Source organism: Musca domestica, unplaced genomic scaffold (genome assembly GCF_030504385.1).
Source record: "Musca domestica strain aabys unplaced genomic scaffold, Musca_domestica.polishedcontigs.V.1.1 9, whole genome shotgun sequence".
NCBI classification, from domain to species: Eukaryota; Metazoa; Arthropoda; class Insecta; order Diptera; family Muscidae; genus Musca; species Musca domestica.
In genome coordinates, this window is record NW_026712435.1 from 11,930,885 (window position 1) to 12,075,063 (window position 144,179).

Consider the following 144,179-nt stretch of genomic DNA (forward strand, 5'->3'; position numbering starts at 1 on the left):
CCAATCTGATCGTACACGCGAAATTCCATACTATTCGGTCTGACATTACACGTTTGGTGCATAATAAAAGGCAAATCGGACGAAGATATATATGGGAGCTATATCTAAATTTTGACCGATTATCTCCAATTTCAATAGGGTTCGTCCTTGGGCCAAACAAATGATTTGTGCAAAATTCCATACTATTCGGACTGATATTACACGTTTGGTGCACAATAAAAGCAAATCGGACGAGATATATATGGGAGCCATATCTAAATTTTGACCGATTATCTCCAATTTCTATAGGGTTCGTCCTTGGGCCAAACAAATGATTTGTGCAAAATTCCATACTATTCGGACTGATATTACACGTTTGGTGCACAATAAAAGGCAAATCGGACGAATATATATATGGGAGCTATATCTTAATTTTGACCGATTATCTCCAATTTCAATAGGGTTCGTCCTTGGGCCGAACAAATGATCTGTGAAAAATTTCATCTGGATCGGGCAATAAATGCGATCTGTACATTGTTTACAAAAATACATGGACAGACGGACGGACGGACGGACGGACAGACGGACGGACGGACATGCATAAATCGACTCAGAATGTGATTCTATGCAAATCATCAAAAGGAACTATGGGTCTATCTCGTTCCTTTTGCCTGTTACAAACAAATGCACAAAGACATAATACCCTGACCACCTTGTGGTGTAGGTTATAAAGAGAGTAGGTTAAGCCGACCGAACTTTGAAAGCCCTCCATGACTTGGAAAAAATTGCAATTTTTCAAAAACAAAAAAAAAAAAATGCTTAAAACACTGCAAAAATCACAAAAACAGGGAATATAGGGAGTTAACGTTACACAATTCATAAAATACCGAATATCTGGAGGTTCAGTTATGTGGGGGCTATACCAAAATGTGGACCTATATAAGCCATTTTCAATACCAAAAGTCCTTATACCCACCTGAGAGAAATTTTATCAATCTACTTCAGTTCCTTCGGAAGCTAGAGTTCGTTCCACAAACGGACAGTCAAACGGACGGACATCGCTAAATCGACATAGAATTTTACAAACGGAATGACAATCATAATGTACCCTCCATAATATGGTTGAGGGTATAACAATTGAAGATGAATATGTGGTTATACGCATAGAAATATATTCAGCTAATTTAAATTTTATCAGCAATAGATGTAAAGGACAAATATTAAAATTTATATTATTCGGAGTGTTCTGGACTAAATATGTATATCAAAGCTATTAACAAAAATGTATCTCGATTAGAAAAATAAGTCACGTTTTACATAAAACCAAAAATACCAGTAGCATAGCAACAAAAAAACACCATTTTATGGACCCCTTCTGAATTCTGTGGAATGTGAAATCCAAACAAAGGCAAATTCTTGGTGGAAAATTGAATTTTGTGTTTTGTCAGAGTTTGTTGGGTGTTCGTGCGTGTGTTTGAACAAGTGATTAAACTTTCTTGAACTACTTTTCAAGTGAATTCCAATAAATTATAATCGATTGCTGTGGATAACTGAGAAATTACGACCGCAACAATAGCATCGGCAGGCAGGCTGGCTGGCTGGCTGGCTGGCTGTGGCCACGACAACAGCAACAGCAACGGCAACATCAACATCAGCTGCAATTGTAACCTGCAACAGCAGCAACTAACGGAGTATCTCAGAAATTCCACCATAAAATATGTGCAATTGATTACATCACTTGTTCGGCATAAAGAAGTCGGGAAGAAGGAGAACGCAAAGCGTAAAACATGTTATAGAAACAGCTGCTCCTGCTTTTTATGTGAACGGATGACTGCCTGGTGTTGCTTTGCGGCAGCTTTGCCCCCAAAACACACTCGCTCTCATACTCACGTAGTTAGAAAAAAATAAAACGAATTACAAGCATAGCGTTTTCTTCTGCAGCCAGTAAGTGCTGCAGTTATACTAAGTGTCATGACCAGGTCTCCGATTTGCATACTGAGCATGAATATCTGCAACAGCCAATACAAACAACAACCACAAATGCAAAAGAAAAACTAATTCATAGTTTAGAAGATTATTATTGCCATTTTCTTGAATTCCAATATCTTCTATAAAAATTCTATTTAAGTGTACTCATGTGAATAAAAAGGAGCATATTCTAATTCATAGTAGATGATATTATACAATATGCGAACTTATTATGCTCAAACGTGACATTTTTATACCCTCCTCAAATATTCATAATAGACCCAACAAAGCATATATATCTGGATCAGCGTAAAATTCTAAGATAATCTTAAGATGTCCGTCTGTTTGTCTGTTGTAATCACGCTATCTTCGAACGAATTGAGATAGAAGGCTAAAATTTGCATACATGCATAGTTTACCAGTTGGATTAAGTTCCAGATTAAGTGCGTAAATAGACCATGTCGGTCCACGTTTTCGTACAGCCCCGTATAACAGTATCTCCCGATATTCAGTATTTTGATGGTTTCAGCAACATTACTCACCGGAATCGTTTCAAATTTTATTCTGAAAGATTCTAAAGGGTACTACAACCTATGGCAAAAAATTTTGTATGCAGGTTCAGACCTTCGTATAGCTCCCATAACGGTACCTCCCGATATTCGGTATTTTCATGATTTTAGCGAAATTATTTACCGGATTTATTTCGAATGTCGTATTTGAAGTTCGTAATGGTCACTACAGCCTATGACAAAATATTTCGTTGCAGGTCCGCGTCTTCGTATAATCCCCATATAACGGTTTAGATTTAAGCGGTAGTTTTCGAAATTTTTGAAATATTTCAATTTCCTTCAAAATGGTGGAAGGTATTAAATGTTCGGCCCGGTCGAACTTAGCGGCGTTTTTACTTATTTTTATATAAAAATCTAAACCGATCTCAATAAAATTTGGCAGAGGTATTGTTGAGCAGTATCATTGTTGAGGAGTGAATATTACCAATAGTACCATTCTTGTGGAGTGCATATCCGTCGTGTGAGGGATTTTTAACCCCAAATCGGATGATACATATGTATGGGAGCTTTAGCTATATCTGAACCGATTTTTAACAAATTTAATGTACTTATTTCTAGACCGAATTTGGTCTGATGTGCCAAAATTCAGGCAATTTGGACTGATATTGGCCATTCAGTACGCAAATAACTCGAAATCGGATAACGTTATATGGGATATATATCCAAACCTGTATCGATCTTGATAACATTTGATAGAGTTATTTTTGAGCTCTATAATTTATATAGTACCAAATATAATTTTTGTGGAGTACATATTACACATGAGAGGGACTTAAAACTCCAGATCGGTTGAGACATATATGTGGGAGCTAAAGCTATATCTCAACCGATTTTCGAAGCTTGCAGATTTCATGTACTTGCTTCCAGACTGGATTCGGTCGGATGTGCAAAAATTCAGGTCATTTGGACTGATTTTGGCCATTTTGGGACAATTAACCCGAAATCGGTTGAAGATAAATGGGAGCTACATCAAAATGTGAACCGATTCTCACTAATTTCAGTAAGGACAAAAAATGTTGTTTGAAAATTTTCATCTCATTCGAATAATAAATGTGACTTCCATTTTGTTCACAAAAATAAATGGACAGACGAACAGATGGACTGAAAGTGATTCTATAAAGATCCTCAAAAGTAACTCTGAGTCTATCTCACTTCCTTCTTCAAGTTGCAAACCAATGTACAAAAAATTAATACCCTTACCACTATGTGGTGTAGGGTATAAAAGAAAATCCGTTGAAAAGTACAGCTAAATCATGAAAATACCGAATATCGTTATTCTTGGGGCCTGTACGAAGACATGGACCTGTATATTTAATTTTTGTCATAGGTCATTACGATATTCACGTACGAAACTTGAAAAAATTCGGTGAATAATGTCGAATATAGGGAGGTATCAAAATACCGAATATAGGGAGGTACAGTTATATGGGGCTATACGAAAACCTCGACCTGCATAGAAATTTTCTGTCACAGGCTGTTATACCCGTTAATAACAGCAAGTACGAAATTTGAAACAATTCTTGTAAAATGTCGCAAAAATAATCAAAATACGGAATGCAGGGAGAATACCGTAATATGGAGGCTATACGAATACGTTTACAAGTATGAACAATTTTCTGCCATGGGATATAGTACCAATTGGGAGCTTAAAAGTCCATATTTGAAACATTTCCCGCGAAAAGTGTGACACAAATTATCAAAACGCCGAATATCTGGAGGTACAGTTATATGAGAACTATACCAAAACTTAGACCGATTTTGACGGTTCTATGCGAGGATGTTTCTTACTTTATGGAAATACATGCTGCCAATTTAGAGCAAATTCAGGTTAATATTATCACTAAAACTCTAAAACAACCTCAAATCTGTCGATACAGTTATATGGGGGCAATACCAAAACGTGGACCTATATAGCCCATTTTCCATACCAAAAGTCCTGAGTAAAATTTTATTAACCTACTTCATTTCCTTAGGAAGGTATAGTGATTTCCACTAAATACTAAACTACAGGGTTGCCCATATTCGACGGACCCATCTGGCAACGCCATAACTTTTGACAGAGATGTCACATCGCTTAATGACATACCGCGTTTGAAGCGTCAGTCCAAGCAGATTTTTACCATGAACCAATACACGCCACGCGAGCGCTCTGAAATTTACATTCAACAGAAGAAGTCAATTGTGAAAACACAACGTGCTTTTAAAACATTAAAAAATGTGAGAAGTGCGCCTTCTAAGAACACCATTAAGCGTTTATACGAAAAATTTTCGACTGGTAAGGCTCTTTCTAATCCGAAGAGGCCATATAAAAGTCGACCAAGGCGATAGGCCGAGAATATCGCTGCCGTACGAGCCAGTGTTGAGAGGTCCCCAAGATCATACCAAAAACGCCGTTCTCAGCAGTTGGGCATGGCTCGGTCCACTTTATAACGGATTATTCGCATTGATTTGCATTTGTTCCCGTACAAAATTCAATTGACGCAAAGAATGTTGCCTGCGGACAAGCCTCGTCGATTGGAATGGGCCCAAAAAAAATTTCAAAATTCATTGTGGTGTAGGGTATCATATATACGGCCAGTCCATCTTTTTTGGAAAGTCCTGTACGTTTGCATATGTTTTCCCTTATGTGGTATAGTGTGGGGGAGTTTACGGCATTCAGTGTGAAATCGACGGAGCTAATTGCGCTCACTTGGCCCACAGCCTTATCAGAGATATTTTTCGAGTGATTTATTTCGATCACCACACATATAGTGAGTTGTTGCAAAAGCTACGATGCCCTGGAAAAATTATCATCTGTTGGATGATCTGGGCTTAAGAGCTGCTCACCTCCCATATTTGTCAGGCTGTTCATATTCAACTTTCACGAATATCACGAATCTTATATTTTGAGGGCGGTTAACTGTATCAGTTGCATATTTAAGCGTAAAGGAGGCAGTGAGGGTCAATTTTTTGGAAGTTGACGAATACACTCAGAGATGCTCTGCTACAGAAAACATTAATATAACTCCTGTACATTTGTAACCCGCCCCGAAGAAATACCAACCCATACCATTACATCTTCCATTCAATGGCAAGTCATGTTTGTTGGAGTAAACAAATTCGGACTTTAGAAAATATTGTGTTGAAACTCAATTCTGGGTGTTCTTAGCATTGTTCTTACCTATTTCAGATGTTATTATTTATTTATTTATTTTTTTGCAATCAAAGAGAATTTATAATAAGGAAACAATAATAAATCTTGCAACGTAAACGCTTCCCATTGTTACCTCCTCCATCCAGTCGGAAAGTATTTTTATCACAACAAAGGCAGACATCCATACACTTTCATTTTCATTTGGCTGTGCAACGAAAGTGGTAGACAGATATAATGACACTTGCGCCACTCAAAATCCCGATGGGGGGTTGAGACTGACCACAAACGAAACGGTAAAACTTGCAGCCTGCATTTGGTGGCAATGGTGATGGTGGTGGTGCTGCTGCTGTTGTAGCCGGTGTCAGTGGCCAAATACAGTTGTTGGTGTTCGATGCAGTATTTTGCCTCTACGTTGCAATGGCAACACAAAATTGAACTCACCTTTCTGCGCAAGAAACAAAACAAGCAACAATAACAAAAGGGAAATAAAAAAGGGAGAGGACAATTTTTGTTCGTTCGTCCCCATAAACTGGCTTTTATTGGCAGTCAACAAACAACAGTGAGTACGTCAAAAGCTCACATAACCTTTTGAACAAAACTAACAACCAAGCAACAAACAACAACAAAAAACACAACATATAAAGAGGAAGAAACACAACAGGAGCCAACTAACAGAACAGCAAGAGAACCCAGAACTAACAAAAAATACAAAGAAGCAGCAACAAAAAAGCTAAATAAATACTGCACAAGTGCCAGTTGGAAACTTGGCGAATCTATAAAAGTATTTGCTCGCCTAAAAAACGAGCTCAGTTGCGAACGGTACTTTGAAAAAAGCGTGTTTTATGGCAAACGAATAAATAACTGAATGCACTTTGCACTGAAGGGTTCATTTGGTTGCCATAACACAGACAAACAAACAAACGCGAGAGCGCACACGTACACATAAACAATACTCATACGCACTCTATTACACACACACACACACCTGTGCAGGCATATTTCATAACAAAAAGTGAGCAAAACAAAATAACACGAATAACGTAAACGTAATACGGTCTAGCGTTAAAAACATATGGCCGAAATGTAAAAGCCGGTGCCGGGACAAGTGTTAGTGTTGGTGCGGCTATATATTGTTAAGCGTGGCGAACATCTGAGCGGTATATAAAAAAAAAAAAACAAAAAATAATACCTACTGAAAAAATAATAATGAATGATATTTAATATGATCAGGAGATAAAAATGTGAATTTAGTTTTTTTTATCCAACCATTGGATGCGGCCTTGCGGTAAAGCCCTTTGTTTGCCGGTTCTTTCAGTTTTTTTTTTTCAAAACATCCACAGCAGGCGGTTGCAAATAATTGCTGAAATAGTATTTGTTTTTTCAACATTTGGTTTGCCTTGGAAGTGAAGGGAAGACATTCAGATGAACGAAATTACATATCTACGTACTGTGCGACAGTGTTTATCTGTGGACGACTTTTTTTTATCTGTGAATGCGTTTCGTAAAAAAGTCATATGTGTTTGAAGTGAAGTGGAAATATTTAGAACTGAGTGTCTGAAAAATATTTGAGGACATCTGTCATACAATAATAACAACAACAAAATATAAATAAACAAAACTGTGCGACAGAAAAGCGTATCAGAAACACTTTACAAACTGACGCGTGCTGTGCGTCCGTGTTGTGAATATCTAGCTATCAGATGTGCTAATGCGAAATATATGTCAAAATTTATATATAAAGGGAAACAAGTACAGTGGTCTCAGTTGAAACTGAGGCTAGAACTTGCATCAAATAATACTCTGGCAGTCCTCGAGATACATAATAAGTGTGTCTGCGGATGAATTTTATCCGTTTATGCAATAATAAGTTCAATAAATGAGAATAGTTGCAGAGAGTTTTTATATCTTCAACCATATGGCTAGGTTGGGTAGAAATAACGGTTTTATACCCTAGGTCTCTTTGAACCAAATCCGTTTTGGGACGCTTGGAGTCGATATAGCGATGTCCGTCCGTCCGTCTGTCTGGCAGGATGGTGCGCACGATAACTCTCGAAAGGGAGTATCCGATTTGGTCCAAACATCGTAATATTATTATCAAACTTAGATCGAGTTCGGATATGGGAAATATCGGTCCACTCCTTCTGGCACCTCCCCACAAAAGGTCGAAATTTTAAAAAAGTAAAATAGTATCAATTGATTTTGAAGACAGATCTATACCTCCAGAGGGGGAGGTTCCGAAGCAGTTGGCCAATATTGACTGCAACGTGCCCAATTTTGTCGATATCGACTACTTCCTATAATTTATTCAAAATTTCTGGAAAATGTGGAAATATGCTTGAGGTAATAGATATAGCGGACCGACATTCCATTTTCATTCTTCATCTAATACAGATCAAAATTTTGATATATGAAACATTTGAAGGAAATCCAAGGAAGGATATCCAATTTTGTGCGAAATCATTAATTTCAATAAAATCCATATTCATCGTAGATTTCTGGTTAAGGGTAATACTTAGATATATCAAGTTGTAAATAATCGCCGACTTGTTTCCCAAGTTACGACAGATATAAGTACTGGAATTTGTGACAGATACATATAATCTTCACAACAGATCTTGTGTTAGCAAAAATATTTGGATGTGTGAAATTTGAAGAGAAAATTGAAGAGATTTGTTTTTCAAAGTCTTGAACCCTAGGTACCAGAAGAAATGGTCCGATTTCCACCATCATTATAACATATTTCGTGCCAAAGGTGACCAATTCGAACAAATCTAAACTTATTCTAAAATTTGATGCCATTTCTGACATTTTTTGCTTTCATTCAATAAAATTGAAAAAAAAAAAAAAAAAATAATAAATAAATAAAATGTATGGCTTTTGACTTTGTTGCAGTTTTTATCTCACCCTGCATATGGGGGCTATTGTACTTGAATTCAGTCCATTTGGGCTGATATTAGGCATTTGGTGCACAACAAACCTGATATGGGATAAAGGAATATGTGAGCTATATCCTAATCTGATAAAATTTGGCATAGATTATTGAGCTCCATAAGGCTTCCGGTACCGAATATCATTCTTGTGGAGGTCATATTACGTACGTGAGGGACTTAAAACCCCAAATCGGATGAAACATATGTATGGGAGCTCGGATCGGAGGTAAATTGGATTTGCCATTCCGTTTGCAACATCACGAAATATCGTCCCATAAACTAAGGGGAGTATTTTGGATATACACTGGTGGCCAAAACTAAAGCAACTGAATTTACAAGGAGAATGAATGCCCTGTAACTTTTTCAAAAATTAAGAAAATGAGAAAGTTTTTCTTGTTTTAAATTAGGTACTTTATTCACTTTTTAAAAACCTAAAACATAAAACCAAAATTCATTTTTATGTAAAAAATTATGTTTGGTAAAGTCAATAACCCGATTTTGGCTTGGACAAAACAAAAGCAACTCTGTGGTACATTCATATAACCGCTGCAATTTCAGTGGTTTTTACTGTGATATTTATCGCTTTTTGCTTCCTTCGACAATTTCGCTTGTCATAAATCCTTTTTGAGAAGTTTTTTACAACAGTATATGTTTTTCTTTTCGTTTTTAAGTACTGCCAAAAAAAATTTAAAAATGGCTAGAAACAAATACTGACCTGAATAAAACAGCAAATTATCAGTGATTATCAAAACAACATATCACAGAAAATGATTTCCGAGAAATATTTCATAAATATTTATGTGATTTCATAATTACGTCTGTGCACTAGGTCGGTTTTTTGAAACTGGATCAGTAGTAACAGTCCATAACGGATGAAGGCCGTGAAGAACTTCAGCCCATACTAATCCACAAATTGTGAGAGAAATAAAAAACAACTATTTAAGAGTTCAACAGGATTGGTGAGAGAGCAATCATTGGATATAAGCTCGAGATCAGTGCGTAGACGAGTAGTGGCAGCTGGTCTGCGTGCCCGTAAGACATCAAAAAACCATTTATATCTGAAAAAATCAAAAAGGCTTTCGGAAACGATAATATTAAGTGGAATCAAGCTCAATGGAAAAAACATTATTTCTGGGATGAGTCTACGTTTAATATTAAAGGCTCAGACGTGAAAAATTTTACGGTGAGAAGACCAAAAAATGAAGGACTCAAGCCGCAGTGTTGCAAAGGTACAGTGAAGCATGGGGGAGGGTCAAAAATGGCGTGGCGCTATTTTTCTTTCTATGGACTTGGGTCTATCCATAAAATAAAGGAAGTTGTGGATCCGTTTGTTTACAAAGATGTGTTAGACATCACGTTGTTCCCTTACGCTGAGTAAAATATTGGGCTGATTTGTGTGTTTCAGCATGACAATGATCCCAAACTTGTATCAAAACTTGTCAAATATTGGTTGCGGGAGTCAAAAATTCATGTTTTGTTATGACCGGCACAATCACCTGACCTAAACTCCTTAGAAAGCCTTTGGAGTATCGTAGATAGGAAGATCAAGAGAGATTCGGAAATAAATAAGCACAACATTTTCTAAAGAATTCGGGGTGCCTGGGAAAGCACACCCAAGGATCAAATTGAGCGTGTTATAGATTCAATGCCTCGTAGGTGTGCAGCTGCTATCAAAAATACTGGTTATGTTATCGACTACTTGCCAAAATTTAATTATTTTAAAATAAACAAGTTAAAAAGTATCAGTCGGTATTGCCGCAAGAGATATACCCTCAGCCTATGTTCGATTATCTAAATATATTTTGACTAGTGTTAAGGTTATTCAAACGTTTGACCCTCTATGGAGCAGATCCCGAAGGAATGGGCCAATATTGCCAATTTCCTATCGGACCCAAAATATGATATAAATATTTCGACAGATGTGCCAAGTCTAAATGAATCGGATGTTAATTTGGCGATTTATGAGCTTCATGGGTACTCAAAATTTCAATATTTTGTGGGGGGAGGTACTTGATGGAGTGGACCGATATTGTCCATTTTCACACCTGTCCTAGCACTGTTGCAAATATTAGGATTCGCAAAGTCGGAGCAAATTCGGATTAGTCTTTCTCTTTCTGTGCAATTTTTTTTTTTTTTTTTGAAAATTTCGACCTTTTGTGGGGGAGGTACCAGAAGGAGTGGGCCGATATTGTTCATCTTAACACCAGACCTGGGTTAATATAAATATGGGATGTGTGAAATTTGAAGACAATCGGACTCTTACATAACATTTTATGAGAGTTGTAATTATTCAAAATTTTGACCATTTGTGGGGAGGTACTTGATGGAGTGGACCGATATTGCCCATTTTCACACCTGACCTAGCACTGACGCAAATATTAGGATTTGCAAAGTTGGAGCAAATTCGGATTATCCTTTCTCTTCCTGTGCAAAAATATATTTTTGAAAATTTCGACCTTTTGTGGGGGAGGTACCAGAAGGAGTGGGCCGATATTATTCATCTTAACACCAGACCTTGGGTTAATATAAATATTGGGATGTGTGAAATTTGAAGACAATCGGACTCTTACATAACATTTTATGAGAGTTGTAATTATTCAAAATTTGACCATTTGTGGGGGAGGTACTTGATGGAGTGGACCGATATTGCCTATTTTCACACCTGACCTAGCACTGACGCAAATATTAGGATTTGCAAAGTTGGAGCAAATTCGGATTATCCTTTCTCTTCCTGTGCAAAAAATATATTTTTTGAAAATTTCGACCTTTTGTGGGGGAGGTACCAGAAGGAGTGGACCGATATTGCCCATCTCCGAACTCGATCTAAGTTTGACAAAAATATTACGTTGTAGCTAATTTGGACCAAATCGGATACTCCCTTCGAGAGTTATCGTGCGCACCAGCCAGCCAGACAGACAGACAGACGGACGGACGGACGGACGGACATCGCTAGATCGACTCCAAATGTTCTGAAACGGATTGGTCCAAAGAGACCTAGGGTCTAAAACCGTTATTTCGACTAGGCACGTTTTGGCCGTATCAAATGATATATACCCTCTGTAGCCATATGGCTGAGGGTTATAAAATCAAAAGTTGCTTTAGTTTTGACCAAGCAAAAATTGGGTCATTTTAGTTTTCCACATATTATTTTTCGTTCAAACTTATTTTTGTATTTTTATTTTTAGTTTCTTGAAAGGGAATTAAACCCCTCATTTAAAACTGGAAAAATAATTACGATTTGTTGTTTTTGTAAAAGTTACAGGACATTTATTGTCTTTGCGATTTAAGTTGCTTTAGTTTGGCCACCAGTGTATTTACATAGAATACGCGAAATTATTTCAAAATGAATTTCTGCCTATGCCGCTGCGTAAAGTGTATGCGTATATTATTAATCTGTCTCATTTGACATTTTTATACCCTCCACCATACCCTCCATATTAAGTTTGTCATTTCGTTTGTAACACCTCGAAATATACATTTAAGATCAGCATAAAATTCTATATCGATTTACGTCTGTGGAAATCACTCTAGCTTCCGAACGAAATGAAGTAGGTTAATAGAATTTTACTCAAATGTCTGCAGGACTTTTGGTATTGAAAATGGGCCATGTAGGTCCACGTTTTGATATAGCCCCCATATAATGGTAACTCTCTTTTTCGGTATTTGGTGATTTAATATACATTATTCACCGGAAATGTTTCAAATTTGGTATTCAAAATTTGCAATGGATAGTACAGCCTAAGACAAAAAAAAAAAAAAAAAAATTCTGTGCAGGTCCATGTCTTCGTATAGCCCCCATATAAAGGTACCCCCCGATATTCGGTATGTTGATGATTTTAGCGATATTATATACCGGAATTGTTTCAAATTTGATATTTGAAGTTCGTAAGGAATACTAGAGCCTAAGACAGAAAATCGCAGTTCCACGTCTTCGTATAGCCCCATATAACGGTATCTCCCGATATTAATTTTTAGATGATTTTAGCGACATTATTCACCGGAATTGTTTCATATTTGATATTTGAAGTTCGTAATGGGTACTGCAGCCTGCGACAGAAAATTATCTGCGCAGGTCCACGTCTTTGTATATCATCCATATAATGGTACCTTCCTATTTCGGAATTTTGATGATTTTAGCTACATTATTTTCTTTTCAAGTTTCGCATTCAAATGCATAGGCAGGTCCACGTCGTCGTATAGACCCTAAGATAATTGTTATATTCGGTATTTTTAAGATTTTAACAGATTTTAATTTTTCGTTGCAATTCGTTGAATTGTCGAGCATTTTCCCATTTACTGCTCTCTCTCCCCAAACTTGCGTTACGTAAATTTGGATTATTTACAAACCAAATACAAACTATGTAGGCCATTGGTTTTCTATATATTTATTATCAATTCACAATTTTCGTTTCTATTTCAGAAGACATAGAGGCGCTGTTGTCAGGAAAGAAAAAAAAAAACGTCTGCACATCTAAAACCGTCAAATACATCGTCATACTAAGTTGCCACAAAGAGATACAGACACTGATTCGCCGTGTTGCAATTGCAGATAGAAAGACAATTTGTTTATTTTGGATATCAAGAGTGAAAACATTTTGCCGTCAATGTCACAAGAAATGTCGTCAGCAACAGCATCAAAATTGGATGAAGCACCAGTTCGAAATGACAAAAGCTGCAACAATGTTGGTAAGTGAAATGCTTATGAATTAAATGGAATTATAAGATATTGGATGTAATTATATCTGGCTATTTAGGTACATGCAGACAAATGCATAAATAGGTTTAATTGATTGATATCAGTTTATTTGAAATATTTTGAGCTATGATTTAATACCCTACCTCTTTGTGTAATTGTTTGTAACATGGAGAAGGAAGCGAGATAGACCCATAGTCACTTTTGAGGATCTCCGTAGAATCACTTTCTGAGTTGATTTATGCATGTCAGTCCGTCCGTCTGTCCCAAGGACGAACCCTATTGAAATTGGGGATAATCGGTAAAAATTTAGATATAGCTCCCATATATATCTTCGTCCGATTTGCTTTTTATTGTGCACCAAAAGTCTTATATTTGCCCAAATGGGATGGAATTTTGCACATACGACCGAATTGAGTCTAGAAGGTAGTATGCCAAATTTGGTGAAGATCGGTTAAGATATAGCTACAAGTTCCCATATATATTGTTCATCCGATTTGTTATTTTTGTCCTCCGCAGCCGTAATATGCACTCCGTAACAATAATATTTGTGGAAATATATCAAATACAGCTCAGAAATACCTTTGCTAAATTTTATCGAGATCGGTTCAGATTTGAATATAGCTCCCATATATAACATCGTCCGATTTACCTTTTATTGTGCACCAAACGTCTAATATTTGCCCAAATGGGATGGAATTTGGCACATGCGACCGAATTGAGTCTAGAAGGTAGTATGCCAAATTGGTGAAGATCGGTTCAGATATAGCTATAGCTCCCATAAATATTGTATTTATTACCCACAGCCGTAATATGTAATCTGTAACAACAATATTTTGGGAAATATATCAAATACAGCTCAGAATACCTTTGCCAATTTTTATCGAGATCGGTTCAGATTTGGATATAGCTCCCATATATATCTTTATATGATTTCAAATTAATTTTGCACCAAATGGGCAATACAAATCCGAATTTAACAGATACAAATGCTTCGGCATGTTTAGTCCTATGAACTTTAAATTATAAATATAATCATAGCGTGTATGATTGAATTCTCTCATAAAACTTTTAATTGTTATGTGGAGCTCTACTAAATTAGCAAAGTGGTGTAGGGTATCATAAAATCGGCCCCGCCAGACTCATCGAGGAGTTGAGACATATTCTCAAAGCAAATTAGATTTTTAGTTGCTAAATAATCGTGCTAAACCATTTCCGCCATAGCTGCATTTTTCAGGCAGTGCCATTGCGACTTAAGTTCGATGCTAAAGTATAAAGTACTTATGAGACTTAGTGATTTTGTAATTCATGCGAATGTACAATTTATTCCGAATAGAGTATATATTTTTACTATATAATTAAAATTAAATTAAAATTTGCAGCACCTCATAATACTCACCAGAAACACCAAAAAGTAAAATATAAGGGTATATTAGGTTTGTCATTTCGTTTGTAACACCTCGACTCTACAAAGTATACATGTATATTTTAGATCAGCAAAACGATATGTCGATTTAGCTATTTTCGTCCGTCTGTTTGCCCGTGTGGCCTGTAACCAAAATAAGTAGGTTGTTGAAATTTTACTGTGTTTAGGTCTGCAGGACTTTTAGTACTGAAAATGGGATATATAGGTCTCCGTTTTGGTATTGCTCTCGTAGGTATAACTGTACCGGCAGACCTGTGGTCTTTAGGTTGGGTTGGCTTTCAAAAAATTATTTCTGGTATCTGTAGTTCGTAATGATTACTACTTCCTCTAACAGAAAATTTCCTGTGCAGATCCACCCCTTGTTGTCCATATAAAGGTACTTTACAATATTCAGCCCCTTGATGATTTTAGCTGATTTTTTTTTTTCAGCGGAATTATCTTAAACTTGGTATTTAGCGTTCGTAATAGACGTCGCATTCTCTAGCATATAACTGAATGTAGTGGCCCACGTTTTTTTGATTCTAGCTGCATTTTTCAACACCAAATTCGGAATTTTCCTATGACATGAAATGTGAAATTGCCTGTACATTCCCTATATAATGGTAACTCACAATTTGCAGTATATTGACGATTTTCAACAGAGTTATCTAAACTTGATGTTTTGAGTTGTAAAGGTATAGTCACATATAACTGTGCGGTCATTTGATTCTTTTGTTACAATTTAAGCCCGAATGAGCTGTACCACACACACATTGTGTTCCCAGTATGTAGAAACTTATATTTTTTACTTTGAGCCCTTTCTTGATAGTTCATCGCCTTTCTCAATTCGTTTAAAATTACAATAACTAGGTTCTCAGCAAAATTGAAGTGTATTATGCAGTCTTTTCAGACCTAGCCTACAACTCTGGGTTTGATTTTAGTAGAGTACACAGGGTGAGGTAAAACAATTAAAAAATAGTAAGTTTGGCCGGGCCACACTTTTAATACCCTCCACCTTAGGGTAAAGGAAACATTAGAGCCCATTATGACCCACAAATACCAATTTTTAGACATATTCATGGGAAAATGTGCCAAAAATCATCAAAATGCCGAATATCGGGAAATTCGGTTATATGCAGCTATACAATAACGTGGACCTATACATACAATGTTTCGCCAAAGGAGCTAGAACCCCTAATGGGGGTACCAAATCCCGGTACCTTCATATCGGGGCTATTCCAAATCGTGGACCTACACATGCAATGTCTCCCCACACGAACTAGGATCCGTTATGACCTACAAATACAATTTTTCAGACAAATCCGCAAAAAATGTGACAAATATCATCAAAATACCGAATATAGGGAGGTACCGTTATATGGGGACTATACCGAAACGTTTACCGATATATTTCATTTTCAATGCCAACCATCCTAGACACAATACAAATTGCTCTGCCAAATTTTGGTGCTCTACGTCAAATAGTGTGGGCTGTATCGTGATTTCAATAGACAGACGAACAGACAGACAGACGGACATCGTTAAATCGACTTAGAATTTTATGGTGATTATGAATATATATTCTTTATGGGGCCTACGACGAATATTTAAGGATGTTACAATGGAATGACAAAGTTAATATACCCTCCTTCCCAAGGTGGAAGGTATAAAAATGCAACAAAGTCAAACGCCACAATTTTTACATTTATTCTGATGCCATGGTCGATTGATACGAGCGGAGAGCGACCATCGGCTGTTATGGCGGCCCACACCATCACCATGACCGGTGCTTGAGTTCTGGTTGCCAACCGCAGGTGCACATTTTCAGCTGACCTCTTTGGCAAGTAAACACGATCATTTTGTTTGTTTACAAACTGCTGGACTCATCGGAGAAACCCAAATTCGGCAGTTCACCACTTTCGACCAAGCGAAGCACCTCTTTAGCACTTTGAGTCTATTTTCTTCATGTTGCGGTGGAATTTTGGGAATTTCATTGGCTCAGTTTTCAATATTTGCCGAATGGAATATTGCGATATTTCCAGCTCATGTGCCATTTTTTGGCCACTTTAGTTGTAATACTTTTGTACCTTTAAAGAATGGGTTCCTGAAAAATCCCATTAATGAGACACATACATATTTTGTATTGTAAAATATGTATCTTGCGGTCTTTATCGAACCCTTGGAGTACGAATTTCCAACTGTTTCACCTTATATCAGCCCGGCGCATGACGTATGATCCTCGTACAAAGTTGCAAAGCTTCAGCTTTTAACAGTCGCCTAATAATAATGTTACACCACTGTCTGTATTTCGTAGATTTTTTTTCTATTATTAGACAAAGCTAAATATCAAATCTCAGAATGCCAAATTTCAGAAAATTTCTAGTTGAGGATTTACCTTTACCTTTTTTTATCTTTAAACGTCAAAATATAAAACTAACCCAAAATTTGTGACATTTCCGACACAAACGATTTAAGTATAATTGATACTATCCCATTTTAAAAGATCGGCAAGGCCATTAAATAAAAGCACGAGTACATTAAATCATACGTTTTATTACCTCCAACTTCCAAGAGGTTGGCATAAAACCATTTGATCCCCTTATTTTCTACCACAATATTTATAAACAATTATTTCAGTTATAAAACACATAAATGACAATGAGTAACCTCCAGCCAAAAGTAAACCACACAAACAAAATATTCCAACGACAGGGGCGCAACCGAAAGATCTTTGTTGGGTATAAAGGCTATGTCACCTTGGCGTATGCCATCCTCAATGTTTCTGTCTCCAGATACATTACAATGCCACTACTAAAAATGTTTTCCATGTGAGACATAAGTAGTTCTTGCAGTGGCCAATAGGCCCGCATTGGAATTTCGCCAATATCGGTGGTCACCGCTTCATCTGCTAGTTTCTTCATTCGAGGTCGAGACAAAAATTTCTGTTGATAGAGAAAAAAATCGATTTCGGCATTTAAGCCGAAATATACATATTCCGTATTCAGTTTACGCATATTAGCCACGGCTTCCTCTTCGGAAAAAACTACGGTCTGTCGCCTTATCTGCGGTGAGGCTTTAGTTACTTCCAAAACATATTGCTGGAATTCGGTGGTTACAATTGTTAGGTTGTGGTCCAAGACATCTTGAATACTATCGATTTCTCTTTCATAGATTTTCGTGAGCAAAAGTGATGACAATACCGCCAAATAGTAATTGGAGAGCATGAAACCGCTAAAAATTAAAATTGTCTCCAAACCGTAGTGATACTTTGGCGACAAATGCTCTACACTGAACGAAGAACATATAAAGCTGGAGAATGTTGTGAAGATGCTATTGACCAAACGTAAACGTCCATATTCCTTGTATTCGATTATCAGCAGCAAAACCACCGAAGAGACAAACGAAATTGCAATGCATATCCAAACGTCGAGGGTGAACGGCTTACGAAAATAATTGTAATTTTCCAGAGGTTTATCGAAGGGCACCACCAAATGACTGGAGACAACGTGTAGAGGTCGCGTGGTTTCAATGCCATTGCCAAACAAAATGGCATCACCGCAGATATCCGAAGTTTGTTCCAGAATCGAGTCTATGCAACTCAATACCGAGTATGAGGACATGTTTGGCATGATGATGTAGTCCATTGTTGCATTGAATTGTTCTACAAACATATTGACGATGTGACCATAATAACCGCCCATTTGCAAATTTCCTTCGTCATCGAAAAAGGCACTGACGCGGGGTGGCTTGTGACCCACGGCAACCTTAACGGGATAACCCTGCAGATTAACCAGGCGATGTTTTCTCTTTGCGAAATATTCTTCGAGAGTAACACTTGTTATGCTCATTTCCGGTATGCAATCCATGGAGAGTAACTGAGCGGCGTCATTCATTAACAGGACACGCCAGAATCCCTCCGACCAACACCATTCAAATAGCCATTGCCATTCTGTCTCCTCGGACCATGTTGAATTCGTGTAAAATAGAATATCAGCCAAATGAAGATTTATTAGAGAAGGTTTTATGATTTCATTCAATTCGGCCAGGCCCGTTGTTTCTAGTCGAATGAAACTTAAAACCCTCTGTCCTTGCGATCTTCGCAAATCCTTGGCTGTTTCATTAACCACAACCAGTTGTGGCAGACTTGGACTATCCAAGGCCTCAGATGTGGCATCATGACTTACAAAGAGAAGCAAAGTATAAATATCAAATTCTTTCGTATTTTCTCAATTACTTGAACTATTGAAGCGGTCTGTATGTCCTCTATTCGAATGAGAATCAAAAGAAGTATGTACTTCATCATATCGTCGCTTGCAAACTGAAATGAAAGTCCGCTTTTTAAAGCGACTTGTTTTCGTGCTGTGGTACTTATGTACAGACTAAATTGTAATGAATTTCCCTAAAGAGTTCAAATGGTTTTCAATGAAATTTTGAAATCAGAATAAGTGCAGCAAATTGGATAGTAATTATTTGTATTTTATTGTATATGGCATGTGTAAAATGAGTCTAGAAGGAAAACGTGTAACATATATGAAATTGTAATATGATTTGAAATATACCCACTCTACTCGTGAAGTGCATGTAGGAAAAGTTCTATGAATCGAAGCGCTATTTCTGTAAATTAACCTCATATGCTCTAATCATATAACTAAACTTAATTTTACTATAGTTTTTTGGAAAATTTAGGCTAGCCACGTCGTCTAATTTAATGAATTGTTGTTTATGAATACCCTTTTTGGGCACGCATAAAAATATTGGTCCTGCACATTCCAACTTTATTATACCCTCTACCATACATAGTATGGAGGGTATATTAAATCCGTCATTCCGTTTACAACTCATCGAAATAATAACTTTAGATCCAATAAAGTATATATATTCCTGATCAGCGTAAAATTCTTAAACGATTTAGACCTCTCCGTCCGTCCGTCCGTCTGTCTGTTGTAATCATGGTAGAGTCAAAACGAATTATGATAGGAAACTAAAATTTTGCACAGATCTGTCTTTTGTCTGCAGACATGTCAAATTAGAAGATACATATTACGTTACCCCCCGATACTCGGTGTTTTATATATATGTCCACGATGTCGAATAGCCACCCTATAACGGTACCCATCGATATTCGATATTTTAAGGATTTCAGCCAAATTTTCGAATGTAATTGTCTTTAAAACCACAAAAGGGTTCCTTTTTGAGTACATTACCCACGTTTTAGTATAGCACCAATATAACGATACCCCCAGATATTCCATATTTTCATGATATTCGATATTTTCATGACTTTATTCACCGGAATTGTTTTAAATTTCGTATCTAAAGTTCACAATGGCTACTTCAATCTTTGAAGGAAAATTGTATATGCAGGACCACGTCTTTGTACGGTACCTCCCTTTATTCGGTCTTTTGATGATATTAGCGACATTATTCACCGTAATTGTTTCAGATTTCGTATTTGAAGTTCGGAATCGTTACTACAGCCTATGACAAAACTTACTTATGCAGGACCACGTCTTCGTATAGCCTCCATATAATGGGTTTCATTGGAGCGGTATTTTTCGACGGAATTTTTTCTTCTGGTTCCTCCCCCCACAAAAGGTCATAGTTTTCGTTAAATGTTTGCAAGTCCCAATATTTGTATCAGAACTATGTTAAGTGCGAAAATAGACAATATCGACCACAATGGACAATATCAACCACACAAAGGATTAAAATTATTAATATTTATAACTTATCAAATATGAAATAAGCATCCGACTTTCTTCAAGTTTCACAATGTTATTAATATCACAAGATCTGTTTTGAAGATCCACTCCTTCTGGCACCTGTCCCACAAAGCTGCCAACATTTTGAATAACTATGAAGCTCATAAAATGCGAAACGAAGATCCGATTATTTTCAAACTTGGCACATCACAATATTTCTATTAAAAAATAATCATGTTTAAAGATGGAATATGTCAGACTCCTCCTTCTGGTATCTCCCTCACAACGGGTCAAAATTTTGAATTATTATATCCCTCATAAAATACTAAATAAGCACCCGATTCTCTTCAGATTTTACATATTATAATATTTCTACTAAGATAAGATATGTTGTGAAAATGGGATATATCGGCTCTCTCCTCCTGGTACCGGATGCGAAGTAAGCATCCGATTCCTTTCGAATTTCACACACCCCAATATGTCTATTGAGACAAAATCTGGTGTAAAGGTAATAGATATCAACCCACCGAATTTTCAATATTTATATCCCTTATTATTTTAAAAAGATATCTGATGTGAATATAGAGTTCATCCCCTCACTCGTGCAATCGTGCATTCACTACTTTTGGTACTCTTATTGTTCGTATTTCGAAAAAAACCTTTACCCTGTCCATCCACCACAACATCAAAGACTCTCATTCAAAATTTCAGATTTCCATGTATATTCCTTCTCCAAATACCAATAAACCAACCAAATCATACAAAAGGTGATTCTGCTGGCAAACTTTAGACTTCCAAATCAATGTTTTCCCCAAATACCAAACTTAGTACCATTTTGTTCATTTTACCACCCCCAAATGTCAATACCACATACTAACAGTGCACAATCCGTGCACGCAATATCAAATTTAGTACTATTTAGTACCTTTCGTATGCTTGCTGAATGAGTTTCCAAACATAACTCTTCATCTCAACCCTAGCCACCAACAGAGACCCCAATTTTCAGCTCAAACCAAATTGTACCGATTTAAGTACAGTTGTTACACTTAGTACACATTTCCAAAAACACCCACTTCACAAACTTAAGTTTTACGAAATATCAAGATTTTAGCTATATCCACTCAAAAATACCAAAAGATACGAATCTAGTACTTTTTAGTACACTTTTATAACGAATTTCCAAAAGGCCAGCCTTACCTTACCCCTGCCGCCAATATTGACCAACACCAATATCGACTATAATTCAAATTTTAGTACCATTTAGTACTTTTCGTACATCTAAAACCACCTCCATCCCAACACTAAACACCAGTTCTAACCCCAAAATCTTAATTCAGAAATCTAACTCTATCCGTACAATCAATTTTGTACTCTTGTACAATTTATTTCCAAAACTAATTCCAAATTTCAGGACTCCAGCTCTACAAGTTCTCCAAAATTGAAAGAAAAAGATCTGAAATTTACAAAAGTTTCTACATAACTCTGACATACTCCGGCATTAATTTTAATTCCGAATTTCGTGATTCCAGCCCTATTGGTTCACACAAATGTAAATTGTACCAAATTTACTACACATTTGTATCAATTTCCCAAATTACCTACATACCTCAATCATACAATCCTATAGAAATCTTATTTCCTAAATTTCAGAATTCCTGTTCTATCGGTTCACCACAATTCCAATTTGTACTAAATTAAGTAACATTTAGTACATATAAGTGAAAATTTATATAGCTCTTTTGAAATCGAAATTGTACCATATACATGTACAATTTTTGAAAACTACCTCAATATCCCAATCCTACTTTAGCTCTAATATGATTCCAAATTTACTAAGTGTAGTACATTTTGGTACTTTTCGTACACTTATAACACGAATTTCCGAGAACACTTTGCTACATCCATCATACACTTCATCAGTGACCTCCATTTGAAGTTTAAGAGTTCTAGCTCTACTGGATCGTCAAAAACAAGGGGTATCACATTCAATATCTTTTAATACCTTTGGTACAGTTCTAGTACGAAATTCCAAATCGTTTCCTGATAAATTATAGCCCTATTTAAGTTCCATATATTAAAATAGATTATGAAATTCTGTTCTATATAGCTCTTTTTATTTCTTTCCACGATATTTGTAAACAATAATTTCTACCACAAAACACAACACGGACAACGAATAACCGCCGGCCAAAAGTAATCCACACAAAACGAAATATTCCAATGACAAAGGCTCAACATATAAATCTCGGTTCGGTATAAAGGATATATCGCCTCGACGTATGCCCTCCTCAAAAGTTTCCGTCTCGAGATACATTATTATGCCGCTACAGAAGACATTTTCCATATGGGACATGAGCAGATCCTGCAGCGGCCAATAGGCACGCATTGGAATTTCACCAATGTCGGTAGTCACCGCCTCATCTGCCAATTTCTTCATTCGGGGTCGAGACAAGTATTTCTGCTGATACAGAAAGAAATCGATTTCGGCATTTATTCCAAAATAAACATATTCCGTATTTAGTTTTCGCATATTATCCACAGCCTCTTCCTCGGAGAAGACCACCGTCTGCTGCCTTATTTGCTCCGGTGCCTTAGTTACCTCCAAAACATACTGCTGGAATTCGGTGGTCATAATTGTTAGGTTGTGACTCAAAACATCTTGTATACTCTCTATTTCTCTCTCATAGATTTTTGTAAGTAATAGAGACGATAGAACAGCCAAATAGTAGTTGGAGAGCATGAAACCGCTAAAAATTAAAATTGTCTCCAGACCATAGTGGTACTTGTCCGAAAAATGCTCAACACTAAACGAGCCGCCTATCAGACTCGAAAATGTCGTAAAGATACTATTGACCAAGCGCAGATGGCCATACTCCTTGTATTCGATTAACATCAGCAGTACGACGGTCGATACGAAAGTTATTAAAATGCAAAACCACACGTCAATGGTGAACGGCTTACGAAAATAATTGTAATTTTCCAGGGGCTTATCGAAGGGCACCACCAAATGGCTCGATACAACGTACAGCGGCCGAGTGGTTTCAATGCCATTGCCATACAAAATGGCATCACTGCAAATATCCGAACTTTGTTCCAAAATAGAATCTATGCAACTTAGGACGGAATATGTGGACATATTTGGCATTAGCACATAGTCCATCGAGGCATTGAATTGTTCAATGAACATGTTTACAATGGTACCATAGAAGCCTCCCAATTGTAAAATCCCCTCATCATCGAAGAAGGCGCTTACACGCGGTGGACTGTGACCGACAGCCACTTTCACGGGGTATCCCTGTAGGTTTTTGACCCGATGTTTTCTCATGGCAAGATACTCATTGAGAGTTACACTTTTTATGCTCATTTCCGGTATACAATCCATGGACAGAAACTGATCCACCTCATTCATTAACAAGATGCGCCAGAATCCTTCCACCCAACACCACTCAAAAAGCCACTGCCATTCGTTTGCTTCTGACCAAGTTGTATTGGTGTAAAATAGAATATCGGCCAAATGGAGATTCAGTAACGAAGGTTTAATGATTTCATTCAACTCTCCGAGACCAATTTCATCTAGTCGAATGAAACTCAAGACCCTTTGTCCTTGAGATCCTCTCAAATCGGTGGCTGTTTCATTTCCGATGACCACTTGAGGTATATTTGGGGAATTGAAGGCATCAACAGTTCCGTTGCTTGCAAAGTGTAACAAGGTATAAATATCGAATTCTTCCTGGAGTTTCTCCACAACATGATAAATTGATTCCGATTGAATGTGCACTGTGAATATTAAAATGAACGACAGTGTAAGCTTCGACATATCGCTTACAACTAAATAAAAATTGAAGTTGAAAAATTCAGAAATACTTTAGCAGGCTAAAGAGATTATAATGGACATGAGCGATGTTAAATTCTCAAAAGACTTGCTTACGAGACTAATATAATTGCACAGTTTTATTTTTTTTTGTTGTGAATAAGCTGAAACAGAATATTATATAAAAAGTCGTTAGTATAATGGTAACTATTATAACAAGGCAATTCCGCGGAAAAAATATTGTAAAAGAAATATATTGGGGAGAACTTGGGAAGGCAGAAGTTTTTTTATACCCTCCACCATAGTATGGAGGGTATATTAAGTTTGTCATTCTGTTTGTAACAACTCGAAATATACATTTTAGACCATTTGCAACCAGAATGGACCCAACAAAGTATATATATTTTTGATCCGCATAAAATTCTATAATAAATATAGCTTCCGAAAGAATTGAAATAGATTGATAAAATTTTACTCAAACGTATATTATATCTGCAGGACTTTTGGTATTGAAAATGGTCCACGTTTTGTTATAGCCCCCATATAACGGGACCTCCCGACATTCGGTATTTTGATGATTTGAGCGACATTATTCACCGGAATTGTTTCAAATTTGGTGTTTGAAGTTCGTAATGGATACTACAGCTAAGACAGAAAATTGTCTTAGACAGAAAGACAGAAAATTGTCTTATGACAAATTTTACCTTTGCAGGCCCATGACGTCATATAGACCCTAATATAACAGCTACATTCGGCATTTTTAAAGATTTTAACAGAATTGCCAAATTCGTTCCAAATGGTGGAGTGTATTCAAAGTTCGGCCCGGCCGAACTTACAGCTTTATTACTTGTTTTATGATATTATGATGATATTCAATTATAGACATAGCAAAATTAAAAAAGCCATAAGTTGGGTCAGTACATTTGAAGGTGTAGGCGTTGTGTGGTCATGAAGACAATTTCTTTGAAATTGTGTAAGAAAAGAAACATTTTCTGTTTCTTTGTAAAAGCCAACACTGTTCTATTAATAGACCAGGCACAGTCGACGAAGGAGTTTTTGTTGTAACGGACAAAACCAACTTACATGGTTATGCTACTTCGTTCAGGTAGAACGAAAGCATAACAAGTGAAGAAAGATGTTAATGTTTATAAGTGCTGTTGTAAGATTTAGAAGATTTTCCAAAAGAATTTTAGTTTTATTTAATTTTTTGGCTCCTCTTCTATTGAGCTTACGACCTCGTCACTTGGGTACACAATTTTTTTGTCATAGAAGTTATTTTTAAAATAACTTCTGGGGAGAATATCCCAGACAAAAAAGAAAGGAAGTGATGAGGATTGGCGGCTCTTTCCGAAACCAAGGTATTACTGCCTTACCCCCTGGTAAACATTATCACCGTTCTCCACTAATAAACAAACGTTATTTGTATAAAAATAACAATAAAGGGATTAAGCCTGAACATTTTGCAACAACAAAATACTATGGTATACCTATGGTATACAACAAAATACTATGGTATGTCCAGCATTTTGTAAACAAACAAAATGATCGTGAATTATCGCGAAAATATTCTGAAGGCCGTATTATAGCCTTGTGCACGCAAACATTTTTGCTGCAGACCTTGGACATTCCAACAGGACTCAGCACCATCGCACTCAGCACGCACCATCCAAGAATGGTTACAAAATGAGGTTTCTCGCTTCATGTCCAGCGCACAATGGCCAGCAAAATCTCCGGATACCAATCCGTTGGACTATTGTGTCTGGAGTATTTTGGAAAGCAAGGTTGGCATTTGAAAATACCAAAGTGTCGAACACCTCAAGCAAGCGCTTCGCCGGGAATGGACCAAAATACCGCAGAGTAACATTCGGTCAGTGCGTCACGGTTTCATTGGCCGATTCAAGGCCATAATTTGTGCAAATGGTGACCAATTAGAACAAATCTAAACTTATTCTAAAATTCAGTTTTTAAAATGCAGTTTTTTTATCTCACCCTGTATGTCTATTTGGACAAACTCTGTTTTTGGATACTTGGAATCGCTCTAGCTATGTCCATCTTACTGTCAGTCTGGCTCGATTCCTGGAAGGGAGTATCCGATTCCGTTCAAACTTGTTACACCATAATATTTCTTTACTCTCCACCAGGGGTCTATTAAGTTTGTCATACCGTTTGTAACACCTCGATATATACATATTAAACCCCAAAATGTATATATCAGCATAAAATTCTATACCGATTTATTGATGCCCGTCCATCTGTAAAAATCACCCTAGCTTCCGAACAAAACAAAGTAGGTTGATAACATTTTTCTCAGATGTGTGTTAGGTCTTCAGGACTTTGGGTATTGAAACCGGGATATATAGTCCCACATTTTGTATAGCCCCCATATAACGGTACCTCCCTACATTCGATATTTTGATGATTTAAACGATATTATCCACTAGAAATGTTTCAAATTTAGTTCGAAATGGGTGCTACAGACTGTGAAAGTTACTTATGCAGGCCCACGTTTTCTCATAGGTACCATATAACAGTACCTCCCTTTATTTGGCGTTTTGATGAGTTTGGCGACATTATTTGCCGGAATTCAAGTTTTCGGACAAAATTTGCTTAGAAAAAATTCATGCAATTTTATTTAAACTTTGCAAATCCTATTATTTGTATCAGTGCTTGAACGGTGGTGAAAATGGACAATACTGGCCAACTCTGGCCAACCATAGATCAAATATAAATATGAGATATGTTGGTCTACTCCCCCTGGTACCACACCTACCAAAGATATTATTAACAATCTATTTTAATAAAAGAGTAAATTAATTGACTGGCTGACTTAATCATTTAGATGCCCAGACGAAACGGCTAAAGTTACAAATTCGTGTACTAAAATATACAATACTTTGTACTATTTCGTATCATGTGAACGGTTGGAGCTAAAAACATAAAATTTTGAGTGGAAATCAAGCTTGAGAAGTAGGGTCAATATAAGTGTGTTGTTAGGGAGCTTTGGAAATTCGTACTTATGTGTACTAAATGGTACTAAATTTGGTACAATGGATTTGGATTTGGTACAATGGAAATGGATTTTGGATTTGGATGAACCGATAGGACTGGAATCTTAAAATTTGGAAATAAGATTTTTAGATAAGAAAATGTGTAATAAGGCTGGTTTTTGAAAATTCGGATTAGATGTGTAACAAATGTACTGGAATCACTAAATTTCGTGCCTCTGGGTATTTTGTTGAAGGATATTTGGTATAAAAATTAAAATTGCGTAGTAGCGTTGATATAAGTAGGTGTTTCTGGAAGTATGTACTTCACATTTTTAAGATTACTCATTGTTAAATGAAAAATTAATTGTACCTTCGTACATGAAAAATTAATTTTCCGTATAGTCCATACAATAAATTTGAAGTATACACACATAAAGTTGTGAAAACTTAAGGGCATGTATGTGTATAAAAAATGGAAGCTGAATGCTTGTTGTTGTTCTTGTCGACGTAAATCCACTCAATTTGTATTTGAAATCGACGATTATGAATACATTGATGATTGTTATTTTATTAGAAAGATGTTGCGGAGTCTGTTCTGTTCTTTTATTGTTTTTGGCTATCTCACCATGCTCTGCAACTCAACTTTTCAACATTCCATAGCTATTGTTCAGCAGATTCCATTACATCTCGGCAAGTTTGCGGCGTGCAGTGTTCACTTACATTGTCGATGTTTACGTTCACTTCATAGATGTGAAGGGTTTTTATTTTTTTGCATTCAGTTTTGTATTCTCTTTCATTGGGGTGGCGGTTTCCCCCCCCAATGTTTCTGTCTTCATTTAGTCTCCCACTGCACATTGTTCAGATAGCTTTGATTATGATATGATGTGTGTGTGATTGGTAGACAACTCTGCAAACCAAATTTTCAGAGTTCAGACTAAGTTATCAGAGGTTTGTTCGGAAATCCTTTAAACAATTTAAAAAATGTGTTGTCTCACATGAAACATTTTATTTCTTTGGACAGGAAAAAAAGAGATCTAGAGACATGAATGCACCTATTTTGGTCACACTCTAAAACGAAAATAATGGAAACATAACTGTGCAACAACAAATACTTACGTTCTTTAAATCAAAGAAAAGGAGAATATTAAATAGTTTCCTGCGGTGGTAAAAGATTTTTCCTTAGACCTTAGATCAAGTTTTTGATAGATGTTCCGGAAAAATGTCAAACATATTGCGTAAATGCTGACATCTTAAAAATTGTTTGCTGGGTGGCTGTATTTTTTATGAATGAACTGAAATATTCATTTTACAAATAAAACGATCTGCATGCACATTAGTGTTTTTGAAAATATTTTGTTTTCATTCTGTTTTTTACACATCTGCTCGAGGGTTTCTTCCCAGTTCCGAACATTCACGCTGTTAGTTTTATAATGTTTATTATAAGTATACCATAAAATGATTCATGTTTGATCATGTTACTTCTTATCAAGCAATATGAAAAATATCGCCACTCAAAGTCATACATTGTGAACGTGTAATAGAACGATTTCGTTAAAATATAATTTTAGAATTTTCTACATTTTTATACAGATACGGTTACGAAAAAGAACCCAACTCTCTGGTTTTATTGGTCTGTGTAGAATGCAAGTTCGCGTGGATTAAAGTTAGATCAGCTCAAATGCCTGAAAATTGGTCGATGGACAAACTACAATAAAAAATATAATTTTAGAATTTTCTACATTTTTATACAGATATGGTTACGAAAAAGAACCCAACTCTCTGGTTTTATTGGTCTGTGTAGAATGCAAGTTCGCGTGGATTAAAGTTAGATCAGCTCACATGGTCGATGGACAAACTACAATAAAAAAAACCAGTAAGGAAAGCTCAAAAGTCGGGCCGGGCCGACTATATGATACCCTACACCACTATGCATATTTAGTAGAGCTCTCGTAAAAAGGTTTATACAGGACATTTCAGAGCTCTATGAGATATTTGGTACAAAATCAAAATCTATCTAATTCTATCGTGCATTTTACGAACTATAGCTATCTCTGAACCGGGTTTCTCCAAATATGACGTATTGCTTCTAGACTGAATTCGGTCTTATGTACGAAAATTCAGGTGATTTGGGCTGATATTGGCCATTTGATGCACAATTAACACGAAATCGGATGAAGATATATATGGGAGGCATATCCAAATCGGAACAGATTTTACTAAAATTAAAATAAACTATTTTTGGGCTTTATCTGATATCTGGTACCAAATATCATTCCTGTGGAGTGCATATCACGAATGTGAGGGACTTAAAAACCAAATCGGATGAAATATATATATGGGAGCTATAGCTATATCTGAACCGATTTTTACTAAAATTGGTGTACTTGCTTCTAAGCTGGTTTCGGTCGGATTTACCAAAATTGATACTATTACGGCCATTTGGTGGTCAATCATCCGAAATCGGATGAAGATATATATGGGAGCTATATCCAAATCTGAACCGATTTCGATAAAATTTAAAATAGCTATTCCTGTGCTCCATCTAATACCTGGTCCCAAATATCACGGTTGTGGAGTGACTAAAACACTAAATCGGATGAAACATATATATGGTTGCTATGTCTATATCTGAACCGATTTTCACTAAATTTGATATACTTGCTTCTAGGCTGAATTTGGTCCGACGTACTAAAATTCAGTCCATTTGCACTTATATCGGCCATTTGGTGCACAATTAACCCGAAATCGGATGAAGATATATGGGAGCTATATCCAAATCTGAACCGATTTCGATAAAATTACTAACAGCTATTTCTGGACTGTATCTTATATCTGGTACCAATATCATTCTTGTGGAGTGCATACTACGAATGTGAGAGGCTTAAACACCAAATCGGATAAAACATATATATGGGAGCTATAGCTGTTTCTGAACCGATTTTCTCCAAATTTGTTGTATTTGCTAATCTCGGTCACATGTGTCAAAATTCGGGCCATTTGGGCTGATATTGGCCATTTGGTGGTCAATTAACCCGAAATCGGATGAAGATATATATGGGAGCTATATCCAAACCTGAACCGATTTCGATAAAATTTAAAACAGCTATTTCTGTGCTCCATCTAATACCTGGTACCAAATATAACGGTTGTGAAGTGCATAGTAGGAATGTGAGGGACTTAAAGATCAAATCGGATGAAAGATATATATGGAAGCTATAGCTATATCTGAATCGATTTTCTTCAAATTTGATATACTTGCTTCTAGGCCGAACTCGGTTGGGTGTGCCAAAATTCAGGTAATTTGGACTGATAGTGGCCATTTGGTGCACATTTAACCCGAAATCGGATGAAGATATATATGGGAGCTATATCTAAATTTGGTCCGATTCTCACCAATTTCAATAGGGTTCGTCCTTGGGCCAAACAAATGTTGTTTGCAAAGTTTCATCTCAATCGGATAATAAATGCGACCTGCATTTTGTTCACAAAAATACATGGACAGACGGACGGACGGACGGACTGACATGCATAAATCGACTCAGAAAGTGATTCTATGAAGTTTCTCAAAAGTAACTATGGGTCTATCTCGTTTCCTTCTCCATGTTACAAACAAATGCACAAAGACATAATACCCTTACCACTATGTGGTGTAGGGTATAATAATAGAGTTCCACTTTAAACGACAAATTCCAGAAAGATCGTTTGGAGGATGCAGTTAAACTTTTCAAATGAAAATATGGCATCTTTAACAACTCGGCATAAGGCCGGGAGCTGTTGCCAGATTGTATATATTTCGTTTTCGAGTTTTTGAAAGTGTTATGAACCTAATTCCATTACTTTTTCATTCAAATAACTAACTTCAAAAAATGTTTGCCTCAAAATCATATTGTTGGCCTCATAATGCGTTGGCCCCACAATACAAAATATAGTGCCAAATTTTGGAATTTGTAAAACCTCGAGTTTTTGAGATTATAGCTAAATATTGAGGATCTGAATGAATGGATCTTCTTTTATTGCAGTCGCTTTTTAAGAGTTTCCCCCAAACAGGTTCTATGTGGTCAGGTATCGTAGATATTGTCTATTCTAAAATATGACGTATATTCGCTTTTCATTATTCATTCTCAGACCACGGACAATTTTAGACGGACTCAGTGCTGGTCCTTATTTTCAGAGCAGAGTACAGGGTGTTAGACTCTTGTGAAAATACTCTATATATGTCCTCGTTATGATATGATTATAGACATTTTGAATATATCCAATAAATATTTTTTTTTGTCAAATAACGGGCTTATTAAGTATACTTTGGGTATATTAAGTTCGCCATTCCGTTTGTAACTCGGTAATAAAATTCTAAGACGATTATGGATAGGGTTAATCTATCTATTGTAATCACTGAAATAGAATTGTCTATATAGGTCCACAATATCGTGCAACCCCCATGCAAAGGTATATTTGGTATTTTCATGATTTTAGCCACATTTTTTAATGGAATTGTCTTAAAATCCACAAAAGGATACAGCCCACATTATTTGACGTAGACCTTCAAAATTTGGCACAGCAATGTGTATTATGTCTAGGATGGTTGGTATCAGATATATCGGTTCACGTTTTGGTATAGCCGCATATACCGGTACCTTCCGATATCCGGTGTTTTGACGATTTTCACCACATTTTTTTACGGATTTGTCTAAAAATTGGTAATTGTAGGTCATAATAGGTTCTAGCTTTGGTGGCGAAACACTGTATTTAGAGGTCCACATTTTTGTATAGCCCCCATATAATGGTTCCTCTCGATATTCGTTATTTAGACGATTTTTGCCACATTGTTCCACGGATTTGTCTAAAATTGCTATTTATAGTTCGCAATGATTTCTACCCCGGTAGCAGAACATTGTTTTTATAGGTCCATGTTTTGGTACCACTTCTTTTCGACGGATTTGTCTAAACCTTGGTATTTGTAGTTCATAATGGGCTCTAGCACCGGTGGCAGAACATTGAATATTTAGTTCCACGTTTTAGCACACATATAACGATACCCACTGAAATTCAGTATTTTGATAATCCTAGTCACATTTACCTACGAAATCGGTTCTAATTCGGTATTTAAGAAGATTTGGTAGATGACAATCCTTGAAGTATAAAAATTTATATACGTTCCCGTTTTGGAGGGTATTAAAGTTCGGCTGGCTGAACTTAATGTTTTTTATACCCTCCACCATACTTTGGAGGGTTAAGTTTATAAATGGGCCATATAGGTCAATGTTTTCATATAGCCCCCATATAACGGTACCTCCCGAAATTCGGTATTTTGATGATTTTAGCGATATTATTCACCGAAATTGTTTCAAATTTGGTAGTTGAAGTTCCAAAGGAAAACTACAACCTAATACAGAAAGTCGTCTGTGCTGATCTACTTCTTCGTATAGCCCCCATATAACGGTACCTCCAGATATTCGGTATTTTAGCGACATTATTTACCGGTACTGTTTCAAATTTGGTATTTGAAGTTTGTAATGGATACTGCAGACTATGACAAAAAGTTTTCTATGCAGGTATAGGTCCCATATATCAGTACTTCCCTATATTCGGTATTTTGACGATTTTAGGTACAATACTCACCGAAATTGTTTGAGATGTCGTATTTGAAGTTCGTTATGGATGCTACAGCCTAAGACAGAACATTGTCTATGTAAATCCAGGTCTAAGTATAGCTCCGATATAACGTTACCTTCCTATGTACGGTATTTTGGTGATATTAGCTACATTATTCACCGTTTATTTCGAGATTCGAATTTGAATATGGTAATGGCTTATGACAACAATGCCTATGTAGGTCCACGTCGTATAGAACCCAATATAACGCCTCTATTCGGTATTTTTAAGATTTTAAAAGAATTTTTAACGGTTTCTTTTTGAAAATTTCCAAATTTGTTCCAAATGGTGAAGGGTATTAGGCAACTTTTGTCATAGGCCATTACAATATTCAAATGCGAAACTTGAAAAAAATCCGGTGAATAATGTAGCTAAAATCACAAAATACCGAACATAGGGACATACCATCATATTGGGGGCTATACCAAAACGGGGACCTTCATGACCCATTTTCAATACCAAAAGTCCTTCAGACATAATATACATTTGAGTTAAATTTTATCAACCTGAAGTTCAATTTTATCGTTCGGAAGCTAGAGTGATTTCCACAGACGAATAGACGGACGTGCATCGCTAAATCGACATAGTATTTTATGCTGATCAAGAATATATATACTTTTTTGGGTCCAAAATGTATATTTTGAGGTGTTACAAACGGAATGACAAACTTAATATACCCTCCATACCCTGGCGCAGGGTATACAATTATTAAATAATGCTGTACAATTTTTATAATCTATAGTTTTGATTTGTTGAAATTATTATTGAAATTTGTACCTAAATGGCACAAGTAGTTGTAAATGTTACAAGAAGGTTGGAATTTATCTGAATTAATGCATAGAAGCGGAATGCAACGAGATTTTTTGAAATATTACAATTTAAGGTTATGAACAATGATAAATGGTACAAAAGTGTAAAGCATTGCCTTTTTATTGTATACTGAAGGTTCCGTTAACGAGGTAGTGAGTATATGTTAGTTTGTCATAAACATGATTAATATCTTGGCATACTTTATGAATGTATCTAATTATTTATACAAACATAGAAAATGAAATGGGTTTTGTATTAGCGGTCTTATCTTGTATCTGTGAACACACAAGTTATTATTTAAATGTATATGTCAACTGATTGTAATTATATTGAGTGGTTGTTTTGAATGAAGACATGGCGAACATTAAGAATGTCAGAAGTACTTAAATATTGGTGTACATTTTGTCTACATTCATTTATGATTGAGTTAACGTAATATCCTCTATTTCCGATCAGAAAATGAAACAATATGTGTTACAATTTTTAAAATCAATATATTTTTTTTTCACCTATATTTGATTTTTCCCCATATTTGTAGTATACATCAACATTTCATCCATATAATGTTCAATGACGTTTTTAATTGTTTTTGTGACAATTATACGATTTATTTTATCTCAGATTTTTTTCGCTTAATTCGTAATCAAATGATTTTATTACCTGTTAAAATAATCGATAAATGTCGCCTTAACATGCAATGTTTGTTATTTTTTTATTCAAATTTGTTTTTGTATCGACCTCTACTTTCCCTCTTTTTTTCTCGTAAATCGTTGACATTCCATTCATTCTGCGCTGGAGAAAAAAAAAAAACGTTAACATTTCTTGGCAAAGTTTTGTCACTACACCTCGTATGACTGTCAAAAATGCTGTAGAAAGGGGACAAACCAATTTATTAGACATTTGACAAATGTGGGTTTGAATGAATGAATGGATGAATATTTAAATTGTCTTTAGAATGACTAGGTCATATTTGGATGATTGTCGTTTTTCGTTTTGTTGTTGCTCTACAATGTTGTGTTCCCATGTCAACATTTAAAGTGGAAAGAAACAAGCAACCAAAGAAAAAAAAAAACACCGCTAAAACATCAAATTAGCCATGTATCGCACATTGAACTTGGCCAGTTGATTGCTGGCTGTTTGGCTGATTGACTGACTGACTGATATGGCCAAGTACCCCTGTAAACAGGTCTGTCTACCCATCGGTTCATTGTCTGGGCTCTTCTATCGTTTTGTCAGTAACCATAAACGAAACCGAACATTTGTTCGAGTCTTGGCACCTGATTATCACATCGCTCTTGTTAATGATACTGTTACGATTTGTGGTAGCTAGCCATGGTTCTTGTTAAATGTCAGAATTAAAGCAAAATCATCCCGAATCCCCACATGAAGTAGTGCCATTACAAACTGTGGTTGCCTCGTACATGAGAAACTATGTAAGATATTTACAACATGTTCTAGTTTCATGAATAATTTATAATTTTCATTAAAATATTTGATGGATTTTTGGGGTTTAACTGTTTTCAGAACCAATAGTATGCTATTCTAAACAATCCCATTGGCAAAAAGGGGAGAGAACTTGAACTGCATTTGGCCGCAATGAAATTTCGATAATTGAAAAGTTTTGCCTAGGCAGTGAAATGGTTGTGGGGAATCATGCGAACTAACACTGCAATTCGGACAGAATACGAAATAAGGTCAATTTATGCATGATAATGCACAAATTACATTTATTGTCCAATTGAAATGAAATTTTGCAGAGTTAGCCGCTTAGCCGCTTTGAATTCTGAGCTAACTGTAAGCCGTTCTCCACCATACATAGTATATATATTCTTGATCAGCGTAAAATTCTAGGACGATTAAGCCTTGACCCTCCGTCTGTTGTAATCACGCTAGAGTAAAAACGAATAAAGATAGGAAGATACAGGTCAAGTTTAAAGATGGGCAATATCGGTCCACGATATAGTATAAACCCGGTAACGGTATCCCCCGATATTCGGTATTTTGATGATTTCAGCCCAAATTTTTAATGGAATTGTCTTAAAATCCACACAAGGGATTCCTTCTGAGTACTTTACCCCCTAGAAGAGAATTGTCTAAATAGTTCCACGTTTTAGTATAGCGCCCATATAACAGTACCCTCAGATATTCGGTATTTTCCTTGTTTTCCGAAATTGTTTCAAATTTCGTATATAAAGTTCGGAACAGTTACCACAGCCTATGACGCAAATTACTTATGCAAGACCACGTCTTCGTTTAGCACCTATATAACGGTTTTTCCGACGGATTTTTTTTACATTTTTCAAGTTTCTTCCAAATGGTGGAGGGTATAAAAAATTCGGCCCGGCCGAACTTAGCTGTTTTTTTTTTTTACTTGTTCTGCTCTACTTTTACAATCTGCTGGATTTTTCTTGCAATTATTTTTGTGTTGTACAGTGTTATTTTTAAATAGGGCGACTATGACCGTTGTATCGATCGTATCGATAGTCTGTTTTGTCTCTGATTTTCCCAATACAAATATACATTTTTACCGACACCTCAAAAACAAAAAAAAAGCCTACCCTAATGCTGAGTTATCAAACAGGGTTACCACTGTGGAAGACTGTGGGACTCTCCATTACGAAGTTCCTTCAAGCTGGTAACGCTAATTATGAATACTGCGACTTTTCAAGCAAATCCTTTACTTGAATGAGATATCGAGGAACTTTAGTTCCTAATACACTATGCCAAAACTTTAAAAATATTCATCTAAAATGAATTTTATAAAATTCATACCCACAAATCCCTACGATAACCAATCGAAAATGTGGTTCCTCCCAACTTTCTGACTCCTCTTTTCTTGGACTCCAGGCAAATTGGTAATCATTCCTTTGGTTATAAACCACTGTTCCCATTTCTAATTGCTCATTGTTCTTTGCGCCAGCGAATGGAGTTTGAAAACCTTCTATTATCATATACAGGTGTTGGTATCAGTGATGTTTAGCTTGCGTCTAACACTTGAACTATTTCTTGTTACTGTTGTTGTTGCTGGTTTTGTTAATTCGTGTTGTTAATTTTAAGACGATTTGATGTTAGACATCGAATACTGGCATTCTCTGTTGTTGCCGTTTCGGGCATGTGGCAATTGTTTAAGCTCAGTTGAATGTAAACGCCAATGCTGTGATTGTGTTTTGAGGAAGGAAACAAAATCACGGGTAGGCTTCACTGAATTCTGGGCCATTATAAGAAAAACATTTGGACATTAGACACAAAGCAAAATGTGCCGGTATATAATGAAGTGGCGTTCCACAGCTAAGCTCAAGTGGCATCCATGAACGTGTACGTACGTACGTACGTACCTACCCCAAGAAAATGTTTGCAGAATTTGCCGTCGCTTGTTTTGAATCGTCTTTATAAAATATGAACTGGTGCCAGGCAAATGCCGACAACTATTGCTACTACTACTGTTCGTCTTTGTTGAAGTTAATTGAGTTAACTGTACATCATCTATCCATCTCAATGTGCCTAATGAAAGTTCCGAACCAAAGAACAACAAAGCCATAAAGACACACTGAAACACTATGTGCCATGCCAAGATAATTATGTTACTTATAGATATGTATTTATATTGGATAATAATTTAATGGCATCAACAATGGATAATAAGTCGGCGTTTAAGACTAAGCTAGGAATATTTGAAGTTTAATGGTAATCTGTCGGTTTCGAAGCTATTTTCATGGAAAGATTGTAGGCAATATAAATTACAGAGAACGTATTTAGATATGAGGGAAATATAGGTACAAAGCCAGTCTGCGAAATTTACGCTGATCTGTCTGTCTGGCTGGCTGGTGCACACAATAACTCTCGTGGGGAGTATCAGATTTGGCCTAAACTTGGCACATCGTAATATTTTTGTCAAACTCAGATCGAGTTCGGAGATGGGCGATATCGACCCACTCCTTCCGGCACCTCCACCACAAAAGGTGAAATTTTCAAAAAAAAAAAAAAAAAAACAAGTAAAAAAGCTGTAAGTTCGGCCGGGCCAAACTTTTAATACCCTCCACCATTTGGTACAAATTTGGCTATTTCCACAAAAAAAAGATAAAAATAATAATAAAATCTGTTAAAAAATAATAAAAATACCGAATACCTATACGACGACGTGGACCTGCATGGGCAACTTTTGTCATAAGTTATGACAATATTTAAATGCGAAACTTGAAAAAAAATCTGTTTATATATATCAAAATACCGAATAGAGGGGGTACCTTTATATGGCGGCTATGCGAAGACGTGGACCTGCACAGACAATTTTCTGGCATGGGCTGAAGTATCCATTACGAACTTCACATGCGAAATTTGAAACAATCCCGGTAAATAATGTCGCTAAAATCATCAAAATACCGAATATCGGGGGGTACCGTTATATGGGGGCTATACGAAGACGTGGACCTGCACAGATAATTTTCTGTCTTAGGCGGTAGTCTCCATTACGAACTTCAAATGCCACATTTCAAGCAATTCCGTTAAATAATGTCGCTATAAAATACCGAATATCGGGAGGTACCGTTATATGGGGGCTATATTATAAAAATTTAGCCTTCTATCTCAATTTGTTCCAAAGATAGCGTGATTACAACAGACAGACAGACGGACAGACAGACAGACGGCTAAATCGCCTTAGAATTTTACGCTGATCAAGAATATATATACTTTGCTGGGTCTGGCATGAGTATTTCGAGCAGTTACAAACGGAATGACAAAATTAATATACCCTCCATAGTATGGTGGAGGGTATAAAAAATAAAAATACATTTTTTGAACCTTCCCCAAGAGGGTCAAAATTTCGAATAATTACAACTGTGATGTAAGAGTCTGATTGTTTTCAAATTTCACACATCCCATTATTTATATTAACCCAAGGTGTGGTGTTAAGATGGAATATATCGGCCCACTCCTTCTGGTACCTCCCCCACAAATGTTCGACATTTTTAAAAAAAGATATTTTCTGCACAGAAAGAGGAATGATAATCCGATTTTGCTCCAACTTTGCAAATTCTAATATTTGACACAGTTTTCGGTCAGGTGTGAAAATTAACTATTTTTTGTCCACTCTATCAAGTACTTCCCCACAATGGGTCAAAATTTTGAATAATTACAACAATGATAAATGTGATGTAAGAGTCTGATTGTTTTCAAATTTCACACATCCTACTATTTTTATGATCCCAAGATCTAGTAGTAAGACGGAATATATCGGTCCTCTCCTTCTGGTATCTCCCCCACAAAGGTTCAAAATTTTGAATATCCAAAAAGCTCCTAAAAAGCGAAATTAACATCCGATTCCATTCCAGACTTGGTTCCATCAATACAAGAACTGTTATAAAGATGGTAGAAATCGGACCCTTTCTTTTGCTACCTGCCCCACATAGGGTTCAAGATTTTGAAAAACAAAACGCTCAAAGACAGCGACATAAGCATCCAACTCTTCTCAAATTTCACACCTACAAACATTTTTGCTAATACAAGATCTGTTGTGAAGATGATATATATCTGCAATCCCTTCTGGTACCTCACCCATAAAGGGACACAATTTTCAATACTTTTATATGTCATAGCTTGCGAAACAAGTCAGCTGTTATTTACAACTTGATATATCGAAATATTTCTCTCAACCAGAAACCTTGTATTTTTGCCCGTTCCAATACATACATGAAGTATGAAAATGGAGTACCTCGGTCGACTGTATCTGATAACTCACGCACATATTAATATTTTCTAAAAATTATCACATATTTGATGTAAAGCTGAAGGAAGTTACGAATATAGTCCAAACCTGGCACGTTGCAATATTCATATCATAATTATTTAGGTCCGATACGAAACGTACTCCATAGAGGGTCAATAGTTTGAAAAATAATAACAGAAGTCAAAATATTTTTTAATAATCGAACATTGGCTAAGGTATACATCTGTCGGCAAAACCGACCGATACTTTTTTATTTGTTATTAGCAATTTTTATAAAAATTCTCTATACTTTTGATTGACTATATTTGTTCACAACTGAAGGTAAGCTACAATTCACACAACACATTTGTCGTGTGTTCTTTCTCCCAAAATGGATACATCATTCGTCGCATAAAAATATAATTTTTATTGCCAATGTAGAGGCGTTCAATTCCTACCAAATTCTATTCATAGCAACAGCCACAGCCACTACATTGTCAAGAAGCTACTTCACGCAGTAAACAGGCAAAATATGAAGAATCAAAATCGCCAACTGCACGTTTGCTGCGTTGCTGCTGTTTAAAGCATGGAACAGAGACAGACCCGCAGCTAGCATCTGTCCATAAATATCACCCACCATTAAAAAGCGTCGGACACATTTAAGAATAACAGCTAACAGATATATGAATTAATAGCCTAATTTTTCTCCAACTAAGCATGTCATGATTTGTCACTCTCGTTGTGGGCCCACACGCATACAACGAGGGTGCGAGCGAGCGCGCTGCTGCAAAACGATCAAATGAGACGTGTCGCTGAGCGAAACGACATAACATATTTGTTGATCATTTGTTTTTATTGAGAGTAACAACAGAAATCACAGCAACAATAACATCGAATGGTGGATTCAATAAAATCGAAAGACAAGTTGTTTGGATGACAAAGAAATAAAGTTCATGGGACAGCTGAAATTAAACCAAAAAAACAATATTTCAAATTGGTTAAAATTGTTACATGTAAATTGACATAAAATATTGACATTAGCACAAAATCCGTTTCAACACCTACTTCGTTTTGTTGTTTCGGTGGTTATTCTTTGTAAATTTGCTATAAGTTATAAAATGCAAAACATATAAAGAAAATTTTATTGAATTTTTGATTTTTATACCGTAAGGCTCGGGAGAAGAACGTCTTATACTGCAATGGAAGGATATATTACATCTTAAACATATTATTAAATCTACTATATATAAAATAGTAGAGTGAGTGACAGATTCATCAACGCCCAAGCGAAACGGCCAAAGATAGAATTATAAAATTTTTGCATGTAGGTCAATAAGCCAAATTCGAACCATAAGTGTACTAAACGTTTTAAAAAGTGCGAGGTAACTATTGTATTGGTTAAGCGGATATAGCTAGAATTCGGAACTTTCGTGTAAGGGTCGCTAATGTGGTATAGGGTAGATGTGCCAAAGGTCTTTTGCAATAATACTTGTACTGAAAGTACTAAATTGTACTAAGTTTAGTACTTCCATAAGAAGTAGAATAGAGAGAATTATCTAAAATTTGTTATTGAAAATTTTAGATTTAGAGCTTCATACTTCCGTTTCGATTATTCTCTATGGGTTGCATGAGCGTTTTGCAATGTATTCTCAAGTCTTTTGGCTTGTTTTTATACTCTCCACCATATTATGGAGGGTATATTAAGTTTGTCATTCCGTTTGTAACACCTCGAAATATACATTTTAGACCCCACAGAGTATATATATTCTTGATCAGCATAAAATTTTATGTCGATTAAGCAATGTCCGTTCGTCTGTGGAAATCACTCTAGCTTCCAAATGAAATAAGGTAGGTTGATAAAATTTTACTCAAATGTGTATTATGTCTGCAGGACTTTTGGCATTGAAAATGGGCCATGAAGGTCGACGTCTTCGTAAAGCCCCCATATAACGGTACCCCCCGATATTAGGTATTATGGTGATTTTAGCGACATTATTTACCGGAATTATTTCAAATTTCGTATTTTAAGTTCATAATGAATACTACAGCCTATGACAGAAAATTGTCTGTGCAGGTCCACGTTTTATAACCCCCATGGTACCTCCCTATATTCGGTATTTTGATGATTTTAGCTACATTATAAACAGATTTTTTTTTTAACTTACACCGCAACGGAAAGAAAATAGACTCAAAAGAGCTAAAGAGTTGCTTCGCTTGGCCGAAAGTGGTGAACTGCCAAATTTGGTTTTCTCCGATGAGAAGACATTCGTTGTCCAGCAGTTTGTAAACAAACAAAATGATCGTGTTTACTTGCCAAAGAGGCCAGCTGAAAATATGCACCTTCGGTTGGCCACCAGAACTGAAGCGCCGGCCATGGTATTGGTGTGGGCCGCCATAACAGCCGATGATCGCTCTCCGCTCGAATTAATCGACCGTGGCATCAGAATAAATGCCGAAACGCAAACATTTTGGCCGCAGACCTTGGACATTCCAACAGAGCTCAGCACCATCGCATTCAGCACGAGCCACCCTAGGTTACAAAATGCGGTTAATCGCTTCATTTCCAGTCCGTTTGACTATTGTGTCTGGAGTAGTTTGGAAAGCAAGGTTGGCACTAAAAAATACCAAAGTTTCGATCACCTCAAACAAGCGCTTCGCCGGGAATGGGCCAATATACCGTAGATCAACATTCGGGCAGAGTGTGACGGTCTCATTGTCCGTTTGAAGGCCATAATTCCTGCCAAAGGTGGCCAATTTGAACTAATCTAAACTTATTCTAACATTTGATGCTATTTCCGACATTTTTTGCTTTCATTCAATAAAATTTAAAAAAAAAATAAAAAAGCGTTTGACCTTGTTCCAGTTTTTTTTATCTCACCCTGTATAGAACCATTTCTTTATAAACCAACGTTCTTCTATATTCCCTATCCTCCCAATATTCGGTATTTTGATGATTATAGCCAAGATTTTACTTAATTGTTTGAAATTTGGGTAAGATGTTCCTAATAACAAAAATGACTCAAAACCTTCGAACAACAGAATTTCGACATTTACATAACTAACTTTGCAAATGGTAGAGGGTATACAAAGTTTGGCGTGGCCTATCATAGTGCACCTGTAGTTTAAAATTCCAAACTAACTTGAAGCTCTCTAAATTAGAGACTTAGATAAATAGATTTCCGGTCGATAGTTTTTGCGAATTTAGTAATTCACTAGCTAGAAAATATTTGTTCTAGGTCTTTGAAAGACTTTTTAATTATTCAATTATATATAAGAAGACAGCTCATTAAGAGGCCTTTAAAAATGTATAATGAAAAAAACGACATGTGACTTAATTCTGTTGCTGTGAAAAGCTTAATGCAAATTTGATTTTCTGCAAAATTAAAATCGAAAATGGAAAAGTTTTAATGCAAAGTTAGTTTAAAAACTTTGATTTTAGATTGAGTGCGGACGCAAACCATTGTTTAACGGAAAGGCAATTTATACGGGACGTTGGCTATGCACTCCAAGCAAAGCATAGATTTAAAACAATTTCCCACTATTTATTTTAACAAGAAAATCTTTTCTTGTTTTTGTGAGCTTTCTAACATATGGTGTGGACTATAATGGCTGAACATAAGAATCTTTAGGAAATAATTGCTCCAAAGAAACCGCAGTGGACATGCATTGATATTATACCTAGGAAGTTTTGAAATTGAAAAATTATCGGTACACGCGTAGGCATATAATTGTACCTCTTTATTTTTGTCATTTTGCAGATTCCGCCCTCAAGTTTGAAACAAATCATCCATGAAAATGAACAATGAAGATTCACTTTTTCCATCTCCTTTTTTTGTATTGTGAATATATAGTATAGAGTATAGCCGATTTCATGTGGTGGAGGCTAGAAAAAGTTCGACCCGATCTTACCACCCTTTATGCTTGTTTCTACTAATCATTAAATTTGTGAATCAAACACTTGAATAGGGTGTTTGTGTTCATCTCCAAAATGATTATTTATATTTTCTTATCGAAACCAATAATTGCTGTTCATCTCATATGGGGCGCCAGTACATATCCATGACGTATACTTATATAGTAGAGTTAATAACCGCAAAATCATTTTTTTTTTTCATAATAAACAAGCAAACACTCATCGCAATGACTACATCGATTACACTTGAAATTCATTTGCTTTAGGCCGAAATCGAGTGTTTCTCATACGGCAGCTGTCGACTACATAACACACATACATACTTCGTAATGCACATTCGACCTTGGCCAATTATGGCCGTCTATATTTGGGAAATCGGCTACATTAGTATGTGTCTAGATACAAAGAAAAAAAAAAAAAAAAAAAACACGATAAATATATTTAGCCAGATTTTCAACTAGATATCTAATGATTCGGTAAGTTATGAGGCGAGTCGAGGAAAATGACACTTTGCAAATTATAGAAATTTATTTATTTTTGTGTTAATGGCCAGTGGGAAAATTAGCAACAACTCGAGACGAGCAGCGACGACAATGGCGACAAGTCTTTTTGGTCGTTTTATTTGATTTGTGTTTGCGCCGCGGTAGCTGCCGCAGTGGTGCGGCAATATCGGATGTTTTTTTCCTTGCTATTGGCTAGAGTTCAAATTTTTTTGTCAGCCGATCAATGACGTACCGAACGACGACTAGCCGATTATTTCGATTTAATTTAAGAACGTGTGTAGCAATGTGCTGTTATTTTTAACGAAACTTTCAAATAAAATGTTTCGAATAACACAAATGTCTGCCGGTGCTAATATGGTGCTATGATGCCAGGATATAACACATGAATGACAACCCAAAAAAATGTATGCAGCTACAGTGTGGAAAATTTGATTAAGGATTACGTATTCAAACATAAAAAGTAAAAAATCAGTTGGACTTTTGATATCGGGATAGGGAAAGAAACCCGTTGTTTCGAAACCTGATATTCAAACCTTAGATAGTGGTTCAGAGGAGTATAAAAGAAAGAGGAGTATAAAAAGATCTCTTTGAAACTCGTACAGCGGAATAGCATGTAATACATTATTCCGCTGTATGATACATACGTCAAGACTAAGTTCAATAGTTAGGATTTTGGATAGAATTTCCACATGCATAACATCTAATATATTGGTCCAAACATTTCTTTTTTACGGAGCTACAATGGGTTGGTTGTAGGATTTTAAGCTAAAATAGCCAATGATAAAGAAATATTGTTTTTTTTTAACAATAATCGTTCGAAGGAAAACACACAGATAGGCAGACGGACATCACTAAATCGACATAGAATTTCACACTGATCAAGAATAATATAGATTTCAAGCCTTATCTGTTCACCCAATACCAAATTGTACCAAATGTAGTATAATTTAGTATTTTTCGCTCACTTGAAGTACACACTTCCTCAACCACCTCTTTAACAAAACTAGGGCCAACAGAGACCACAATTTCGAATTACGAGCTTCTTCCAAAAAAAAAAAAAAAAAAAAAAAAGATAAGATAAGATTTTCGAAAGGCCCTTTAGTTTATCTATCTTACACAGCATCAAAAACTTTATGAGAGTCTTTTTAGTATACTTTTTAGTACGGACATCCCCATCCCCTACGATTTATCAACCAAACAGTACCTAATGCCAAATTTTAGACTTCTAACTTAATACTTTACCCAAAAAAACCCAGTTATGTTAACACTGCTTCCCAAACTTAATTTTTATACCAAATGTTACAAAATATTAAAAGGTACAAAAGTTACTTCTTTTTAGTACATTTTTTCCGATGTTCCAGCTGTATGTCAACCTCGCTCACAACCGTATGTCACTCAGCTTCAACCATTTCGCCTGGGCGTTGTGAATCAGACAGTCACTCCTTTTCATACCCTCCACCTGGGAAAGGACGGTATATTAAATTTGTCATTCAGTTCGTAACACCGAATATCGTCATATATCCAATAAAGTATATATATTCATGATCAGCATAAATTGTCGATTAACGATGTCCTTCTGTCTGGCTGTCACGATACAGGCTACATTATTCGACGTCAAGTGGCTTTAAAATTTGGCACAGTAGTAAATGGGATAGCCCCATGTAGCTCCCGATATTGGGTATTTTGATGGTTTTAACCACAATCTTCCACCACTTTCTCTAAAAATTGAGATAGTTGTTCGTTATGGGTTTTAGCTCGAGTGGTGGAACATTGTATATGTATAGGCCCACATCTTCGTATAGCCCCCATATAAGGGACCCTTCCAATATTTGGTATTTTTATGATTTTTGCTACGGGTTCGTCTAAAAAATGGTATTTGTTGTTTGTAATGCGGTCCAGCTTCGGCGACAGAACATCGTCATGTCAGACCCAATAGAGGATATATATTCTTGATTAGTATAAAATTCTCTCTCTGTATGTCTGTCCGCCTGTCTGTCTGTTGTAATCACGCTATCTTTCGAACGAATTGATATAAAAGGCTAAAATTTTGCACACACGTTAAGTTCGAAAATGGGTCATGTATGTCCACGTTTTCGTATTGTCCCCATATCGACATTATAGACCGCAGTTGTTTCAAATTTCGTACTCCATGTTCGTAATGGGTACTACAGCCTATGCCCAAAATTTGCGTCTTCGTATACCTTTCATATAACGGTAGCTCCCTTTTTTCGTGTTACGGTGGTAAATGGGGGATCTGACGTTGTACTCACACCTTGACTGCCCTCACGGATTGTGTCTGACTGACTGGCTGGCTGGCTGGCTGGCTGAGGTCCGCATTCGCATTGACTGTGTCAGTGCCGAATAAAGCGGATATTATTCAGGTGCGCTTGCGGATTACCAACTTTAACGGATTTCTATGTTTTTGTTCTCTCGTTGTTGTTGTTATTTTGTTGGCTTTGAGAAGTCTGTGATTGTTGCTATAGCTAACAGATTTACGGGGTCGATTTATTTTGTTCTTTGTTTTCGTTCCTTTTTTGTTTTTGCATACCGATGCTTTTAGTTCCCTTGCATTTCCAGGTGAGTTGTTCATGCCATTGCCATTGTTGTTGCTAGCCAACATTGGACAAGGCCAGTGACTGCCAGTGGGTTGTTGGTTGGTATTCCGTGTGATCGATTTAGTAAGTGTACTTGGTCAGCCACCTAGCCGGCCGGCTGGTAGTTTGGTCAGTTGTACTGACTGTGGGGATTTTAGCCAGTGCCGGTTTGATGTGAAAATTTTACTTTACTTTTCTTGCTCTCTTTCTTTGGGCAGACCCCAGTTGTCTGTAGGAAAATGTAGCCGGCACGCTAAATACGAGCGGAATGTAGCGACACAAATAGTTTCATTTAATGCAATATTTATTTATTTACATTGTCTATTACACAGTACCACATACTAGCTATGAAAAAAAATTAAGAAAAAATCTGTATGTGTGTACGCCTTTTTTGTGGATCTGATACATATGGCCGGTTGGTTGGCTGGCTGGCTGGTTGACTGGTTGGTTGTTTGGTTGTATGTCTGTATGTAACGTGAGATTTCTTGTATCTCTGGTATTTATTATAGGCACCTTAGACCGATATTAAGTCATACCCAACACATTGTTGTTTTGTTTGCATAGCATTGCTCATTGCAAGATTATGGTCTGTGGGCGCAAACATAGTTGATTTAGTTCGGTATAGGAGAGCCTACACTGGCGAACAACAATTATATGCAAGGCTATACAAAGTTGCTGGCTACAATTGCCGCATTTGGTTACAAAAAAAAAAATGACATCTTGGTTTAGTTGCTAATTTAAGTGATCTGTGGAATTTGAGCCTAAATTTTGTTTGCCAGTGTAGCTTTTTTCATTGATCATGTAGGAAGGTTCACAAGCATTTGCCAAAGTTAAGGCCTGTGATTTTCTTGTGGGCTTTTTTGTCGTTGTGTACATCAGTACACACATTCTTACATACGCAGTTTTATCTGCAACTAAAACTATGCGTATTCTTTGGTCATAATAGCCAGGGCAAGTTTTTGAGTTAGGTTTGTTCGAGAGTATGTCAGGCAGGAGTGCGTTGTTCTCAAGGTGTAACCCCTTGGTTTTGGAAAAAAAGAAACACTAATGATAGTATGGATACTCTTTTTTGATATGTGTGGTATAAGATAAAAAATTAATATTTACCTTTTAAGGGGAAGGGTATTTCAGCTATGTTATTTGCATCGTAAGTTCTCGCCGTAGAAGAGAAAAGGTAGAAACTAACGGCAACATTTGGTATTTAACTGAGGTAGAAACGTTCCTTCCTTCTTTCCTTATGCATTTTTGTATAGAGAATCTAATATTCCCCTTTGACACAATTTCCAATTTCCACGGTCCATTAAAACTTCGCACTCTACTCTAAACGATGTTGAAACGTGGTTTAAGCAATTTCATAAACCAATTTAAGCAGCGGCTCTATTCGGTTAGCCCTAATGTTTAATACCATCCACCACTTAGAGGTGATACAATTTGCTGATACAATTATATTGGGGCTATACCAAAAAGTGAACCTGAATGAATCAATTTTGCAGTTTTGTCCACCTACTTCATTCTTTTCAGACATGTCGTCTTTTATCTATTTGGCGTTGAAAATAATTTTGTAGAGAGTCATAGAAGGTAGTTTCTCCGACACTTATCTCATATTTTCAAAAAAAAAAAAAAAAAAAAAAAAAAACAAAAATACTAATACTAATACGCAGCCAGATGTCTTATTACTTAATAAAAGTATTGTTCGCACATGTTGATAGCAAAACCTACTACGAAACATCATAATAACCCTTTATTTTGACATTAAATGTCGCATGATGTAAATACTTACCACCGAAGCCAATAAACAATAGTTTCGATCCGATTTTGGGGCCTATTTGGGGAATATCTTGTGTTGGTATTTCTCTTTTCATGCCAACCTACAAAATGTTGTGCAAATTTTGCGCCTTCTTGGCACAGTAAACGTGATATCTGATGAAGATATATATGGGAGCTACATCCAAATCTGAAACCGATCTCTATCTAGTCGGTAAAAAATATCGATGTTGTGGAGAATATTTTACGGATGTGAGGGGGTAAAATACAAAATCGGATGAAGCATATATATGTATTTTTGTGAACAAAATGCAGGTCGCATTTACTATCCGATTGAGATGAAATTTTGCAAACAATACTTCTTTTGACCCAAGGACGATCCCTATTGAATTTGGTGAGAATCGGTTCAAACTTAGATATAGCTCACATAAATATGTTCAACAGATTTCAGCTAATATCACCAAATGGTCAATATTAGTCCAAATTACTTACATTTTGGCACATCCGATCAAATTCAGTCTAGAAGCAAGTACAACAAAATTGGAGAAAATCGTTTCATATATATATATATGTTTATATAGCTTCCATATATATATTTCATCCGATTTGGGGTTTTAAGTTCCTTACATGCGTGATATGCACTCCACAACAATGATATTTGGTACCAGATAACTTATGGAGCTCTATATTACCTCTTCTAAACTTTATCAAGATCGAATCAGGTTACGATATAGCTACCATGTTTATTTTTATCCGATATCAGGTTTATTTTGCATTAAATGGCTAATAACAGCCCAAATTGACTGAATCTTGGCAATTCCGACTGAATTCAGCCTAAAAGCAAGTGCTTCAAAATGTTTAAAAAACATAGCTTCCATATTTATGTTTCATCCGATTCTGTTTTAAAGTCACTCACATTCCGTTTGTATAACCTCCATATAACGGTTCGGTAATTTGATGATTTTTGCCGAATTGTTTACGGATTTGTCTGAAAAATGGTATTTGGGCTCCAGCTCCGGTAGCGCAACATTGTATGTATGGGTCCACATTTTGGTATAAAGATACCCTCCGATATTAGGTATTTTGATAATTTTTGCCACATTTTCCACGAATTAGCCTAAAAATTGGTATTTGTATTTCATAAAGGCTAGAACCCTGTGGCAGGACATTAAATATTTAGGTCTACGTATGCCTATAGCGCACATATAACAACACCAAGTGATATTTGGCATTTTAATAATCCTAGTCGATTTAACCACGAAATTATTTCAAATTAGGTATTTAAGAAGATTTGGTTGGTATTCCATATTGTTTACAAACGTACAAAAGCATTTCGGTGAGAATTTTCTAGAAAAAAAGTTACTCGTGATGGAATTCAAGCGTGATGTGTGATTTCATTATATTTGGCTGGAAAGTGGCTATCGTTAGAGCACTCCAGCATTTAAATGTGAATAAATCTTTTGTGTCTTGTGCCACCGCTCGTTACCATGATACTGGTGGCGTAGCCCGACGTCAAGGAAGTGGACGGAAGAAAACAGCAATCTCGGCAGAAATGGTTCGAAATGTAAAGAAGCGACTTGATCGAAAACCGCGTCGCAGTGGCCGAAAAATCGCTCCTGAGCTGAACATATCGCAATATTTCATTCGGCAAATATTGAAAAATGAGCTCGGGGTAAAGCTCAGCTGAAAATGTGCACCTTCGGTTGGCCACCAGAACTAAAGCGCCGAACATGGTGATGGTGTGGGCCGCCATAACGGCTGATGGTCGCTCTCTGCTCGTATTAATCGACCGTGGCATCAGAATAAATGCCGAATATGATCGCGAATATTTTCTGGAAGGTGTATCAAAGCCCTGGGCACGCAAATATTTTGGCCGCAGGGCTTGGCCATTCCGACAGGACAGGACAGGACAGTACCATCGCACACAGCACGCGCCAGTCAAGAATGCTTACAAAATGAATTTCCTCGCTACATTTCCAGCGCATAATAGCCACAAAAATCTCCGAATGCCAATCTGTTGGACTATTGTGTCTGGAGTATTTTGAAAGGCAAGGTTGGCACTAAAAAATACCAAAGTGTCGATCACCTCAAGCAGGCGCTTCGCCGGGAATGGGCCAAAATACCGCAGAGCAACAGTCAGGTCAACTTATTCTAAAATTTGATGTTATTTCCGACATGTTTTGCCTTCATTCAATAAAATTAAAAAAAAAAAAAAAATGTAAAAATTAAGGCGTTTGACTTTGTTGCAGTTTTTTTATCTCACCCTGTATATGCACTCACATGAATGATAGTTGGTACCAGATATCATATACAGGTCTGAAATAAATGTTTCAAATTTTGTTAAGATCGGTTCAGATTTGGATATAGCATATATTTCAGCTTTTTTGTGCACCAAATATTGGCCAGTCCAAATAAAATGAATTTTGGCATTTCCGACTGAAGTCATCCTAGAAACAAGTGAGTCAAATTTGGTGAAAATCAGTTTAGATTTAGCTATAGCTCCCATATTTGTTTCATCCTATTAGGGATTTTAAGCCCTCACAAGCGTAAGATGCACTCCACAACAATGATCATTGTTACCAGATAACTTATTAAGCTCTACATTACTTCTGTCAGATTTTATCTAGATCGGATCCGATAAATATATTTTTATCTCATATATATCTTTATCCGATATCAGGTTTATTGTGCACCGAGTGACCAATATCAGCCTAAAAGCAAGTGCTTCAAATTTTGTTGAAAATTGCTTCAGATATAGCTAGAGCTTCCATTTATATATGTTTCATCCGATTTGGTGTTAAAGTTACTCACACACGCACTCCACAAAAATAAAATTTGATGCAGAGCATCAGACACTGCTCGAAAATACCTCTGCAAATTTTATCGAGATCAATTCAGGTTTTTATATAGTTTCGATATACATCTTCATCCGATTGTAGGGTTATTGCTCACCATATATGTAATATCAGCCCAAATTGAATAGATTTTTTATAAACAACCGAATTTTGCCATTTGGTGGAACTCGGTCCGGTATATCTATTGCCCCAAGAAACATTTTTTATACCCTCAGCCATATGGCAAGAGATGGTATATAGCATTTGATACGGTCAAAACGTGCTTAGTCGAAATAACGAATAACCCTAAGTCTCTTTGGACCAAATGCGTTTCAGAACATTTGGAGTCGATTAAGCGATCTCCGTCTGTCTGGCTGGTGCGCACGATAACTCTAAGGGAGTATCCGATTTGGTCACAATATTTTTGTCAAACTTAGAGTCCACTCCATCAAGTACCACCCCCACAAAGGGTCAACATTTTAAATAAATACAACTCTTATAAAATGTGATGTAAGAATCCGATTGTCTTAAAATTTCACACATCCTAATATTTTTAAAAACCTAAGATCTGGTATTAGGACGGAATATATTGGTCCCATCATTATGGTACCTCTCCCACAAAAGGTCGAAATTTTAAATATCCACTAAGCTCATAAAACGCAAATTAACATCTGATTCCATTTAGACTTGGCACATCTAAATATTTCTATCAACACAGGATCTGTTATAAAGACAGTAGAGATCGGACCATTCCCTCAGGTACCTCCCCCACAAAGGGTAAAGACTTTGAAGAACGAAAATGTTTATAAAATCCGAAATAAGCATCAGGTTATCTTAATATTTTAAACATTCCATTATTTATACTAACACAAGTTCTCTTGTGAAAATGGGGTATATCAGTCCTCTCCTTTTGGTACCTCCCCACAAAGGCTCAAGATCAAAGAAACGCAAAATTAACTTCCGATTCCATTCAGATTTGGTACTCAATATTTCCATCAACACAAAATCTGACATAAAGATGGTAGAGAAACAAAACGCTCTAAGAAAGCGAAATAAGCATCCAATTCTCTTCAAATTTCACACATACAAATATTTTTTCTGACACAAGATATGCTCTCTAGATGCAATATATCTGCGAACCCTTGTTGGTACCTCAACCACAAAGGGTAACAATTTAAAATTCCTTTATCTGTCATAACAGCTAAACAAGTCCACGATTGTTTACAACTTGTTATATCTAAATATATTTCTCTCAAGCAGAAACCTGAGATGAATATGGAATATATGATTTCCCATAAATTGGATATAAGTTTTCGATTTTCTTGTAATTTTGCTAATATCAATACTTTTATCGGTATTAGATGAAGCATGAAAATTGTTTCTTTCTTGTGCTCACTCTTTTAAAATTGATTACCTTCCTAATAATACAAAATGACAATTTTCCTCAAAAGCTTTAGTTCAGTTTTACACTAAATCGACTTAGTCAGTTACGATACACTTTGAGTAAATTGACAATATATATGTATGCATAATATAAATGAAAACATCACCGCTACAATTTATTCGACTGTTACTTTATATTTGAATATTTTACGACATGTTTCGAATTTATGCAAATTGTCCGCAGTGACAACAACAAAATAAGATTAGATTGTACTGTAGATCGACACAGATAGGTGAGTGGGTCGCAGATACACACGCAAGCAAACAAACCAACAAACGTACAATCTAACATACAGATAGATACATAGGTAAGCGCGGTGCTGAGTTTGTCATTTCGTTTGGTTTATTTTTAAAATATTTCAAATTTTTTTAGATTACTAAGTAGTGTAGTGTTTTTTTTTCTTCTGTTGCTATCTATTGCTATTTGGATATTGCGGTTTTGTTGCGAGTTCCGTGGTGGGGTTTCCTATGACGTTGAATACTTGTTTTTATTAGCGTTTTGAACGCTTTGCTTACTGTATGAATCATTTGTTAGCAATTTCAAAATCTGGCGTAAGGTCACAAACACCTGAAAACAGCAAAATTAAAACATTTAAAAACTCAAACAAAATTACATGCACGGCTGGGTGGAAAAAGTTATGAATGCATTGCTAATTTGAAGAGGTACCTACACACAGACATACATACATGCATCACCACTTGAGCATTTAATTTTATGTTCTCGGTGAAATTTCACTGTGTTCTTCTCAGTGTTTCCATGGTAGAGTTTTCTTTCCAGCATTTCACATTGTTTTTGTTTTTTTTTTTTTTTTTTTTTTTTTTTTCTTGACTTTTATTCTCTCGCAGTGTTTTCGGCTTGAAGATTTCCATCAAAGATGGAACGCTTTAAATATATTTCATTCTTTCAGTTACAGTTGCAACATTTCCGCTTCGCATCCGTTGTTTTCCCGTTGTCGTAGATTTGATTTGCATACAAAGTGCGTTGTAAAATGTTTGTTTCGTTGGCTTTTTTTGGCATTTTTTTTGTCGTTGGTGTTCCCTTTGCTTTGTTATACTTTTCAATAAATTTCATGAAGAGTAGCAGTCTTGAAAGTTGGTTACCTTTTTGCTAAGCAACATTGCCGTTTAAGTTGTTTTTATTTTGTTTGGTTTTTTTTTAAGAGTTGAATCTGAATACCCTTCCCCATTTCGCTTTTAAAACAAAACACACATAATTTCTCCATTTTTCATTTGGATTTTCACAAAATCACACACTTACAAAGGTGCATGCGCCAGATAGTTGTTTAAAAAAACTTTATTCCCACACCGTGAGCGAAGGGCAATCAAAGTTTGAAATATTTTTGTCAAATTTTTTAGTCACATGGTTAGAAAAGACATATATACGATAACTCTCAAATATTTTTGATAAATTTAAATCGAGTTAGGAAATGATCAATATATAGGCATACCCTTTCCCGTCATAAATTTAAAAAAAAATAATAAAATTAACTTGCCTTTTTTTTGAAAAACGTGCCTCATTGAAATAACGGTTTTAGACCCTAGGAACAGATGCTCATTTCGCATTTTATCACAGATATTATTATTCAAAATTTTGACCCGTTATGGGGGAGGTACCCGAAGGAATGGTCCGACACAATAATATTACGATGTAACAAGTTTAGATCAAATCGGATACTCCAATCGACAGTTATCGTCGATGTTATCGACTCCAAATGTTCTGAAACGGATTTGTCCCAAAGGGACTAATCATAACGCAAGTTAAAATATACAGGGTGAGATGAAAAAACTGCAACAAAGTCAAAGCCATAATTTTTACATTTTTTTTTTAATTTTATTGAATGAAAGCAAGAAAATTTCGGAAATAGCATCAAATTTTAGAATAAGTTTAGATTTGTTCGAATTGGTCACCTTTGGCACGAATTATAGCCTTTAAACGGCCAATGAAACCGAACGTTGCTCTGCAGTATTTTGGTTCATTCCCGGCGAAGCGTTTGCTTGCGCTTTGGTATTTTTTAGTGCCAACCTTGCTTTTCAAAATACTCCAGACACAATAATCCAAGCGAGGAACCCCATTTTGTAACCATTCTTGGGTGGCGCGTGCTAAGTGGGATGGCGCTGAGTCCTGTTGGAATGTCCAAGGTCTGCGGCCAAAATGATTGCGTGCCCAAGGCTTTAAAACACCCACCAGAATATTTTCGCGATAATATTCGGCATCTATTCTGATGCCACGGTCAACGAAGCAACTCTTTAGCTCTTCTAGTTTATTTTCTTTTTGTTGCGGTGTAAGTTCTTGCACTTTTTGGAATTTCGATGGCTTTACCCCGAGCTCATTCTTCAATATTTTCGAATGGAATATTTGCGGATTTGGCTGTGGATTTTTGGTCAACAGGAGAATAAAAGACCTCGTCTCCAGATTCACTACAGTAGATGAGCGAATTGCTATAATTCGTATAAAAGCCAAGCTACATCAGTCTCATTTGCGCCCATGCTCCGACCGAAGACAAAGATGAGCAGACCAAAGACATATTCTACGAGCGCCTAGAAACAGCATATGACCGCTGCCCTGGCCATGACATTAAAATTCTGCTAGGAGATTTTAATGCAAAAATAGGAAGGGAGAATATCTTTGGGCCCACAGTCGGAAGATTCAGCCTCCATGAAGAAACATCCGACAACTGTATGAGGCTGATTGACTTCGCGGCAGCGAAAAACATGGTAATTATCAGCACTAGATTCAAGCACCTCGATATACACAAGGCCACTTGGCTCTCCTGATCAAACAAGGAGAAATCAAATTGATCATGTTGTGATAGACGGAAGGCATTCATCCAGTGTTTTAGACGTTCGATCGATCCGGGGAGCGAATACCGATTCGGACCACTACCTTGTAGTAGCCAAGGTTCGCACTCGTCTTAATGTAGCAGCAAAGGTGCAATCTAACACAACACGGAAACTCGACGTCGAAAAGCTGCAAACATAACAAATAGCAGAAGCCTACTCCGCTCAACTTACCCACCTGCTAGACGAAAGCACTCCTTGTCCTGATAATATAGAAGCCAATGGCAAAGAATTGCCCACTCCCTACAAACTGCAGCAAAAGCAACACTTGGGTACCAAAGACCACCAGCAAGAAACCCATGGTACGATCAGGAGTATCGTAATGCTACTGAGGTGAAAAGCGCAGCGTATAGGCCAGCACGTAATGCAAGAGAGAATTACCGGGAGAAAAGGAGAGAGGAGAAACGTATTTTCAGAAAAAAAAGAAAGAACAAGAAAAACGTGAGGGCTAGCAAATTGAGATGTACAGGAGTCAGAATGAAGTCCGGAAATTTTAACAACGAGTAAAACACCAAACCGAAGGCTTTGGTGCAAGCACATCCTCCTGTAGAGATGAAGAAGGAAATCTGGTTACAGATAGCGTGCTGAGGATCTGGAAAGAGCATTTTGCAAAGCTTCTGGTATCGAATAATGGCGGTGAAGAAGATACCCCAGAACCAATAAGAGATGACGGTATAGAGTGTGGTATACACTAGCCAAGGTGAGGTCAGAATAGCAATCAATCGGCTGAAGAATAACAAAGCAGCAGGTGCCGATGGTTTGCCAGCCGAACTATTCAAGACCGGTGGTCAAAAGCTGATTAGGAGCATGCATCAGCTGATTAGAACAATTTGGCTAGAGGAATGTATGCACAAAGATTGGAACCTCAGCATGCTGTGTCTCGTTCACAAAAAAGGAGACAAGACGATATGCGGCAACTATAAAGGAATCAGTCTCCTTCCCATCGCTCATAAAGTGCTTTCCAGCGTGTTGTGTAAACGACTGAAGCCAATGGTCAATGACATTATTGGACCATACCAATGCGGCTTCAGACCTGGCAAATCCACCATAGTCCAGATTTTCACGCTTCGCCAAATCCTGGAAAAGACCCAAGAAAAACATATCGACACATTCCACCTCTTCGTTGACTGTAAAGTCGCATTTGACAGCTCTATCCGCTCAGAGATGTTTAAAGCCATGTCTGCGTTCGGCATTCCTGCAAAATTAATAAGGCTATGCAGGATAACCCTAACTGGCACAAGGTCAGCACTTAGAGTCGGAAAGGACCTCTCGAAGCCCTTCAATACCAAACGAGGGTTCAGACAATGTGACCTATTTAACATCCTGCTGGAAGAGGTCATACGAGATGCAAAGGTGAACAGAAATGGCACTCTGTACACCAGACAACACATGTTGCTCGCCTACGCAGATGACATCGACATAATGGGTCGAACATTGAGAGCGGTAACAGCCACCTTTGAACAAATTGAGAAGGACTCTGCCAAAGTGGGTCTGGCAGTAAATGGCGAGAAGACCAATATGATGGTATCAACGCGCAAGACGTCCAGTAGACTCGGACCTACTGTGGAGCTTGAAAACTACAGCTTTGAGGTAGTCAGTGACTTTATCTACCTCGGTACCGCCATAAACAAAACAAATGACATCAGTTTTGAGATTCGGAGAAGGAGAGTGTTGGCCAATAGATGCTACTATTGTCTATGTAAGCAGATCAGAAACAAGGCCACATCTCGCCAGACCAACTCACACTCTACAAGACACTGATACTACCCGTGCTGTTGTATGGATCTGAAGCATGGGTACTTGCGCAAGCAGATGAGGCAGCGCTTGGAGTGTTTGGGAGAAAAATTCTCCGAAAGATCTACGGGCCGATCTGCATCGACGGTGAATATCGACGTCGAATGAACCACGAGCTATACCATCTATACTCGGACGAAGATATATATGGGAGCTATATCTAAATTTTTACCGATTATCTCCAATTTCAAATGGGCCAAACAAATGTTGTTTTGAAAATTTCATCTCAATCGGATAATAAATGCGACCTGCATTTTGTCCACAAGAATATATGGACAGACGGACGGACTGACATGCATAAATCAACTCAGAATGTGACTCTATGCAGATCATCAAAAGGAACTATGGGTCTATCTCGTTTCCTTTTGCCTGTGACAAACCAATGCACAAAGACATAATACCCTGACCACCTTGTGGTGTAGGGTATAAAAATGGGACGACACTGTATATAGATTGTTCGAAATTCGTAATCATTGAAACTAAAAACTTTAAATAATGACCCAACATTGGGATTGAGCGATCAATATGAGCTATAATTTTGAAATATTACATTAGGATCACTCTTTGTGTAGAGGTGGGAGTTACGGAGAGATTTTTGTGATTTTATATATTTTTTGAGATTTATGGAGGAACTATAGCATGCATTGAAGCATCCATTAGGAATTTAAAATACGGAACGGTCTGAAATTATCAAAAGACCGAATATAGGGAGGAACAGTTATAAGGGGACTATACAAAAACTTAAACCTATATTGACAGTTCTAAGCAAGGATATTTCTTACATAATAGGAACATATACTGCCAATTTACAGCAAATTCGGGTCCGTTCAGTTATATGGGGGCTATAGCAAAACGTGGGCTATATAGTTCAGCTCATTTTCCATTACTTTCGTTCCGAAGCTAGAGTGATTTCCACAGACGGAAAGACAGACAGATGGATGGACATCTCTAAATCGAAGTAAAATTTATATACTTTGTGGGGTTTAAAATCTACATTTCGAAGTGTTATATTAGCATCCAGATTTTTATCAATTTAAAAGTTTTTAATTGATGAACTTCCTTATTTCAATTATTGGTTCCTTCTGCAACGAAGTAGCGGGCTCTTGATAAATTCATCAAGAAAACACTAACAATAAATTTTCCGACTCCAAATAAAATTACATTTATATTCAAAGTGTCCGCAACAAAATTGTACCACTGTCAGAACTGTTACATCAAGTTTGGACGGGTGAGTATCATCCCAAAATAAAGTTGTTTGTTTTGAATGTTCTCACATAACTTTGTTTTAGAGCATGCTTACATTTTACTGTGGCTGCTGCTGCCGCTGCCGTCTTTATTTCTTCTGTCGGGGGTACCTGTAAATTGTGAAATATTCGAATGTTGAAAGTATTCAATGTTGGTGGCATGCTCTTGTTGTTGTTGTCGCTGTTGCTGTTGCTGTTGCTGCTGCTGTTGTTTTCTTGCATTTCCTGCAATCTCATCTCTGTTCAGTAGTTTTTCGTTCTTTAACTTTGTACACCTTTTTTTCTTGTAATCCTTGCATTCCATTTGGATTGCTTGCAAAAAAAGGAGAAAAAGAAATCAAAACAAAGATGCAGTCAACAAAAAGATATTACAATTGCAACTTATTGTTCTATTATTAGTTGTTGTTGTTGTTTTTCTTATTGCTGCTGTTTTGCATTTTAATCGCAAACATATCTCCAGGTGGCAAAGGAAATTTCCCTCCGCGTTGTTTGTTCACCACGTCTTTTTCATCGCGAATTCCAGTGCTGTTTTAATTCAATATAATTTTCAATTTAATTAAAATGTTCAGCATCTGTTTGCAGGATCACAGCAAATGCCTTGGGACTTTTTAATTAAATTAATAGAAATACAAAAGTGCAGAATTTGTATAAATGGTAGGTTCGGTTTAAATGTGCTGAAGTTATGCTACAATTTTATTAGGAGAGGAGGAGGGAATTAAGAAAGGGAGAATATTTTTAAGCTTGTCCCTAAAAGTTGTAATAGTTTTTATAAAAATTTCATTCCATTCTCCTTTGACTCAAAATCTCCCATAATACTTTATTTTGTTTGGAATGTGTCAACGAAAAAAATACATAAAATAAAATTCTTATACAACTCGTATAGAACAAAAGCAATGTCGGTTTATACATTTTTTTGACAAAATCAGCAGCATTTCCTATTTCGCTGTAGAATTTCTTAACAATTCACAGTACAACAGCCAATCAGTATTTGGGAAATTCCAAGTAGAGTCAATGGTACTTGGGCCTGGAATCAGTATACAAAACATGAGTCCACTTTTTGGTAAATCTAGATCTACACCAACTATCCTGAAACCGTTTTGTCCAGGTAGAAATAGAGTCTAAGCTAGTTGTTTTCTATCAAATTATGTATTCAGTCGAAAAAGTGACTATGACTTTCGAGATAATGAAATCTGCAGCATTGAAACATCAACAGTAAATAAAAAATGTGCTATATAGGTCCACGTTTTGGTATAGCCCTGTATCGACAGATTTAAGGTTTTTTAGATGTTTTAGTCATAATTTTAACCCGAATTGTTGTAAATTGGCGGCATGTGTTCTAATTATTTAAGAAATATTCTTGCATAGAACTATGGTACAATAAAAAGGTAAGATAGAGCTCCCAGCTGATTACAATTTTTTTCTAAGTGTGCCAGACTTCTGCCAATTTTGTGTATGTATTTGTTGTTTTGAAAAACAAAAACAAAATATTTTGGAAATCAATGATTGGAAAAAACTTAAATTGCGGGGCGCGCATTAATAATATTAACCATAGTTGCCATGGAATTGAAAGATTGAACACTTAGGAACATATTCTGGAGAGAACATCCAGGCATTCCATTAATCTTTCGCGCTATTTTACTCATTTTAGAAATGAGCAAAATATATATTAAATAAATGAAAACCACTTGTTGCCTATAATTTTGAATAATTCTGACAGGAAGCGGGCATAGCCTCAGGGCTGTATTTCTGTACTTTTACAAAGCTGTTCTACCTCCTTATTGTACCATGCATACAACTGTCACAATAGGCCTATATTCCCATATAATACTACTTCCAATATTCGGTATTTTGATTCAAATTTGGTATTTGCAATTCCTAATGGTTCTTAAGACAGAAAATTGCTCATACAAGTTCATATAGCCTCCATAAAACGGTATCTCCAGATATTCGGTATTTTGATGATTTTAGCGACATTATCCAGCGGAATTTCAAATTTCGTATTTGAAGTTCCCAATGGGTGCTACATCCTATGACAGAAAATGTCTCATATAGGTCCACGTCTTCGTATAGTTCCCATATAACGGTACCTCCCGATATTCGGCATTTTGATGATTTTAGCTTTAGTTTCGAGTTGCATATTTGAATATCGCAGTGGCCTATGAGATTGCATATATATATATATATATATATATATATATATATATATATATATATATATATATATATATATATATATATATATATATGTACGAAGACATGGATAGACTCCAAACTTTCTTTAGTCTACATAATGTAAGTTTACTTCTTTCTTGATTTCAACAGACAAATAGACGAACAATTCTAAGTCTACTTGGGATTGTATACGAATAAAGAATGTATGTGAAAACTTTAGTTCGTCTCGGACTAATGTGTCAATATATATCGAACGGCGATGGTATAAATACAGGGTGAGATAAAAAATTACAACAAAGTCAAAAACCATAATTTTAACATTTTTTTTTTAATTTTATTAAATGAAGGCAAAATATGTCGTGAGTATCATCAAATTTTAGAATAAGTTTAGATTTGTTCGATCTGGTCACCTTTGTCACGAATTATGGCCTTCAAACAAAATTCGGCAGTTCACCACTTTCGGCCAAGCGAAGCAACTCTTTAGCTCTTTTAAGCTTATTTTCTTTCTGTTGCGGTGTAAGTTCTTGCACTTTTTAGAACTTCAATGGCTTTACCCCTAGCTCATTTTTTAATATTTGCTGAATGGAATATTACGATATGTTCAGCTCACGATTAAGTCGCTTTTTTACTATTTACCACCTCTGCTGATGTTGCTGTTTTCTTCCGTCCACCTCCTTGACGCTACCAGTATCACGGTAAGGAGCGATGGTACGAGACGCAGAAGATTTATTCACATTTAAACGTTGGAGTGCTCTAACGATAGTTACTTGTGGTTTTCCACGAATAACTTTTTTTTAACAGCTGTCGTCCGACAGAGTGGCTTAAAAATGACAGCAGCCTGAAGTTTGTTGCAGTTTTTCCATCTCACCCTGTAGGTCCTGGAAGAGGTCGAGGGTTTAAATCTTGCCTAAACGCCAATAATTCATGTATATTAAAAACACATTTTAGGGTTAAAATCGTACTCTGTGTGAGTTTGCGGAAAAATCTCCAACAAATCATAAATTCGAGGGGATGATATTTGTCTATCCCTCATAACTTGCGGAGCAAGTCGGCGATTCTTTTCAAACTTGGTATATCTACATGTTTTTCTTAATCGAGGATCTCAAGTGAATATTTCTCACACCTTCTCGTACCTCACCAAAAAAGATTAAAATTATGATTGGCAATCAGTATTGGATTAAGTGGAATGCTTCGGCCCAATATACCTTGTACCTCACGCATATTTCAACATTTTCCAATGAAGGAATTTATAAAATGAAGGAATTAGTAGATATAGTCCAAATTGGCACGTTTAATATCCTCCACCATAGAAGTTTGTTATTCTGTTTGTATCACCTCGAAATATACGCAAAGTATATATATTCTTGATCAGCTTAAAATTCTATATCGAATGAATTGAAGTAGGTTGATAAAATTTTACTCAGATGTGTGTTTGGTCTGCAGGACTTTTGGTATTGGGCTATATAGGTCCACGTGTATGTATAGCCCCCATATGACTGATGAATTTATCGATATTGTTCACCGCAATTGTTTCAAATTTCGTAATAAATTTTCGTAATGGATACTACAGCCTATCACCGAAATTTGTCAATGCAGGTCTTCGTCTTCGTATAGGTCCCATATAACGGTACCTCACCATATTCGGTGTTTTGATAAATTTGGCGACAATATCCAACGGAATTGTTTCAAATTTGGTATTTGAAGTTCCTAATGGGTACTACAATCTGTCACTGAAAATTATATTTTTCACGTCCACGTCCTCCTATAGGTCCCCTATTATGGTACCTCCCTCTATTCGGTAATTTGATGATTTTATCTACATTATTCACCGTTTGACCCGGCCGAACTTACTGTTTTTATATCCTACACCATTCTATGGAGGGTATATTAACTTTGTCATTCCGTTTGTAACTCCTCGAAATATTCATAATAGACCCTACAAAGTATATATATTCCAAGTATATGTATACCTACCAGTAGGCAGTTTAAATTCGTAAATGGGGTATGTCGGTCCACGTTATCGTATATCCCCCATATAAAGGTACCTCCCGATATTCGGTATTTTCATGATTTTAGCGACATAATTTACTGAAATTATTTCGAATTTCGTATTTGAAGTTCGTAATGGATGCTGTAGCTTATGACAGAAAATTGTTATGCAGGTCCAAGTCTTCGTATAGGCCCCATATAACGGTACCTCCCGATTTTCGGTATTTTGATGAGTTCTGCAACATTATTCACCGGAATCGTTTCAAATTTCGTATTGAGAGATTTTCATGGGTACTACAACTTATGGCAAAATGCATGATTCACTTCTTCGTATAGTCCCCGTATAACGGTTTTGATTAAAGTGGTAGTTTTCGGATTTTTTAAAGCTCGGCCGGCCGAACTTAGCTGATTTTTTAATTGTTTTTATTTGTTAACTTGTTGTTTGATTTCTACACAGATAGTTACTTAATATTTTCTTATTAATTGGCTACTCCATCGATTTGTACGTAATTGATATAAATTTGAATATAAATGCTATAATAGCATTTGTCTTAAGAACACTTGATATTTCTGTTCTCAAACTTTTATGGGACCACATCTCCTACTATTCCAGTAAGAAATCATGTTAATATAATATGCAAATGTAGCGTTATTTAACCAATATTTCGAATTAAGAAAGCGTATTATACTTTCGCAAAATGTTGCTAAAGTAACCATTGAGATTGATGTTATGAACAGCATAGTTTTTTATTGAAATTTCAGTGAGTTTTGAACAGTTTCGTATTGAGTATGAAATCATAATGCATACAAATCGTACGTACACTCACAACCACACTAATGGACATCATAACGAAATTCGTGCATAACTTATATAAACGTTGAGCTTTTCATGAAAATTTTGTAAGTTTTGTTCGCTTTGCTGATTTCGATTTGCACGAATAGAAGAAGGCAATGTTTAATATGAAATCGCCATCAATCGGCGGTGGTCACGGTCCGGTTGGCAACAATCTAAAATCGCATAGCCTTAATTACGCAAGCCCAGGAAAAAGCGAGTAAAGAAACAAAAAATTAAACACTTCTTAACATGTAAATTAAGAGCGAATAGGAAATATTTCATATAAATCACAAAAGAAATACAATAACTCATCGCGAAGAGTGGGCCATGTTAACAGGTGAATGTAATTATTACACACCTCCGTACATACTTGTGTGTGTGTGTGTTTGTATGTATGTTTTGCTGGCTGAAAGATAAAGCAGGTCTTGTTCGTTTTTCTTCTTTTCTTACCAAAAATGTCTAATTTTGCTTAGTTCAAGATTTTCAGATTTTTGGTGTAAGTCTTGGTGAATGATATTTCGCATTCTCATGTTTTTCTTTTTTTTTTTTGGTTCAACTCTTTTCTAATTTATGTTGAACGAGCAAAACAAAGCCAGTGGCCGCGAAATGAAAAAATAGAGCTAACCGAAAAATGTGTTAAATTTCTGTTAATTGTTTGTTAAATGAATATTCACATTTTGTGCGAGTTTGGTGCTTGAACCAGCCACCGTGGCTGGTGTTATTGTAATGCGTTGCTGATGACTTTTTTTTGCCGGGGCTGTTAGTCGCGGTGTTGGTCATAACAACCAACAGCCGAAACTATTAAAATTGCTGTGGTCATTTGTTTAAATGTTGTTTGCCACAATTATTGTTGCTTCTATTGTTGTTGGACGGTTAGCAACCAACCTTATAATTAAAGAATTAAACAAACAAACAAAGACAAAAGTCGTTTTTGCGCCCCTTCTTCCCCATAGTCAACATTTAATGGAATTTTTATAATGAGAACAAATTATGGAAATTTGTACAAAATGAAAACTGGCAAAAAAAAAAAAAAAAAAAAAAAAAACAAAGACAGAGACAGAAAAAATATAGTTGGCACTTATTTTACGTTCAAATGAAGGTTTGGAGCTCTTGGAGACCACCGGGCAATTCATTGCCAAAATCTTGCTTTTATTTGTGTTTAGTACACGTTTGTTCTATCGATTTTCCCATTTGCCCAATGATATGCAAATTACTCGTTATCTTATTTTGAGGTAAGCTATTTCAGCAACGAATATCAAGACAATTAGTTTTTATGGCAAAATGCCGTTCATTGTTACATTTATTTGAGTAAATTTAAAGAAAGGGAGTTATTCAACATCTAAAGGCGCCTTAGAGAAAAACAAGTTAGAAAGTATCAGTCGGTTTGCCGATAGATGTGAATATTCTTATATTTGTATATGTAAATTTATCTAATAAACATTATTTACAAAGACGTTGAATATTCTTATATTTAAATTTTTGACCAGGAAGGTTTTAAATAGTATCAGACTCTAAATTCTTTCGAAGATGACATTCCTAAAAGTGATCTTGGAAACTCGGCAAACTCCCACTGCGCAAAATTGACCAGCAATTCGTTTAAAAATATCCGCGATTTATGATCGGGAAATTCCTAAATTATTTCCAAGAAAACTATACATTTTGCATATATATTTTTAATATATTTAATATATTTTCTTAAAAAAACAATCAAAATTATCCAAGAAGGCTTTGTAAGTCAATAACACTATGCGAGCAAAATTAATTTTTCCATAATTACGGGAAAATGTAGCAGATTATGAAACTAGAGCAAAATAGGAAGACACGTGTATCGGCGTTTTGAGAGTTTATATCGAAAAGTATCCAAAAATAGTTTAGGTCAAATTCTCCCCTCATCTAATATTTAGAAATGTTCGTAATCATATTCCTCGAAATCGGTGCATTTTAGGTATATAGCGTCTTCAGCTATATTGCAGATATGAATATGAAGTATATTTTGACAATTTTAACCCTAAAGAAGGGGGTCTTTTTGGTACCTTTTTTAAATGTGGTTAAAAACTGGAAAAAGTCAAAATATTCTACAAAATTATTTGTCATGAAATTCTAAAACAGATCCTAGAAGACGTCAATAGGCCAAATCTTACCTAAACACTAGGAATTCAAATATATTAAAAACACATTTTATATGAGTTTGAACATGTATATCCAACAAAGAATTATTTTAGAAGGATGACGTCAAAGACTCCAATTTTACTACAAGTCACCAAAGAACAGAAATCACTATTTCAATTGCATATAAAAAAAATTCATCAATTGAATGTACCATAGCAAGTTTTGGGTTGAGAAACGCCAAATATTGTTTAGGGAGAATTACACCAAAAATTTGTTTTTGATATACATTGGCAATTAAGACTTTTTTTTTGGTGACTTATAGTAAAATTTGATGTTAAAAATTAAAAATTCCGTTAAAATCTTAAAAAACCGAATGTAGCCGTTATATTATGGTCTATACGACGACATGGTCCTGCATAAGCCATTACAATATTCAAATGCGAAATTTGAAAAAAAAATATTCGGGGAATAATGTCTCTAAATCACCAAAATACCGAATATTGGGAAGTGCCGTTATATGGGGACTATACGAAGACGTGGACCTGCACAGCGAATTTTCTGTCATAGGCTGTAGAATCCATTACCAACTTTAACTGCCAAATTTGAAACAATTCCCTTGAATAAAGTCGCTAAAATCATTAAAATGCCGAATATCGGGAGGTACCATTATATGGGGGCTATATGAAGACGTGAACCTGCACGGACAATTTTCTGTCATAAGCTGCAGCATTCATTACGAACTTCAAATACCAAATTTGAAGCATTTCTGGCCTGTAATGTAGTTTAAATCACCAAAATACCGAATATCGGGAGGTACCATTATATGGGGGCTATACCAAAACTTGGACCTACAATTTCAATACTAAGCCCTGCACATATAATATACATTTGAGTAAAATTTTATCAACCTACTTCATTTTGTTCGGAAGCTAGGAGAAATTTGCCGCCGCCATTAAGGTTACTGTCCAATGTAAACTTTTAATGCGCCGATATAAGCGGCATCTTTTTTATACCCGTCATATACAGGGTGAGATGAAAAAACGGCAACCACTGACAGCTCATTATATTGTTTACAAGCGTACAAAAGCATTTTGGTGAGAATTTTCCAGAAAAAAGTTATTGGTGATGGAATTCAAGCGTGATAGTGTGATTTCTTTATATGTGGCTGGAGAACCACAAGTGGCTGCCGTAAGAGAACTCCAGCATTTAAATGTGAATAAATCTATTGTGTCTCGTACCATGATACTGGTAGCGTAGCCCGACGTCAAGGATGTGGACGGAAGAAAACAGCAACATCAGCTGAAATGGTTTGAAAAGTAAAGAAGCGACTTGATCGAAACCCGCGTCACAGTGGCCGAAAAATGGCTCGTGAGATGAACATATCGCAATATTCCATTCGGCAAATATAAAAAAATGAGCTCGGGGTAAAGTCATTGAAATTCCAAAAAGTGCAAGAACTTTCACCGCCATAAGTGCCGATGGTCGCTCTCCGCTCATATTAATCGAGAATCATGGCATCGCGAAAATATTCTGAAGGGTTTCTGCCTTGGACACGCAAACATTTTGGCCGCAGACCTTGGACATTCCAACAGGACTCAGCACCATCGCACTCAACACTCGCCCCCCAAGAATGTGACGATTTCATTGACCGTTTGAAGGCCATAATTCGTGCCAAAGGTGGCCAATTCGAACAAATCTAAACTTATTTTAAAATTTGATACTTTTTCCGACATTTTTGGTTTCATTCAATAAAGTTTAAAAAGAAATGTAAACGTTATGACGTTTGACTTTGTTGCAGTTTTTTTATCTCACTAACTTAGACCCAACAAAGTAAATATGTTCCTGATTAGCTAATATTTGCATAGAGTTGTCTTTTGTCTCAAGGCAAGTAAACTACTAGAACTAGATCGGTCAACGTGTTCATATATCCCCCATATAATTGTATATCCCAATATTCAGTATTTTCATTAAGTTTAGCCTCAGTTTCAAGAGGAAGCTCAAAATACTGTATTAGGTGTTCATATAGGATTGTTTTCCGGTGACAGAAAATTGTCCACGTTTCCTACTGCCCATACAACGGTACATTGCCATATTCTGTATTTTGATCATTACAGCCTCAGTTTCTAATGGTATATAGTTCGGTAGTCAAAGTTAAAAATGTGTTCTACCTAGTGTGGCAGAACATTGTGCATATAGATTCATGTTTTCCTATAGATCCCATACAGCTACTATAGTTGTGTCGCACAGTTCCATCATGTACATGTATTCACTTTGGTTTATATGAGATATTTTAAAAAAAAATTGAAAATTATGAACATTTGTGCGTGAAGCACTAAATAGCCCAACTTCGAACTTTGTTATTGAGTGAATGTTTAGAGCTGGATTCCCGAAATTTTATCTGAGGTCTCTGTTGGTATCTGATATCGAAGAGGATACCATTACATTTTTGGTGAAAAATCCATTTTATATCTATGGTAACTTCGATTCTGACTACGTCTATCAAGACGAGCGGACATCGCCTGGTCGGCTCCAAATATCTAGACGGTACCGGTAAAACGTGGGAACCTTCAATCTAATTAGACACAAGCAGCATGGTCGGTGCCATATTTACATCAAATCGGACGAAAATATATGTGAGCTACATCTAAATCTGAAACAAATGTAAAAGTACATAATACCCTGTATAAACAGTTCGAAAAGGACCATATTTTTAAATGTGTTCTTCCCACCCTTAGTGATGGACATCAAAAGTTCGTCCCGGTCGAAGGTTTAAGGCGTTACGTTCGACCGGGCGGAACTATAAAAAAATTACCAATTATGGGTTTCCCAACCAAATTTAGGTAGTTGTAGCAACTTACAAATCAAGCCTTTAATTCCAAGGGTTACAAGGACATGACCAAACCATAGAAGTGGAAAGTGGATTCAAAAATTAAAACATATATTTTTTAGGCACATTACAAATAGAGTTTATTTAATCTAATCCCCAATATTTGCTGGGACGGTCCGAATTTGAAATAATATTCAGTCACTATTAATGCTTTAAATGACTTCAATCGTATAGCCCCCATGTAACGGTACCTCCCGATATTCGGTATTTTGATGATTTTAGCTACATTATTCACCGGAATTGTTTCAAATTTGGTATTTGAAGTTCGGAATGGATACTACAGCCTTCGACAGAAAGTTGTCTATGCAGGTCCAGGCCTTTGTATAGGCCCCAAATATCAGACGATTTTAGGAACAATACTCACCGAAAGTGTTTGAGATGTCATATTTGTTAAAGGCTGTAACAGAAAATTGGCAATGCAAGTCCAGGTCTTCGTATAGCTCGGATGTAACGATACCTCCCTATGTACGGTATTTTGATGATTTTAGCTACATTTTTCACCGTTTATTTCAAGTTTCGAATCTGAATATGGTAATGGCTTATGACAACAATGTCTATGTTTGAAAATTTCCAAATTCGTTCAAATGGTGGAGGGTTTTCACAGTTCGGCCCGGCCGAACTTACTGCTTTTTATCTTGTTTTTATTTTCATACCTAATCGTATAAGAATTTTTTCAATTGTATATAATTACTTTCGAATTGCATTCTTATTTATCAAAAATATGTATCATATTCTGGCAGTGTTTAATACAGTAACTAGCTTTAATATCTAAATTTGTAAAAAAAGCTTGATTCGCTTTAACAAGCCATCAAAAACAAAACAAAAAAAAAAAAAAAACAATAGCCACAATGAAAAGTTCGTAGTTAACATTTTTGTCTTCTTTAGTTAGTTTTTCGTTGGGTGGTCTATTGCGCACCAAACAAGGCTCAAAAAACTCAACACTAAATTTGGCATTTGGTCTATCTGCTTGGTCTACAGGGTCGGATTCCAAATACACTTGTTCGTGTTGGAGTCATTTGTTTTATTGCTATTGTTGGGCATTGTTCAATTTTACTCGAGTGGAATATCGATAGTTTTGTTTTCATATTTTCGGTCATTTCACAGAGGGGGAATTTCCCTTAGAACACAGACACACTCACTGGCGGAGGCAGCTACACTTCCATATATGAAGTGGTGAACAAAGGCCGTTCGGGCAAATACAAACGTACGTTGTCTAACTATTTGAAAACACAAAAGCCAAATATACCATGTTGCAAGTGTCTGGTCGGTTGGGCATATGAATTGATTCGTTTTGAAACGTTTTTTTTTAAAGAACACACACAAATGTGTTCAAATGTTAATTTTTTATGTTTTATAGACAAATTACTTTTGTGGGCTCGTGCACCATGCGCCTCCTACCAATTTGTTCGTCGAATTCTGTTTTTTTGTGTATGTAAAGTTGTCAGTGAATGAGGGGTTTTCCATAATTCCAGTGGCCACAAAATCCAACGAATGAGTATGAGGCATTCATTGTATTTGGCCATAGAGCTTGGCTTGTGTTTTTTAGGGAGCAACGACACCTTTGAACTGTAAACGGAAATTCACACGGAAATGATGCAGAAATATTTACTGTTGGTTTTTGGGTTTTCTTTTGGCCTGAAAGTCCACCCATAGACACGTGCATTCGTAATCACAATCGAATGCCAATGATTTAGTTTAGTTGGTGGTAACAAGCATTGCTCAAAGTTGTTATTGTTATTACCCTCCTCCTCCTCCTCTTCTTAACAATAAATACTAGGTATGCATGTGATACAGGAAGGGTGGTTTTCAAGAGTTTTAGAAACTTTTTGTTAACACGACAGGGGAGTATTAGAATTCTATGAAACTTTGGAAATTTAAATTATCTATCACGTTGAAGTTAGTCTTTACATAATCTTTTAAATGATTGGAAATGTGTTATTTAAGGTAAGTCTTTTTATTTTTCAATAATATTATTTGAGTAAATTCTGTTGTGGTAAATCCAACAGATTTGGTTTTCTCCGATGAGAAAACATTCGTTGTGCAGCTGTTTGAAAACAAACAAAATTATCGTGTTTACTTGCCAAAGAGGTCAGCTGAAAATGTCCACCTTCGGTTGGTCACCAGAACTCAAGCGCCTGCCATGGTGATGGTGTGGGCCGTCATACCAACCGATGGTCGCTCTCCGCTCGTATTAATCGACCGTGGCATCAGAATAAATGCAGAATATTATCGCGAAAATATTCTGATGGCCGCAGACCTTGGACATTCCAACAGGACTCAGCACCAGCACCACTCAGCACGCGCCACCCAAGAATGGTTACAAAATGAAGTTCCTCTCTTCATTTCCAGCGTACAATGGCCATCGAAATCTCCGGATACCAATCCGTTGGACTATTGTGTCTGGAGTATTTTGGAAAGCAAAGTTGGCACTATAAAAGACCAAACTGTCGATCACCTCAAGCAAGCTCTTCGCCGGGAATCGGCCAAAATACCGCAGATCAACATTCTGGCAGCGTGTGACGGTTTCATTGTGACGGCCATAATTCGTGTCAAAGGTGACCAATTCGAAAAAATCTAAACTTATTCCAAAATTTAGTGCTATTTCCGACATTTTTTGATTTCATTCAATAAAATTAAAAAAAAAATGTAAAAATTATGGCGCTTGACTTTGTTGCAGATTTTTTATCTCAACATCAGAATCGGTCCACTTCTTCTTGTAACTCCCCCACAACGGATTCTTTTTTTTCGGAAACAAAAACCAAAAACTACTTTGAACTGAAACAAAATTACCATTATTTAACGAAAATTATATCTAAATATATATTCCAAAAACTACAGCTGATTACCCTTAATGGGAAATACAGTTTTGAAAATAAGCACTTCCAAAGAAGTTTTTGTTTTGTTAAAATCATCAATCTTAAATTCAATCTCAAAATGTTAACTTCAGTAAAATATAGACGTAGACATTCAAATTTTTGTCTATGATGATTTTCAAATTTCTTATTACTTTCAATTTGCCAATCTATGCCCAGTTCTTAACAGCCAAGAATTCGCTAATTACCACCTGTCACTTTGTAAGGTCAAAGGTTTGCAAAATATATTTGAAATACAAAACACCCCTTTGAATAATGCCGAACAATGAGGGGCGAGAGAAGAAACATCGAACACAAATCGACATCAAACTGGTAATTGTGGTAATGACTGTCTATTAAAGCCATTTAAAACTTTTTGGTGTTGGCCACAAAAGCTTGAATTGAGTCTTCATTCATTTGACATCTAAATTTGATTATAAACATTTAGTACGCATGTACATTCATCTGTATGTCATCTATCAAATGAAACATCTGCAATTGTTTTGCCTTAAAATGTGTGCTCGCATTAATGACAGTTCAGTCATAAATCATAGCCTCGAGACTACATCAAAGTCATAGTCACATACCTGCAATTTTGAGTGGGTCTGCACGAGATGTTAATATGTAAACCTATGATACATAGCTAACACCGTGGTCATAAAAAGCTGTATCCAACGTTGTATCCAACGCCACATTGTGGTACTGGGTATTAAGTCTTGGGTTATTTGTTTGCTTCGATTTATAACATTCGACCAGTCCGTCTGTCCATGTATGTTTATACCCTACACCAGATAGTGGTAAGGGTATTATGTCTTTGTGCATTTATTTGTAACATGGGTCGATTTATGTATGTATGTATGTCCGTCTGTCTGTCCGTCCGTCCGTCTGTCCATGTATTTTTGTAAACAAAATGCAGGTCGCATTTATTATTCAATTGAGATGAAATTTTCTAAATAACATTTGTTTGGCTCAAGGGCGAACCCTATTGAAATTGGTGAAATCGGTCCCAATTTGGATATAGCTCCCATATATATCTTCATCCGATTTTAGTTTTGCAACAAATGGCTAATATCGGTCCAAATTGTGTGAATTTTGCTACATTCGACTGAATTCAACCTACAAGCATGTGCTTCAAATTTGGTGAAAATCGGTTCAGATATGGCTCCCATATATATGATTCATCCGATTTTGGTGTTTAAGTCTCTTACATTCGTTATATGCACTCCACAATACTGATATTTAGCACGAGATATCAGATACAGCCTAGCAATTCATAGATCAAATTTTATCAATTTAGGTTCAGAATTGGATATAACTCCCATATATATCTTCATCCGATTTTATCCAAATGGCTAATATCAGTCCAAATTGTGTGAATTTTGGAACTCCCGACCGAATTTGGTATAGAAATAAGTATTTTAAATTTGGTGGAAATTGGTTCAGATATAGCTATAGCTCTCATGTATATGATTCATCCGATTTAGTGTTTAAGTCCCTCACTTTTGTAATATACACCCCACAAAAATAATATTTAGTACCAGATATTAGATTCAGCCCAGCAATACACGATTTGCAAAATTTTATCTAGATCGGATCAGATTTGGATATAGCTCTCCTATATATCTTCGTCCGATTTTAAGTTTCTTGTGCACCAAATGGCTAATTTCAACCCAAAGTGAGTGAAATGTTTCACTTCCAAGCGAATTCAATCAAGAAGTTAATACTTGAAATTTGTTGAACATCGCTTCAAATATAGCTATAGCTCCCATATATATGTTTCATTTGATTTGGTGTTTAAATCTCCAACTTTCGGAATATGCACTCTACCATACTCATATGTTGTACCAGATTTCTAATAGAGCCCAATATAAACCTTTCTTTTACGAGAGCTCTACTAAATATGCATAGTGGTGTAGGGTATCATATAGTCGGCCCCGCTCGACTTTTGAGCTTTCATTACTGGTTTTATTTAAATTACAGATGCAGCTTTGCCTCTCATATATTTGTTTAATTGTATTTAATATGTTAGCCCCAAAACGCGCTTCATAACAATGATATTCGGTATAAGATATTGGATTTAGCCTACAAATACCTTTGCAAAATTTTAATGACATTAGTTCATAGTTCAAATCTCTTGTTGTCTGTGCACCAACCCTGCAACTATTCTATTTAGTTTTAATTTTGGGCCATACGACCAAGTTTATAATAGGAAAAATCTACCATCTGCCAGAACTTTGAAGTGCTTGAAATATCTTTACTGTCTACTCGTATTCGAGCTGTAATAATCCTGAGAGTAAAACAAGTAAACAAGTGTTAAATTCAGCTGGTCCGAAATTTTAATACTCTCCACCATGAGGTAAATAAAACCTTTAAAATAAAGACAGAGGGTATATATCATTTGATAAGGCCAAAATGTCCCTAGGTCTCTTTGGACCAAATCCGTTTCAGGACATTTGCTCCGTTTCCGTCTGTCTGTCGAAGGGAGTACTCAATTTAATTCAAACTTGGCGCATCGTAATATTATTGTCAAGCTTAGATAGAGTTCGGAGATGGGATGTACCAAAAAATTAATACTTTTTATAGGAAAACCAGAAGGAGCTAGAGTTCTGGAATTTAGAATGACAGTCACTGATGGAGTGCAGCATAGATGTACCAAAGCGTTCTTGGAAATTCGAAATTTAAGGCTACGAAAAATTTAAAACAGTTATATTTAGGTTAAATGGATGATGCTGGATTTTTGCAATTTTGTACTGGGGTCGCTGTTGGTGGCAGATTTGTGATAAAGAGGTGGTTTTGGAAAAGTGAACTACAAGAGCACGAAAAGTACTAAATAGTGCTATATATATTACTATGTGGTATTGAATGGACAGATAGTGCTTGGATTCTGAAATTTGTATTAGGTTCGCTGTTTATGTTTAGCCTTGACATATGGAGGTGGTTTTTGGAAGTGTGTTCTATATTTTTTCGAAAAGTACTAAGTTTGGTATTGGCTGAAGGTATAGGACTGAATCAAAATTAATATTCAGGCCCCTGTTGGCATCTTTGTTTGAGATTTGGCGTTGGTTTTTGGAAATATGTTGTACAATTATACGAAAAGTACTAAATAGTACTAAATTTGGTATTAGGTGATGGGATATAGCTGAATCCATGCAATTTTATGTTGCGATAACTGTTGGCGTCTACGATTGAGATATGGAACGGTTTTGAAAATGTGTGCTAAAATCATGCGAAAAGTATTTAATGTTACTAAATTTGACATTGAGCGAATGTAAAGAGCTAGAATCCCGAAATTGGATATTGAGGCCTCTGTTGGTATCTGGTGTTGAGATCTGGCAGTGGGTTTTGAAATGCGTACTATATTTGAACCAAAAGTACTAAATGATACTAGATTTCTGATGGTATCTGTCTTTGGGATTTGGTGGTGGTTTTGGAAATGTATACTATAATTGTATGAAAAGAACTAAATAGTACAAAATTTGGTATTGGATGAAGGAAAAGAGCTGAAATCCTGAAATTTGATATGAAAGTCACTGTTGGTGTCTGTGGTTACGACATGCAGGGATAAATATAAAATTCCGAAATTTGATATTTACTTAACTATGGGTATCTGAATTTGAAATATTTATTTGAAAAGTACTAAATACGTCTGAAAATGTAGTTCGATGTATGAAGTTTTTATTAAATTTTTTCGTCAAAGTGAGCAAATTATGAATTTTGAGCATTAAAATTCTAACACGAACTGTTTGAACGAATCTAAAATTTTAAGGAGAACTTTTCGCTGACGAAGTAGCAAATACTTGCTAGTACTGTTATATGGTGCCCTTAGGAAAAAAGGTTTCTCCAGCGAAGGCGGAACGCATTACGAACTAAAAAATTAAATTTAACACAAATCCCTTTGGAAATTTAGTTACAATCTTAAAATACCGAATAGTCCGGATATCGTTATATAGCGGCTATTGGAAAAATATGATCTTTATTTGGAATGTTCTACCACAACTAATTTGAAAGCATTTCATTAGGTACTTTTTTATGGGCGCTGTAGGAAATCGTGGACCTACATATACAATCTACTGTCACCGGAGTCAACACTCAAAAGGAACTAAAAAAACTAACATTGAGACAATTCCGTGTCATAAATTGTCGCGGTACCAACGGTTATATGGGGGCTATGGTAAAACTTGGACATGTACAGGGAATGTTCTGCTACAGGAGGTGGAATCCCGTAAAATTTTAAGTACCGAATTCTAAACAATTCTCTTAAAAAAGTGACAAAAATAGTCAAAATATCTAATATTTGGAGGTGCCATTTTATGGGGACTATAAAAAAACATAGACCGACATGACCCATTTAAGCACTTAACATGTCTACTGACAAAATACCAATATTTGCATAATTTTTGGACTTCTGGCTCAATCCGTGCGTATCCACTTGTATTTTTTTATACCCTCCACCATGGTATGGAGGGTATATTAAATTTTTCATTCCGTTTGTAACACCTCGAAATATAGATTTTACACACCACAAAGTATATATATTCTTGATCAGCATAAAATTATATGTCGATTTAACAATGTCCGTCCGTCTGTGGAAATCAGTCTAACTTCCGAACGAAATGAAGTAAGTTGATAAAAATTTACTCAAATATGTATTATATCTGCAGGACTTTTGGTATTGAAAATGGGCCATGTAGGTCCACGTCTTCGTATAGCCCCCATATAACGGTTGCCCCGATATTCGGTATTTTGATGATTTTAGCGGCATTACTTACCGGAACTATTTCAAATTTGGTATTTGAAGTTCGTAATGGATACTACATCCTATGCCAGAAAGTTGTCTGTGCAGGCTTATGACAAAAGTTCCGTATATGGCTACATTCGGTATTTTTAAAATTTTAACAGAGTTTTTAATGGGTTTTAATTTTTTAAAAATTGAAAAATTTGTACTAAATGCTGTATGCTGGGTATTCGAAGTTCGGCCCGGCCCGGCCGAACTTACAACTTTTTGACTTGTTTTTTTTTTTTTTTTTTTTTTTTGTAACCAACAAGAACATCACCTCAAATTTCGGAACCCTAAAATTACAGAAATCTTGAAATCCATAGTTTTAAATTTTAAAAAGTACAGCTCAATAGTTTGGAAGGTACTAACTTTTAGTACAAATTCCGAAAACGTAAACGCTTATTTTATTCCCAGCAAAAATGGTGACAGAGCTTTGTTAAATCCAGTCCGATTCTTAATTGCGAAACGTTACGTTTATGAGTATTAGGTCGCTTATCGACTTTGATATAGTCTGAATCTCCTCCCATCAGGAATATATCAAATATGTCAATTGTTTCTCGGTCATTTAACATTGGCAAATCAAGGAAAATATGCAAATACCTGTCAATATTTTGCCCATGAAAGTCATTCAACCATACTTATATTCCGAAGCTTTATTCGGGCATAAGTCAGTACTCGTTGCTTTAAGTACTTCTTTTTTTTGCTCTACTCCGAAACCAATGTGCACTACCAACGCCGATGATCAGTGATCTCAATCTGATGTTTTAAATGTCGTTTATGCTTAATTTTTGTTTTGAACTTCGTTGTTACTTTCCTACTTCACATGTCGTTCACAGGCAATGCTTAATTGCACATCTGATACTGGCTCTCTTAAACTGTGAAGCGTCGGTCGGTCGGTCGGTTGGTCGTACGTTAATTCATACATCTTCCGCAGCTTTGAACAAGAAAAATGTAGATCAAATTGGATTGAGGTTAATTAGCGAGTGGCTTGGCATTAATGGTAAATGTTTTTTAAATCAGAATTGTTATCTTCATTATTGCTGTCGCTATTATTGTTATGATTGTTATTGTTATTATTGTTGTTGTTGCTGCTGCCGTTACCATTATTATGCTATTGTAATTACAGATATGCTAACGAATAACGACCGAGAGCACAAGGAATAATCGGGCAAGCATTTAATTCGGCCTAATTTCAGTTTTATGGAACATCAGCAGCATCAGAACGGCAAATTGATGATATCCGCATTTTTATGGCTTGGCCAAGTGGCCGGCCGGCGTCGCTCCGGCTATTATCACTTCCACGCGTCACATTGCTGACACGTTCAAATCGGTTAGTTGCGGCATGTAGCGGCGTTAACTCGTGCGACTCTTGTTGTTATTGTTTATTTAGCTCGCGTGATTTTCATTTAATTGTGTTGTCAGTTGACTTTTTAATGATTAACATAAAAGCGTTAATCGATAGTTATGCCCCGATATTAATGACAATATTGGTGTTTTGAGTTTTTTTTGTTTGCATTGGTTGAGTTTACAGTTCCTTCTAACGGAACGGCGATCAAGATGATTGGGCAATTTATTTGTTTTTAAAGTGATAAGAACGACCCCCAACTTTATTTGCGGATGTGTCTATAATAATAGCGCCTACGAATTCTGCTAGTTTTGAAATACCATACATATGTAGGGTATGTAGTGATTATTTCGAGGAGTTGCAAACGGAATAATAAACCTAATTTACCCTCCATAGTATGTTGGAGGTTATAACAAAACAGTTTATTCTGTAAAATCTCAAATTTGTGCTAAATTCAAATATTTTCAGTATTTCATTAAAAATCTACTAAAGCGTAGTTTTAAGAACGTTATTGTAATAAACAAGTAAAAAAAATTAAGTTCGGCTGAGCCGAACTTTTAATACCCTCCACCATTCGGAAAAGAAATCATTTTTATGCAAAAGTGTCTGAATTGAAGCGTGTTCCACCTTGAACTACACCTACCAGTAAGACCGTTTGGATAATGCAGTTAAACTCTTCAAAAAAAAAAAAAAAAAAAAAAAAACTAAAGTAAGTAACTCCGTTATATGGGTCCATACCAAAAAGGGTCCTATATAAACATCTTTATACTACAATTGAGAGTCTTAAATGACAAATTTGATAATCAAAATACCGAATATCAATGGCAGTCATTATATGTGAGCTATAGTCGAACATGGACCTAGATATTCAATGTTCTGGCACGGGAGCTAGAATCCACTATTACCTACAAATACCAATTTTTAAACAAATCATAAACATACCAAATACCGGGAGGTTCCGTTCTATGGGGGCTATACGTAAACATGGGACAATATTCCGCCACCGAAATTAGAACCCATTATGACCTACAAGTACAATTTTTATACAAATCCGTAGAAAAAACGTGGCAAAAATCATCAAAATACCGAATGTTGGGAGGTACCGTTTTATGGGGCTAATATATCTCATTTTCAATACCAACCATGCTAGATATAATTGTTGTGCTAGATTTTGAAGCTCTATGTCAAATAATGTGGGCTGTATCGTGATTTCAACAGACAGACGGACATCGTAAAATCAACTCAGAATTTTATGCTGATCATAAATATTTTTACGGAATGACAAAGTTAATATTCCCTCGTTTTCGAGGTCTTTACACGAAAAGGTACACTCATATCAAATTTTACAATTCCGTTCAGCGCCTTTTCTCTGGTTCCGTTTTAGTACACCTAAAGTGAGTTTTTGAAACCCAATTTCTCAAATTTTAGGCGTTTATTTGTAACTGTACAATATTAAGTTCTATTTAGTATCATTGAGTCTTTCTTCGGAAGCCTAATTTCTTGGTCCTGTCCTCGATCGACGGCTAAACTGGAGGAGGAATATCGAGGAGCAAAAAGGGGTTTAATCGCACTCTACTCTTGCAAGAAGAGCAGGGGGCTTAACCGCATATTATCAAATGGAAATATGAGTCAATTGACTGTCCGATTCTAACTTATGGAGCACTAGTTTGGTGGTACTCGCTAAGGAAACATCCTTTAAGAAAAGCATTGATAAATTCCAGAGGGCAGCACCTCTACTTATCACAGGTGCATTCAGGAGCACACCCCAATCTGTACTGGCCACCTACTTTACTTGAATCCTTTAAGTTTATTCGTAGAGGAACAGGCAGCTAGGAGCACCTCGAGACCCAACGAACTTGGTCAATGATGCAGTCAGTCCTTTCGACATTCTGTTTTTTTAAGGTATGTGGAGGACATAGGAGGAGGTCATATTACCCAGGCTAAACTTCGAATCACAAACACATACCTTGCCGCGACTTCTGAACACAGAACATACCACCTTTCAATGGTATAGCCGTTACCGACGGTTCAAATATGGAAAGTAGAATGACTGCGGAGGTCATCTGCAAAAGCCTGAATATTCGCTACTCTCCAACTCTTTTTAGTTTTAGACAGAGGCTTATGGATAAGCAAATTCTAAATGACTTGTCTTTATTTGCCGAGCCAGCAGTTATTCTTCAGTTAGCCAGACGACTAAAGTGGCCAAAGACGACACGATGAATTCATCGTGGATTCCATCAATGATATCTCTCCTTCTTCTTCTCTTTTCTTTTAATTTAGGATGAATACAATGGACAAGTAGATCTCCGATTTGAACAATTGTTATAAGCCAACTCGCATTCTTAAACCTAACCCAACCTGACTTAGTACCATGAATTGGGAAAAACTATGACTTACCTCATGACGAGCACCAATAGTGACTTGCATGCAATTTTTTTTAAAGTACTGAACTCAAACAAACTTCAGCAAGTAGGAAAGTGATATGTATACCCTCCACTACATGAAAATTTGAATAATGGCCAAATCGACTATTGCCAAAATCTCTCAATTTTATACCCTCCGCTATAGTATGGAAAGTTTATTAAGTTTGTCATTCCATTTGTAACACCTCGAATTATACATTTTAGAACCCACGAAGTACACATATTCTTGATCACCACAAAATTCTAAGTCGATTTAGCGATGTCCGTCCGTCTGTGGAAATAACTCTAGCTTCCGAGCGAAATGAAGTACGTTGATAAAATTTTACTCAAATGCCTGCAGAACTTTTGGTATTGAAAATGGGCCATGTAGGTCAACGTTTTGATATAGCCCCCATATAATGGTACCTCCCTTTTTCGGTATTTTGATGATTTAAACGACATTATTCACCGGAATTGTTTCAAATATGATATTTGAAATCCGTAATGGATACTACAGCCTAAAAGAGAAAATGGTTTGTGCAGGTCCACGTTTTCGTATAGCCCCCATATAACGGTGCCTCCCAATATTCGATATTTTGTTGATTAATTTAGCGACATTATTCACAGGAATTGTTTCGAATTTGGTATTTGAAGATCGTAAGGGATACTACAGGCTAAGACAGAAAATTGTCTGTGCAGGTCCACGTTTAGATATATACCCCATATAATTGTACCTCAATATATTCGATATTTTGATGATTTTAGCTACATTATTCAGTGATTTTTTTTTTCAAATTTCGCATTTGAATATTGTATTGTTTTTGAGAATTGACAAATTCGGTCCAAACGGTTCGGCCCGGCCGAACGTACAGCTTTTTTACTTGTTACGTCTCGTTTTATGGGAGCTATATGAATATTGGATATTTTAAAAAGGATTGAAAACGACAAAGAAATAAGAAGGTATCTAATTGCATATGCCCTTCCTATTTGGTCAAAATAACTTCCCACCAAATGGGGAGACTCCATATTTGAGAGAGCCGAGTTCTTAGGACCTCTCCTGCCTAACCCAGGGTGAGGATGGAACCTTGCGTTTATTAATTTCTAATGGCTAGCGCTCTAAATTTCCAGACAGAGGTGAATTTGTCGCAATAGTTAGTAAGAGAAAGTCTCGGGCACAGGTTAACTCGGGCCAATTATAGACCAACGATGAATAAAGAGTGTCTTCGAGTTATAAAACCCCGTCTATCAGGTATCGAAGTAGGTGGTGTAGCATCCACTTTTATATATTGTAAATACAAGTTAGATTAAGTAAATATAAGTAGAATTAACTTTAGAAACGGAGTATACTTCATACTTAATATATTAAAAATTAAAATGTTAAGGACCTCCAATTTTGTTATCTTTTTTTGGGATATAATTATAAGTTTATAGAAATATAAGTATAAAGATAGGAGTCAGCACAGCTGAGACTGTATTATATAGTAAACCTGGAAAAATAAGAAATCTGTGCTAAGTAGACTTAAGAACCATTAATTGAATTGTAAATACATATAAATTGAATTTTGCTTAAAATTATAGTAAATTTTGATGTCGCTTGTGGGATTTTTTTACAAATGTTGAAAGTAGGCTGTGTGTTATCTTTTTGAGAAGAGTGTTAAAATTTTATCTGTCCCATGTCTGTTCCGATAGTAATTTATTTTCTCACAACTGCATTAATCTGGCTTCATTATATCTACGCTTCTATGCTTTTAAGCGAATGTTACAGCTTCCAACATATTAATGAAGTCGTAACGGCTAGGCCAACCACCATTGTATTGATATTGCAGTTAAACATTTACGGATCACAAACAAATTTTAATTAAATACGACCGGTTGAAAGGCAAAATAAAGCGGTAATTAGCAGTATTAAAATTTTATCGGGAAAAATAATTAAAGAAGTCACACGACAGTTAACACATGAGGAATCATGGGCTTATTGTTTCAAAAGGTTTCGGATGATTTTGCTAAGATAAACAAATGACCCATAAAGTTTACGCTTTGAGATATTTTTCAGCTTGTTTTTACAGTGTTATAATTAATAAAAATTAGTATAGATTTCGTTGCGAAGTAATGCTGTTGAATGACGTACATATTTACAAATTAATAAAAAATAAATCTATGCTCTCCGCGTCATTGGCGGAAGTAATTAGCAGACCTAAGAAATGTTAAGTCATGGCTTTATTAGCATGTACAGTTCCTAGGTAAAACTGTTATAGTTTGCACGATTTACAGTGACTACTCTGTTGCTAGCCAAAATTAACTTACAACAAGTAAGCAAAGGCAGTAGTCCAGCGGGCCCGACCATGTGATACCCTACAACACTACAATATGTTAGAAGCCCCCCTAATCCAAATCTATTTTGGAAGATTTCGCTGTTGAAATTATGTCATAGAGCACTGCCCAGATATTATCCTTAGCTTTTGTAAACAGAGACATTTGCCCAATATTCATTCACCTGTCGTGCTGCAAGTTGTTGTGGTCCATTTTACAGTTAAATATAATTCAAGGGTCATCCAAAATGCTAGACTTCTTCCCTCTCTTCTCATACAAAATTCCGTGTCGATTTGTTGCAATTGTGTGATCAGGAATTTTTTCTGTTTTTAGTTCATTTGAACCCCTAAATATTTTGCGATCATCTCCAAATGCAAAAGGCCCCTCTGTATCTCCAAATTTAGACTCATCTATATGATTTGTTTGTCTACGATATTTAACTATATTCAACGAAATCAGCATACAAAAGCCAGAAGTTCGCTTTTTGTGTATTTCGGATATCGTCTGTAGTAATGTTGGTATTTTTTCACACAAAAGTAATGGTGCATTCTACCCGCTGTCCTAAAATCAAACTTCATCTCGTTTCCTTTGGTTTTTATTTGTGACCTTTATAACGGCTGCAAAATCGAATCACCGGTATTAAAAATATTCGCGGTTTAATGGAAATTTTGACTTTTGTTTAGCACAAATGTTATGGTCTATTTCATCCACTAAATATTACCCGTTGACCATACAAATTGGAAAGCTTCTGCCCAGACCTAAGATCTAGCCCCATGCTAACTTCCGCGTCGTTTTTTCTGTAATAGCGTCTTGTTTTTGGTCCATTTCAACCCCTAAATACTATGCAATCATCTCCAAAACAATAGGGTTCTATTCTGGCTCTAACCCCACCTCCATTCTAAATTTCGTGAAGATCGGGCCATAATTGCGACCTGTAGAGTGATTACAAATTAACATGGTCAGACGGATGGACGGACATACATAGCTGGATCGACTCAGCTCGGCGAGATAGGAAGATCTCTATGTACTTTCCTATGTGGGAACATAATGTTTGTTTGGTGTCCCAACACATAGTGTTGTAGGGTATAATAATTTTTGGACCAATCAGACTTATAATACCCCTAACACATAGTGTTGTAGGCTATAACAAGTTAAAAAGTATCAATCGTTTTTGTCGACAGATGTATAGCCTCTGCATTGCGTTATGATTGTTTAACTGTTGACCCTTTATTGGGAGGTTCGGCAGGACTCGACCAATATTGCTCATTTCGTATCTGACCTAAGTCTGATATTACAACGTGCCAGATTTGGACTATATCGCATAATTTCTTCACATTTTATGAGATACTTTTTTATGCTATAATTCATTATTATAATTATGCGTGAGTTACCATGTATAGAGGACCGAAGTACTCCACTTCATCAAATACGGATAAAAATATTGGTATACGGAAAATTTAAAGAAAATCTAACATTTATTTCCAATTTTATGCGAATAAATGATAACCAAAATTTTGAACTTTTGTGGGGGAGGTATCAGAAGGAGTTGGCCAGTTAAATAGATATTTAGATATACCAAATTTGAAAGCATAGCTCATTTGTTTCGTAAGTTATGAGCGATGTAAACACTGAAAATAGTGACTCTTTGTGTGTGAGGTACCAAAAGGGGTGGTTCGATGTCTATCATCTTTACAACAAATCTTGTGTTAGTATAAATGCTTATTCCGAACTTTATGAGGATTTTGGTTATTCAAAATTGTATCCCTTTGTGTGACTGTGTGGGTGGGGAGGGGGGATGTGTGAAGTTTAGAATAATCCTGATGCGTTTTCACTCCAAATCTTTTGATAATAAATATAAAAGTGATAATAATACAATCAAAATAATAAATAAACAAAAATATAAAACATAAGTTAGAAAACACTTGACAATAATTGTATCTAAATACTACGATCCGCCAAGTTAGCAATATATAAGATTCAGTCTTCGCTTAATACAAAAAGGTTTTTACAATTTTGTGGTGGAGGTACCAGAAGGAGTGGACCGATATATCTTCATGCGAGATATAATGCCATCATATTGGATTTAATGGTATATTGTTAATTTTGACGAAAATTGGACAATAAATACACATTTTATACGATTGGAAAGCTAAATTTTGAGATATTTATACCAAATTTGAACATTATCAGGAAATCGCTTGTTTCTTATGTTAAATAATATGTACAATTTTGTTGAAAGTCTTTATGAGGAAGTATCAGAAAGAGCAGACCGATATATTAAATTTTTACACCTGCTCTTATATGGGCAAAAATATTAGTGCGTGCGATGTTGGCGAAAAATGTCCAATTTTTTGGTTCGATTTACATTTTAAAAAAAGTATTATTATTCAAAACTTTGGCGAGCGATATTGCCCATATCTGACATCGACATAATTTTAGTAATAATATTTCGATGTATCAAACTTGGACCAAATCGGAAACTTCTTTCCAGAATTAGAGTGACAACAGACAGTCAGACATGAACAAACGGACATAGCTAAATCGATACCAAATGTCCATATCGACTCCAAGATCCTAAAACATTTCTGGTAAAATCTTAAAAACACCGAATATAGCCGTTATATTGGGGTCTATATGACGTGGACCTACATAGGTATTGTTGCCATAAGCCATTACCATATTCAAATTGAAAACTTGAAATAAACGGTGAATAATGTAGCTAAAATCATCAAAATACCGTATATAGGGAGGTATCGTTACATCGGAGCTATACGAAGGCCTGGACTTGCATAGAAAATTTTCCATCACAGCTGTAACATCCATTACGAACTTCAAATGTCTCAAACAATTTCGGTGAGTATTGTACCTAAAATCGTCAAAATACCGAATATAGGGAGGTAAGGATATACATATTCGACGGACCTTTGGGCCCTTTGGGCCCATTCCAATCGACGAGGCTTGTCCGCAGGCAACATTCTTTGCGTCATTTGAATTTTGTACGGGAACAAATGCAAATCAATGCGAATAATCCGTTGTAAAGTGGACCGAGCCATGCACAACTACTGAGAACGGCGTTTTTGGGATGTTCTTGGGGACCTCTCAACACTTGCTCGTACGGCAGCGATATTCTCGGCCTATCGCCTTGGTCGACTTTTATATGGCCTCTTCGGATTAGAAAGAGCCTTACCAGCCCAACATTTTTCGTATAAACGCTTAATGGTGTTCTTAGACGCTTAATGGCGTTGCCAGATGGGTCCGTCGAATATGGACAACCCTGTATGGGGCCTATACGAAGACCTGGACCTGCATGGACAATTTTTTTGTAGTACCTACTAGGATCTGCCAGTACGAAATTTGAAACTATTCCGATGAATAATGTTGCTGAAGTCATCAAAATACCGAATATCGGGAGGTACCGTTACATGGGGCTATACGAAAACGTGGACCGACATGGCCCATTTACGAACTTATCCTGCCTACTGGTAAACTATTCAATTCGTTCGAAAGATGATTACAACAGACTAGATCGTCTTAGAATTTTACGCTGATCCAGAATATATATACTTTGTAGGGTCTATTATGAATATTTCGAGGAGTTACAAACGGAATGACAAAGTTAATATACCCTCCATAGAATGGTGGAGCGTATACAAACATATATCGGAACCGAGTTCTACAAAATGGAGTCGTACGAAATTCACTCCATTTGGGCTGATATTAGGCATTATATGCACAATAAACCTGAAATCGGATTATGGATATTAAGGAGCTATATCGAAATCTGAACCGATTTTGATAAAATTTGGCAGAGGTATTTCCGAGCTCTATAAGATATCTGGTACTAAATATCATTGTTGTCAAATGGATATTACGAATTTGAGGGACTTAAACACCACATCGGATGAAACACATATATGGGAGATATGGCTATATATGAACAGATTTTCTCCAAATTTGATGCACTTGCTTCTAGACTAAATTCAATTGGGTGAGCCAAAATACAGGTCCTTCGGACTGATATTGGCCATTTGGTGCACAATTAACCCGAAATCGGTTGAAGATATGTGGGTGCTTTATCTAAATCGAATTCGATTATCATAAATAGAGTTCGCCCTTAAGTCAAACAAATATTGTTTGGAAAATTTCATCTCAATCGGATAATAAATACGATATGCATTTTGTTCACAAGAATATATGGACAGACGGACTGACAGGCATGCATCGACTCAGAAAGTGTTTCTATGAAGATCCTCAAAAGTAACTATGAGTTTATCTCGCTTCATTCTCCCTGTTAGAATGAACACAGATATAATTCCCTTACAACTATGTGATGTGGGGTATAAAAAGGTTGTAAAATACTAAGTCATAAAAATGTCAAATTTAGAGCCGTTATATTGGGGCCTACGAAGGCGTGGACCTTCTGTCATAGGCTGTAGTACCATAACCGACCAAGAGCTTCCTTGAGGTGATTGACACTTTGGTATTGTTTAGTTCCAACCTTGTTTTACAAAATACTTCAGACACAATAGTACAACGGATTGGTATCCGAAGATTTTGGTGGCCATAGTGCCCTGGGAATGAAGCGAAGAACCTCATTTTGTAACCATTCTTGGGTTTCGGGTGCTGAGTTCGATGGTGCTGAGTCCTGTTTGAATGTCCAAGGTCTGCGGCCAAAATGTTTGCGTGCCCAAGGCTTTAATACACCCTCCAGAATATTTTCGCGATAATATTCTGCATTTATTCTGATGCCACGGTCGATTAATACGAGTGGAGAGCGACCATCGACTGTTATGGCGGCCCACACCATCACCATGGCTGCCGCTTGAGTTCTGGTGGCCAACCGATAGTGCACATTTTCAGCTGATCTCTTTAACAAGTAAACACCATCATTTTGTTTGTTTACAAACTGCTGGACAACGAATGTATTCTCATCGGAGAAAACCAAAACCGACAGTTCCACCTTTTCGGCCAAGCGAACCAACTCTTCAGCTCTTTTGAGTCTATTTTCTTTCTGTCGCTGTGTAAGTTATTGTATTTTTTGGAATTTCAATGACTTTACCCCGAGCTCATTTTTCAATATTTGCCGAATGGAATATTGCGATATGTTCAGTTCACGAGCCATTTTTCGGCCACTGCGACGCAGGTTTCGATCAAGTTGCTTCTTTACTTTTCGAACCATTTCTGCTGATGTTGCTGTTTTCTTCCGTCCACTTCCTTGACGTCGGGCTATGCTATCAGAATCACGGTAACGAGCGATCGTACAAGACACAAAAGATTTATTTTTATTTAAATGCTGGAGTGCTCTAACGATAATCACTTGTGGTTTTCTAGCCAAATATAAAGAAATCACACTATCACGCTTGAGTTCACCAAAACGCTTTTGTACGATAACACAGGAATAACTTTAACAGCTGTCGGACGAGTGGCTTAGAAATGACAGCAGTCAGAAGTTGGTTGCAGTTTTTTCATCTCTTCGTAGGTTCTAAGATGTATATTTCGAGGTGTTATAAACAGAATGAAATACTTAATATACCCTCTATACTATGGTGGAGGGTAGTTAAAAAAACTCATAAAAACACCCTTTACAACCGCAAAACCCAGGTATCTCGAAATTGTTGAACATAAAACATTCATCGCGCCATAATGATTTATTGCTTTAGATATCAAGACTAAAGTTTTGAAGAGTCCATACAGAATTCTGAGATTTTCATTCATTTCATTTCCTTTTCATTTTCATTTTCTGATTTGAATGTGGCAAAAACTTAGGTGAGAAATTTAACGTAACCGTTTTTAAAGCTACCAAAAAATATTGATAGAACCATCTTTTTCACATATTCCCCAAAAAAAATATATTCTGATACGCCATTAGATTTTTACTATAGAAATTGTCTTGAAAAACATTATGATGAGTGGACAACTCTACCAAGTGTATCTCGATTCATTCTTTATCGAAGATACAATCACACTCGTGCGTGCACTCGTTGTTGACTTGTTTTGCATGTCAAGTAACAAAACAGATCTTTTCGAATGATAAAACCAAATTTGGTACATTTCCTCTTAAGCAAAAAGCATCAAGATCGTGGTTCAAAATAAAGCAATTTTTGAAATTGTTTTCAATTTCTCTTTCTTTACCTTATCAGGCGATATGTGTTTGTTGTTTCATAAGCGTTTTTCGACAAACTCTACCATTAATGTTGGCTTATCAAATAATTTCAACATTGAATCTACAATTAGTCAATATCATTTGAAAAAACCAGACCAGAAGAAGTAGCATAAAGAATCTTTGAAATGTGCGAGTGTGTGTGTGAGCGTCTTGTTGTCGCTGCGTGTTCGGTTATTGCCGCACTTAAACGTGCAAAGTCGAACAAATGGCCAAATATGATTTCACTTAGTTTTTGTTTTTGAATAAGACGTGCGCTTTTTCAAAGAATCGACAATTAAACAAAAAATAGATGATTTCTATTTTTCTAGTGGCACATTGTTTGTCGTCTGTCTGTCCGTCCGCCTTGCCCCTTGCCTTCTTTCCGTAAATTAAGTTCTTTTCTTTTATGCGATGTGATGTGACACTTTTTTATGTTGTGGAATCTCGAGTTGTGTTTTCTTTCATTTCGCTTTTCAATTGCTCCAACTTGGGTCAAAAAAACTTTTTTATGGCGATTAAAAGAAATTCAAGTTTCTTTTCGAGAGTCGCTCGCCAGTGTCGAAAGTGGAGCCGCGTAGTGTATCCCATACTCCGTAAGAAGACGTTCAGAAACATTTCAAAGGTCTAAAGCGTTGATTGTTGTGCAATTACGAAAAACAAGTGGCATTAACAAAATAATAAGACCACAACGGATTGTTTTGTCGACAACGAAGTCGTTCGTCTTCATCGTCATCATTGGCGGCAGCAACAGTGGTAGGTAGTTGCTATAGTTGCGGCAACAACAGCAACAACAACGAGAACAATTGTAGTGACAGTATTATATTAAATTGCGGCCTTTGCTGCCTTCGCAGTTCAAAATTGTGGCCATTGTCATTTTGAACATTCTAAAATTTCTACTCTGCGCTGTGACAAGCCAAACCAATGAAAGAAAAGTAACATCAGTCGCGTAGATGAAACAAAAGTTTTCAATGATAAAAGTGAAAATTATACAGTGTCGAGCGAGTTGAGCGACCATGGAAATACAATAATAATAATAACAACAACAAATAATACTACTCAGTCGTAATGTATACCACTCGTGCTAACTCTACCAACACTGGCAGTAATCATGGTCTTGGACCGTTTTCGTTGTAAAGGCGCCTTCAATAGACATAGACAAGCTTTTATAAGCGGCTAACTGAAGCATAGCCGAAACACTTTCTATTTTTATTATTTTATTTTTCCACTCTTAATTCGTTAACTAGGCTAGGCGTTTAGAAACTTTTTGCATTTTAAGTATATCTGTTTACAAAATTACCGACAGCAATGTATATTTAAATAATTTTGCAAAAAAAAAAAAAAATAAATAAAAAAAAAATAAAAAGTATCAGTCAGTTTTGCCGACAGATGTATACCCCCGGCCTTATGGGGAAGGTTCCGAAACCAATATTGACCAATTCGTATCTGACCTAAGACTGATATAAATATTAAAACGTACCAGATTTGGACTATATCGACTACTTCCTATACTTTATATGAGTTATGTGTAAGTTTTAACAAATATAGCGGACCGACGTATTCCATTTTCATACTCTAAAGATAAAAAATATTGGTATGGGCAAAATGACAAGAAAATAGAATATATATATATATATATATATCCACTTTTATGCGAAATCATAAATTCCGATAAATTACATATTCATATAAGATTTCTGGTTAAGATATAAATAAATATTTAGATATAGCAAGTTGTAAAGAATCGCCGACTTGTTTCGCAAGTTATGACAGATAAAAGTATTAGAAATTGTGACCCTTTGTGGGTTAGGTACCAGAAGGGGTCCGCAGATATATATCATCTCCACAACAGATCCTGTTTTAGCAAAAAATATTTGGATGTGTGAAACTTGAATAGAGTTGGAAGCTTATTTCGCTTTCTCTGAGCGTTTTGTTTTTCAAAATCTTGAAACCTGTGTGGGGGTGGTACCAAAAGGAATGGTCCGATCTCTAACATATTTATAACAAATGTTGTGTTGATGAAAATATTGAGATGTGCCAAGTCTGAATGGAATCGGATGTTACTTTCGTATTTTATGAGCTTCATGAATATTCAAAATTTGACCCTTTGTTGGGGAGGTACCAGAAGGAGTGGACCGATCTATTCCTGCTTCACACCAGACCTTAGGTTAATAAAAAATGTTGTGATGTGTGTAATTTGAAGAGAACCGAATGCTTATTTCGGGTTTTATGATCGTTTGTGTTATTCAAAACATTGACCCTTTGTGGGGGAGGTACCCGAAGCAATAGCCCAATCTTTTACATCTTTAAAACAAATCTTGTGTTGATGAAAATATTGAGATATGCCAAGTCATGAATATTCAAAATGTTGACCCTTTGTTGGGGAGGTACCAGAAGGAGCGGGCCGATATATTCCATTTTCACACTAGACCTTGGGTCAACAAAAGCATTGCAATGTGTGCAATTTGAAGATCATCGAACACTTACATCACATTTATAAGAGTTATAATTATTTAAAATTTTGACCCTTTGTGGGGGAGGTACTAGATGGAGTAGACGGATATTGTCCCTTTTCACCTGACCTGTCCAAAAACTGATGTAAATATTACGATATACCAAGTTTGAAAGGAATCACTGACTTGTTTCACAAGATACGAGAGGCATAAACATTGAAAACTATGACAATATATAGAGAAGGTACCAGAAAGGCTGGTCCGATATTTATCATATTCATATCAGATCTTGCGTTAGTTGAAATGTTAGGATGTGTGAAATCTGAAGAGAATTGAATGCTTATTTGGCTTTTTATGAGCTTCATGATTATTCAAAAATTTGACCTTTTGTGGGGAAGAAGTACCAGAAGAAATGATGTGATATATTCTATAATCACACCATATCTTGTATTGATAGAAAAACTGGGACGTGTCAAGTTTGAAAGGATTCGGATGCTCATTTATCGTTATACAAGTTTCATGGTTATTCAAAATTTTGATCCATTGTGGGAGAGGTACCAGAGAAGTGCATTCCATCCGTTCATCATACCAAAACTTGTATTGGTAGAAATGTTGAGATGTTCGAAATTGGATTGAATCGGATTTTTTTTTAGATTTTATAACAGTTATTTAAGATGTTGATGGAGGGGAATGTATTTGAACTTTTTCCCACCTTACTTAGTACTGATAAAATTATTAAGATTTGCAAAGTTTGAACAAAATTGGATGATCCTTTTCTGTTCTATGAGATAACTTATTTTCACTAAAAGTTTCGACCCTTTGCAGGGGAGGTTGCAGAAGGAGTGGACCGATATTGCCCGTCTCCGAACTCGATGTACAAAGTATGAACTAATTCGGATACTTCCTTCGAGAGCTATCGTGCACACTTAAGGAAAGGGAAGAAACAAGCAATTTGGATAGCCATTGGGTTATGTTTACCTGTAAAATGGGCCATAACAACTAACAGCATGACGGAGTGTGTAAATATTGGACAAATGTCCTTGCTCAAAATGCTAAGGGTAATATCTGGACAGTGCTTCATGACATAATTTCAAAAGCGAAATCTTCCAAAATGGTTTCTATGGAATTGACTGAAACACTACACAAGGAGTTCCTTTTGAGTACTTTACCCCCTGAAACAGAATTGTCTATATAGGTCCACGATAGCGTATATCTCTATATAACGGCACCTCCCGATATCCGGTATTTTGATGATTTTAGCCAAGTTTTTAAACGGAATTGCCTGAAAATCCACAAAAGGAGTTCTTTTGAATACTTTATCCCTTTATAACGGTATTCCCCGATACTCGGTATTTTGATTACTTCAGCTAAATTTTTCGTTGAATTTTTGTCTTAAAAATTCAAAAAAAGTTCCTTGTGAGTACATTACCCACTGGAACAGAATTTTCTATATAAATTCACTATGTCCCCTGTATAACGGTTCCTCCCGATATTCGGTATTTTCATAATTTTAGCAAAACTTTTCAACATAATTTTCTGAAAACGCACACAAGGATTTTCTTTTGAGTACTTTATTTCCTAGAAGGGAATTTTATATATTTGTCCACCATATCGTATAGCCCATATAACGGTAACCCCCGATATTCGGTATTTTGATGATTTTAGGCAAAATTGTTACCAGATATTCGGTATTTTCATGATTATTCATCTGAATTGTTTCAAATTTCGTATTTGACGTTCGGGACCGTAATTACAGGCTATCACCAAAATTACTTATGCAGGACCTCGTCTTCGTATAGCGTATAGTTTTAATTTGAGCGGCATTTTTCGACTTTCACAGGTCACATTTTCTAGATGATGTGCTGCAATTCAATAATTGAAAATCGTAATGCATGGAACACATCCTGGCATAAATTTGCCATTTAAGCCTTAAGGGTATTGTGGATTCGTAACTAGGTATCTGACAGTATTCACAGATATTGGCCCTGTAGACATAATCCCCAAAATATTAGGGATTTTTAAGACTACCAATTGAAGAAGTTATAAAAGGATGGCATGGCCGATCTTATTCGGCGAAGTAAACTTATTCTTATATTATTAAATATATATACAACACAGAAAAATTCAATTTATTTCATGATAATAGATTCAGATTCAGAAACTTAACAAAATTATAAAGATTTACCTAATTGATGATAATATTTCAAATCAAATTTGTCATATGTTATTAAAAGACATAGATATCGTTCTATTGATACAAATGAATCTATAGTGGTAAGATTTTTCTAACTATAGACATAGTAGACACAAGTGAATTAAATTAAACTAATTTGTAAATACCTTATTTACAGATCTCTTTTGCAAGAACGAACAAAACAGACATTCAAATATTTTGGTAATGTCTTTTACTTATCTATTTTTAAATGAGAATCAATTTTATAACAAAGAAGTTAAATATTCCCCCACTATTGAAGAAAAAATAAAAAAAAGAAACAAACAAGCCAAAAATAACTGAATGAGACATTCTTGAATGCCTGGGCGATGATCCATACAATTTACAAATTTCCATTCCCCCTTTGGCACAAAGCAGCGAAACAAAATAAAATCAAAAATGTATGGTTTTGATAATGGTTCGTATTGCACTATGGGAAATTCACCTATTTCTGGATATAAATTTCAATTTATTATAAGTATTATTTAGATTCATTTGTCTGCTCTACACTTAAAGTGCATCTGCACTTATACTTGTTACTGGTGGAAATAATACGATAGGTAATTTATGTTAAAAGTTAAGAATTAATTACACCACATTTAGTGCGAAATTAACCCTTTATTTTAATGTTTTGTTTGTGGTTTACACAAATTAAACATTCAGCAAAATTAGTTTACTGGTTGTTGGATTTTCTCAAAACATTATGTTTAGCCCATTGTGAATCTGTTGCTGTTTCCGAGAATTGTACAATTCAAAATATCCCCTCTTTTCTTCAACTGCCGAATTGCCAGCGAAAAAAAAACAGCGGCGTCTGGCCATTGCAATATTTGACGAAATCATTTAAAAATCTCAACGACTTCAAAAGCAGACAGACACTTGTAACGACACGCCATTCACGATAACGACACTCAAATGGTGGAAAACAATTAATGACTAAAGACGCCGATGAAAACAATAAAAATCTTATTTTGATTCGCTTGAAAATGCCACAGATGTTGGTTGGGGTGGTCGTGTTTGATGGAGACCTGGCGATAATGAGATTTTCACTTTGTTTGCCACCAACGACCAGAGTTCCAAAAATAAGTGATGTCTATGCCCATCAAACCCCCAAGACACGCACACACACACCCAATCCGACAACGTATGAGGGACAAGTTGACATAATTTGAGTATTTCATGACAAACCGAAATCGAGCAGACATCATTTCATCATTAAAGTGGGAGAAATGTCAAAAGTTTTTTATTGCGAAATTGACAATGTAAACAAAAAAATATTCCATTGTGGCATGCCACAATGACGGCACCAATTAAAAATTCCCACCATAGGTTTAGGAAGTGATTTTATTTAATTTGGAATATTTACATGGGTCTATAATATGAGCGTTTTCTACAGCAAAATAGAGAACTATAAGTTAGTTATATGACTCAAGACGAGGTTAAGAAACTTTAAAACTAATTTCGAAGAATTTTATCCTTTTTATACCCTACACCACAAGGTGGTCAGGGTATTATGTCTTTGTGCATTTGTTTGTAACAGGCAAAAGGAAACGAGATAGACCCATAGTTCCTTTTGATGATCTGCATAGAATCACTTTCTGAGTTGATTTATGCATGCATGTCCGTCTGTCCGTCCGTCCGTCCGTCCGTCTGTCCATGTATTTTTGTGAACAAAATGCAGGTCGCATTTATTATCCGATTGAGATGAAATTTTGCAAACAAGATTTGTTTGGCCCAAGGACGAACCCTATTGAAATTGGAGATAATCGTTAAAAATTTAGATATAGCTCCCGTATATATCTTCGTCCGATTTGCCTTTTATTGTGCACCAAACGTGTAATATCAGCCCGAATAGTATGGAATTTTGCACATACAACCAAATTAGGCCTGAAAATAAGTATGCCAAATTTTATCGAAATCGGTTCAGATATAGCTATAGCTCCCATATATATTGTTCATCAGATTTGTTATTTTTGTCCTCCGCAGCCGTAATATGCACTCTGTAACAACAATATTTGGTGAAATATATCAAATGCAGCTCAGAAATACCTTTGCCAAATTTTATCGAGATCGGTTCAGATTTGGATATAGTTCCCATATATATTTCTATCCGATTTCAAATTAATTTCGCACCAAATGGGCAATACAAGTCCGAATTTAAAAGATACAAATGCTTCGGCATATTTAGTCCTTTGAATTTTAAATTATAATTATAATCATAGCGTGTATGATTTAATTCTCCCATAAAAACTTTTAATTATTAAGTGGAGCTCAACTAAATTAGCTCAACTAAATTGGCGGGGCCGACTTTATGATACCGATATTCGGTATTTGGATGATTTTAGCCACATTTTCCAATGGAATTGTCTTAAAATCCACACAAGGAGTCCTTTTTGAGTTCTTTACCCTCTGGTAGAGAATTGTTTATATAGGTCCACGATACAACCGTACCCCTCGATAATCGGTATTTTGATAATTTTAGCCATGGTACAATAAAAAGGTAAGGTAGAGCTACAAGCTGATTACAATTTTTTCTAAGTGTGCCTGATTTCTGCCAATTTTGTGTGTGTATTTATTGTTTTGAAAAAATGAAAGTAAAATATTTTCAAAACCAATGATTGGAAGACACGTAAATTGCGGCTCGCGCATTGAATATATTAACCAGTTTAGCCGTGAAATTGAACGATTGAACAATATTTTTGAGAGAAAATCCAGGCATTTCTTTCATTTTCGCGCTATTTAACTCATTTTAAAAATTATCGAAATATGAAAAAAATGAAAACAACTTGTTGCATATAATTTTTAACGAGTCTGACAGGAAGCGGGCATAGCCTCAGGGCTGTATTTCTGTAGTTTTACGAAGCTGCTCTACCTTCTTATTGTAACATGATTTTAGCCACATTTTTCAATGAAATTGTCTGAAAATAAACCCAAGGAGTACCTTTTGAGTACTTTACCCCCTGGAAGAGAATTGTCTATTCAAGAACACGATATCGTATAACCCCTTACAGCGGTACCCCCGATATTCGGTATTTTGATGATTGTAGCAAAATTTTTTAATAAAATTGTCTGAAAATCCACATAAGGATTTCCTTCTGAGTACTTCATGCCCTGGAAGATTATTATCTATATAGGTCCACTATATGGTTTATCCAAAATATAATAGTATATTCGGTACTGTGATGATTTTAGCAACATTTTTCAATAAAATTGTCTACTCCCTGGATGATTAATATGTATATAGGTTCAAGATATCGTATAGCCCACATACAGCAGTTTTTCTGAAAATTTCCAAATTCGTTCCAATTTGTAGAGGTTCGAACTTACCGCTTTTATTTATTTTTATTATTTTTCATCTTTTACTGGGTGGATGATTTATCAACCGAATTATATTTTCGCATTCATTTGCGAGGCTGGACAATGGACTTGGTTGCATTGTTTAAAGAATTTCTCGCTGTTGACTCTTTTGTTTAATTGCACATTTGCCTCAGAGACCTTATTGCTCTGGATCACATGGCATCACGGACCACCACAGTCCAGCAGCCATGCTACATGATATAATTCCCATTCACATAGAAACAAAAACATTGAATCAAGAACAACAATAAACATTACAATGTGAGTCAACGAGCCAGTCACTGAGTGAGTACGTCATGTAATAATAATTAAAGTTTTGTTATGTGAAAATATGGACGAGTCAACGAATGGACTGTAAGAAGACTCTATCCGAATCTGTCTGTCGCTCTGTTGTTGTTGATGCCACAGCTTTATTGTGTCTCTGGCAGCCACTCACCCAGACATACCGCCTTCATGTTGTCCATTTGGCTTTTCCAAGCATGTGAAACATCAATGTGGCGGCATGTGCGCTGACTTGGAACGTTCCTGCAGTACTAACCTTAGGCTTAATGAAATTAAACGAAGCCACATCATTAACTTACGCCCAGAGTCGACAGAGAAACAAAGTAAATTCAAGAACAAAGGCCACCATCGCCTTTTTTTCCATCTAACCAGAAGGGAAAACTTATTAAATTAATTTAAGTTTAAACAATAACAAACAATGTAAAGTGCTCGTATAATGAGTTTGACTTAAGGTGTCATTATTTTCATTATTTCTATCTGCCGAAGTCATGGTCGTATAATTTGAATGCTTAAATACTAGCAATTGCCAGGGCATGGGCCTTTTTAATTTTTGGAACATTTCAAACAATTTATTTCCTTTTTGAATTTTCAGTATCAGTATGATACATATATCTATATGTGTTTGACCGAAATAAATATTTTAGAATCTAGGTATGTTTGAACGAAATCAGTTTTAGAACTTTTCCAGTCGAAAGGAGTATTTAGTTTGGTACTTTTTTCACCGAACTTAGATCAGGTTTGGACATGGACAATTAAGGTCTATTCATTCTGAAACCAAAAAAAAAAAAAAAAAAAACTATTATCATATTGCGCTCAACATATAATGAGTAATATTTGTCATCCATGGAAATCCCCCACAAAATTTAGTTATATTACATCTATAATAACTCCCTTTAAGTGAGAGATCGATCTATCAATCATTTCCTTCAGGTAATTCTCTCACAAAACTTCAATATTTCGAAAGGGTTAGATGAAAAAACTGCAACCAACTTCAGACTGCTGTCATTTCTAAGCCACTAGTCCGATAGCTGTTAAAATAATTCCAATGACAGCTCATTATATTGTTTACAAGCGTACAAAAGCGTTTTGGTAATAATTTTCCAGAAAAAAAGTTATTCATGATGGAATTCACCGGGATAGTGTGGTTTCTTTATATTTGTCTGGAAAACCCCAAGTGGCTATCGTTAGAGCACTTCAACATTTAAATGTGAATAAATCTTTTGTGCCTCGTACCATCGCTCGTTACCGCGATACTGGTAGCCTAGCCGATACTGGTAGCGATGATGGTTCTCCGCTCGTATTAATCGACCGTGGCATCAGAATAAAAGCCGAATATAAGTGCGAAAATGTTCTGCAGGGTGTATTAAAGCTTTGGGTACTCAAACATTTTGACCGCAGACCTTGGACATTCCTACAGGACTGGTTACAAAATGAGGTTCATCGCTGCATTTCCAGCGCATTTCAGGTTTTGGAACTTTGTGCTAAGTGGTAGGTTTTTGATAAATAGGAGGTTTTAGAAATATGTACATGTTGTACAATTTGTTATTGGTGAAACAGATAGTGCTTGAAATCTGGTGTTATGGTCGCTGTCCATGTGTAGCTTGGTCATATTGAGGTGGTTTCGGAGTGTACTATAATTGTGAAGGAATAGAGATAAAATCTGAATCTGATATTAAGATTAAAGATGGTATCTTTCTTTGTACGAAAAGTACTAAAGTATACCAAATTTGGTATTGGGTAAAGGAATAGGGTTGCAATACCCATATTTTATATTGAGGTCTATGTTGGTATATTGAATTCAGATCTGCTCATGGTTTTGGAAATGTGTGCTACAATTGTACGTAAAGTACTAATTAGTACTAAATTGGTATTGTGTGAAGGAATAGAGCTGAAATCCTGAAATGTGATAGAGATGTCAGTGTTGGTGCCTGTGGTTAAGATATGGAGGTGGTTTTGGAAAGGAGTGCTATATTTGTACGAAAAGTACCAAATGGTACCATATTTGGTATTGAGTGATGGGATAGGGCAGGAATCAAATTTGATATAGAGTCTCTGTTGGTATCTGGTGTTAAGATATGGAGGTTGTTTTGTAATTGCGTGCTATAATTGTTCACGAAGTACTAAATCGTATAAAATTTGGATAGACTTCCAAAAACGAATTTATGTCAGGTATGGAAGGGAGAAGCTCGTTAATTCCTCTTTCGGGTACTATACCGGATAATGCAGTATTTAATAGTGTTATTGAACATTCAGTTTTTATACCCTCCACCTTACTGTGGAGGGTATATTAACTTTGTCATTCCATTTGTAGCTCCTCGAAATACTCATGTCAGACCCATGTCAGACCCCGTCCGTCTGTCTGTTGTAATCACGCTATCTTTCGAACGCATTGAGATAGAAGGCTGAAATTTTGCACACATGCTTATTTCTCCAGTGGGCAGGTTAAGTTCGTAAATGGGCCATGTAGATCCACGTTTTCATATAGCCCCCATATAACGGTACCTTCCGATATTCGGTATTTTAATGATTTTAGCGACATTATTCACCGGAATTGTTTCAAATGTGGTATTCGAAGTTCGAAATGGATACTACAGCCTAAGACAGAAAATTATCTGTGCAGGTCCCCGTCTTCGTATAGCCCCAATATAACGATACCTCCCAAAATTCGGTATTTTGATGATTTTAGCATCATTATTTAACGGAATTGTTTCAAATTACGTATTTAAAGTTCGTAATGGAAACTACAGTCTGTGACAGAAAATTATCTATGCCGGTACAGGTATTCGTATAGGCCCCATATATCAGTACCACCGCATTTTTTGAGATGTCGTATTTGACGTTCGTAATGGATGCTATAGCCTGTGACAGAAAATTGTCTATGCTGGTCCAGGTCTGCGCACAGCTCCGATATAACGGTACCTCCCTATATACGATATTTTGGTGATTTTAGCTACATTATTCACCGTTTATTTCAAGTTTCGAATTTGAATATGGTAATGGCTTATGACAAACAAGGCCTATGTAGGTCCACGTCGTATAGACCCCAATATAACGGCTATATTCGGTATTTTTAAAATTTTAACAGAATATTTTAAGGACTTTATTTTTTGAAAATTTCCAAATTCGTTCCAAATGGTGGAGGGTTTAAAAAGTTCGGGCCGGCCGAACTTACAGCTTTTTTACCTGTTAATTTTAATAACATAATTAAATGGAGGCCCCAATTTTGAGTCTTGAGAGGCGTCATCGAATATATCCCATATCAATGCTGTCGATTTATTTTTTAAAACATGTCACGAATGACAAGCACTGAAGTATTCGAATGAACTATGGGACCGCGATGACACCATCACTTATGTTCATTATGGATAAAGATTCATTTACTTCATTCCTGACGTGATGCAGACATGCGAAAATCGGATGACTTTACGATTGTTTATGTCTGTAATTAATGTTGGAATAAATTTGTACAATTGTGATTGTAATGTTAACAAATGGTATGTCCTGAATAAACATGTTATTCTGCTTTATTATAGGTTGGGCTTCCACATGTCATTTGCAGTACGTCAATCATGTCCTCTTTGTTTGTGTGTATTTTTATAAAACAATGACATAATTCTGTGGAAATATAAATTATACTTGTTGAACAGTGGCCAAAAATATGAATATTGATTTAAATCGTAAAAGGATTATGCAATTAATTGAAATGGCCTATGGAATGGCATTTTAAAATCAAATTTTTGTTTTACCCAAACTTTTATTTGTCATTTTGTCCTTTACTTGTGTTTTCACTATTTGCATGCTTCTGTCTTGAGCTGCTCCCCTACATATTTTAGCCCCACACCATTTTCTCAGAATGGATTTTGTCAAGTCTTTACCATTTAATGTCTTTATTTATAATTCTATGTCTTTGCTTTATTTTAGTCGAAGCTTTACAAGGTGACATAAAACAACTGCAACAAAGTCAAACGCCATATTTTTTACATTTTCTTTTAAATTGTATTGAATGAAAGCAAAAAATGTCGGAAATAGCATGACATTTTAGAATAAGTTACGATTTGTTCGAATTGGTCATCTTTGGCACGAATTATGGCTTTCAAACGGCCAATGAAACCGTCACATGCTGCCCGAATGTTGCTCTGCAGTATTTTGGACCATTTCCGGCGAAGCGCTTGCTTGAGGTGACCGACACTTTGGTATTTTTTAGTGCCAACCTTGCTTTCCATAATACTCCAGACACAATAGTCCAACGGATTGGTATTCGGAGATTTTGGTGGCCATTGTGCGCTGGAAATGAAGCGAAGAACCTCATTTTGTAACCATTCTTGTTTGGCGCGTGCTGAGTGCCATGGTGCTGAGTCCTGTTGGAATGTCCAAGGTCGGCGGGCAAAATGTTTGCGTGCCCAAGGCTTTTATATACCATGCAGAATATTTTCGCGATAATATTCGGCATTTATTCTGATGCCGATGGTCGATTAAGCGGAGAGCAATCATGGACTGTTATGACGGCCTACACCCAACGGCCCATGGCCGGCGCTTGAGTTGTGATGGCCAACCGGACCTCTTTGGCAAGTAAACACGATCATTTGTTTGTTTACAAACTGCTGGACAACGAATGTTTTCTCATCGGAGAAAACCAATTTCGGCAATTCACCACTTTCAGCCAAGCGAATCAACTCTTTAGCTCTTTTGAGTTTATTTTCTTTCTGTTGCGGTGTAAGTTCTTGCACTTTTTGGAATTTCAATGGCTTTACCCCGAACTCATTTTTCAATAGTTGCTGAATGGAATATTGCGATATGTTCTGCTCACCATTTTCAGCCATTTTTCGGCCACTGCGACGCGTGTTTCGATCAAGTCGCGTCGTTGCTTTTCGAACCATTTCTCCTGATGTTGCTGTTTTCTTCCGTCCACTTCCTTGACGTCGGGCTAAGCTACCAGTATCACGGAAACGAGCGATGGCACGAGACACAAAAGACTTATTCACATTTCAATGCTGTAGAGCTCTATCGATTGCCACTTGTGGTTTTCCAGCCAAATATGAAGGAGTCACACTATCACGCTTGAATTCCATCTCTTTTTTTTTTTTTTTTTTTGGAAAATTCTCACCAAAATGCTTTCGTAGGTTTGTAAACAATATAATGAACTGTAACTTAAATAATTTCTCACCCTGTATGGTATGATCCAAAATTCAACGGAATTAGTCAAACGTAATATTTGGTATTGATAATTGGTTACATAAGTCCACTTTTTGTTTTTGCATCTACATAACGGTACCGCCTAGTTTTTTGGGCGTTTTAGTCAAAGTGTTAACCTAAATTTGCTTTAAAAGGACTGTTTGTGTTCCTAGTATTTAAGTACCATTCTGTACTTCCTGATATTTGCTATTTTTGTGAATTGTGTTCATTTTTCATCGTAATTGTAACGAATTTGATATTTCAAGTGCGTAATGGGTATTTCCATCTGTACAGATCCATGTCTTCGTATAGCCCCCATATAACGGTACTTCCCGATATTCGATATTTTGATGATTTTTAAACTCGGCACATCTCAATATTTCTATCAACACAATATTTTTTGTCCAACTTCCTTCAAGATCGACCCAGCCGAACTGCTTTTATTTGCATTCATTAATCTGACTATGACCGGAAATTCTCACAAAAACTTCAAATAATTCATATATAAATGTATAAGAAATCTACGGGGAATATAACTTTGTGCTCTGCAAATGTTGGCAAAATCTTAGAAAAATTTACAAAATTCGTTAGCCAAGTTTAAATGTGAAATATGTGTCCATTCATTTGGCTGACAAATCGATACACACGACTGAACATCTGTATACACAAAGGGGGAAATTCGTCACACTCTCACACACACACAGTGAATCCTAGATGGAATGAATGAATACTCCCATTGACAACTAGACCTCCACAACTTCAACTCAAATGTCTGGCAATGTTAGCCGGCGTCAGTCGACGATATGGCGACAGTGATGATATATTTCCTTGGCAAGTACAAAACTTGCATGCCAACTACAAATAGCTCTTGTACGTCATTTGGTTGTTGTTGTTGTTTTTATTTCCTTGTCTAATAATTTAAACAAATTTTAAGTGCATGCGGTCTATAAATTTAAGTTTCATAACTGCACTAAAGCGAATGAATGTTTGCAAAGGAAATGGCCTATTAGTGTAACGAAGTGAAGTGTCTATCCCCGCCGTGGCAAGGTGTGACATTGTACATTTGTACACAATTGTATTCGTTATTTAAATTAACCTTGAGCCAATTACTGAACGACATTTGTTGACTGATGTCAGACTAAAGTGAAGAAAAAGTAAAGTGAATATTCGGTTATTGCTACTTTATTAAAGGTAACCGGTTTTGAATGAAGAAAACATCGTTATTTTGAGCCTACATCGGAGCAAGTCAATAAAATTGATTATAACGAGGATACAAAAGGAGACTATGTAGCCTCAGTAAATGCAAAAATTGGGAATAATATTTAAAGCTATTATTTAAAATCATATTGTATATGAATAATGAGATCCATGTTTATACCCCCCATCATAGTATGGAGGATATATTAAGTTTGTTACACCTCGAAATACACATTTTAGAACCCACAAGTAATATATATTCTAGATCAGCATATGTCGATTATCGATGTCCGTCCGTCTGTGGAAATCATTCAAGGTTCCGAATAAAACGAAGCAGGTTGATAAAATTTTACTCAGATGTGTTTTAGGTCTGCAGAACTTTTGGTATGGAAAATGTGCTGCACAGAACCACGTTTGGGTATAGGCCCCATATAACTGTACCGAGAGATTTAAAGCTTTTTGGGTTTTTAGTCATAATTTCAATATGCTGTAAATTGTGAAATGTGTTCCCAGTATGTGAATTTAGATTATTTTTGTTACAATTTTCACCAGAATGTTTTCTAATTTGGTGTTTTGAGTTGAGTATGGGCCAAATATTACTGTACCTCGAGATATTCGGTGTATTGATGATCTGTTTTATACTTTCTACCGATATCGTTTCAAATTTGGTATTTGGATTTTATAGTGTAACTGAAAATTGCATGTACACACACACCTTCGTCCATATAACCGTACCTCCCTATATGCGGTATTTTGATGATTTTAGCCAGTGGGTACAGCCCCAATATTCGATATTTTAATGATTTTAGCTTTAATTTTCAAAGGAATTATCTTAAGCTTGGTGTTTGGAGAAATCTGAGGAAGAATTTTGCTCAGAACAGTCTTTTGTCCGCAGGCAGGTTAAGTTGATGATTTTAGCGTTCTTTTACTAGACTTGCCCCCACACGATATTCCGTATATTGATGTTTTAGGGACATTTTTCAAAGGAATTATTCCAAATTTCGTATTTGAAGCTCGAAATGGGTACTACAGCCTATGACAATAAATTACGTATGCAGATCCACATCTTCGTACAGCCACCATATAACTATGACAAAAAATTACTTATGCAGAACTACGTCTTCTTATATACCCCATATAACAATTTTTTGAGCGGTATTTTAAGACGGAACTTTCAAAATGGTGGCGGGAATTAAAAGTTCAGTCCCGCTGATTTTTTACTCGTTTTAGTTTTACTTTCAAAATAATCTCCTGTAATTATAAAAAAATTGGATTTTATCTCTCTCTCTCTCTCTGAAAAGTGTCTTCTTGGGATCCACTGACTTATATGTCGAAATTATCCCAGTCGGCTAATTTCCTTTCCCACATTGATTTGTGATAAGAAAGTTCTCTTGGAGCTGCCTTTGCATGAGGACTAGGAGTTATTGTAAGCTAAGAATCAATCCCTGAGGTTGTATTATTCATCAGTTGATTTTCATGTCGACAACTTCATATCCCATTTTGGTTTTCGGCATCTCGAAATATTGATCGGATACCTCAAAATATATATATTTTGGATAAGCTAGACATATTAAGTATATTTTAAGATTTCCTTCATGTATCCGTTGTATATAATTATTGATAGGTAGTTAAAAAAACATTTCTCGGCCAACATTAACAAATTTATATAATATTAATTAACTAATATTTGACGGTACCTCCCGATGATTTTTTTGAGTAAATTACCTTTTATTTCCATTATTATCTTAAACGGTATATATCTATCATATGAGAGTAATCCGATGATTTTCTGCATTTAAAGGTTTCAGTGATAATTTTCAATCGCAGTAGTTGTAATTTGAAATTTTGATTTATCGAAGTTTTGCCTCAATTCCAAATCGATTTAAGTGGAATTTTTTTCTGAAATGCTAAATAAGATGATAGCCTTCATATATCGCACTTTTCCCGTAATTTGTATTTCACATAGATCTCGAAAAATTTATCACTTTTGTAGCGTGGATTTTGTAACGGATTTTTTTTTCCATCTCAGTACATTGTAAAAATTTATTCGGTTATTAGGTTTTGTTTTTTCTAGTCAATAACATCCCTAGAAAATAAATGATCTCGTGATTCTTGAATAAAATGTAATTTTATCAAATCGTTTTTTTATTCTTCTTCAAGATTTTACCTTCTCTTTCGATTCTATTTCTAGCGTAAATGAGATGTTGCCAACGGGGTTGAGATTACACATCCACATGTAGCGGAGGTGACATACGACAACATTTCAACGTGACATAGTGGCATTTTATAGCGCCGCCAAATCAACAAAGACGGCTGCTCGGCCGAGGCAGACATTGGAACAGTGTCACTGTCACAATGGAACACAAACAGATGCCTAAATGAGCCCCCAACTATACAAAACGTTTCGTTTCCATTTAAAATTAGCATCGCCACCAGAGACAAGCGGACAAACCGAAAGAGTTGTTCACCAGAACATGCCCATGACCATCCGCCCTCCTCCTTGTCAGAAGAATATCACTTTGTGTGTATATGTGTCTCCGGCATGTTGTGTGTGTGTAAAGATTAAATGAGGGATTTGCAACGATATGATATCCCCTGGAAAACAACCGGATATGCTAGGTGTCACGACGAAGCCTAACGAATTGCAGACATCAACTCGCGTCGACATTCCGAGTGAGTTGCCAACCCAATTTACGCGGACATCAAATAAATCAACGCCACCATCAAATGGAGCGGATTTAGACGTTGGAGCTGCTGTATATCTGAATGTTAAATGCCATTGCAGTAGAGCGAACGACGAAGATTTGGAATTCAATTCTCAGGGTCTATATTGCATACACACAGTTCATTGTTATGAATTACCAATGAAGTTCCGATTCTTGCCAAATTCGATGGCGTCTAAGGGCAACCATGATTCGTCTGATGAAAAATATTTAGCCGATGAAAAACGCTGGTGGCCTCCGCCGATATTTATAATCTTTATATCGCTATTGGAAGTAAGTATATGTGAAATTATGCAAGTTTTTGTTTTAAATTTTATCTTTGATTCCCTCGATTCCCTTGATCCAAAGCCTGACACTTTTTACTCATAACGCTAAGGCCTTACTACAGGCGATTTTGCAAAAAGTATACAAATCATATATTTAGCGAAGGGAGTATCCAATGTAATTCTAACTCGTTATATCGTCATATTTACAAAAGAGATCGGACGCGTGCGAAAAATGGACAAATTTGAAATAATTCCGGTGAAAAAATTATCGAAATACCATCATATGGGGGTTATACGAAGACGTGGACCTGAATAAGCAATTTTCTGTCAGTATGGCTAGTATCAATTTCGAACTCCAAATGCGAAATTTCATACAATTCCGGTGAAAAATAAGACACAAATAATCAAAACACCGAATATGGGAACTATTCCTTAACTTGGATCAATATGGACAGTTCGTTGCAAAAATATTTCCTACATACTGGGAACACAAACTGCCTATTTATAGTAAAATTTGTTCAAAAATATCAGTATGGCGGTATAATTGTATGGGGGCTATGGGGGTATGGGGGCCATCTCCATATGCCCAGGCTATACATGAACATCCAACCACATTTCAGTACTATTCTTACATTTTTGGAACAAATTTCCACACATAAAAGATACCATCAGTAATCTAAATACCAAATTTCCGAATTTTATCCCTACCTGTATCCATTCACCCAATATCAAATATAGTACCATTTTGTACTTTTCGTACAATTATAGTACACATTTCCGAAACCTATCTCTTCACTTAACAACAAATTGTACCAAATATAGTAATATTTAGTATTTTTCGTGCACTTTAATACGCATTCAGCCCTTTATCACAAACCTACCTCCAAAGGGGACCACAATGCCTAATTTTAAAATTTCAGCTTAATCTGTTCGCCCTAATGCAAACTATTCCAAATTTAGTATTTTTTCCATCAAAAAAATTCAAGTTTTTAGCTCTGTCACAAAATACTAGATGACACCTTTTTTATTTTAGTAGCATTTCAATTCATCAGTGACCCTCATTCCAAATTTCTGAATTTTAGTTCATTCAATTTGTTCAATAGATTTTTAGTAAATTGTAGTATTTTTCATTCCCTTTTTGGTACGAATTTCGAAAAATCATATGCTTAAACGCCAAGACTAACCTTCATGCAAAATTTCAAAACTCTAGTCTCAGTCTTTTCGTCTCCGATTCTAAGTCAGTCAGTTATTTCACTACTCTTTTATATATGTACAGGGTGAGATGAAAAGACTGCAACCAACATCAGACTGCTGTCATTTCTAAGCCCCTCGTCCGACAGATGTTAGAATCTTTCAGTGACAGCTCATTATATTTTTTACAAGCGTACAAAAGCATTTTGGTGAGAATTTTCCAGAAAAAAAGTTATTCGTGATGGAATTCAAGCGTGATAGTGTGATTTCTTTCTATTTCGCTGGAAAACCACAAGTGGGCATCGTTAGAACACTCGTACCATCGCTCGTTGAAGTGATACTGGTAGCGTAGCCGGGCGTCGAGGAAGTGGACGGAAGAAAACAGCAACATCACCAAAAAGGGTTCGAAAAGTAAAGAAGCGACTTGATCGAAACCCGCGTCGCAGTGGCCGAAAAATGGCTCGTGTGCTGAACATATAGCAATATTACATTCTGCAAATATTGAAAAATGAGCTCTGGGCAAAGCCATTGAAATTCCAAAAAGTGCAAAAACTTACACCGCAACAGAAAGAAAATAGACTCAAAAGAGCTAACGAGTTGCTTCGCTTGGCCGAAAGTGGTGAACTGCCGAATTTGGTTTTCTCCGATGAGAATACATTCGTTGTCCAGCAGTTTGTAAACAAACAAAATGATCGTGTTTACTTGCCGAAGAGGTCAGCTGAAAATGTGCACCTTCGGTTGGCAGAACTCAAGCACCGGCCATGGTAATGTTGTGGGCTGCCATAACAGCCAATGGCCGCTCTCCGCTCGTATTAATCGACCGTGGCATCAGAATAAATGCCGAATATTATCGCGAAAATATTCTGGAGGGCGTATTAAAGCCTTGTGCACGCAAACATTTTGGCTGCAGACCTTGGACATTCCAACAGGACTCAGCACCATCGCACTCAGAACGCACCACCCAAGAATGGTTACAAAATGAGGTTTCTCGCTTCATGTCCAGCGCACAATGGCCACCAAAATCTCCGTATACCAATCCGTTGGACAATTGTGTCTGGAGTATTTTGGAAAGCAAGGTTGGCACTAAAAAAATACCAAAGTGGCGATCACCTTAAGCAAGCGCTTCGCCGGTAATGGTCCAAAATACCGCAAAGCATTATTCGGGCAGCGTGTGACGGTTTCATTGACCGATTGAAGGCCATAATTCGTGCCAAAGGTGACCAATTCGAACCAATCTAAACTTATTCGAAAATTTGATGCTATTTCCGACATTTTTTGCTTTCATTCAAAAAAGCTTAAAAAAGAATGTAATAATTATGGCGTTTGACTTTGTTGCAGTTTTTTATCTCACCCTACGAAGGCAGTTCGGAAACTTCTTAGAATAGCACGAAAACCGCGATAAAAGTAAAAAAAAAATAACTTTGAAAATCTAACTATTCTCTTTCATTGGTAGCCTAAGAACTTAACTGCCCTCGCAGATTGGACTGCTCATTATTTCTCCTGCCCTGACCAAGATTAAAATGTTAAATAATAGCCAATATTTTTAATGAATCCAAGTCTTTGCACTTACCATTCTACGCCAATGATATTTGGCACGAGAAACCACATACAACATAAAAATAACTCCCTCAAATATACATAGTTTCCATATTTCGGCTAAATCCAATTTTAATTTTAAGTCGGTCTAAAACCGTGCAATGCATCATATTTTATAAATTCCGAATATAAACAGCTCTACTAGGTGTGTCCATTTTTTGTCCTTTCTTTAATGGTTTATTATCATTTTATGGTTCCTTTCAATGTAGAAAAAAAAAACCAGATCATATCGAGCTAAAGGACGAAATATACTAAAGAAAATTCTTCTTCACAAAAAAAAAATTCAAGTTACAAACTCACGTCTGTTTGTGCCTCAACTAACTTTAAAGTTTGTCTCCCTTCGAATCTATACATTAGGATTCTTATTGCACCCACTTCTTCAAAAGTAACATTTCAGGCCCCAGACTTTGTCTCCATTTTGTGACCCAATGTTATTAACAGTTTCAAGGTCCTAGAAACCTTTGAGGATTCAATGGACTTCTTTTCGGACTTATGGGTTTATGACAGTACATTATTTCCAAGGGGTTTTGTCATATAGTGGACCGATAACCACAATTTTTTGGTATTTAAATTAAATGGAAGAAGTAAAAAAGCTGTATGTTCGAGCCGAACTTTGAATACCCTCCACCATTTGGTACAAATTTGGCAAAAAAATAAATAAAATTAAATCCGTTAAAAATTCTGTTAATATCTTAAAAATACCGAATGTAGCCGTATGTTAGGGTCCATACGACGACGTGGACCTGCATAGGCAACTTTTGCCATAAGCAATTACAATATTCAAATGCGAAACTTGAAAAAAATCTTTTATAATGTAGCTAAAATCATCGAAATACCGAATATAGGAAGGTACCGTGGGGGTTATAAAACGTGGCTGTAGTATCCATTAAGAACTTCAAATATAAAATTTGAAAAAAAAAAAATCTGGTGAATAATGTCGCTAAAATCATCAAAATACCGAATATCGGAGGTTACCATTATATGGGGGCTATACGACGACATGGACCTGCACAGACAATTTTCTGTCATAGGCTGTAGTATTTATTACGAACTTTGAACACCAAATTTGAAATAATTCCGGTAAATAATGTCGCTAAAATCATCAAAATACCGACTATCAGAGGTACCGTTATATGGGGGATATACGAAGACGTGGACCTACATGGCCCATTTTCAATACCAAAAGTCCTGGAGACATAATACACATTTGAGTAATTTTTTATCAACTTACTTCATTTCGTTCGGAAGCTAGGTTGATTTCCACAGATTTATAGATGGACGGACATTGCTAATCGGCTAATCGACATAGAATTTTATGCTGATCAAGAATATATATACTTTGTGGGGTCTAAAATGTATATTTCGAGGTGTTACAAACGGAATGACAAACTTAATATACCCTCCATACAATGGTGGAGGATATAAAAATGTTGGTGTTGTTGCCATACATACAGACATTTGTCACCATTGACAACGCACTCTTGAAGGGGTGGAAGTGGATGATGAAGACGAAATAGAAGCAATGCCAAAATACTCCATAGCCATTGGATGACCTAAAATGCCTAAAGTCCATGTTATTCCTACAAAAACCTCCGAACTCTTATAAAAGTGTATTGTTTATTTGGAATAAAGGTGGAAAAAAGAACCTGCAAAAAGCAAACTCATATTTCAATAAAGCGGACGCCGAGTACTTAGGAAAAGGCGATTGAAATTAGACATGCCAAGCCATATGTCTTGGCACTCTTACCATGACTTACAAAAAGTTCATATCCATCCATTGGCATGCAGTCGTAAACTCGCCAGCTCCTCAGGATGGTGGCATGTGTGTGTGTGTGTCTGAGTGAACTCAAATGTGTATACAAATATTACAGACAGGGGTCAACTTTGAAAAAAGATTTACTTACATAAGTACAAATTAATACCCTGGCTTTGTAAAAGGGAGCACCCAGTACCGAGGAGGGTACAGGACATATTTATGCAGACAGCGAGTCGGCTAGTTATAAGTTATAATGTATGTGTGAAAGCTGAACTCCATTACATCAGACTGGTAGATGGGGTTGAAATAGTTCAATTCCATTGTCTGGGGTAGGTCTCCCCATGTCTGATATGCTCCCATTCCACCATGTCTATTGGTTGGCTGGCTGGCTGACTGTATGGATGGTTTCTCGTTTGGTTATATTACCACACCATAAATTTTTTGTGACGACAGACATAGCCACAGACAATCTCACGCCAGTTCTTTGTGGTAGGAAACGAAGTTGGAACGTAAGCCAAAGCATGTTTGCTTGAATGTACCATGTGTACATGTATATATGTAGTTGTATTTGTTAGTGTGGTTAAAGCATGTCTTGGGCAAATGTGAGCATACGTTGCGTATACGCTATCGTACTTTTAAACTTTGTGAATGGAAAATATACGAGATACTCCACATGTAAAATTTGAGAAATGAAATGAATAAACCTTCTTCATAGTTCAGAGAAGAATATATCAAGATTTGTTGTATCAGATAAACAGCATAGTTTTTTTACAGGAAACTGGAATCTCATTCATTTAACACAACGCGGATTTTGAGCGCCCATATGAACACTATAAATTTGTAATATGCAACCGTCTTGCCTATAACGCCGAATTTACAACTCTCATTAGACATAAGCGTTTTGAAATAAGCGTAATCGGCCGAAGTTATGTATTACGCGTTTTTAACAACATAAGAGGATATTTTTAATTTTGAAAGCTTTTAGCATGATATTACTTTAAGAATTTGTATTGTGTCTAGGATGTTTGGTATTGAAAATAAGATATAATGGTCCATGTTTTGAAATAGCCGCCATATGACAGTACCTCCCGATATTCGGTATTTTGATGATTTTTGAAAATTGGTATTTGTAGTTCATAATTGGTTCTAGCTCCAGTGGCAGAATATTAGACATTTAAGTCCACGTTTTCCTATAGCGCACATATAACGATACCCACCGATATTTTACACACATTTACCTACGAAATTGTTTCATATTTGGTAGATGGCAATCCTTTAACAGCATTATCCAAACGGCCTTGCTGGTATTTGTAGTTTAAAGTGGAACATGTTTGAATTCAGATACTTTTATATAAAATGTTTTCGTTACCCTAAGATGGAGGGTATTAAAATTTCGGGCCGACTGAAATTAATGTTTTTTTTTTTACATTTTCTAAGTGTGCTTTGGCATAAATATTTGTAACACCTCGAAATATTTGCCAAGACCAACGATGTAAGAGTGAAATGGTCCAAAAACTGAAAATTTACACATTTTACAGTTGCTCTACAGGTCATAATTGTAGACCATAAGACGCAAAATTTTGCATGGGGAAAAGGTTTAAAACAAGACTGAAGCCTAGCATTTTGGACGGCCATCAGATAATATTTAGTGGGTAAATTGAATCAAAACTCTTTTTTTTACAAATTCTAACATTTCCATTAAACCGCGAATATTTTTAATCCCGTTGAAAACAAAAATCACTTTTGATCGTTACTTTGATGCTTGTAGCCAGGATATCGGATATATAGCACAATTTTTATACAATCTATACATACAAGAAAATGATGGATTGATTTAGACAATTCCCACCAATTCAGAATTTTCTCTTGGGAGAAAAGCATGAAATCTAAAACAAAAGCATAATAATGTGAATATTTTGTAATATTTTGATTTAGTTTTTTGTCAAGCCTATTGATTTTGAAGATGATCGCCAATGGGCCAAAAACTGAAAATTGAACTGATTTTTTAGTAGCTCTTCAGTGCCAATTAATGAATAATTGACATGGATTTTTGCATGGTAAGAGTTTAGTACAGGGCAGAAGCCTAGAATTTCGGATGGCCATCGGATGATATTATCTAGACGGATAAATGGCTCACAACTTTAGTGTGAAATTATTTTAAATACCTATGAGCACAACACAGGGCTTTAACATAGGGAAAATTTCAGCGGTTACAACCTAAAGGAAACCTTTTTGCAGGACTGCCACGCATTATTTCAGACTAGTAAGAAAGTAGATAAGTTCGATCGGACGGTTGAAAAATGTTGCTATAATTTTAAAAATTCCAAATATCAGATGGGGTTATGTGACAACGTTGACCTTTACAGCCAATTATCTGCTACAGAATGAGGTGCCTTTTACGAATTCCAAACATCAAGTTTAAAATTATTCTGTGGAAAATGTAGCTAAAATCATCAAAATACTGAAAGTTGGGAGGTATCGTTATATGGGGGCTACACGAAGCGTAAATTAGTGGGGTCAATTTTCTGTCATAGAAAGCGAACTCAAAATTCCGAATTTAAAATAAATTTGGTGAAAGGTGTGTCAAAAATCAAAATACCGAATATATGAAGTTACAGTTATATGTGAGCTATACGAAAATGTTGACCTGTATAGGCAAATTTTTTTTCATAAGGCGTTCCTATTACAAACTCAAAATGTCAGAATTGAAACAATTCCGGTGAAAAGTGTGACACAAATCACCAAAATACCAAATATATGGAGTTACAGTTATATGGAGCCTACACTAAACTACACACTCCTAGAGAAGGTGCTGTCTATTACAAAATGAAAACACCAAGTTTGGCACAATTCTTGTAAAAATTGTGGGTTATATATTCAAAATACTAAATATTGAGAGATACCGTTATATTCGGGGATATACGAAGTTTTGAACCTGAACAAGAAATTTCCAATCATAGGAGGTAGCACCCATTACAAATTCTTAATATCAAATTATAACCAATTTCGGTCAAAACTGCGACAAAATCATTAAAATAGCGAATATCTGGAGGTAAAGTTATATGGGGTCAATACCAAAAGTTTGGACTTAATGTACAGTTCTCTGCAAGAATGTTTCTTATATACTGGGAACACATACCCTAATTTGCAGAATTCGGTATAAAATTGTGACCAAAACACGCTTAAATATTGCGGTACAGTTATTATACCAAAAAGTTGACATGTATGGTCCATTTTCAGTACCAGCAATTCTGCAGACCTAACAAACATCTGAGTAAAATTTTATCAACCTACTTCAAGCAAAAGTGACTTCCAGGCAGACAGACCGACGGACATGCATCGCTAAAATGACATAGAATTGTATGCTGATAAAGAATATATATACTTTATGGGGTCTAAAATTTATACTTCGAGTTGTTACAAACGGAATGGCAAGCTTAATATATCCTCCATACCATGGTGGAGGGTATAAAAATCGACTAAAATGGGTTTGGGCCTAATGCGGGTTTTCCAATATATTATAGTTTAGTAGGGTATTGCATGGTCTTTGCTTACTTCTTTACTTTCTCTGTTATCAGTGGATTGTCTCATATGCGAAGATACTTTGTCAATTGAGAGTTTATGGTGGAATTGTATAATTGCGACTTTTTTTAACAACATCCATAAAATTCCATGTCTGCACAACATCAGAATAGTACAACGTAATTTCTGTTGCTCCAAAAAACGCCGTTAAAGAAATTTTACGCCGTTTTTATTGTCTGACACAAAGTCTCGTCTTAAAATATTTATTTTCTATTCGATGTCAAATCCTTGGGCACACAAAGAAACGCAGGTCCCTAGACAATAAATAAAACATCCATTCCAACCACGACACACGTTAGGAATTTCGATAAAATGTAACATTTTATACACATTTCCCTGAAGACATTTACGAATTTGTATGAAAGGACTTTGAACACACGAAATAAAACCATTTGAATGTGCCAGCCGATAATTTAACGATGTGTTTTGGTGTCTGGAATGAATGCCAAAAATATTTTCGTCCTGGGTTAATCTTAAATATTATATTGCAACTCTTGATATAAATTTTTTGTATCTTACTCTTGTAATGGTTTGCCCCAAATTCTGAAAAAAATACCATACCCAATAACTGAAGAACGTAATTTATTTTTTTCTATGAAAAGAATACCGCAATAATTGATAAGGTGCTTAAATATTGTAACATATGTAAAAATAGGTGGAGCTAAGTATTTGGAGAATGCACCTACGACGAATGTTAAACGACGCCAACTTTAACAGATGAGGAAACTTTATTTATATAACTAATTTTAAATTTAGCAATTAAAAATATCGCTGTGTTCGCAGGTCAGAATATTTTTTACGAACTACCATAGGAAACAGGATTCAGATTGGTAAAAACACAGTTTGAGATTTCACATTTTTAGGTTAAGAAAAGAACTAAAAGGTCAAACAATGTTATTTATCGATAGATAAGGGCAAAAACAATAAAAAGTGGAACTATTTGGAAGGAATTTTCAAATCTTCAACAAAAAAATTATATATATATATATATATATATATATATATATATATATATATATATATATATATATATATATATATATATATATATATATATATATATATATATATATATATTCAAAAATTCTGCTAAAATCATGAAAATACCGAATACAGGGAGGTACCATTATATGGAGGCAATACGAAGACCTGGACCTGCATAGTACTCATTAGGAGCTTTAAAAATACTAAAGTTGATATATTTCCGGTGAATAGGGTTACTAAAAGCCTTCTGGTACGTCCCGCACAAAGGGTCAACATTTTGAATAATTATAATTCTTATAAAATGTGAAATAATTGTCCGATTGTCTTCAAATTTCACACATACCAATATTTTTATTGACAAAAGATCTGATGTGACGGTAGGATATATCGGTCCACTCTTTCTGGTACCTCCCCCACAACGGATCAAAATGTTGAATAGCCATGAAATTCGTAAAACGTGAAATGATGATCCGATTCCATCCTTCGAACTTGTTATATCAACATATTTTTCTTAACCAGAGATATGATGTGAATATGGAATTTATTTGATCATTTCTTCTCGTAACTCCCCCACAAAAGGTTCAAGTAATGGTTAACAGTTATTCCCAAAAAATATTAACAGAGTCTGATTTTTTTTTTAAATTTGCAAATCTCAATATTTTTAACAGTATTAGATGAAATGGATTACTTTGGTCCACTATATCTGGTAACTCTGTAATGTTGGCCTGTTACCTGTTGTTGTTTTTGTGTAGACATGTAAGTGTATGTTGGTGGAGAATTAGGACCAGTCTCAATTTGTTTGCCGGCGCTTACAAACGCCACTTGGTAGAAAAATATGTTTTTTTAAATTTTTCCAAGGCACAACTAGTTGCCAGCGATTTCCAGCTCAATAAAAAGAGCTTTTTGATTTTTTTATTTTTACAGAAGTCTTCAAGACGGGTTAGGCTCTTTGTAACTTCTGAACTTTATTTTCAATTTCATCGTCCTTATATATAAAACATAACGGTACTTAATCCTAGATTTTGTTTTCTTAATATATCCTTAAAAATAACAATAACAATCCTTAAAACTACAGCTGTTAATCAGCTGATCTACTTAGCCTAGCTACAGGTGATCAATACAAGGGTAGTTCGCATGCATTAATTTATCGTAACATTACACTTCCCCTATTTTTTAACATTTTCCAAATCACAATAAATTGAAGAAAGTAATGGACATAGTCCAAGCCGGGCACGTTATAATATTATATCAGTGTTAATTCAGATGAGAAGTGGATAATATTGGTCCACTCCTTCGGTACATCATCCATAAAGGGTCAACATTTTGCATAATCATAATGAAAATCAAAATACATTTATACCCTACACCACAAGGTGGTCAGGGTCTTATGTCTTTGTGCATTTGTTTGTAACAGGCAAAAAGAAACGAGAAAGACCCATAGCTCCTTTTGATGATCTGCATAGAATCGGATACTGAGTCGATTTATGCATATCCGCCCGTCCGTCTGTCCATGTATTTTTGTAAACAAAGTACAGGCCGCATTTATTGCTCGGTCTAAATTTAGATATAGCTCCCATATATATCTTCGTCCGATTTGCTTTTTATTGTGCACCAAATGTGTAATATTAGCCCAAATAGTAGGGATTTTTGCACATTCGACCAGATTAGACCTGAAAAAAGGTATGCCAAATGTTATCAAAATCGGTTCAGATATAGTTATAGCTCCCATATATATTGAAATCCCCGTCGCAGTGGCCGAAAAATGGCTCGTTAGCTGAACATATCGCAATATTCCATTCGACAAATGATGAAAAATGAGCTCGGGGTAAAGCCATTGAAATTCCAAAAAGTGCAAGAACTTACACAGCAACAGAAAGAAAATAGACTTAAAAGAGCTAAAGTGTAGCTTCATTTGGCCAAAAGTGGTGAACTGCCGAATTTAGTTTCCTCCGATGAGAAAACATTCGATGTCCAGTAGTTTGTAAACAAACAAAAAGATTGTGTTTACTTGCCAAAGAGGTCAACTGAAAATGTGCACCTTCGGTTGGCCACCAGAACTCAAGCGCCGGCCATAACAGCCGATGGTCGCTCTCCGCTTGGGCACGCAAACATTTTGGCCGCAGACCTTGGACATTACAATAGGACTCAGCACAATCGCACTCAGCACGCGCCACCCAAGAATGTTTACAAAATGAAGGTCCTCGCTTCATTTCCAGCGCACAATGACCAACAAAATCTCCGGATATTAATCCGTTGGGCTATTGTGTCTGGAGTATTTTGGAAAGCAAGGTCGGCAATAAAAAATACCAAAGTGTCGATCACCTCAAGCAAGTTCATCGCCGGGAATGGGCCAAAATACCGCAAAGCAACATTCGGGCAGCGTGTGACGGTTTCATTGGCGGTTTTCGAGCCATAATTCGTGCCAAAGGTGACCAATTCGAATAAATCTCAAAAAATGTAAAAGTTATGGCGTTTGACTTCGTTGCAGTTTGTTTTATCTCACGCTGTATTGTACACAGAGCCCAAAGAGCCGAAATTGCATAAAAATCTGTGTTTTTTTTATTTTTTTTATTAATTTTTGGAACATCTATTAGAATTAATATAGTAAAAACCTTCAAAGAATTAGAATCGGGGTAGGATTCTATGGGAGCTATATCAAGTGTTGGACCCCATTTTAACATCAGATAGCCATCAAGAAACCAAATGTCAATTTATAGTCCATTTTAATGTTTTTTCTTTAAATGCTTTCAACATTGCAACGTTTCGTAAGATTGCCTCATTACAGGGTTTTTACATAATACACATAGTCATATTTCTAATCCTTGTATTCCAGCTCTACATTTTTTATACCCTACAACACAATGTGTTGTCGATAAGTTTGATTGGGCCAAAAATTATGTAACACCTCGAAATATTGATTTCCCACATAGGAAAGTATATATGGATCTTCCTATCTCGCCGAGCTGAGTCGATCTAGCTATGTATGTCCGTCCGTCCGTCTGTCACGAAATTGAAAATGGAGGTGGGTTTATGATCAGAATAGAACCCTATTGCTTTTGGAGATGATCGCATAATATTTAGGGGTTGAAATGGACCAAAAACCGAAAAAAATCCTGATTTTGCAGTTGCTCTACAGGTCGCAATTATGGACTAATCGAAGCGAAAGTTAGCATGGAGCTAGAGCTTAGGGGTGGCTAGAAGTCTTCCCATTATGATGGTCATCGGGTAATATTTAGTGGGTGAAATAGACCATAACATTTGTGTTAAATAAAAGTCATATTTTCCATTAAACCGCGAATATTTTTAATCCTGACGAAATCACAAACAGACGAACAGTTCTATTCTGACCGTTACGTCGATGCCGAAAGTTAATATATCGGATATATATAGCGAAATATATACAATGTGTATATACCAAGGAAGGGGATGTTAGCTATAATGCTTATATATCAAGAATGGCTGGACCGATTTTGACAAATTTTGTCAATTCAGAATGCCCTCTTGGCATAAACGTATAAAATCTAAAAAAATCGCATAGAAAGATGTCAATAATGATGTTAACATAGGTTTTGTAGTATTTTGTGACATTTTTTATTTCTTCATATTTTTTATCGCATGCTATTTTTTCTATTTGATTTATAATATTGAAGTATATATTTTGTAATATTTTTTCACCTTACAACACAGGTTAGGATTATAATATAGCGATTGCAATTATCGTCCAATCCTCACGAAAATTTTCATACTGGTAGGGTTAGGCTCAAAAGGGCTAGGCCTATTTTAAAGATGTCCGCAATATATTTGGGGGTTGAAATGGACCATATAGATGAGTCTAAATTTAGAGATACAGAGGGGCCTCTTGCTTTTGGAGATGATCGCAAAATATTAAGGGGCTCAATTGAACCAAAAACCAAAAAAAAAATACTGATCACACAATTGAAACCAATCGACACGCCTGAGAAGAGAGTTAAGGACAGGGAAGGATTCTAGCATTTTGGATAGAAAATGGACCACAACAACTAACAGTATGACGGAGTGCTAAAATATTGGGCAAATGTCTGGTCGATGTCTTGTGACACAATTTCAAAAGCGAAATCTTCCAAAATCGATCTGGATATAGGGGGGCTTGTAACATATTGTAGTGTTGTAGGGTATCACATGGTCGGGCCCGCACGACTATAGCCTTTGCTTACTTGTTTTAAAATAGTAATATATATTGGAGCATATTTTTAAGAAGAGAAAAGCTAACAAATCCCTATTTTGAAAATATTGAAGTTCACATTTTCTATTGATGGGATAGTAACACGAGCGTCCCTTAAGACTCTGTAAAGCGGTATTTTCGAGTTGTACTTGGAAGTGGATATACATATATCCACTCTTGCCTGTTAAAATAACTCTTAAAGTAATGAAAGTCTTATGTGAGTACCTTAACAAAATGACATGTTTTTTTATAACCTAGGCCACATTGTGTGTGTATGTGGTATGTATTGTTATGTAATGTTTTAAGTAATTTTTGTTTACTCTTTTTTTATGACTGTAATTGACGCCTGAACAAGAAAAGTTACACGAAATAGGCAATTCTATCGGTAGCATCAACTAAAGCATTTGGTGCGTGATTGAATTTTTAATCGACTTCAAAGAGTTATACACGTAAACATTTTGATTGATCGCATTAAGAAATACAAATTCGTTCGTTTCGTTACAGATTGGAGTTTTTATTTACGATTACGCAACAGTGAAGCCGCACAGTGAACTGATTAGCACCAGTATTCCGAGTGAATCGCTGCTGATTTATCGACCCGATCGCCGACAAGAGATATGGCGCTTTTTCACATACATGACACTGCATGCAAATGGCTTTCATTTGGCTTTCAATGTCATCGTTCAGCTGCTCTACGGACTGCCGCTCGAGATGGTACACGGCTCCGCACGTATTGCTGTCATTTATATGGCCGGCGTTCTAGCCGGCTCACTGGGCACCAGTGTCATTGATTCCGTGGTGTATTTGGTGGGAGCGAGCGGTGGCGTCTATGCCTTACTGGCAGCTCAACTGGCAAATGTCATGATTAATTTTGGCCAAATGCGCTATGGCGCCTCTCAGCTAATGGCTGTATTAATATTTGGTAAGAAGTTCGCAGCACACCAGAGGTGATGTACCGAATTAACGTTGAGTTATTCTTTTCAGTTTTTTGCGACACTGGCTATGCGTTCTACAGTAAATATCTCACAGCAGAGGCAATGAATCTCATACCATCAGTGTCGTATATAGCCCATTTGACTGGATCCCTGGCCGGTTTCTCAATTGGCCTCTTAGTCTTAATCAATTTCGAACACAAATCTCAAACGAATTTAATACGATGGCTGGCCTTTGGCGTCTATGCGTCATTTGTTCTGTTTGCAATTGCATTTAATCTCGTCAATACGATTACCGCTCAAAAACTCGAGGAGGAAGGTGAAGTTATCAAACAACATTTGCTGCATGATTTGGGTATCTCTTAAAATCCAAAGGATTAGATGTCGCTGATGCGACTGCAACTTGTACGCATTACCAAATACTCGCATAATAATCTATGATAATATATCGACTTCAATGGAAGTCTAACCGCCTCAAGGTATGTCGATGACTGACAAGTGTTCTTGTGGTCAAGCCAAAGACTGAAAAAAATGATTAACAGAAAACAATAAATACAACATTAACAACGCAAATTTATGAAAAAAGAGCACATACCTAACTATGACATAACTCAAATTGTTTTCGTCTTTAGTAAGTAGTTTTAATAATTATTGTAATCTTGGCAACGCTGATACAAATGTGACAAATCCTGACTCAATTCATTCTTTTGTAAAATATATTCTTCTTTCAACGAATTGCAGGATGAAAGAAAACTGCGTCGACATACTGTGTGCAAAATTCTCAAATTCTCAAAAACATAGTTCCACAGCTGTAACTTCGACAGATCGGAATAAACCAATAAAATGTAATGTCTGTATTAAAAATATTTGGGTTTCCCTTAAAAAATCGCAACGAAAAATAAGTTATTTTTCTCAGTGCAAAACAAAGCGAACAAAACAAAAGTGAAAGAAAATGCATTCTAATAAGTAAATAAATAGTAAGTTCGGACGGGTCGTACTTTGAATACACTCCACCATTTGGAGCAAATATGAACATATTATCTTATATAACCAGAAAAGAAAGTCCTAAAGTCGGGCGGGCCGATTTTATGATACCCTACACCACTTTGCTAATTTAGTTGAGCTCCACATAACAATTAAAAGTTTTTATGGGAGAATTCAATCATATACGGCATAATTATAAATATAATTTAATATTAAAAGGACTAAATATGAAGCATTTGTATCTTTTAAATTCGGACTTATATTGCGCATTTGGTGCAAAATTAATTTGAAATCAGATAAAGATATATATGGAAGCTACATCCAAATCTGAACCGATCTCGATAAAATTTGGCAAAGATATTTCTGAGCCGTATTTGATATATTTCCCTGAATATCGTTGTTACGGAGTGCATACTACGGCTGTGGGTAACAAATACAACAAATCGGATGAACAATATATATGGGAGCTATAGCTATATCTGAACCGATCTTCACCAAATTTGGCATACTAGCTTCGGTCGTATATGCCAAATTTCATCCCATTTGGGTAAATATTAGACGTTTGGTGCACAATAAAAGGTAAATCGGACGAAGTTATATATGGGAGCTATATTTTGAAATCTGAACCGATCTCGATAAAATTTAGCAAAGGTATTTCTGAGCTGCATTTCATATATTTCCCCAAATATTGTTGTTACAGTGTGCATATTACGGCTGCGGAGGACAAAAATAACAAATCGGATGAACAATATGTATGGGAGCTATATCTAAATTTTTACCGATTATCTCCAATTTCAATAGGGTTCGTCCTTGGGCCAAACAAATGTTGTTTGGAAATTTTCATCTCAACCGGATAATAAATGCGACCTGCATTTTGTTCAAAAGAATACATGGACAGACGGACGGACAGACGGACTGACATGCATAAATCATGTCATCAAATCATCATCAAAAGGAACTATGGGTCTATCTCGTTTCCTTTTGCCTGTTACAAACAAATGCACAAAGACAATACCCTGATCACCTTGTGGTGTAGGGTATAAAAACAAGTAAAAAAGCTGTAAGCTGGGTCGAACTTTGAATACCCTCCACCATTTGGAACGAATTTGGCAATTCTCAAAAACAATAAAATCCGTTAAAACTTCTGTTAGAATCTTTAAAATACCGAATGTAGCTATTATATTAGGGTCTATCTATCTGTTTTTAATGTAGCTAAAGTCATCAAAATACCGAATATAGGGAGGCGCCAAGGTGGTTATAAAACGTGGATCTGCACAGACAATTTTCTGTCATAGGCTGTAATATCTAATATGAACTTCAAATACCAAATTTGAAACAATTCCGGTAAATAATGTCGCTAAAATCATCAAAATACCTAATATCGGGGGTACCGTTTCATGGGGGATATACGAAGACGTGGACCTACATGGCCCATTTTCTGGTTTATGCTGTAGTATCTTTTACAAACTTCAGATGGACAGACGGACAGACATTGGTAAATCGACATAGAATTTTATGCTGATCAAGAATATATATACTTTGTGGGGTCTAAAATGTATATTTCGAAGTGTTACAAACGGAATGACAAACTTAATATATCCTCTATACTATGGTGGTGGGTAAAAATTCTGTTAAAATCTTGAAAATACCAAAAATAGGAAGTGAATGAAATCCTCAAATCCTAAAATCCTCAAAATACCAAATATAAGGAGGTACTGTTACACTCTGGGTGTACGAAGACCTGGACCTGCATAGACAATTTTCTGATCCAATTACCACCAATTTCTGTCATAGACTGTAGTACCCACACAGGTGAACAATGTCGGTAGAAATCGTCCAAAATACCGAATATAGGGAGGTACCGTTATATGAGGCCTATACGATATCATGGACATTTCTCTTCCAGGGAGTAAAGTACTTAGAAAGAACTTCTTTTTCAGACAATTCCTTTGAAAAAATTTGCTACACTCATCAAAATGCCAAATATCGGGGGTACCTGTATATGGGGACTATATGACATCTTGGACCGACTGCAGACAAGAGACTGATCTGTCCAAAATTTTTATCTTAATTCTTTTTGACTCTAGCGTTTACAACAGACGTACGGAAAGGGCTAACTCGTCTTAGAATTTTACCCTGGGTCTAAAATTATTATTTCGATAAGTTACAAACGAAACACTCCATACTATATATGGTGGAGGATATACAAATAAGGCAAATTTTATGTTCTAGTAGTTTGTCTTATTTTTGGTGACATCAAAGGCCTAAAATGGTAGACTATCCAAAATGCATTCTGAAAAAATGGGGGCTATATTATCTAGAATAACAGCTCATTACAGAGGCATGTCGATATAAATATAACACAATTTTAGAAAAGAATGACAAATAAAAGTTTGAATAATCCAGAAATTTGGTTTCAAAATTCTACTTCATAGACCTTTCCAATTACTTGCATATTGCTTTAGCGGCTTAACTCATTTAATATTTCTATGATATCATGAAAATAGAGCTATTTTCACCTGATGGCAATATTTTATAACTTCCACCATTCTATGGAGGGTATATTAACTTTGTCATGCCGTTTGTAACTCCTCGAAATATTCATAATAGACCATACAAAGTACATATATTCTGGACCAGCGTAAAATTCTAAGACGATCTAGATCTGTCTGTCCGTCTGTTGTTATCACGGTATCTTTCGAATGAATTGAGATAGAATTTTGCATGCATGCATAGTTTACCAGTGGGCAGGTTACGTTCGTAAATAGGCCATGTCGACCCAAGTTTACGTATAGCCCCCACATAAAGGTACCTCCGCATATTCGGTATTTTCATGATTTTAGCGATAGTATTTCCCGGAATTAAATCAAATTTCGTATTTGAAGTTCGTAATAGGTATTACAGCCCATGACAAATATTTTTGGATGCAGGTCCACGTCTTCGTATAGCGCCTATATAACGGTACCTCCCGATATTCGGTTATTTCTTGATTTTAGCGACATTATTTACCGGAATTATTTAAAATTTCGTATTTTATTTCCTAATGGAAATTTTTGTATGCAGGTCCACGTCTTCGTATATATGACGGTACCTCGCAATACTCGGTATTTTCATGATTTGTGCGACATTATCCACCGGAACGGTAACAAATTTCGTATTTAAAGTTCGTAATGGGATAGGCTGTAGCCTATGACAAAAAAAAGAATCGTATTTAGGTTCAAGTTTTCGTATATCCCCCATATAACGGTACCTCCCTATATTCGGTATTTTGATGATTTTAGCGACATTATATACCGGAATTGTTTCAAATTTGGTATTTGAAGTCCGTAATGGGTACTACAGCCAATGACAAAAAATTACGTAAGCAGACCCAAGTCTTGGTATAGTCTTCATATAACAGTTTTCTTTTAAGTGGTACTTTCAGGAAGTTTTTTTGAAAATTTTCAAGTTCCTTCCAAATGGTGGAGGGTTTTAAAATTCGGCTCGGTCGAACTTAGCTGCTTTTTTACTTGTTTTATTCTGTTTTGTCCCATCTTTATACTTCTATGTAGTTGGTAACATGTCCTTGAACAAATAATGGTTTAGGATTACGATTTGCTAGTGAACCCATTTTTATACCCTACACCACAAGGTGGTCAGGGTATTATATCTTTGTGCATTTGTTTGTAACAGGCCAAAGGAAACGAGATAGACCCATAGTTCCTTTTGATGATATGCATAGAATCACATTCTGAGTCGATTTATGCATGTCCGTCCGTCCGTCTGTCCATGTATTTTTGTAAACAAAGTACAGTTCGAATTTATTGTCCTATCCAGATGAAATTTTGCACAAATCATTTATTTGGCCCAAGGACGAACCCTATTGAAATTAGAGATAATCGGCCAAAATTTAGACATAGCTCCCATATATATCTTGGTCCGATTTGCCTTTTATTGTGCACCAAACGTGTAATATCAGTCCGAATAGAATTTTGCACGTACGATCAGATTGGACCTGAAAATAAGTATGCCAAATTTCATCGAAATCGGTTCAGATATAGCTATAGCTCCCATATATTTTGTTCATCCGATTTGCTATTTTTGTTCTCCGCAGCCGTAATATGCACCCTGTAACAACAATATTTAGGGAAATATATCAAATGCAGCTCAGAAATACATTTGCTAAATTTTATCGAGATCGTTTCAGATTTGGATATGGCTCCCATATATAACTTCCTCCGATTTACCTCTGATTGTGCACCAAACGTCTAATATTTGGCCAAATTGGATGAAACACATTGGCACATACGACCGAATTGAGTCTAGAAGCTAGTATGTCCAATTTGGTAAGATCGGTTTAGATATAGCTATAGCTCCCATATATCCGATTTGTCATATTTGTTACCCACAGCCCACGATATTCTGGGAAATATATCAAACACAGCTCAGAAATATCTTTGCCAAATTTTATCGAGATCGGTTCCGATTTGGATTTCAAATTAATTGTGCACCAAATGGGCAATACAAGTCCGAATTTAAAAGATACAAATGCTTCGGCATATTTAGTTCTTTGAACTTTAAATTATAATTATAATCATAGCGTGTATGATTGAATTCTCCCATACTAAATTAGCAAAGTGGTGTAGGGTATCATAAAGTCGGCCCGGCCAACTTTAAGACTTTCTTTACTGGTTTTGTTATTGAAATTTTGGTGGGTAGTTGATGGTTTGATTTGGTTTTCGGCGGAGGTCCCAGAAGTAGTATCCCTGCATATCATATTAACGAAAAAAAATGGAATTTGGGTTAAAATATTTGGATTTGAGGAGTTTGGACCAAATTGAAAACTATGTCGAATTTTCAAATGGAATAGTTTTGCTAGACAATTTAGCAACAGTTTCTTATTTGAGGACCCCTTACTCTGGGGTTACACTTACGTATCATAAAATGTTTCTCTATATATTTCGGCCCAATCTATCCTTTCCGTTTTCTTAGATTTAGGAGAATTTATTCACATTCATCTCTTTGTAATTCATTAAATATTCAAAATATGTAATATAATGTTCATATTATTTACATATATGTAAGTATTTGTAGAGCAATTTTGTCTCCAGGGTCTGCCTGTATATTTGTATTTGTCTTGTCCTATATTATGTTTTAATTATTTTTATTTTATGTCGAACTAAAGAAAGTATTATTAGACGAAACACACAATAGTTCTAGTCCTATATTGCAAATACTTGTATCCAAATATTAGTTATAGAGAAAGACAAAAACAATAATAAACATATGCATTATCAAAACTATTTACAGATGTATTGAAAAAGGCAATTGCCAGGTGTTCTTCGAATGCCCGAATTTAAAATATTGTTATTTAATAAATAATCAATTCTGTCAAAGTAGATATAAAACTGCAATCTAAGCAATAAACACAAACTACAATAACAATTTGCTCAATAAAAAAAAAATACTCATAAAAATATGAATTTGAATATAAGATATGAATGAAATGTGTAAAATTTACCAAAGTAAAACAGACGAAAATGACTTGAAAATTAAAACCAAAAAAGAAAAAAAAATAAATAAAATGTAATTTAAGATATTTTAAGAATCGTCATTGAAGCGTGTGTACGTTTGCAGTTCAGTAACCCTAGCTGACCGAATTAACTCCCACCAACGAATGTGCTATTAAAAAAATGATTAGAATTGTTTAAAGTTGCCACAAAACACTCTACATAATTAATTAGTACGTCTGAATTTGGATTTAACGGGTTTAAATCAGTTTATTTTTAAAGGTTCTTAAAATTTAAATGGATTGATTGATTATCATCATTAACATAAAGCTATGGTCGTTGAAGACCTTTTGGTGGTCAAATTGTCCAATTAATGTTTGTGAGTGTCTATTTTTAACATTTTAATCCAAATTTAACGAAATAAAGTTTAAATACTCCAACCTCCTACCCAACTTTGCTTTTCAAAATACTCCAGACACAATAGTCCAACGGATTGGTATCAGGAGATTTTGGTGGCCATTGTGCGCTGGAAATGAAGCGAGGAAACTCATTTTGTAACCATTCTTGGGTGGAGAGTGCTGAATGCGATGGTGCCGAGCTCTGTTGGAATGTCCAAAGTCTGCGGCCAAAATGTTTGCGTGCCCAAGGCTTTAATACACCCTCCAACATATTTTCGCGATAATATTTGGCATTTATTCTGGTGCCACGGTCGGTTGATACGAGCGGAGAGCGACCATCGGCCCACACCATCACCATGGCCGGCGCTTGAGTTCTGGTGGCCAATCGACGCTGCACATTTTCAGCTGACCTCTTTGGCGAGTAAACACGATCATTTTCTTTCTTTGTTTACAAACTGCTGGACAACAAATATTTTCTCACCGGAGAAAACCAAATTCGGCAGTTCACCACTTTCGGCCAAGCGAAGCAACTCTTTAGCTCTTTTGAGTCCATTTTCTTTCTGTTGCGGTGTAAGTTCTTGCATTTTTGGAATTTCAATGGCTTTATACCGAAATCATTTTTCAATACTTGCCGAATGGAATATTGCGAGCAAGTCGCTTCTTTACTTTTCGAACCATTTCTGCTGATGTTGCTGTTTTCTTCCGTCCACTTCCTCGACATCAGGCTACGCTACCGGTATTTTATTCACATTTAAATGCTGGAGTGCTCTAACGATAGCCACTTGTGGTTTTCCAGCCAAATATAAAGAAATCACACTATAACGCTCGAATTCCACCACGAAAAAAAAAAAATTATCAAAATGCTTTTGTACGTTTGTACACAATATAATGATCACTCACTGGAATAATTTTAACAGTGGCTTAGAAATGACAGCAGTCTGAAGTTGGTTGCAGTTTTTTCATCTCACCCTGTATATGAATCGGTTTGGTCCAAACTTGGCAAATTTTATTTTAATCCGAAATTTATCAAATCATTTAATGTTTTTTTTATCAGTTACATTAAATTAGAGAAAAATATAGAGGGGCTCAAATTTCAAATCAGTTGAAACATGTATATGAGATGTATGCCTATATCTAGGACGATTTTTATACATTAAATTGCTTTAAATTGTTTAAAAATTTGGTTAATCTCGGTTCAAACATAGTTAGAACTCTTGTTTCTATATCTATAAAAGAGGAAAATGTTTGTATGTTTGTAATTTATGAACTCTAAAACCGCTGAAAAGATTTTCCTGAAAATGTCCAAGTGTACTACAACATTGCCTGAAAGTAACATAGAATATATAAATTTTTGATATTTGGCTTGGAACTGGTGATATAACATCAGAATCGGAGGTACCTCCCAAAAATTTAGATTTTAGATGCATATATCTACTGATCATTTACAGATACAATTTGGAATGCGTAACGGAATTTGAAACAAAAATAAATTTGCCAAATTATATTGAGAACCGATCTCAGATTTGGATATAGCTCCCATATGTATTTTCGACCGGTTTCATATTTTTGACGCATTTAATACGCTGTGTACATCACATTTCAATGACATTTGGAATGTGTGATGGAATTTGTCTAAAAAATGTGCTTGCCATTTATTATATTGAAATCAGTACAGATTTGGATATAGCTCCCATATATGTTTTCCGCCGATTTCACATATATGTTCGATTCCAATGAAATTCGGCATGAGTGACTAAATTTGGTTCAAAGATAAATTTGTCAAATTATATTGAAATCCGTTCAGATTTGGATAAAACTCTCACTATATTTTCGGCCGATTTCACATATTTGATGCACCAAAAACGATACGTATGTCCGATTCTAATAAAATTCGGCATGAATGACTAAATTTGGTACAAAAATAAATTTGCCAAATTATATTGAGAACCGATTGATGTTCGGGTATATCTCCCATATTTACCAAACACGATATTTATGTCCGATTCCAATGGAATTCAGAATGTGTGGCGGAATTCGGTTAATTTGTCAAATTAATTAGAAATTTATTACGAGGAAGTATGTTGCTACCTCGAATTCTCTAATTCCAACAGAAATGCCAGTCTACTTCAAAAAATTGCAGTTCCCTGCACGCTTGGCATTTGCTATGAAATTAATAAATACCAAGGACAAACTCTTCGTGTATGCGGACTAAATTTGGCATGTTCCTACTTTTCTCGTGATAGGCTGTACCTGGCATGTTCACGCGTTGGTAGACCGAGGGGTTTATCTGTTTACGGTCCTGAAGGAAAAAAATTTGTATATTCTAAAGCTTTACAAAAATAGGCTTTTTTAATTCCTTGAATTTGTTTTATTTTTATTTAAAAAAAATATTCGTATATAAAATTTTGAACTCATATAAAATCAAAAATGGCAGCGAAGCGCCTCGGGTTCAGCTAATTATACATAAATACTGTAATATAATGACAATACTAATGACCGCTTCTTCATATACGGAAAAATGTTGGTACGGCACCCATTCCCAGAGACTGCTCACTGCCTAACACATATTTACCCTCATTGCAAAATTCATAAGTTCAGCACTATTCCGTACACGTTATAGTACGAATTTTCCAATTCAACTCCCTATCTAAATGACTAAAGGAAGGAAAAGCCTTCCTCATACACAATAGTATAGTATGTTTCGTACGTACGCAATATCAACATTTCAAAATTCCAGGTCTATCCGCACACCCAAATCAAAATTTATCGCTTAATTTGGCCAACTTAACTGCTTCAAACTAAATGTCAACATTTAGCGTCAACATACAACCAAAAAAAAAAAACCTTTAATACATTTATCCTACACCCCATCAGTGACCATATAGCACTTTCCGTTTGGCTAATACAATTGATTCTATTTTTAGTACCTTTAAAAACTTTTTTTTAAATTAATGTTAGAATTTAATGCATTTTATGAGTTTTTTTTTTTAATTCTTCTATTTCTCTCAAAAAGTCACTCATTAGATGAATAAATTACAAATCCTATGGAGACTACCCAAAGGATGGTGTGATTCAAAAAATACGTTTTTCTATTTTAACGATAACTTAAAATGCGTTCTCTCGAAACTACATTCTATGAGATGTGATATTCTGAGTGAGATGTACATGTAAAGCCAACTGGTTTTATGTAGATGTATTTAAAACCGACAAGCGATTAATATGCAAACGTCCCTTACATAGAAAAATAATAGCGTAGGGTATTATTTTGTCACAAACAACAATTACAGTGCTCCGAAATATGATCCATAAAATATATAAGTTACATAACGTTGTGTGCGGTTTATGACGAAATCAAAATAAATGAAATTAAATGTTTTTGCTGTCAATGGGAATAACTGAACTGCATTCAGCGTATGAATAAAACTTCAACAATAGTAAACAATAAAATGATCAATGAAATTTACTCAGAAGAATATCACTTATGTACTTATGTCAATAAGACTTATGTAATAAGATCCAAATAAACAACCAAAAAACAACAATAATTTATTCAAATGATATTTGATTCCAAATAAATTAAACTACACAAAATAAAACTATTTATTAATTAACAATTGCAAACATTTATAATTGGGTAAGTATAGTGCGAAATATTATATTTTTTAATTTAAAAGAAACATATTTGTTAATGAATTGATTGGTTTTGACACAGTGAAAAATAAAAGCAATTAAAAATGCCGGCCGGGTCGATCCTTTAATACCCTCCCCCATTTGGAACGAATTTGGCAATTATTAAAAAAATAAAGTCCGTTACAAATTCTGTTTAAATCTTAAAAATACCGGATGTAGCCGTTATATTAGGGTCTATACGAGGTGGACCTGCATAGGCAAGTTTTGTCATAAGCCATTAAAATATTCAAATGCAAAACTTAAAAAAAAATCGGTGAATAATGTTGCTAAAATCATCAAAATACCGAATATATAGAGGTACCGTTATGTTGGGGCTATACGAAGACGTGGACTTGCACCGACAATTTTCTGTCATAGGGTGTAGTATCCATTACGAACTTCAAATGCCAAATTTGAAACAATTCCGTTAAATAATGTCGCTAAAATCATTAAAGTACCGAATATCGGGAGGTACCGTTATATGGGAGCTATACGAAGGTGTGGACCTGCACAGACAATTTTCTGACTTAGGCTGTAGTATCCATTACGAATTTCAAATACCAAATTTGAAACCCTGCGAAAAAAAGAAGATATGAATTCCGTCACTTTTAACGACGCAACGGTGACTAATCGGAAGAAGTGTGCTGTATATGTTAACCAACAATTTGTCGAGTACGCCGAGAGCAATAGGGCGAAGCTAAGAGAACTATCTCTTCACACCGAGGAGGCACGACCACAGTTAACGATGGGTGGTGTTGCTTCCGAAACGCTTCCAAAGTCCAGACAGAATATCAATAGTTATGTTGATACGAAGGGAGTTGAGTAGCAAACAAAAGTTCTCAACATGCCGCTAGTCACCCACACGTTCCTGAAGCCTAAAAATTGGGCCGGATGGTCCCGCAAATGAGGTGTGGCAAGGATGCCAGCAAAGACGAATCATGCAGGCCAACCATCAACACGGATTCCGTTCACAACGCAGCACCACAACGGCACTGCATATCATATCCACACATATCAGTCCAGGATTAAACTAGAACAAGCTGTGTCATGAAACAGTGTTGGTAGCCCTTGACATATCAAAAGCACTTGATATAGTCAACCACACCACACTATTTGATGACGTAGAGAGAACTACCCTCCGGCCAAGTTTGAAAAATTGGATAATCAATGTGGACGCCAGTCGTACGTGGAATTCTGGAACAAGAAGTCCACACTCCGTACAGTGAAACAGGGGTTTTCCCAAGGTCGAAACTTTTTAACATCTACCCTTTTCGTGTTTCCTTGATCTCCAGGCGGCATAGAATTCGTTACGTATGAAGATGATTGTCGGCTCCGGTGTTGATGACATATGTGTAAGTTTGGACAGCTTTTACGCGGAGCTTGCCGCCTACCAACACGCGAGGAATATAAAAATATCCGCCACTAAATCACTAAATATAATACCGACCACGATCTACCCCAAGATTCTAGGGATCACAAAATTCTAAGGGTCACAAGCCACAACTGTCTGCGGAAAAATGAAAAGTGGGTGTGCGGACAAGAAGACCTTGTTGAACTCTTATGACGCAAGAGTTCCTTCTGGGGCCAGTTATGTGGCCCCAATGTGGTCTGCGAATATAAGTGCTACGCAGTTGAAGAATATCCTATCCTGCCAGAAGTCTGCCCTGAGAACTCCGACAGGGTGCATCTGCATGAGGAGGCGAAAATTCTTCCCATACGTCAACATAGCCATATGCTTTCGTTACAGTACCTGCTTGGGTGATATATTGGGTGTTATTCAAACCATAATATGGTACATCAAAATTTCTCACCCAGGCGTGTTAGGAAGGATATATACCTATCTAGAGAAGGAGGTCCAACGTTACAAGAGAGAGCCTCCAGATCAGGAAACCTATCGGGCAGGTCTATGTGACATTCATATGGAAGCAGTCGGATATGCCATCAATAATTTTAGTATGAATGCCGTCCTCGGAGTCCTCCACCTATCCATTGTAGCTGAAAAACGTTGGCTGGCTAGACAATCCAGGGTAGTTTTGGCACAATTACGTTCAGGATAGGCAGTCGTCTCAACTCGAATTGTATACGAATTGACGAAGATGTGCGAATATTTGAACCTGGAATTAGAAACTAAAACTGTTACACCAACAGTTCGATACTTAGAGTTTGTAATGGTTACTACATGCTGTGGCAGAACATTGTCCCTATATACCGGTATCTACCTTTATTCTGAATTCTGATGATTTCAGCCACATTTTCAGTGGAATATTATAAAATCCACCCATAAGCTGTAGCTTCGAATAATTGTTATGTTTGAGATTTTATATATTTATTTCATAAAACCCCAACAAGACTAAATGTATATTAATTTTAGTTTCGAATATGGCCAATATAAGGTGGAACAAGACAACTTTTGACAAATGTGTGACAATTAGCGATTTGACTTTCTTAGAATTTCATTAATGTTTTTGACGGCAAATTTGGCATTCAGATGGGCTATTGGTTGACCTTATATGGGCTTTGGTTTTGGAAATGTTGTAATTTAGCTGTCATTCTGGTTTTTTTATATCGTAATCATTATTCACCAATATCGAGAAAAACTCAATCGCATTGTCATATTTTTGTTTTCATCTATATCTGCTAAAAATGCGCATCATTTTGCTTTAAAGCTAATCCGCTCATACATTTGTGTTCAAAAGTTATGGCCACAGTGAACACTTTTTGCAAGTAGCTCAATAATGCTATGTTTTATTGCATGCAAAAAAGCGTCCCTTCTCTGCTGCTGTTGTTAGTTGGTCGCAACATTTTCGGCAACAGATTTAAATGGACACATTGAAAGCGACGAACGTCAAAAATTTAAACCACAAATACAATCAGTGATTTGGATAATTTAATGTTGCACATCATACATTATGACTTGAATCGGAAACACTGTGGAGTGGTGTGTTAAAATAAAAATTTTGTATTCAAGAAAATCAAGGAAGGGATGAAAGTCGGGCAGAATCGAATGTGCTATTAAGTGCAGAGGTCGAACTACTATTCCAATAGTTTTGCGCAACTATTTCTCAACCGTTTTCAAATTTTTACTAGAAAATCATTCGAGGAAAGAAAAACACTTTGGATTTTAATAGATCACGTACAAATATGGTGTTTCAAAACGTATGATATTCAAAATGGCTTGAGTAGAAACAAATCGCAAGGTAGCATCTGAATGATGTTTTCCGTTACAGCACTTTCGTCTTAACATAGACTTCTAAGTGAATTTATCATTCTATTTTTGATACGGTAAAAATGTGTCTCATGGAAATAATGGTTTTAGAACCTCCTAATAAAATATCCTTCAGGACAATTATAGTTGATCTAACCATGTCCGTTCATCTGTCTGTCTGAATATCTAATAGGGTAAAAGTTAAAAAGTTTTGAGAAAATAAGTCAGAGTTTAACTTTTTTACCGTCAGCTACATGGCTACAGAGTGTATATATGATTTGGAACGACCAGAACATGGCTCATGGAAATAATGATTTTAGACACCAGATTTCGTTGGACGAATACATTTTAGGACATTTGAAGTCGATCAAGCGATTTCATCCAAATTTTGTTAATCGTATTTTTGGATATGGGCAGTAGGTCTACTCCTTCTAGTACCTCCCTCATATAAAATATGAAGTAAAAGTCCGATTACCTTCAAGGAAAGATCAAGTGTGACTATTTGAATAATTATAAGTCTGATGCACACAAAGCTACACTTCCAGTAACATTAGATATAATATGGTCCAATCCTTCTGGTACCTTCACTCAAAGGCTCAATAATTTTGAATAACAATGCCCTCAGGCATATGGTTACCTTATTTGATGCAGCCGAAACGTGTCTCATCGAAATAACGATTTTAGAATCTAAACTTTTAAGAGTCGTTCTAGAGTCGTTCTAGGGGTGTTCGATCGTCATATGTCTGGATGGTGCGCACTATAACTTTCGAAAGGAGTATCCGATTCGAACCAAAATGGTACATCATAATATTATTGTCAAACTTAGATCGAGTTCGAAGATGGGCAACATCGGTCCACTCCTCCTAGTAACTCCAACTCAAAAGTTCAACAACAAAAGGTCATAGAAAATAATTTGCCTCATAGAACAAAAAAAGGATAGTCCAATTTAGTTTAAGCTTTACTTCCACGACAAAGGGTTAACATTTTGAATAATCATATCTCTCATGATATGCGAAATAAGCACCCGCTTCGCTTTAAATTTCACAAATCCCAATATTTTTGTTTAATAGAAGATCTGGTGTGAAGATGGGATATAGCGGTCCACTCCTTCTGGTAGTTCGCCACAACGGGTCGAAATTTTGAATAATAAAACGCTCATAAAAGCGAAGTAAGCTTACAATATTTTTATTAACGAAAGATTTGGAGTAAAGATGCGATGTATCGGTCGACTCCTTCTGGTATCTCCTCCACAAAGAGGTTAAATTTTTGAATAACAACGAATGATCCTCAAAAATATGTAATTCCTTCTAAACTTAGCACATTCCAATATTTATACTAACACAAGATCTGATGTGAAGATGAGTCCACCCTTTCTTGTACCTCGCCGACAAAGGGTCAAAATTTTCGATATTATATCTCTCATAACTTGCGAAATAAGCTTGCGATGCTTTTCAAGCTTGGTATGTCTTAATATTTTTCTCAACCAGAGATCTGATGTTAATTTATCGGCCAAATAATTACGGTACCACCCCCAAATCTGCAGAAATCACTTTAGTTACACAATTACTCATTGCTCAGCTTTCGAACATGAACTGACAATTCTGACCACTGTCCATAATTGTTGGCTTCTGCTGAACACGAGACTATTTTTTTTTCTTATACTCGCACTACAAACGAAATATTTCATTTTCAAATCATGCAGACGTCCATTCTCCCACCTCTTCAAAAGAGTTTAGACAGCTTAGCTGAAAAAAAAAAAACGTTTTCAAATATTACTTTGTTGGGGTTTTTATGTTAATTGGAAGCTTCTTTTCTTAAGTTTACAGATGAAAACACCCGGCTGCTGCTGATGATGATCGACAGTCAATTTTTTCGGGAGAAATAATTTTGCAGACGACATAAAAACCGCAAATGTCCATACACAGTGCGTTGTCCTTTGCATCAGTCTGCCAACCGCCAAATTCGAGTAATGTACCCAATTCCAGTATGCTCCGCAACGAAATGCGTTTGGCCATAGTCAAGGCTCACATCATTCCTGATGATGGTTCAATAACTGAAAACATCGGCATAATTTATGCCCTGCGGCAACAGTTTTTGCGGCATTTTCAGCATTCGAAGATTAAAATAAATTGATGAAATGGTTCTGTTCTGTTCGGTTTGCCCTTCTGGTGCATACATATGGCCAATATGATTTCATGGCTTTTTTGCATGGGCGTTGACTTTGCTGTTAGGTTGTTTTTCCACTCCTGTGGACATGAAGCGCAAAGGCATTTGGAAAACGCCATAACATCCACCTGATCCCAAAAATCAACCATTTGGTTGGCGTTTTTATCAAATTGTATGCTTGTGGTATGGAACAATTATGCCTGCTGCCAATGCGATTTGGATGGCTAAACTGAAACACGAATACCATCGGTTTGGTATAAATAATTATTCAATTAAAATGCCCAGTCAACATGGCAATAATTGTAGCAGAACACACGTTCATATATAATTTGTTTATGCTCCTGCCGTTGCAACACTGATAGTTGGACAAGGTTTTTTTGAGAATTTAACTGATGCAAATATACTAGCACATCTTTGCCATGAATTGTAGAAGATAATCTCGTGGGTCAAAATATAGTTAAGCCAATAAATTGGTATTCTTAAGCCCCCTTCATTCATCAGACGCTTCCGAAATATTCCTGTCACAGTTCAATCAATTGAAATTCGATTCAAATGCGTTTTTATCAAGGTAGGAAAACAGGGTATGGTACACTTAATCATAGCACCGTCATCAAGAGCCGAACAACATAATATGTCAAACGCATTGCAACTTGGCTGAATAGAAAAAATCCTTGAAGCATCTAGACCCACCACGTCAATGTGGCTAGAGTGAAAGATAATTGGATTAGAGTCGTTCGATTTGAAAACTAAAGGGCCGCGTCGCGTTTTTTGTTAATTTGTACTTTTAATGAATTTCTCATAACTTCCATATATTTAATTCGCATATTATTGATAAGTGCCGCGTGCATACCGTAATAGGTACTACCTATTTCACTGCTTTATTTTTTATGCTCAACTAATAATATTCTCATTCACCTCGTGTCGCCTGAGCCTTTAATACTTTGGTATTTACTACTTGGGAGAGGCTACTCCCATCGAACGTCAACCGAATTCCCGAACATCATCGCATCGTCGATGCCGAACATCAACTGAATTCCCGAACATCAATGTATCGTCGCTTCACGATTATTAGCCGCATTCTCGAAACTTATCGTATTATTCGTTCCCTGATCATCGTCCGTATTCCGTCCGGTCTATCAACCCTGACGCATTTCATTTGAAGTATAATTTATTTATACTTATATCATTAAACAATAATTTTTCGGGTGCAAGAGGGAAAAATTGTTCTATTCCGTAAGGTAGTAGCGGGTCCTTATGGCGAATCTGGCTACGACTGAGCGTATACAAGCCAATGACAAAACCACGATACACCATTTAACAAAAAAAAAAAAAAAAATAAATAAATAAATAAAAACAAGTAAAATATAAGTTCAGCCGGGCCGAACTTTTAATACCCTCCACCATTTGGTACAAATTTGGCAATTTCCAAAAAAAAATTCTGTTAAAATATTAAAAATACCGAATGCCTGTACAACGACGTAGACCTGCATAGCTAACTTTTGTCATAAGTTATCACAATATTTAAATGCGAAACTTGAAGAAAAATCTGTTTATAATGTAGCTAAAATCATCAAAATACCGAATATAGGGGGTACCGTTATATGGGGGCTATACGAAGACGTGAACCTGCACAGACAATTTTTTGGCATGGGCTCCGGTGAATAATGTTGCTAAAATCATCAAAATACCGAATATCGGGGGGTACCGTTATATGGGGGCTATATGAAGACGTGAACCTACATGGCTCATTTTTCGACTTAGGATGTAGTATCTATTACGAACTTCAAATACCAAATTTGAAACGATTCCGGTAAATAATGTCGCTAAAATCAACAAAATACCGAATATCGGGAGGTACCGTTATATGGGGGCTATATGATAACTTGGACCTACATGGCCCATTTACGAACTTAACCTGCCTACTGGCAAAATATACATGTCTGCATAGCCTTCTATCTCAATTTGTTCGAAAGATAGCGTGATTACAACAGACAGACGGACAGACAGACATACAGACAGACAGACGAACATGGCTAAATCGTCTTAGAATTTTACGCTGATCGAAAATATGTATACTTTGTTGGGTCTGACATGGGTATTTCGAGGAGTTACAAACGGAATGACAAAATTATTATACCCTCCATAGTATGATGGAGGGTATAAAAAACACAGTAAAGCAAAGTTCCAAGTCGGGCAGGGCCGACATTATGATACTCTACACCACTTTGCATATATAGTAGAGCTACATATAATAAATAAACTTTTTGAGAGCGAAATTATGAGAATTAAAACATACCAACTAACGTTAAAGCACTTTAAACTTAAAGCCGAAAACAACTAACATATGACAGGTTTCTACCGTATTTCACTTAATTGGTAGAAGGCATTTGTGTCTGAATCGAATCTGGTGCACAATAAACTTGACATCGACATAGCTATTGAAATTTTTCCAGTGACAGCTCATTATATTGCTTACAAGCGTTTGGGTGGGAATTTTCCAGAAAAAAGTTACTCGTGATGGAATTCAAGCGTGATGTTGAGATTTAATTTTTGGCTGGAAAACCACAAGTGGCTATCGTTAGGCCACCCCAGCATTTAAATGTGAATAAATCTTTTGTGTATCGTACCATCGCTCGTTAGCGTGATACTGGTAGCGTAGCTCGACGTCAAGGAAGTGGACGGAAGAAAACAGCCGCATCTGCAGAAATGGTTCGAACAGTAAAGAAGCGATTTGATCGAAACCCGCATCGTAGTGGCCGAAATATGACTCTTGAGCTGAACATATCGCAATATTCCATTCGGCAAATATCGAATAATGAGCTCGGGGTAAAACCATTGAAATTCCAAAAATCGATACAAAAGAGGTAAAGAGTTGCTTCGATAGGCCGAAAGTGGTGAACTTCCGAATTTGGGTTTCTCCGATGAGAAAACATTCATTGTCAAGTAGTTTGTAAACAAACAAAATGATCGTGTTTACTTGCCAAAAGAGGTCAGTTGAAAATGTGCACCTTCGGTTGGTCACCAGAACTCAAGCGCCCGACATGGTGATGGTGTGGGCCGCCATAACAGCCGATGGTCCCTCTCCGCTCGTATTAACCGAACGTGGCATCAGAAAATATGTCGAATATTATCGCGTAAATATTCTGGAAGGTGTATTAATATTTTGGCCGCTGACCCTGGACATTCCAACAGGACTCAAGAATGGTTACAAAATGAGGTTCCTCGCTTCATTTTCAGCGCACAAAGGCCACCAAAATTTCCGGATACCAATCCGTTGGATTATTGTGTCTGGAATATTTTGGAAAGCAAGGTTAGTACTAAAAAATACCAAAGCGTCGATCACCTCAAGCGAGTGCTTCGCCGGGAATGGGCCAAAATACTACAGAGCAACATTCGGGCAGGGGTGACGTTTTCATTGGCCGTTTGAAGGCCATAATTCGTGCCAAAGGTGACCAATTCGAACAAATCCTAACTTATTCTAAATTCTGATGCCATTTCCGACATATTTTGCTTTCATTCAAAAATATTAAAAAAAAGTGTAAAATTATGGCGTTTGACTTTGTTGCAGCTTTTATCTCACCCTGTATAACCCTAAGTGTCAACTTACAACTGATTCGCATGTAAAATTTGTCTTAGACCTTCCAAAATGTTTGATATTTGAAGGAACGCTTATATGGACAGTACCAGAAAACGATGAACTATATCAATGAATTTTATTGTGAAGATTTGTGCTCTTCTAAAATCTCTCAAACTAAATTATAGCTAATTTGATGCAAAATGTGTTTTAAAAATTTCAAATAGTTGAAATCTGCAGGTACTTTTGCGTAGAAACTACACATATATGTGGACGTAGTAAATCGATGCATTTTGGTAGGGAGACGTTATGTTCACTGTATGATATATGTAAGATATAGTTTTTTACTTATCTCACTCTTTCAGTGTATGCCGATATGTGAAATTCATTCCGATTGGTAATGAAGCAATCCCACAGCTTCGAGCATTAGCATTTATCCTATTACGTTTGGTGAAAATCATTCAAAGTGTCATTTTCATCTCCTGCGTTTTGACAATAATTGTGAAAATGATATCAATTCATCCGTGAGTTCGGCCAATTCGGTACTCCCCACAATGACATGATAATTCCAACACATCTACGTTTGTGTTTGAACGACGGCAGTACATGCGGCATATTTTGTGTTATTGCATCCGCAGTTGCATTAAATTAAATGTAATTTTCATTTTTGCTACCCTGATCTGATGATGTCGATATTAAATCAGGCGAAAAAATACACAGACTCTCACACACGCAGAAATGCCGCTGCTAACCGCAATGGGACTTTTTGTCAATTACATTTGCATGCGAAGGCTCCAGTGGTGTTTACATGTGTACGGACGCATTGCGTTCACATATGTGGACGCATGGCAGTTTACGCTTAAAAGGCGACACGAAACAAATTGTTCTGCGGTTTTTTGAAATTTTATATCAAAAAAATATTTATGGAAAGTTTTGATGTTTACATGAATGTACACACGTACGAAGCTCGATTACATTGCGAGATAATGTTAATGAAGCAAACCGCAACGGCCATTCAATTATGTTACCATTTAATGGAGTTATTCTTCTTTAAACCATAACAGTTACAAGTCAGGAAAGAATCATATGCTGATTGCTATAAAATAAGATTAAAAATGATTTTGAAATACTTTTTTAGAGGTAAATAAGTAAGATGACAGTAGGTTCGGCCGGGCGGAACTTCCAATACCCTCCACCATTAAGTAAAGAACACATTTTCATACAAAAGTAACTGGATACAAACGTATTCCACTTTAACCTACAAACTCCAATAAGATCGGTATGAGAATGCAGTTAGAATTTTCAAAAAACAATATAGTGGTTGGAGACGTTATATGGGGCCATGAAAAACGGGAGCCTATATAGACAATTTTATACTACAAGTCGAGTCTTAAATACCAAATAGTACAAAATTTTGGTGGGTAAATGTGACTAAGAGTATCAAATAAAGAACCGTTGTATAGAAACCGTTGACCAATATGGACGATGTTTTGGCACCGGTTGTAGAACCCATTATGAAGTACAAATACCAAATTTCACACAAATCTATTAGAAAATGTGGCTTAAATCGTCAAAATGCCGAGGGAATCGTCATATGTGCGCTATAGGAAAACGTTGACCTAGGTTTTCAAAGTTCTGCCACCGGAGCTAGAACCCATTACAAATTACAAATACCAATTTTTAGACAACTCAGTCGAAAAATGTGGGTAAAACGTGAAAATGCAGAATATCGGGAGGTATCGATATAAAAAGTGGAATTATGTAACCAATATTCTTTAACCGAAGCTGGAACGCATTACTAACAAAAACTACCATTTTGAAGAAAAACCCGTAGAAAAATGTGGCAAAACTCATCAAAATACCTAGTATCGAGAAGTATCTTTATATGGGGGCTATACGAAAACGTGGACCAATATAACATATATTTGGAGGTATTACAAACGGAATGACAAATTTAATATATACTTCTTTTCAAGGGTAGGGAATAAGAATAATGAAAAAACCCTTTGAGTGCAATTTAGTATTAATTAATTTGTTTAAATAGTTCTGGTTTTGCAATTAATAAATCCAATCACTGCTGCGTGGTTGAACTATTTTTGTTTAGACTCCGACTCGCGACCATTTTACCCAGCCACACCTTACTACGGATACGGATCAACTCGAAACTGTTTATAAAAAAAATATATACAAACATGTTTATTCGAAAATCTGGTCTACGACAGAACATTAAAATTGGTAGTAATCGGTTCAGATTAAGACAAAGCTTTTATATATAAAATCCTCTGAATTCATGTTTCTAGTGTATTAAATGCCTGCCGAAATCAGATACATTTTATTTTAGAACGGATATAGTAATTTTTATTTTTTCTCTCGCTCTTCTCGAGCAACACCTTATTCCGCTAAGTCCTTATGTGGATGACAATGAAATATCAAAGGCACACAAGTGAGGGTGAGATGAAAAAACTGGAACCAACTTCAGACTGCTGTCATTTCTAAGCCACTCGTTCGACTGCTGCTAAAATTATTCCAGTGACAGCTCATTATATTGTTTACAAGCGTACAAAAGCATTTTGGTGACAATTGTACAGAAAAAAGTTATTCGTGGTGGAATTCAAGCGTGATTGTGTGATCTCTTTATATTTGGCTGGAAAACCAAATGTGGCTATCGTTAGAGCACTCCAGCATTTAAATGTGAATAAATCGCTCGTTACCGTGATACTGGTAGCGTAGCCAGACGTCAAGGAAGTGGACGGAAGAATACAGCAACATCAGGAGAAATGGTTTGAAAAGTAAAGAAACGACTTGATCGAAACCCTCGTCGCAGTGGCCGAAAAATGGCTTGTGAGCTGAACATATTGCAATATTCCATTCGGAAAATATTGAAAAATGTTCGTCTAGGACTCAAATGAGCTAAAGAGGTCCTTCGCTTGGCCGAAAGTGGTGAACTGCCAAATTTGGTGTTTTCCGATGATTTTACTTCCATTCAATAAAATTAAAAAAAAAAAAACAGTGTTTGGCTTGCTTGTTTGGGATACCATAGTATTTTGTTGTTGCAAAATCGTCAGGCAAAATCCCATTATTGTTGTTTTTATAAAAACAACGTTTGTTTATGAGTGGAGAACGAAAGCATAACAAGTGGAGAAAGATGTAAATGTTTATAAGTGCGGTTGTAAGATTTAGAAGATTTTCCAAAAGAATTTTCGTTTTATGTAATTCTTTTGTTCCTCTTCTATTGAGCTTACGATCTCGTCACTTGGGTAAAAAATGTTTTTTGTCATAGAAGTTATTTTTTAAAATAACTTCTGGGGAGAATATCCCAGACAAGAAACAAGGGAACTGATGAGGATTGGTGGCTCTTTCCGAAACCTAGGTATTCCCTGCCTTACCCCCCTGGTAAACATTACCATCGTTCTCCACTCATAAACAAACGTTGTTTTTATAAAAACAACAATAATGGGATTTTGCCTGACGATTTTGCAACAACAAAAAAAAAAATGTAAAATTATGGTGTTTGACTTTGTTGTAGTTTTTTTTATCTCCGCCTGTATATGGACTAAAAGAGGTCACTCTCAGACTTCTTTCTGGGTATGCGAAATCTTAAATTGGGATTTCACTAAAATTTAATATCTGAATAAAAATAAGATAGCTCATTCTTTCAAATACTACTGTAAAATTTATTACAGGAAGCAATCCAATATATCTAACAAAAAAAACAATTCAGTATCTGTTCAGGTTCTCGAGAAATAGCTATTTCTTTCTCCAGAATACGCGTATTTTCCCTTTCCCTCTTCTTTTGATCTGATTGTTTGGTTTTTCTTAGTTTAAATATGTTTATTATGGAATCCCTTATATAGGTTTCTTAGTTTTTTAAATTTTAAAATTTGTGTAAATGGAATGCCTTTAACCGGTGCTTGAGACTTTCTACTCTGAGTATGTCTCGTACCGGCTAACGCGAGCCCAAGTCTAATACATTTAATAAATACGAAACTTTTCATAAGTAGCCGGCCTTCGGCTGGGGCTTAAAGTTTTCACTTCTGGGTATGTCCGGCAGCGTCTACCACAAACCAAAGTTTTCTAAATTTTAAACTGAAACTTCGGAAATTCGCATAGGCGTTTGTAGTACTTTTTCAATATTTTTATTTTCATTCTTTCTGCTAATGTTGCTGTTTTCTTCCGTCCACTTCCTTGACGTCGGACTACGCTACCACTATCACGGTAACGAGGGATGGTACGAGACACAAAAAATTTAGAAACATTTAAATGCTGGAGTGCTCTAACGATAGCCGCTTGTAATTAGTTTTAATTAGTTGAGTAAAAGTCTACTTAAATGCAATTAGAAAAAAAATGTATATAAATATAAAAATAAAGGTATATATAAATATAAAATATTTATATAAAATTTTTTAAGGCAAATGTGGAACCTTAACATCTTCATATCATCCACATACGAGACATTAACTGCCTTCTATACAGGTGGTCGGCTGATCAATTACATATTTAATCAGGTTTTTATCAAATCATTTCGTCTGCCTGACAAGATACCATCAACATGGCTTCGCTGCTGATTGCTTCATCAATGTCTCAGGCGTATGACCAAACAACTCTGTATCGAACGCAAATCCACCGATCTTTTTGGCCCTTGCCTGTCAACATGGCCATGGAAAGAATTTTGTCCGAGAACAAAACGTACACAACGTCGTGACAGT

General features: G+C 36.0%; 1 protein-coding gene across 1 annotated transcript; it reads left to right on the top strand.

Moving 5' to 3' along the window:
* The first annotated feature begins 6,664 nt into the window (after nt 1–6,664).
* Nucleotides 6,665–120,812, top strand: LOC101895129 (protein rhomboid-like). The gene is made up of 5 exons (XM_020035463.2): nt 6,665–6,806; nt 13,000–13,265; nt 104,949–105,753; nt 119,561–119,978; nt 120,041–120,812. Exons 3-5 carry the CDS (start codon nt 105,343–105,345, stop codon nt 120,352–120,354), a joined length of 1,143 nt encoding a protein of 380 aa, XP_019891022.1. The 5' UTR covers nt 6,665–6,806; nt 13,000–13,265; nt 104,949–105,342; the 3' UTR covers nt 120,355–120,812.
* The last annotated feature ends 23,367 nt before the right edge of the window (nt 120,813–144,179 follow it).

What these genes read in the sequence shown, in the direction of transcription:
- LOC101895129 (XM_020035463.2), top strand. Translation starts at nt 105,343, where the DNA reads ATGATATCCCCTGGAAAACAACCGGATATGCTAGGTGTCACGACGAAG. An exon ending in TCTTTATATCGCTATTGGAA is followed by an intron (nt 105,754 to 119,560) that starts GTAAGTATATGT and finishes GTTTCGTTACAG; the next exon opens with ATTGGAGTTTTTATTTACGA. An exon ending in AATGGCTGTATTAATATTTG is followed by an intron (nt 119,979 to 120,040) that starts GTAAGAAGTTCG and finishes TATTCTTTTCAG; the next exon opens with TTTTTTGCGACACTGGCTAT.